At 43.8% G+C, this 144,179-nt stretch overlaps 2 long non-coding RNA genes across 2 annotated transcripts; one reads left to right on the forward strand and one right to left on the reverse strand.

Moving 5' to 3' along the window:
- Nucleotides 1-7,102: 7,102 nt before the first annotated feature.
- On the reverse strand, nucleotides 7,103-108,357 carry LOC128341913 (uncharacterized). Its single transcript, XR_008314663.1, has 4 exons — nucleotides 108,223-108,357; nucleotides 34,452-34,540; nucleotides 10,223-10,291; nucleotides 7,103-7,218 (listed from the first exon to the last, which is right to left on the reverse strand). It is a non-coding gene; the product is annotated as an uncharacterized LOC128341913 (long non-coding RNA).
- Nucleotides 108,358-114,469: 6,112 nt separating this feature from the next.
- LOC128341914 (uncharacterized) lies at nucleotides 114,470-126,254 on the forward strand. Its single transcript, XR_008314664.1, has 3 exons — nucleotides 114,470-114,585; nucleotides 118,487-118,518; nucleotides 125,305-126,254. It is a non-coding gene; the product is annotated as an uncharacterized LOC128341914 (long non-coding RNA).
- Nucleotides 126,255-144,179: the final 17,925 nt, after the last annotated feature.

A 144,179-nucleotide genomic window follows, 5' to 3' on the forward strand; every position in this document is an offset into this window, starting at 1 on the left:
AAATATTGGATCCTTTAGAGACAGAGGGGGAAGTGGGGAAAGAAATATGTGGGATTGGAATATGTTAAGTTGCATGTTGAAATGTTTTTGCTAATGCATATTTGCATAAATATACTTGTTTAATATTATTACATTCTTGTGAATTCAATTGTTGTTTGTGCCCTCAAGAACCCATGTGTTAAAAATACTGTGTGTGTCAGTGTGTGAGTCACTGTGTCTCTGTGTGTAGGAGGAGGATGCTTAACATACAGTGGGGGGATTGCACCGCGTGGGATCCAAAGGCCTTTAGGTCCAGGCTTCAAAATTAGTATTATTATTATTATACACAGTCAGACAGGTGTTATTGACTGGTTTGTTTGATCCAGACATCGAGTCCTTACCAAGGACCTGGGATGGCTGAATTGCATTGTCAATTGTTATAGATATCGTCGCAGAATATAGGCTGTTCCCAGTAAAGTTGCTTTTTGTAATTGGCTGATGGTGATTTCTGTGGCCCCTATGGTGTTGAGGTGCTCTTCAAGGTCTTTTGGAACTGCACCCAGGGCGCCAATGACCACTGGGATTCTTTTGGTCTTTTTCTGCCACAGCCTTTCAATTTCAATTTGTAGATCTTTGTATTTGGTGATTTTTTCCATTTCTTTTTCTTCTATTCTGCTATCCCCTGGTATTGCTATGTCGATTATGTTGACTTGTTTTTCTTTCTTCTCGACTACAGTTATATCTGGTGTATTGTGTGGCAGATGTTTGTCTGTTTGTAGTCGGAAGTCCCATAATATTTTTAAATCTTCATTTTCTACCACTTTTTCAATCGTATGGTCCCACTAATTCTTGGCTACAGGTAGGTTTTATTGTTTGCAGATGTTCCAGTGTATCATCCCTGCTATCTTGTCATGCCTTTGTTTGTAGTCAGTCTGTGCAATCTTTTTACAACAGCTGATTACGTGGTCCACTGTTTCATCTGCTTCTTTACAAAGGTGGCACTTGCTGTTTGTTGTGGATTTTTCTATTTTTGCTCTTATTGCATTTGTTCTTAGTGCCTGTTCTTGCGCAGCCAGTAATAAACCCTCTGTTTCTTTCTTCAAGTTGCCATTCTTAAGCCATTGCCAGGTCTTGGTGATGTCTGATTTTCCACTTATGTTGTGCAAATATTGACCATGCAGGGGCTTCTTTTTCCATTTTTCTGCTCGGTTCTTGACTTGTTCTTTCTTGTAGGCCTGCTTTCTTTCATTGGTGTTGAATAGTTTCTCGTTATTGCCCGTTTGAAGTGCATCTTCTTCACTGTCCTTGAGATATTCTTCAAGGCCTCTTTTCTCCTCCTCGACTGTTTGATGGACTTGCAGCATTCCTCTTCCACCTGAGCTGCGAGGGAGGTATAGCCTATCGACATCACTGCGGGGGTGCAGAGCATGATTGATGGTCATGATTTTCCTGGTCTTACGATCTAGCGTCTCTAGCTCTGCCTGGCTCCAGTCTATTATTCCTGCAGTGTATCTGATAACAGGTATAGCCCAGGTGTTTATGGCTTGTATGGTGTTCCCGCCATTGAGTTTGGACTTGAGGATTTTTCTAACTCTCCTGATGTATTCACTTCCAATTTTTCTTTTAACTTCAGTGTGTGCGATGGTATCAGCCTGGAGAATGTCCAAGAATTTGTAAGGTTCTTTCTCTTCCAGGTTCTTGATGTTGCTTCCATTGGGCAGTTCTATTCCTTCTGCTTTTGTTATTTTTCCTCTGTTCATTATTAATGCAGCACACTTGTCTAGTCCAAACTCCATTGCTATATCGCTACTGAATATACGGACAGTGTTTAGCAGTGATTCGATTTCTGACTGGGACTTTCCATACAACTTCAGATCGTCCATGTACAGCAGATGGTTGATTTGACTTGATGTTTTAGATGTTTGGTATCCGAGGCCTGTTTTGTTTAGTATTTGTGAAAGTGGGGTCATGGCGATTACAAACAACAGAGGGGATAGTGAGTCCCCTTGGAAAATGCCTCTTCTAATGCTAACCTTTCCAAGTGTCTCGCCATTGATTGTTAACTGTGTACTCCACATGCTCATTGCTTTTTTAAAATAAATATCTGAATGTTTTTGCTGACACCAGTTGTTTCTAAACATTTTAGTATCCATGTGTGAGGCAATGAATCAAAGGCTTTCTTGTAGTCAATCCATGCAACACTTAGATTTGTTTTTCTTCTCTTGGAATTTTCTAAAATCATTTTGTCAATAAGCAGCTGGTCTTTTGTGCCTCTGGTGTTCGGGCAATTTCCTTTCTGTTCAACTGGAAGCTGTTTGTTAGTTAATAAGTGTTGCATCACTTCATCTGCTATTATTCCAGTTAATAATTTGAACATGGTTGGCAGGCAGGTTATTGGTCTATAATTACTTGGAACTGCACCTTTTGCTGGGTCTTTCATGATGAGATGAGTTTTCCCAGTTGTTAGCCATTGTTCAATATCACCTCCTTGCAAAATGTGATTGAACTGTTTTGATAGTTGTTTATGAAGGTTTGTTAGGTGTTTAAGCCAGAAGCCATGCAGTTCATCGTCACCTGGCACAGTCCAATTTTTAATTTTCTTTGCACTTTCACTTATTAATTCTGGTGTTATTATTAGATCTTGCATTTGTTGGTTACATTTTTTGACCTCTTTCATCCAGCCTGCTTTTTTATTATAATCTCTTGGATTGTCCCATAATTTTCCCCAAAATTGCACTGTTTCTTCTTTATTTGGTGTTTCTAGGTTTCTTGCAGTTTCTCCTTCTATGCTTTGGTAGAAACGTCTCTGATTCGACTGGAATTGAAGATTCTGCCTGTGTTGTGTAGTTCTGGCTTCATATCTGCTAATCTTCTTTGACACTGCTGTTATTTGCTGCTTTATTATTTCCAGGACTTCTCTCATTTTCCTTGAATCTAGGTGGTGTTTTTGGATCAGATACTGTTTGGTGTTTTCATTCTTCAGCTTCTTGTCTTTCATATCTTTCAATTTACTAGCATCTGATCTAAGCCTGGAGATTTTATTTTCTAATCTGATCTTCCATTTAGGTGATATAATACTTTCTTTTTTTACAGGCCCATTGATCTTATATCCGAGCTCTTGTGTTGTTATTGTTGCTACACTGTACATTAGTTGGTTTGTTTCTTGCAAATTATTGGTTGATATTTCTGCAAGTGCAGCACTGACATCTTTTAATGCCTGAGCAAGTTGTTTTTTGGCAACTGTTTTTAGAGCTGGAAGTTGAACCCTGGTGGTTGTTTGGTTCATGTGCTCAGTTATTTTTTGCTTTAGTTCTTGTTGCTTTTCTATTAAATGGCATTCGGGTTTTTGAGGTGAAGGCAAAGGGGCAGTTGCCTGGTTTTGATTTTGAAACAGTTCAGCAACAGTGGTATCCTCTATTTCCCACACCTCTTCCACCTGCGCCTGAGCAACTTCTTCAGTTGGTGGTAATTCTTCTTCCATATCTTGAGCCTGTGTTGCTCTTTGCAGTTCTTCCAGCTCAACTCCTGTGAATACTTTATTTCTTATTATGTATCTTCTCTGGTCTGCTAGCCTTTGTTCTGTTATTTCTGTGTCTGGATGCTTCTCTTTCCAAATCTGGTACATTCTTTTAAAATAACCTCTTCTAGTTGGACTAGACTTGTAATAGCAGATCATTATTTCCTTGTTGGCATTTTTCGTATATTTTTTTCGGTTAAGCAATGTTTCTTCCAGTAACCTTGCAGTCTCCAGCCCTGGTTGCTCAACTGAAGATCCTGAGTCTTGTTGCCCTCTTGCCACCAGATGTCCAGGGACTATAGCACCTGGCGTGGTCCTTGTTGACCCGGGTGACGACTGATCCGGTATAGATTTATTAAAGTTACGTCTCACCATATTGTTGATGGGAGAGGCACTCTTTGTCTGGCTCCTCTGGTGAGACCTGTCCAGTATGGTTGGACCTCTGGCATAGCTCTCACCTTCTTCAGAGCACACAAGCCCCACAACCATGCCAAGGTAGTGCCTCACTGGGGGATGATGATGATGATGATGATGATGATGATGATGATGATGATGATTAACATTCATATCCCACTCTTCCTCCAAGGAGCCTAGAGTGGTGTACTACATACTTAGGTTCCTCCTCACAACAACCCTGTGAAGTAGGTTAGGCTGAGAGAGAAGTGACTGGCTCAGAGACACTAGTGTCATGGCTCAGACTTCTGAGTCAGAAGAGTCAGAGGAGGAATGGGAGGACTCTGTTGGGAGTGCAGGCTCAGAGGCACAGCAGCAGGATTTGGCTGGGAGAACAGACTCTGGACCTGGGCAGCATACAGAGGAATTGTGACAGCTGTCAGACCTGAGTGCTGAAGAGGCTGATCAAGAGGAAGCTGGTATTTCACCTGCATTAAGGAGGCATCTCAAGAGAAAGGCTCAGTGGGAGACACGCAGGCGCAAGATATCACAGGAGAGGAAGTAGAAGTGCTGAGTCAGGAAAGCCTGATTGGCTGCCAGTTATCTCGAGACCTATATTAAGCAGACTTTTATTCGCACAGATTGCTGTTAGCAACTTTCACTTACCGCAGACCGTGTTCATACTTTGCATTCTCTAACCTTTCATGTTCCAGCCTGCCCTTGTTCTGTTCATTCCTTGCTCTTTTGTTTTTCAGTTATTATCATAGAGGGGGGTAACTAGTTTAGTTCAATGGTCTTTATTTTGTTTACTACTATTTTTCTTTGTGAGTCTTAGGGGTGTGCATGGAACCATCTGGCCCAGTTCGGTTTGAGGCCAGACCAGCCTCGAATGGAACTGGGCCAGTTCAGTCCAGCCCCCATCGAACCCCACCCCCCCCGGTCCAGTCTGGTCCGCAAACTTTTTATTTTTAAAAAAAATTATAAAAAGGAAAAGTATGTACATGTAGCCCCTTCGGGAGGCTTGGTGTAGCCACGGGGGGGAGGGGGTCAGCATGGTTTCCCTCTCCCCCCGCTGGCCTTCTTCATCACTGCTGCGGCTGGGTAAGGGCCTCCGTAAAAGCTCTTCAACCTTTTGTGTTCCAGCTTGCCCTTGCTCTGTTCATTTCCTTGCTCTGCTGTCCCTTGTTCTGTTCATTCCTTGCTCTGTTGTTTTTTCAGTTATTACTTAGTTATCGTAGAGGGGGGTACCTAGTTTAGTTCATGGGTCTTTATTTTGTTTACTACTATTTTTCTCTGTGAGTCTTAGGGGTGTGCACGGAACTGGTCCAGTTTGGTCCAGCCCACATCAAACCCCCCCCCCCCCCGGTGCAGACCTGGAATGGTCCGTGAACTTTTTATTTAAAAAAAAAAAATTCTAAAAAGGAAAGGTATGTACCTGTAGCCCCTTCGGGGGGCTTGGTGTTGCTGTGGGGGTGTGTGTACACATGGGTTCCCTCTTCCCCCACTGGCCTTCTTCATCACTGCCGCAGTCAGGTAACCGTAGCCTTTTTGGCCCTTTCGGGCCTCTGTAAAAGCGTGTGGCTGCCATTTTGGCGGCCACCGCACATGAGCAAATGCCCTCTGTGAGGCCACAGTACATACTGCGAGGTACATTCTGTGAGGTACATACTTTTACTTTTTAGAATTTTTTTAAAAAAAAGTTTGCGGACCTGCCAGACTGGACCCGGTGGTCCGGTTCTGGTCCGACGGAACCAGGGTGTGTATGTTCGGTTCGATCATGAACCCACGAACCCCCAGACTGAACCGGCAGACCGCGGACCGCCAGACCGGTTCGGCACATCCCTAGTGAGTCTTTTTTCGCTTTCATTCGTGCAGCTTCGCTGCTACTCTTATTTCCAGACTTTCTGTTTAACTCACAGAAGTAGAGCTGAAGGGGTTGTAAATCCTGTCTGGTTAGCTGAGCCAACAGATTTACAACACTCAGCAAGTATCATGGCTGAATGGGGATTTGAACTCGGGTTTCCCTGGTCCTAGTCCAGCACTCTAACCACTACACCACGCTGGCTCTCAATTACCTACAGTAGGTGCACCACTGAGCATGACTGAAGCAACAGCCACCTTAAGCCTCAAGTGTGGAAATGCCATTAGACAAGGTGTGTGTGGGAGGGGGGGATTGTAATGGTAGTGGTGATGAATGGTGTGACTTGAAAGAAGGGGGCTTTAACTAGTTCATTTATCTGCAGTTGTATGTGGACTGATAGACATACATTCTTATAGACTTTGGTGTGACTATCTTCCTAGAAAATATACAAAGCATATAACTTGTTTTTCTAATTTTGTAGTCATTCACCATTCACTTTCTTTGACTTTCAAGTTCTAATGTATTTGTGTGTCTCTGTCAGTTAGATTACAATATTTGGCCTTTGGCCTTTCCAGATTAGACCAAAGATTTATCTAGTCCAATACTCAATTCTCAAAGAGTAGCCAGGCAGCTGCCTCTGGGAAATTCACAAACATGACATTATGGAGACTGACTTCCATTCTGTTTGTCCCCATGGCAGATGGTAATCATAGGCACAGGTCCCATTCTTATCTATCATCACTAAGACCCTTTGCTATAAATCATCCATTTGTAGAAGATTTTTTAGAGCCATCTATGTTAGTGGCCACCCATATGTTATGACAATGAATATAGAATACCTTAATATTCTCACTGTGCATCTATAATACATTTTACAGCTCTCAAATGATTAAGCAGGATTCATTTTATTTTTCTCAACTTTCCTTTAATTACTTTATTCAATTCTTGGTCATAATGGTGTGACACAGAGATTTAAAATTACATAATGTTCCTTTGCCTCACCACCGGTAGAACATAGCGATCTTAAATTAATTCTTGTCTATGAAGCTTTTAGAAAAGAATAGATGCTAAAACACACACACACACACACACACACACAAGAAAAAGGTTCATTTTAAAGCCAAACACATAGCTGGATTTTATTGGCAATGTCTTCAACTTGGTAAAGGCCAGAAGTCGTAAGACAACAAAAGTTTAAATCAAGACAAGAGACTTTTGGGAGTCCCTTGAATAGGGGAGGGAGTATAAGACTCACATGGGAAAAACCAAATGAGGAGGGCTGGCTTCCTTTTCTAGATATAGAAATAAAATTAAGAAATAATTATTTAGAGACTAAATAGTACAGAAAAAAGTACAGCCAAAAACCCCATTTTATTAAAGAATCAGTCAGCAAAACAGTGAAAATACAAATCGAGAAATGTGATAAAGAGGGCAGAGGATGTCTCCACAGTTGAACATCAAAAGGAATCTAGAAAGTAAGCAGAAAACCTAATTAGGAAGAATGGGTATGAACTGCCTGTTTCAAGGAGCTGGAGAAGAGCTAGATTCATGAAGGGTTTGCCAGTATTTAAAATACCATTCATTACTGACAGATTTACATGGCAAACACAGAGAATCTTGGGAAGACAAGGAATTAAAGTGAATGTAGTTTGCATAGCACCAGTGACACTTAAACAACTGTTAGTTAACTCCAGGTTGTATGATAGGAGATGTGATGTACAAGATCGTGAGATCTGTGAACAAGGGGAAGGAAATTGTGGGAAGAAAGGTGCAATATATAAAATTCAATGCTTAGGTTGTACTTCATTCTATATTGGAGAATCCGGTAGGCCACTGAAACATATCTTTATATCTAAGAACATCCAGCATATATGAGGCATTGTACACAGAGAACAAAATCTTGGTCAATGCATATGAGAAAAAAGCACAAAGGCAAAATCGTGCCAACTAAAGTACCTATTTGGGGGACTGAAAGGAATTTACAAAAAGGGGAAATAAAGAAAGCATTATTTATAGAGAAATTGAGACCAGATATTAATGCTTGGGAGGCACTGGCTGATGCTATTAGGTTCATTAGCCTTTGAGAAAAATCAGGCGATTCTCTTTCTCCCCCCCACCCCCCATCTCTCTGCCAGTCATGGAACAGAATGTTATCAGGTCTATGGAATTTAACAGCTGGGGAGCAGAGGAAGTTTTTATCTGTGTGTTTCTGTTTTTTAACTGATGATGGTGTGTTACACCGAAATATCTTTTATTTATTTTTTGTATACCTTCTTTAATTTATTTTTGTGCAATAAAGGTCTTTTGTAGAGAGCTGAGAGTTGATATGCTCAGTTCATCACCAGCATATCAACTTATACTTTTTGGAGATCTCAGAGACTACTGGTAATGAGTATTCAGTGGTGATTTGCATGTAACCTGTTTTGTTATCAGAGCCTCCAAAGTTACCGAAGAGGCAGATCCACTACAGCATTGGTTCCTGACCTGGATTCCTCCAGATGTTGCTGAACTACAACTCCCAGCATCCTCAGCCACAATAAATTGAAACCACTACACTATAGCTTGCATTTGTCATCTTCATCAGTGAAATAACCTAAATTTTAATTCTTGAAATTATTTTAAATATGATGTGTCCAAATCATGTGCTCTCCCTTGGTTGGTTGATAGCAAGATCCATCTTCAAGTAGCTGACAGTCTATGTCAAAGCACCAGCTAAAGGTAATCACTGGGAGTAGGCAGGGATCTAGTTGCTGTGGAAATTTAGTATACTCTGTGAAATTTAGTATGATCTTCATGCATCTGGTGAAGCGGGCTCCAGTCCATGAAAGGTTATATGTCACAGTAAATCTGTCAGTCTTTAAGGTGCCATAAAGCTCCATGGTAGTGTTTTCCTCCTCCTCCTTCCTGCTGTAACAGACTGTTGTGGGTATCCCTCTGGAAGTTGTGAGGAGACAGGGCAGCTACTTCAGGTAATTAACCAGGAGTTAAGTGCTGCAAGAGGTTTTTGTGGACAAGCTTTCCTTTTTGCAAGGTCTTCTTTTTGTTAAAATATTCGCCCAGACTGATTTTATTTGAACTTTTAATTGAATGCTTGGCTTTCAAAATGCTATGGTATTTATGAAAGTCTAGTTCACATTTGTTCTACTGTAGACGTACATTAGTCTAGTTCCCCTTTACTCTTGGAAAACAATTATTGTGAGCCAATTCATGATACATAATATATCAAACCATAGCATGAGCATGAAGAACAAGATGTTGGGCATGCTCAATGGGATATCTGACTGCCACTCCCCCACCCCCACTTTGAACAGAAGGCTCCCATGCCCTATTACAATCTGCATTTAGACATCTATGTTTGTTCAAAAGTGGTTTGTCATGTGGTATGGTGGGCTACTATCTAAGACTCACAAACTGGAAAGAACGAATCTTGAAGTCAGTGGCAGCATAAGGGGGAAAAACTGAGTGGGGGGCACAGGAGAAGTGAAGTGCATTTATGGGTGGGCAAGCTGTGCCCTAGGTGTTAGATTTCTGAAACAGAAATGAGGGGGGGTCAGGTGAGGGGCAAGCTACGTGTCTGAGGAGGTGCTTGCTTCCTCTCTGGGGTCACTCTTGCTTGCAGTTCTTTGGATCCTGGCCATGTTCTTTTGTGATGTTGTCCCACAAAAGAGACCCAGTGATTTGTAGGAGCCACCAGAAGGGCCACCTATTTATACTGATGATGAAACATGTTCTGTGCTAGTGGGGTGGCTCTTTGAGATGAAGTTTCTTCTGAAGTGATCTCATTAAATTCAGTAGAACTGCACCAGCAAAGTAGGAGCACATCACTTTTAATAGAAACTTTGCTGTAACTGGAGACTGAACTATATAATTTCTAATAGGTCATATATCTACTCTCTAGCCCTTCAGATCCAAGACCATCATCTCATGATACAGCTGAAAGCAAGCACAAATTAAAATGAAATCATTAGCTTACAGTGTTCTCCCCCCACCCTGACCGCCCAGTCTTAAGCTTTTACAGCTTTCTCTAGGGAGCTAAATAAAGTGGAGAGGCTGAGATCAATGTAAGGAAACAATAGAAGTAGATGGGAAAGTTAGTTGTATCACCATTAATTATGGAGCTCTATCCTGAATTATATCTTTGGAGTAAGAGCTAGCTGAGATCATACAAAAGACCCCTATTAGAAATTTCTACCTTGCCTTTTCACTAAAATCAGGCTTCAAGGTAGCTTACATCATAGTAGCAGCCGTAATGGTAATTAAAATAAGGAGGTCCATATTATTAGTCATCATAGTTTCAGAAGGGAAGTTTGGGCCTGGCACAAAACAGAAAACCATGTTGGCACCAGGTCAATATGCCTAAGGAGGGAGATCCACAGCTAGGTTGCCACCACAGAAGAGGCCCTCTCTTGGTCACCACTTCCCTGCCATCCTAAAGTAAGGGTGCCTGAAGCATTGGCAAGGTAACTACTCACAGGAGAGGACACAGCTGGAGCATCACCTGAGACTGGAGAAAGGTATTCTGTGTTCAGTTGCCACTTGGCCTTTAAAAAAGAAAGAAAGAAAAACTGTATTCAATAGCATGTCCAAGAGGAGCAGTGTGAGCAGATACCTTCAAGTACCTTGGTCCCAAAACATTTAGGTATTTAAAAGTTAACATCAGCACATTGAATTTTGCCCAGTGCAGCAAAAACAACAAAATCCCACAAAAAAACCACACACACACACCCAGTGTACTATGTTTTGAGGGTCTCATACAGGTCAAAACCCTCATAGCGGCATTCCAGAGCAGCTGAAGAATCCAAAGGATCTTCAAAGGACTGGGCATTTGCTGGCAAGGTCCTCATTATGGAGCTAATTGTTTTCAGTTCTCAGTTTCTGCTTACTTTTAAAATGAATTATGAGTAGAGTGCTTTTTAAAACCCCACAGTGTGGGTCTTGAAAAGTGCTGCATCAGTAGTGGCTGTACAATGGCATCTTGGAACAACCAGCAGCACTATGTAAACATGCCTGGGGCAGGTGTTCTGTGGAAAATGGAAATACTGACATTGAGACATGATGCCCTCAAAATCTGGGAAGTTCAGTGGATGTTAAGAGAGAGGACAGCAGACCTTTTCAGAGCAGATCTAGGGAGGAGAGCTGGTTTTGTGGTAGCAAGCATGACTTGTCCTCATAGCTAAGCAGGGTTTGCCCTGGTTGCATATGAATGGGAGACTAGATGTGTCAGCACTGCAAGATATTCTCCTCAGGGGATGAAGCCGCTCTGGGAAGAACAAAAGTTCCCAAGTTCCCTCCCTGGCATCTCCAAGACAGGGCTGAGAGAGATTCCTGCCTACAACCTTGGAGAAGCCACTGCCAGTCTGTGTAGACAATACTGAGCTAGATGGACCAATGGTCTGACTCAGTATATGGCAGATTCCTATGTTCCTATCCAGCAAGTGAGAAAACAGGGTGAATTCTACTCCATTAAGAACATAAGAACAGCCCTGCTGGATCAGACCCAAGGTCCATCCAGTCCAGCATCCTGATTCACATAGTGGTCCACCAGATGCCTCTGATGAACCCACAGGCAAGAAGTAAGGGCATGCCCTCTCTCTTGCTGATGCTCCTCTGCAACTAGTATTTGGAGGCATCTTGCCTTTGAGACTGGAGGTGGCCTATAGCAGTAGACCTGTCCATGAATTTGTCTAAGCCCCTTTTAAAGTCATCAAAGTTAGTGGCCATCATCACTTTCAGTGGCAGAAAATTCCATAGATTAATTATGCACTGTGTGAAAAAATACTTCCTTTTCTTGGTCCGAACATTCCCGGCCTTCAGTTTCATGGAATGACTCCTGGTTCTAGTGCTGTCAGAGAGTTAGAGAAAGAAATTTCTCTCTGTCCACTCTCTCTACTCTATGAATAATTTTATACACCTCTATGATGTCTCCATGTAGTCACCTCTTTTCCAAATTAAAAATCTGAATGATGTAGCCTTGCCCCTAGTATTTTCCCTTTTGAAAAGGGTTTTCAGAACAGTCTGTTATATCTGTAACAATATTGGCCAGGATCCAAAATGATGCATGGGAGTTTCTGTGGACCCAGTGGTGCTTCTAAAAAAGCTTCTCCTGAAAGTTAAGGGGAGGGGATCCTTCAGAATGGTCTGCAACTCAAGGTGAGAAATTGCAATTGGAAAGAGAATTGAAGAATAAATCATGCTTGAGTGTTTGGAGTACTTGACATACTTCGTCTCATTAATCTCTACAACCCTTTGCTCCCTGGCATGCACATTATTTAATGTGCAAGTCATTTTGTTTTATATGCGTAAGCAGTCAAATGTGTGATTCACCACCTGCAAGTTGAAATAAGGGCCCAGCATTCTGCTGAGCTGTGTCAACAAGTGAACAGTCCTTTTTATATTGCATTTACTGACTACTGTGATTAAAATCACTACTGTGATTAAAGTCAGTAAATCTGCTACTGCATTCAGTGGGATGTGGATGGCATCTTAGATGTTCTATAGGCTGACTAAGCATTCATATTTCCCCTAAGATGCATGCAAGATGGTAATTATATTGTTAATCAAAGCAAGGTAATTTAGGGAACATATTTAAAATTCATGCACTTAAAATATTTTGTTTGGAAAAGCAGACATAACAAGTGAACCCCCAGAGTGCCTTTTCTGAAATTTCCCTCTTTGATAGCACAGGATGTGTCTAAGCTATCTTTTTTCATCGCACCTAAAATGGTTGACAAATCGAACAAGATAGAAATACTAGTTTGTGCTTATTGTCCTTAAATCTCTCATAGTTGAGCAATTTTATGTGATTTGGGAAGATAAAATGCACAAGAAGGTAACATCCTAGGCATAAATTTGGCTTTATACATGAAGTTTAGTCTCTTTCCATTGCTTCAGTCCATTGGCCCCAGTGGGAGATTTTCCTCCTGGGTCCAGTAGGAACTGTGGTTGGCCTAATCTGGACTGGGATCACAATGGGATGAAATGTTAAAGCCCTCCCCTGCCATGTTGTGGCCACCTTGGCTACCAAACTGGGCCCAGAGTTATAAATCCAAAATTATGTGAAATCAAGGCCTGTGTCTGATTCTACTTTATTAAGAAACCAATTGATGCCTGAACTCTGAGTCAAATGATTGACTCCTGAGAAAGAAGCCAAATTGTTTGTGCTTTGTTTCTTTGGTGATTGCCTTGGGAAGGCAGGAGATAAACCTGCATTTCCTATGGAAGGATATTGACAATGTTAATGTAACCTACACTGTTTGTCTTAATCAGATGCATTGATTACTAGGTAAAGGTAAAGTGTGCCGTCAAGTCAATTTTGACTCCTGGTGCCCACAGAGACCTGTGTTTTTTCTTTGATAGACTACAGGAGGGGTTTACGATTGCCATCTCCCACGCAGTATGAGATGATGCCTTTCAACATCTTCCTATATCACTGCTGCCCAATATAGGTATTTCCCATAGTCTGAGAAACATACCAGAGGGGATTCAAACCGGCAAACTTCTGCTTGTTAGTCAAGCATTTCCCTGCTGTGCCACTTAAGATGACCTACTAGTCTCACACATATATCCTCTTGCTGTTACTTTGGAATTTTTTAGAATTACAAACTAGGTAGAGTTACACAAGAAGTGATTTAATTGCTGTCTCATACACATAGCTTAGGCTCTTCCTTCTTAACACCTTTGACTTTTAATGCACTTCTGGAGGCAGAGACACCAGAAGTCTGTGGACAAGAGAGAATGCCCATCTGCAAAGCTCAGAAGTGCAGATTATTTTGAGAGCAACGAGAGACAATTTCCTCAGACAAATAGACATAGTCATGAGCAATTAACACTTTGAGATTCAGGAAGGATGCCGATATCTTGAGAAAACTCTACATCGAGATCAAATGATCGAACAACTATAAAAACCCAGCTCTCCGAGTTTAGCTTCAGTAAGCTTTGCCTAACAAGCAGAGCTACTCATTCCTGAACTTGTAGCTAAACCGTGAGGCTGAACAAAAGTTCTTCCTGAAATAGACAAGAAATTACTGGTGATAAGAAATTATCACCGCAAGGCTAGATATCAGAGTAATTTCTGCCTAAAGGTAAAGTGTGCCGTCAAGTCAGTGTTAACTCCTGGCAACCACAGAGCCCTGTGGTTTTCTTTGGTAGAATACAGGAGGGGTTTACCAGTACTATCTCCCACACAGTATGAGATGATGCCCGCCTGAACTCCGCTCCCAAGCATTGGACCCAAGCTACGCACACTTGCTGTTCCACACAAGGACCTGGGAAATATGCTGTTTCTACAGTCTCGGTCTCTGCTCTCCTTCCCTTTCCTCCTCCCTCTACTAACTCCTAACTCCCAGACATCCCATTCCGGAATGCCTTCCCTACCTTACCCTTCTTCTTTCCATCTATCTCTGATTTGTGTTAGGTTTTAGATAGATTTAATACTGACCTTACATGCACCCACACACATATGATAGTTAGGAACACTGCTTTGTTATTACTAGAAGTCATGATTGATTGTTTTTGTTTCCTGCTCAGTTAGATTGGTGCCATTGCTCTGACAATCTTTTATACTCAATAAATCCCATTGAGTTATGTGAGAGTGTTTGGTCTTCTTTCTACCTTCGAGCCCACAACATACATGGCCACTGTATAAAGAACCGGTCACTTCAGGACACTGGCGAAACAAGCCTAATTTCCTAAGTTAGCTCTGGAGCACATCTAGTGTACAAATCAGGCTTGGTTCAAAACACCCACTTTGTTCCAGATTGGATTGGAGCCCCGTATGGATTGGAGCCCTGCATGGCTGCTATTTACATTAAACAAGAAATTCTTACCATATCTGCCTACTTTCCTTTCACTATAATCTGAACTGACAATTATCAACTTCCACCTCAAACATTCATAAGAACATAAGAACAGCCCTGCTGGATCAGGCCCAAGGCCCATCTAGTCCAGCATCCTGTTTCGCACAGTAGCCCACCAGATGATGCTTGAAGCCACAGGCAGGAGTTGAGGGTGTGCCCTCTCTCCTGCTGTTATTCCCCGCAACTGGTACTCAGAGGAATCCTGCCTTTGAGGCTGGAGGTGGCCTGTAGCCCTCCAACTAGTAGCCATTGATAGTCCTCTCCTCCATGAAATTCATGTGTCCACCCACTTGAATTGGGGTGATGACAAAACCATAAACTATGCTGTTGAGGTGTCACTTTGTGTCCCCACAACTGTACTAAATTTGTCCAAATCAGTTCCCACTTGTGTCCCAAATGTCCGCTGTCTGCATGTCCACCATCTTGAACTGGGGTGGATGACATAATCACAAACTATGCCATTGTGGTGTCCCTACATGCTCCTACTACTAAACCAAATTGAGTTCAAATTGATCCCACTTGTGCTGTTGAGGTGTCCCTATGACTCACTCATTCACTACAACTATACCAAATTTGGTTTAAAGGTTCATGCATCCACCATCTTGAACTGGGGTGGATGACATCATCACAAACTACGCTGTCAAGGTATCCCACTGTGTCACTAACTGCAACTGAACAAAATTTGGTTCAAATTGGTTAGGCGGTCCACTTGCGCCTCAAATGTTGATGTGCCATCTTGAATAAAGGTGGGTGACATCATCACCAACTATGCCGTTGAGGTGTCCTTATGTGTCCATACAAGAGTAACAAATTTGGTTCAAATCGGTCCAGGCATTGGAAAGTTGATAGAGGTACATACATGGACACACACACATAAGGACAGAGAGAGAGAGAGAGCTGGATGATTACTTTCCTTAAGGAAAGTAGGCTAAATGTACTCAAGCTCTATTACTCAATCAACATATTGCCTAGCTTGGCTGTATCATGAAATTACCCACATATGAGCTCTCTACTCATTGAGGCTATTCACATGACATGAGCCACTTGGGGTAACCCAGGTGCCTTTTTTAAAAATTTTTTATTGACTTTTACAATAGCTTACAATTAAATACGGACTTCCCACTTACCTAGCTGCACGGTTCACATCAACTATACATATAAATCATTGCTATAATAATTCAAAACATACATACTCCACATTACTACTCGATTTTACCCAACCCAACCTGCTGTTATTACTATATTTCAAACCCTGCTGAAAAGTCCAGATTAGAAAAATAGTTCTTTAAGTAAAGTAAAAATGGTTCCCAATAGTCTTTGAAAGATTCCAAAATTTCATCCCTTATAAGTGCTGTAAGCTTTGCCATCTCAGTATATTCCAAAATTTTTATCAACCAGTCTTCTTTTGAGGGCATTTTATTGTCTTTCCATTTCATTCATTCATTCACTCATTCATTCATTCGATTTCTATATTGCCCTTCCAAAAATGGCTCAGGGCGGTTTACACGGAGAAACAACAAACAAATAAGATGGAACCCTGTCCCCAAAGGGCTCACAATCTAAAAAGAAACATAAGATAGACACCAGCAACAGTCACTGGAGGTACTGTGCTGGGGGTGGATAGGGCCAGTTACTCTCCCCCTGCTAAATAAAGAGAATAACCATGTTAAAAGGTGCCTCTTTGCCAAGTTAGTATATTTCTGTGCATATAATATCCTAGCCACCATGGTTGCATACATAAAAAATGTTAAATCTCTTCTGGAAAACTCTCCTTGGGTTATTCCCAGCAGGAAGGATTCTGGCCTCATAGGAAATGTCATTTTCAAATTTTTCTTCAACTCATTATATATCATATCCCAAAAAGCCTTTGCCTTCCTGCATGACCACCACATATGGAAAAAAGTTCCTTCACATTGTCCGCATTTACAACATTTGTTAGAAACATTTTTATACATTAATACTAATTTTTTCGGTGTCAGATACCACCTAAACATCATCTTATAATAATTTTCTTTTAAAGTATAACATGCAGTAAACTTTAAATCAGTTTTCCATAATTTTTCCCAAGCAGCCATACATATATTATGGCCCACATCTTGAGCCCATTTTATCATAGTCGTTTTGACCACTTCATCTCTTGTCTCCTCCAAAAGCAACAACTTATACATCTTAAAGACTAATCTTTTTTCATTTTCATACAACTCCTTCTCAAATCTTGACATTTGATCCACAAATCCAACTTTAAGATCCTTTTTATAAATTTCATTTAGCTGATGATACTGAAACCAATTACTAACCAAATTTTGTACTTCATTTTTTTTTTAAATTTACAGCCCTTCTCTTGAAAACATAACAAATCCCTATAGGTACCCCATTCAGATTGCATATTTGTCTCTTTACGTGCCAAAGACTCAATCGGGGATACCCATAATGAAGTTTTACACTCCAACCATTTGTTATATTTTGCCCACAACCTTCTATCAAACCTTCTATCAAATCCTTCCAAATCAAGTATGCTGGGAACCCGGGTGCCTTGTTTCATCTGTAGCGCTGGGAGCCCTTGGCTCCCAGTTTCTCCAGAACACCTTTTAACCGGGCATTCAGCCGAGGTTAAATGACCCTGCAGTTTATTTAACTTTGGCAGGTGATTGTGTGCATGATCACCTCTGGGTTAAAAGGCTTCCCCCTGGCCTGCAGTCATTTCTGACAGCGAGCCAGTGGCGGGGGGGAGCAGTCATGCTGAGCGTGGTGGCTGCTCTAATGAGAGCAGCCCCCATACTTGTGCTGCGTGGCACTCTGGGATGCAGAAGGAACCACTCCCAGCTCCTGCCACCATGGTGCCACTGCTCATATGGGCATGTGGCATGGTAGAGGGAAGGGTGGCCGCAGCTTGTCTGCTGGGGAAGGCAAGTGAGCAATTATCTCCTCATAGCCATTAAACATGGGGTGGGGGGGGTGAAGCATGTTAGCTAGTCATGTGCATGCACCAATATACTTCCTACCCAACATCCTGGGTTCACTGCATTTAGTGTTTCTCCACAGAGGCAAGTGCTGAATGCCGGGAGTTTCTCTCTGTGAATTAGGACCCCGGTAGCCAAGGTTGTAAAGTATAAGGAAATGCTCCCAGAGAGATCCCAGCTTATCTCTGCAGCAAAGTGCTGAATGTGGGATTGTTAATGCTCCCTGGGGCATGGCCAGGGAACATATTAGCAGGGAAGTCTTTCTGTTGCCCCTCTCCCAGTGTTCAATGAACATGGAGAGGTAATAAGTGAAGAGGACCATGGAGAACTATGGAGGATTACTGAGTTGCTTGAAAGTGTCTCCACTTAGCAAATTGGCTTGTATGCCCTAGCTTGTTGGCACCCTTGATATGGCTTATCTCCAGTACAGGATATTGTGTTTTCTCTCTCTTACTAATTAGGAGATCAATGGGCAGAGCTCATAAAGGGATGAAAAGATGGAGCAGAGAGATGGGCCTGGAAGGAATATAGTAAATCAAAGCCTACCAGGGGCCTGGTGAAGGGTGTGTATGTCTTCCAAAGTACTATTTATTTGGATTTTTTTAAATAAAAAAACCCCTATAGCCCAGAACATGGCCCTCCAGCAGTGCAAGGAAATAATGAACATTTTTCTACTAAAAGAAGATTTAGAGTAGACTCCCCTTACATGCTTAGGAGGAAGGGTAGTGGTAGATGGGGGTGAAAAAGATCTACATGCCTGGCCCCATCCACATGGTCACCTCAGTCAGTCATGTGTATGCCCCTGCAGTATGGGATCACAGCACATGGATGTAGTTTCTGCATTATTGGAAATGGGAGGGAAGGGGAGGTATGTTGATGACCAGTGTGGAGATCATAATACACACTTTCTCTTTCCTTGTATTGCAGATGATAAAAGATTGAGGGCATGCTGGAAATGAAGCAGACTATATTTGTGGCTGCCTGCCTTTCTGATTGCTGGACTTTGTGTGAGATGGGTGGGAGGGGTGAGGGTGCATGTTATGGGTCAGAGATGTGTAGGGCCCCAGGATATAGATTGGCATAGAAAAGAGCACCATCTCCACTAATGTGATTCTGATTATCAGGTCACAGAGGTTTGTTTAAATGCTGGAAGATGTTATCCAGAAGATGATTTAAATCCCTATCAAATGTGTTTCCGGTCTCACGTGCTGTATAATGGAAGAACAACAGGCACTTTTCATTTGATTATTCCATGAACAATAGATAAAGGTTATGTTTCCCATTTACTATCATTATTACTGATGTGCAAAATGCATTTGATGTTCAGCAAAAGTATAGCTTCATGTCGGGGGGAAAGGGGTGGCCCAGAGCAGAGTAGGGTGGGTGGTAGTGCCCAGTGGGGGCAAGGAAGCTGCCAGAATTATTTCAAAGGAATTGGGCAGAGGGCTGATTTTTAAAGATTTGATGGATTTTTAAAGATTTAATAATTTTATGCGTCTTTAAAGTTCTTCCCCATAGAGAATGATGGAGATTTCAGCAGCCCCATAACTACACTTGGGGGGCACCAGGGTGGCCCAGAGCACATAGGGTGCCAACCACCCCTGTGAGTTGCTAACCCATGGGGTACTTGTTTCTGAGATGTTTTGAGTGTAGATTCTCTGATAGCATATGAGAGTGGATTCATTGTCTGTTGTAGAAAATCTCATATGCTACCAGAGAATCTACACTCAGAACACCTCAGAAACAAAAGAACCCAGCACCCCATGGGTTAGCAACCCATGTGGGTGGTTGGCACCCTATGTGCATTACCCCAGTGCCCCCCAGGTGGAGTTATGGGTCTGCAGAAACCTCCATTATTCCCTATGGGGAAAAACCTTAAAGAGGCGTAAACTTCAACCATTCCTAAGAAATCAGCCCTTTGCCCTATTCCTTTGGAATCTGGGTTGTAGCAGGCCCCCCTTGGGGTACTGCCACCCAACCCACTGTTTTGTCCCTCAGGCCCCCTTTCTGCCCTGAATCTGCCCCCAAAACATGCCAACTTCATAAATTCTTTAAAAATCAGTCCTTTTCCAAATTCGTTTGGAATCTGGGTGGCAGCAGGCACCCATTGGGGCACTACCACCTGACCCACTCTTCTGCCCCCAAAGCCCCCTTTCTGCCCCAAATCCACCCCAAATAACATCAACATCACACATCAACAACAGCAGAGCTTTGCAAAGAACCAGGCAGATTTCCAAAGGTCATGCATATCCACACACACCCCCTGCCCGAAATGCAATTGATCTACACACAACAACAATGAAATGCACACTGCCCCACTGGCCAATGACGATAAATTTTACTCTTAAATTTCCTTAAAAGGAATAAGGAGGCAATTGCTAGCAGATCAGCCCATGCTTTCGCTGGCCAATCTGCAGGCTGAAGGGCCAGAAATTCAAACAGATGTCAAAACTCAAAATGGAGACTGAAGGAGAAAGACTTTTCCCGACTGCAAAATGGAGTTCCGAAACAGCTGAAACAACAAAACGTTTTGTATCCGAAACAGAGATGTTTTGTTTCAGCTACAAAATTTTCTGTTTTGAGCATTGGGTGTTTTGTCTTGGCTACAAAACAGCCGAAATGGCCTGTTTTGTGCACAAAACATGTTGTATCCAAAACGAAACGCACATCCCTAGAATAAAGCCTCTCCTGCCACTCAGACTCCAAAGGTAACTCACTAACAGCTTTAAATATGATTATCTGTAAATAGTTTTTTCTTATAGGGAAGTGGTGAATAGAATGATAGCTATGCCAAAATACTAACAAACTTCCAGACAGGCTAGGAAGCTGCTTGTTAGTATAATAGTCGATCCACAATGGGGAAAATCTTGAGCCTCCAGAATGTCTTGGGAGGGAAGTGGGGCAAATGGTACATGCAAAGCTTACATCATTGTTCCATGGAGTTTTCTCAAAAGTTCCCATTCCATAATTCTCCACCATTAAAGTGTGTGAACCTGAGATACAACTTTGGTTTTTCTCCCAAGTTGGACACATTTCCCTAAATGTTAATCTTTTTCTTTCAGTTAGGGTGGGTGGGTTGCTACAGTGAATATGAAATAATATTTTTGATTGTCCAAAAATTGGGAGCTTACCTCTGTTATTACCAATATATGGGGAAATATTGTGCTTTAGAAAACATCATATCCTTTTTTATAGCAACATAAGCCAAAATGTAAACAAACACACACATAAAAACACCAAAATATAGGTTATGGTAAATCAAAGTGAACTTTTACCAGTTTAACAGCTGTCAGCATCAAATGACTTACAAAATGTCCAGATGAGGCTCTGTGGTGCTTGAAAAGGCTACAAGCAAATAAACTGAGAAGAAAGTTCCACTATCTATTATTATTATTTTGAAGTGGCTGAAAATTCAGCTGTGTATTCTGTTACAAAACCATTCTCCAAAAATCAAAGTACACATGCATCCCTGAAGAAAAACACTGCTGGAACTTCCACATAGTGGATTTTAATGGATTTTCTTGTGCTTCTTGGTATGTACGGTCTTCCATTTTCCCTTCATTGCAAGCTTTGCCAGATATCATGAGGAACTAGCTTCACTGATGGGTAGTTTACATTCCAATCTGGATTGGCTTGAGAGCCTGTGCCCCCTGAGGCAAGCATCTTCCAGGGCATTCCACCTCCCACCACCCTCAGTCATCACTGCTTCCTGACTCACCACTCCTTGCCTCTGCTTCCTGTCACCATTTCCCAGCCAGCTAGTGCAGTGCTAGGTGACTGGATGGGTTCTTATCAACCTCTCCCTCTCTCTCCAAGCGAGAGAGAAGCAATTGCTGAGACCCATTGCTTTCTTTCCCTGCTCCTCCGGGGCTATAGCTCAATGGTGAAACACCTGCTTTACTTGCAGAACGTTCCAGGATAGGAAAGACCTCCCGTATGAATCTGAAGCTCTGGAGAACTGCTACAGGTCAGTACAGACAATACTAATGGGCCTATGTCCCTCTGTCCCCAGGGAGAATTGGGCTCAGCCAGCAACTAGAAACTGATACTAGACCCACTTGCAGCACCATTTTGGGTGGTTCAATGCACCCCTCAAAAAAAGAGAAACACAGAGAAGCTGTAGCTGGCTGCATTCCAAAAGTGACAGGTCATTCTAATAATGCATTTCCCCATGGTGCCATGGTGCCCCATGGATTCAAAGAAATGCCACTCTGATTGCATCTGATTTGGGGCAGACCAAATTAGAAGAATAAGACAAAAGCAAAGGAATGTTAGCTTTCTTCCTCCCATATATGTTGATAAGAAGTCCCAAGGCCAAATAGAACTTCTCACCTCATTTCCTCCCCAATGCTATTGAAATCAGGTGAGTAATGCCAGAACATGAGGTGTGTCCCTCTCCCATCTCTTTTCAGGTGATTGCTTTCAGCAATCCTTTGTGAAACATTTTCTTTGTTTGAGGAGCACATGGGACAACACCCCAGGGGTAGAGCCACCTTTGGGCGAACAGGTTCAAAGAACTTTAAAGGTAGGGAGAGTCACTCTGGCCCTGCTGCCCAATGCAGCACGGGCTGATCTCCCTCCCAAATGGGGTTGTGCGGCCCCATCTGGGAGGGAGACCACGCACCTGCATCTCACATCGGATGCCGGGGGGTGGAGGGGGTGGCGGCTGCCGAACATGGGCCGCTGCCAGCCTCCCTCCACCACTGCAACACCTTGAACATCAACTAATCAATACTCAATATTCATGCTTTACATGGAGCAAGCATTTGCCTGACATCTACTGCCATAGAGCAAGCACCCCCAACGTCTACTACTTTTTTATGCAAAACTCTTCAATCATGCCTCAGGTTATGTTTTTGCCTATAAAATCTTCCCCAAAGAAAGCGTCCTCTTGCAATCTTGCACCCTTGCATTTGCACCGCATCATCAAACTCTGCACCCCACATTGCATGAGCACCTGTAACCCCATAGCTATACCCATGACCCCATAGCTCGCCACATGCTTGAGCCAATTAGAGAGAAGGAGCCCAGCTAGAGCAGGTAGTTATGAAAAGCAGCTGTCCTCTTTCCCTTTATTTCCCTCAAACTTCTGTCCCCTGCCCACAATTACCCCTCAGTAAAGCACCTCTTTGTTTTCAAGGCACATGCCTACTCTCCTCTGTCCTTTCCAATGCGTCCATGCAGCAACCAACTCCCCCAAAGTACTTGAAGGTTAATATAGCTGTGGGCTGTCCTGCAGCCATTTGAAGCTAATTTTACCCTCTTTAAGCAAAGCATAGTAATGAAGAGTGGTTACTACCACACTTCCATGCAGACCCATTAACAGAATTGCTGACTTGGTGGTCCTCCTTATTTTGGCAGCAGGCAAGTACTGGGGCAACATAGTTTTGAATGGCATTCCCTTTCCCTGTCTTCTCTCTGCAGTAAGCATGGACAAAGGCACTTTTAAGAACGGACCTCTGGTCTCACGTCCAGCCCCCATGCTCTTCCTTCATGTGTGTGGCCCCCACCGGCAGTGCTGCCAGTAATATTCTCCCCCCACCCCTGCAATGTTCTGGATGGTCAAAGGATCTGGTGCACTGGCCCTTTAAGCAAACGAAAAACTAGAGTGAAGTGCTTTGGGCTATTTTCATCTGCATGCTTCTGGCTGAGCTTGGCTCAGCTTGTCATCTATCTATCTATCTATCTATCTGTCTGTCTGTCTGTCTAATTTATATACTGCCTGATATATGTATCTCTAGGTAGTGTACATAGTCCAAAATACAGTACAAAAAGCACGCCAGTGCAGCAAGGGTGGTATGTGAGTGTGTGTGCGTGCATGTGCACATGCGCACGCATGTGGTGGGGGTGGTGGGGGAGAGAGAGAGAGGGAGAGAGAGAAAGAACCTCACCTACTTCCAATATAGGGCTCAGATGTGCAGTTTCTCTCTCTCTCTCTCTCCACTCACTTCCTCTTCCTCTTTCCCTCCTTCCCTCTTTCCCTCTTTCTTTCCTTCTTTGTCTCTTTCCTTGTCTCTCTGCCTCTTCCTTTGTTGCCAGAAAGCTATGTTTTGGAGTAGACTGCAAAGCACCCCCTCTCTCAGATGACTCAGCAGATCAAGGAATTCTGATCCTTCATGAAATTGTCACCCTGCCCAGTCAAGAGGACTTGGCTTAAAACAGGTTGTTAGCACACTGGCTATGCTGGTATCGTGCCCCTAGGTCCAGCTGCCAGACAGACTGAAACCAGATGTGCCTATGCCTCGCTAAAGAGGTATGGGGGGAAATGAAAGACCCATGAACAAAAATACAAAATGAAAATAATAAATGACCCAGCTCTCAACACAGGTGAGAATAATCAAACACATATGTATAGCATGTAACAAAATACAATGACAAAATACCAAATGAAATTACAAAATGCAATGAAAGAATGAGAAATGGGAATGTATTTGCAACATTCTACTGAATACATTGGCTCCTCTTATTGGATTTGAGGACTCATTACCTGCACTGCATGCACTCTTCTATGTCTCTTTTTGAAGACATCTCGGACTGTGTTTGGACACCTGGTTACACTGGTTTCTCATTCTTTCATTGCATTTTGTAATTTCATTTGGTATTTTGTCATTGTATTTTGTTACATGCTATACATACGGTATGTGTTTGATTATTCTTACCTGTGTTGAGAGCTGGTCATTTATTATTTTAATTTTGTTTTTTTGTTCACGGGTCTTTCATTTTTTCCCCTCCTCCATTCCGTGGACCCCAGTTTTTTCCTCTCGAAAGAGGTATGACTACAGCTATGCAGACCCATTGAAACAGAAGTGAAGTGAATGAATGAACAGCTTTATTGTGATCATCAAGAGCAGGGGTGTAGCAAGGTTGGAGTGGGCACAGTGATTCAAGTCATTTAATGGTACTAGAGAAAGACATGCTGTTCTGGTAGCTTCAGGTCTTAACACTCACATCAATTCTGGAGAATGAATACAACTGAAGGAAGCCCGGGTGGGTGCACAGCTGGGAGAGTCAGTCATGTGACTTGCCTGGGGGGGGGGCAGCCAAGGCAGTGGGTGCCCAGACAACTGTCTCCCCTTGCCCTATTATAGTTACGCCCCTGATCAAGAGCAAGATATGCAGCACATTTCCCAATTGTTCTGTGTTAATAAATTGATTGAAGAAGACAAAGAAAGGTGTTAGCAAATCATAGGAGCATATCTTTGCCCCTGATAGACACAGGAGGTTCAAGATAGGCTAACAAACACTAGCTTACCTCACAAGCTCATATCCACATTTACATACCTACTCTTGTCTTTGTTTGGTGAGACACTTGTAGAGTGATTGCCTCGCCAGCAATAGACACTTCTATTGTGCACAGGAAGTCCTTGCCCTTCAGGGCAGGAGATGTCTCCTCCTGAGTGAGTCAATACTCACCTCAGGACACATTTCTGAACACAAATAGCCTAGGCAAGCTAAAATGGCTAAGCTATGAAGAGATCTGGATGCTGGATGCTGCTGCTGTAACTTTATCTGGACTCTACCAAGTCCCACAAGCAAGCTGTGGTTTCTGCTGCCCACTTCACTCTTTCTTCCCACTTCTACCCCACACTTCACCCCAGAAAGAGACACATTTGCCCGACCAAAGCACATTGAAATGCACCTAGGAAGGATCGGTAATACCTAACTCCTCGCCTCCCTCTAAGCTCACCCTTCGCTTCTCTTTCTGCTTTCCATCCCCTGCTCTTAAGGCACTTTTGCATTGCAAGCCTCTAAGCAGGCTCTGATTTGGAACTCAAGCCAAAGTGCTAGAAGCCTTTACTAAGATTCTCATTTAGAACTTTAGCTAAATTGTTTATATTGCTTTGCCTAACCAAACTCTCTTTTGCCTTCTGTATTCCCATTTTTACCTTTAATAAAGCTTTGAAATGGTAACTATGCTTCCTCATCTTCCCAAATCCACCAAACTTGCTTAAATTAATACTGAAGCCAAACTACTCCCCAAGACAAGCAAATTTTCCCCACTTTAAGCCAATAGCATAGTTGAGGTGTCTAGCCAGCACCTCATAGTAGTTCTGGAAATATACCCTCCCTCCTTCAGTAGTGTAGTTGCAAATTCAGAAATGCAGGCACTCTCCATGATAGCTCCCATGGCCATGCCCACTCTGACAGCCAGGGAAGCCAAGAAGTACCAGCGCTCTGTTTCTGCATGTTCTCACTTCACTACACCTTCCCTCCCAGGTGCGAAGCCAGACCACCAGTGGCCCATGTTCAGCCACGGCGGCGGCCCCACTTACCCTCGTGTCTGACATCAGATGCATCAGCTAGCCACATCTGGTGTCATTTGGCATCAGACATGAGGGGGGCGTGGTCTGGCTCCCGAACGGAGCTGCGCAGCTCAGTTCAGGAGTTACAGTCTGAACGGGACTGCGTTCGCAGCATGGCCAGGAGCAGCTCTTCCCTGCCTCAAAGGCAGGGGAAAGCCACTTCTGGCTGCGCTGCTAATGTAGCATTGGCCGTCCAACTGCCAAATAGGGCCCCGCGGCACCGTTTGGGAGCTAGGTTGTGGCTGGTACTGCATTCACAGTGTGGCCAGGAGTGGCTCTTCCCTGCCTTAAAGGCAGGGAAGAGCTGCTCCTGGCCAGGCCGTGAATGCAGGAGCTATTTAACTCCTGCATGGGGGGGGGTGCGCAGCTCCCGCCTGGGAGCTAAACCAGCACCCCCATGTCTGACGTCAGATGCTGGGGGCATGTCAGGGCTGCGAAGCATGGCCCTTGATTAGTGGCGGGCCAGGTTCTTTGAACCCGTTCGCCCAATGGCAGCTCCACCCCTGCTCCCTCCCTTCTTCTCTCTCTCCTCCCCTCCCTGCATCCTCTTTCTTTAATTTTCCCTCCTGCTTGGCAGAGAAGTTGCCCTAGAATAATTTAGGTGCTCTGCAATTAACACAGTTGTGGAGGAGGAGAGGGGGAGATTTATTTACCTGCTGCTCCTCGCTGCAGCCATAATAATCATTACACTACCACTGCTGAGTAACTGCAATTGTAATGGGTCTTGTAGCTGCCAGGTAGCAGCTGTGTAGAAGCAATGGTGGTGGCAACAGCAAAAGGCTGAGCAGCCAGCTCATGTGCATGCCACAGACAGAGGCAGGGTGGGGAAGGGAGAGGTGAGACTGCCATATAATTCTGCATGTCACATTGCTGCAGTATTTGCCCATTACCACGGTAAGAAGAGGAGGGTCCCCCCTAGTTGGGTGGCCACCCAGGTAGGATGACCCACTGGAGGCTATTTTTCTGAGGACCTCACAAACCTGAAATGGGCCCTGATTGAGATTTCAGAGACTTCTTGATTATATGTTAACCATAGTATAAGTTCAGAATCAAGAAAGACCCATGAAATAGTGTGGTATCTTCAGATCTCTCAAACATTTGTAAGCGACTAAACATACCCTCGATTTCAGGAAGTGATCCTGTTAGATTCTGCAAAAACTGCACATTTCAGGCTGAAAACAAGCAAAGAACATAAGCAAATGCCAAAAGGATAATTCTTCCTGATTGACTGATTGACTTTTGAAATTTTAATTGGGGAAAAACTTCTCCCCTCTTGAAATATTCATCTAGCAATACAGCATGAAATTACATTTTTGTTGACCTCAGTGGTACCTCTGACCAATTATTCAATTCCATTCTTTTTTTTGGTGATAAGCTCTCTATTAAAATTCTGTCAGAAATTATTACACCAGCTCTTGTGCCTTCATGTTTATGTGCTCTGAATAATGAAAGGGCCTTCTATGAGGAGAAACAATTGCAAAAAGTAAAACTAATGGATATCATCAGATATATTAAAACCACTGGCAGGAGGGCTGGATTTGTATATTGCCCAGTTTAGCAAGGTTTTAGTAGTTAGTCTAATTCAGGGCTGTACAACTTCGGCTCTCCAATGGTTGAGATGGTCCAGTTGTGACATCATCCCCACCCCCAGTGGCAAATAGTCAGGTATGATGGGGGTTGTTGATAGTTGATGTTGTGCAGCCCTGGTCTAATTGCTCCCCTACTTGGATGGAGCTTCTGATTTTGACTTTGTAATACTCTAACTAGCCACCAAAACTCCTTGCCAAATGTCTTTTGTCACCGAAATAATGAGAGAAATATATACATGCTGATCCAGAAAGAGAGGTCTAGGCAGAGAAGGTCCACTGGATATACCTTTTGATACAGCTGGGGATCCAGGTCCTCTTTGGGTAACCACAGTTGTGGCATGGGACTACAACTGGATTGAGGCCATACAGTGTGAGATTAAAATGTTGTTCGGTCTTCTTTTCTTCATATCGAAGAATGGGTAGGAAAAGAAACATGATCAGACCATTGGTCTATCTAGGTCGGTGTTGTTGACCTTGACGGGCAGCAGTTTTCCAGGCTTTCAGGCAGGAGTCTTTCCCAGCCCTACCTGGAGATGCCAGAGATTGAATCTGAGAACTTGCTCTACCACTGAGCTATGGTTTTTCCATGAACAGTCCCTTCCTGTTCTTACTTTTATCCACAAATCTTGTCCCTGTCGCCTACTGCTTTCCTCAAAGTCCTGTTTGTTTTATACAATTTCACAAAGAATTGCATTTCTCTTATTGTATGAAGTGCTGGGATGTGGTGTGGTAATTACTTTTGCCTCCTCCCATTCCACAATTTGCGTCTCTTAGATGTTTCAAGGAAAAACAATTATCCGTGGTTGAGCAAACAACACTCCGAAACCCTGGCTGTTCTTCTGCAAACATATTACTCATTTCAACACAATCAGTTAATATTTGTAATAAATTTCTAGTATGTTTTATAGACTACATCCCAAGAGGTAATGGAATCATAATTTCCAGGGTGCTATCCATTTGTCTTTTTACAAATAGAAAATGGGTTGTGTTATTTCTAACTGGAATAATGGCACCTCTTTGAATATCCATTATACAGTGCAATGATGAAAGCAGGATGTAACTGCTCAAAATAAGCATTTTTTTTGCTCACTCACTCAAATATTCAAATAATTAGACATGTAGCTAATTTCTGTAAAGATTAGGAGAAAGCTGGAAGCTCATTTCTTTCTTTCTTATCCTTTTTGGACTTTGGTGGACTAATTTATATAATAGACTGATTTTAAAATTATTTTTCTTGTACTATAATACTGTACAGTTATTTTAGTCAAAAAAACAGATTTATTAGGTATTTTATGGTATTATTGGTTCATTCATTCATTTGATTTCTATACCACCCTTCCAAAATGGCTCAGGGTGGTTTAGGCAGAGAAATAACAAATAAATAAGATGGAACCCTTTCCCCAAAGGGCTCACAATCTAAAAAGAAACACAAGATAGACACCAGCAACAGTCACATGAGAGGGCTAGTTACTCTTCCCCTGCTAAATAAAGAGAATCACCATGTTAAAAGGTGCCTCTTTGTCAAGTTAGCTAATTGTTTAGACCTTTAATGTTGTTTTTGGACATTTATATTAGGACTGTGTGGATTATATACTGATAAGAACATAAGAACATAAGAACAGCCCTGCTGGATCAGGCCCAAGGCCCATCTAGTCCAGCATCCTGTTTCGCACAGTGGCCCACCAGATGCCAGTGCAAGCCACAGGCAGGAGTTGCCCGATCCCCTAAGGGGAATATCTCACCATATTCCACTTAGGGGAGCTTATCAGACCCAGCTTAGCAAAGGGGACAATTCATGCTTGCTACCACCTAATGGCGCAGTGGGGAAGTAACTTGCTTAGAGAGCAAGAGGTTGCTGGTTCGAATCCTTGTTGGTATGTTTCCCAGACTATGGGAGACACCTATATCGGGCAGCAGTAATACAGGAAGATGCTGAAAGGCATCATCTCATACTGTGCGGGAGATGGCAATAGTAAACTCCTCCTCTATTCTACCAAAGAAAGCCACATGGCTCTGTGGTCACAACACTAACTTGAGGGCAGAATGTTATTTTACACACTCTCTCTCTCTCTCTCTCTCTCTCTCTCTCTCTCTCTCTCTCTCTCTCTCTCACACACACACACACACACACACACACCACTTGCTATAGTTTCTATGAACAGGTAAAATCAACACACACACACACTCTCTGCCAACTCAGGAAAGGTGAGAACTTCCAGGGAGGTAGCCATGCCTTTTGCTGCAAAATAAACTCTTGGTCCAAATTGCTTAGACAGTTTACAAGTCATGAACAGTGTAGCACAGTGGCCCACCAGATGCCGCTGGAAGCCACAGGCAGGAGTTGAGGGCATGCCCTCTTTCCTGCTGTTACTCCCCTGCAACTGGTACTCAGAGGCATCCTTTGAGGCTGGAGGTGGTCTGTAGCCCTCCAACTAGTAGCTGATGATAGACCTCTCCTCCATGAAGTTATCCAAACCCCTCTTAAAGCCATATGGGTTGTTGGCTGTCACCACATCTCATGGCAGAGAATTCCACAAGTTGATTATGCATTGTGTGATAAAGTACTTCCATTTGTTGGTCCTCAATTTCCTGGTAATCAATTTCATGGGATGACACCTGGTTCTAGTGTTATGTGAGAGGGAGAAGAAGTTCTCTCTATCCACTTTCTCCACACCATGCCTGATTTTATAGACCTCTCTCATGTCTTCCCCGCAGTCATCTTTTTTCTAATGTAAAATGTGGTTTTGTAGTCTTGCCTCATAAGAAAGGTGCTCTAGGTCCCTGATCATTTTGGTTGCCCTCTTCTGCACCTTTTCCAGTTCTACAATGTCCTTTCTTAGATGTGGTGATCAGAATTTTATGCAGTACTCCAGGTGTGGCCGCACCGTAGTTTTGTATAAGGGCATGATAATATTAGCTGTTTTATTTTCAATCCCCTTCCTATGATTCCTAGCATAGAATGGGCCTTTTTCACAGCTGCCACACATTGAGTTGACACTTTCAACGAGCTGTCCACCATGACCCCAAGATCCCTTTCCTGGACAGTCATTGACAGCTCAGAGCCCATCAGCATATACTTGAAGTTGGGGTTCTTCATCCCAATGTGCATCACTTTACATTTGCCAACACTTAACCGCATTTGCCACTTGGTCGCCCACTCACCCAGTTTTTAGAGATCCTTTTGGAGTTCCTCACAATCTGTTTTGGATTTCACTACTCAAAAGAGTTTGGTATCATCTGCAAATTTGGCCACCTCACTGCTTACCCCTACTTCTAAATCATTTATGAATAAATTAAAAAGCATCGGTCCCCATACAGATCCCTGGGGGATCCTACTTCTTACTTCCCTCCGTTGTGAAAACTCTCCATTTATACCTACCTTCTGTTTCCTGTCTTTCAACCAATTAGCAATCCACACATGTACTTGTCCCCTTATCTCAAGTTTTCTCAGGAAACTCTTCATTGCAAAAGAACTGAGCCCATTTGGAAGGGCGGTATAAAAAACAAACAAACAAATATTCACATTTTTACTTTATTTTTGCTGTTAAGGATTTTATTCCTTTTTATTTATTTACTTACATCTCTAGGCAGAGTACAAAATTTAAAACAATATAAAAATCACAAATTAAAATCCACAACCCACAACAAAAACAATAGCATAAAACCGTTATTAAAAGAAATTATTAAAATTAATTCTAATTAAAAGCCTATGAGAGTAGGTGAGTCTTGAGGGTCTTTCTGAAAACATACAGAGCAGGAGTTGCTCTTATTTCAGCAGGGAGTATATTCCAAAGCCCTAGGGCAGTCACAGAGAAAGCCCAGTACTGGGTCGCCACCAAACGAGCTGGCGGCAACTGTAACCAGTCCTCTCCAGAAGATCATAACAGGCAGCAGGATTCATGACAAAGATGGCGCTCTCTTAAAAACTCTGGGCCCAAGTCATTAAAGGTTTTATCGGTAATGACCAACATTTTGTATCTTACCCAGAAACTTATTGGCAGCCAGTGCAGTTCTTTTAAAATTGGTGTTATGTGGTCCCTTCATGTCCTGGAGACCAATCTGACTGCTGCATTCTGTACCAATTGTAGTTTCCAGACTATGTACAAAGGCAGCCCCACATAGAGTGCATTACAGTAGTCAAGCCTGGAAGTTACCAGTATATGCACCACTAATTTAAGGTCATTTACCTCCAGAAATGGATGTAGCTGATGTATCAGCCTAAGCTGATAAAAAGCATTCCTGGCCACTGCCTCAACCTGAGAAACCAGGTATAGTTTTCGGTCCAGGGGCACTCCCATACCTGATCTTTCAGGGGGAGTGTAATCCCATCCAGAACAGGCTGATCTAAACCATCTCTTGGGTCCCAGCCTCCCACAGTCAGTACCTCTGTCTTATTTGGATTAAACTTCAGTTTGCTATCCCTCATCCAGCCCATTGCCATCTCAAGGCAGGCATTTAGGGAAGATATGCCATTTCCTGATGAGGTTGACATGGAGAAATACATTAGCATACCCTGCACCAAACCTCCTGATGATCTCTCCCAGAAGTTTCATGTAACATAGGAGACAGTATGGCACCTTGTGGAACTCCACACTAGTTCTTGCTTTGCAGAACAACAGTCTCCAAGCAACACCATCTGGAATCTATCACAGAGGTAGGAATGGAACTAGTGTAAAACAGTGCTACCCAATCCCACCTTCCTCGGGAGGTCCAGAAGGATATACCATGGTTGATGGTATTGAAAACCACAGAGAGATCCAAAAGGATCAGCAGAGTCACACGCCCTCTGTCAATAGCCAATTGGAGATCATCCATCAGCTTTGTGTGGGAATTATTTCTTTAGGGGGCAGCTCCATGTCAGTTTTAATTTATGCAAATATTTGGATTCAAGAAATGATTGGACTGAGACAAGGTTATAGCTTCCAAATTAAAAGAAGAATTTATTGGAGGAGGACATAAAAGAGAGAAATATGTGGTTAAGGCAATTTTACTATCAAAAATACATTTATCTGTAATGAGGCATTTTAGCTTAAAGTCCTGATTGTGTACATTCCCAGGCAGGCAAGAGAAAGAGGCTTTTAGAGAAGGAGGGGGTTGGAACTAAGAAAGAGGAACAGAAATTGATTTTGGGTCCAAGGAGGCGCAAAGACTCATATCACTTGGTCTGGAGGGGAACTCTGGAGGGGACCACCGATGGACCACCGATGGACTCCTCAGGGCTGGCCAAAGCAGTTACAGGAAGGTTGGAGACGTTAGTCGATAGAGCTGATTCTAGGAGGGGGCTTCTGCCTTGTACCCAGGTTCCTGGGTTAGCAAGGAAGAGTGGCCAGATCTGGCTGGGCTGGGCAAGAGAGCCGACCTGGAAAATGGCACGAAATGCTGAATGCAGCCTGGCATGGCCTGTGAACAGTGAATCAAAGCTGATGGAATAGGCAATGGAATCCTTAGTGAAAGGCAAAAGGGAGCATGAAGATTGTAAGGAGCACAGCATGGAGTCCCAAGTAGAGCATACAAGGGAGCACACATTGGGTCATGTAACTCAGGATACTTATACCCAAAAACATGTCCTGGGGGTGAATTCCAACTGACCGTTGTTGTTGTTGTTGTTGTTGTTGTTGGACTGGTAAGGATCCAACTGTTGTTGATCTTTCTTCCTGCGTGTACAGTGTGGGAATTGCTGAGGAATGCCAAGGCTTTTGTCATGAAAACAGAATGTATAGTCAAGAGAAGGGGGATCTGCATAAACAGAAAGGTCCAGTAATCTAATCAGTATTTTTGATGGGTGCATCTTTTAGGCTTGTATCGATTACTCAACCTTCTTTGTGGGGGGAAAAATTTACATACACAGGCTTATCTATTTCTTCCTGTTGAGCCAATTAGCACATTGGCTTATTGCTATCTTTTTGTGGAAGGAGGGGAAAGACAAGAGGGTTCACCCTGAGTGCAGGATGGCCTTGAGAGAGACTTAACTCACTTTTAGTTAACTCCTGGGATCTACTTAGGGGGTTCCCACATAGTGAAGGTGTGCGTCTGCTCCCAATTCCAATTTGCTCAGTTGTAGCCAAATCTAGGGGCAACTAGCATATTGCCACTAAGTGACTTGTCCCCATGTGTACCAACGGAAGGCTCACAATTGCTGTGAGGCTCCTGAGCATATACAGAGTGAGATCTCCAAGCCTGACGACTCAAAAACGAACAAGGGGGCTCCTGTGAGCCAACAGAAAAGCTATGCTAGTAACAGCATCATCCAAAACTGCCTGGATTATAACCCAAGACAGCAACAAAAAGGAGAGTTATCAGCTTAAACATGTCACATCTAGAATCTAATGGTGACAATTCTCTCTTTAAGAAAAAAACACACAAAGTACTTCTAATCTACTAGATTGCTACATCCCAAATGTGCAATTGCACAAGGAGCCATTGTTAATATTAAGCACATCTTTTTAGAATGACTGCTGTTTTACATTGGATGAAATAACGGGCAGGATCCAACTAAATTAGTCATAACTTACATAAGACCCATAAGTTTCAGTGAGATTCAATCATGAATAACTTAATCTGGATCCTGCCCATTGTTTTTAGAAACCAAAATGCTTGAAACAAAGAAGAATGCAAAGTCAGAGTTAACACAGTTAGTTATTGCTATGATGTATGTATTACACAATCATGAGTAGGAAAGATCTTCATTCTTTCTGCAAGCTTTTGCCTGGCTTTGGCCACCAAGGGGTTATCCTCTCTTAAGAACTGTATTTGCTTTTTGTGCATTGGTGTCAGGAAATGCCATTGAGTTAAGGACGCATAACTTTTAAAAATAAAGCATGCAGCACATTGCATTAAAAATCATCCACATGCAGCACAATCTTATGCACATTTACTCAGAAGTAAATCCCACTTTGATCAATGAGACTTACTTTCAGGTAATCCAGGTAACAGGATTGCACTCTGAAATCCATTAGTAAGGGGGAAATAAAAATGAATACAAGTGTAATCTTACCACGATTTTATAGTTGTGAAATTTGTTTGGCAGCATTTTCCTCTTTTATTTATGAAGATGAAGTATTTCTGGTAGCTCAAGGATCATTTCTGAAAGGAAGGAATGTGTGAGAAGAAGTACTGAGAAAAAATGTGTTTGATAGATTTCTTTAGTCCAAACATTTATAAACTTATTTGTGACAGACTGGCAAACATTTCAAGTCACTGTGTATTCGTTTACAGTTTGGGATGAGCCTGCAAGGAGAGAATAAAGGGAGCATCTGAGTAAGCCCAGTATCTATATTTGGAAATATTGTAGAACATATTGTATCCTGACACTCTGGGTTGGGGTGTGTGTGTGTGTGTGTGTGTGTGTGTGTGAGAGAGAGAGAGAGAGTAAGTATATGCTCAAGAAAAATAATCCAGCCACCCAGAAGATCTGATATAATGTGGAAGAACTTCAAAGTCGGCAGTGCCTTTCTGGAAGAATGGAATACTTCAAAACATGGCAAACAAAGAGCACTGCTGAGCAGAAAAGAAAGTGAATGGATGGTTTTTTTAAAAAATGTAAAAGTTCCATCTCATACATGAGATATTTCTAGGGTTTACCAAGCTGTCCACTTATATTTATGCTATGAGGGAAAAGACTTGTAGCTATTTTTTTTTTGTCAAGTGAACAATGCTAATCAATTGCAGGAACTCTAAAAAGAAACAAGATGTTAATAACATTTATATAGCAGATTTCAAATGTTCAAAGCACTTTACATATGCTGTCTAAGTAATCTTGAAAACAGCATATGGATTTGGAAGCCATACATTAGTTGTCCATGGGCTCATATCAAAATAAACATGCTGGGAAAGTATTTCATTGTTGTTCTATACCTTGCTTTCCTAAGCAGTCATCTCCTAGCCTTACATTCATCAATCATCCAAGCCCTATTCACCAACATAAACTCCTCCTCCTCATCCAAGCCCTATTCCCCAACCTAACTCCAAGAACTTCCTTTAAAAAAAAATGTTTGAGGTCGGTGGCCAAGATGGCATCGGGTGATCAGCTCCCTTGAAGAGCTCCTGGGATTTTAAGTATAAGCTGGAGATGACTGCATCAAGGTGGACTTGAGTATGAACTTTCTGTGATTCAACTACAACCAAATCGCTAAGTGAACAGAGGCAGGAGGACTGCCAACTAACTGATAATGGGGCACAAGAAAAGATGGAAAATTACCCTCCAGTGTGAGAAGGAGCGTTTTACAAACAATGCATCAAAGCTATGGAGAACTGATGACCTCTTAAACCTGAGAGACTCTGTGAGTACTCCTGATTCCTTGGCAGCAAAGAATTGTTATGCTTTATTAGATAAAGAATCCACTGTTGATTCAGCTGGAGGTGGGCAGGGTTATAAGGAGACAGAGCAGTTATACACAAGCAACAGCAGAAGAGTCAAATTCTCTGTTATAAACTGAATGCCTGGCTAAATAGGTATATAAGAACACACTTATCACAGAACAAACCATAATTCCATTTTTTGGAAAAACTGAGAATGTGTGGAAGAAGATAGCTTATCTCAGAGATGATTTTTCTAAGTGTATGCAGAGGCTGCCGGCCTCAGGGGTCCAGCAAGCCCCAGGTCTTAACTGTCAGTCTGATTTGGAAGCAGTTCCCTCTGAGCACTCACTTAAATCAGAGAAGCTAAATGATCTTAAGGCTCCGAGAAGCCATGGAGAGGGGATGAATGCTACATGAATACTTCAGACTAGATAGATTGCCCTTCATATTGCAATGAAAAACATACACATAAATAAATGGGGATCCAGGAGGAATGTCTTACTTTCCCTGTCCCAAATCCTGAGATGTGATCAAACCCAACTGGCTCTTGCTGGGGTTCACTGGATGCCAATACCCCCCTATATGATTCCTCTTATGCCAGTATGGTGTAGTGGTTAGAGTGCTGGACTAGGACTCAAATCCCCATTCAGCCATGATACTTGCTGGGTGACACTGGGCCAATCACTTCTCTCTCAGCCTAACCTACCTCACAGGGTTGTTGTGAGGAGAAACTTAAGTATGTCATACAGCACTTTGGGCTCCTTGGAAGAAGAGTGGGATATAAAATGTAAAAAATAAAAATAATTAAATAAAGTATGCTGCAAAGAATGAAATGTTACTTAAGCACATTGAATATTTTCTTGAGCTACGTATACCACGATACCTCAATAAAACTGCTATTAAAGAGAAACGCCATGTTTGAGGCCAAGTCTATAACCCACCAGGATTCATTCTGGGCCCATACTTTTCCAGACAGTGGCAGCTGAGAGAACGTTCAGCATAAAGAATGGATAAGAATGGGGAAAATGAAGAGGCAAAGATTGAGTAGTTACTCAATCAGTAATGCTGAGTGGAGTCTCAGCATTACAGTACTTAGTACTCAAGCATACCCATTTTGCAAGTGTTACATAGTATCTAGCAGGAGTCAAAGTACTATGTTGAGACAATGAGTCCACTTACCCTGCAAAAGGGAAAGGAGAACATTTCCACTTCACATAAATTATGCAAATAGATATGACTCTTCTCGCCTTCCTAATGTATTCCTTATGAGTAATACTTTGCCCAAATTATTAAGAAGAATGTAGAAAATTCTTGAGCTATTGACCTTGCTGTTCTGCCTTGTCAAGCTCAGCTGCTGGCTACACTGCTAAGTGTCTTTGAATAACTTGCAAGCTCTCATCCTGCTGGGGAACATATGTCTGACTGAGCTTCAAAATGATAGCTAAAAAGCACTACAGGAAGAGGAGGAAGTGTATAGCACAAGTGGCACCTGCTTCCAGCAAAGACAGCAGAACTTTTGCTATCAGCTGGAATCAATAGCACAAAAACAGAATAGAATAGCATTTATAAAAACACCTGTCAGCCAGGCACAGATAATAGAAAAGGACAAGTTACCCTTTTACTCTAACATCTTTTTTGTCTTTGGGATGAGCAAGTCTGTTTAACCACTTTTAGCCCTACCAGGAGGATAGCACAAGAGTATTTGTACTTCATGTGCCTGCTCAAAAGTTCTGGGCCAATTAACCAAGTTCAGTCCTCAATCCCACACCACTCGCAAGGACTGGTGGTGGCAGTACAAAAATCAATTTGGAAGTGGATTCAGATTTCCTTCAAATTCAAGTTGATTTATCATTATTCTTTTTATATCTCCTTCTTCCTCCAAGAGTGGCTTCCACATAGTTCCCAGTGAAAAGGCAATGTTCCTTTGTCTTCAACACTTGGAACTTTTATCATATGTCTCCACATATGCCTTCAGTTTCATTTTAGAATAAAACATTTGCTGCTGAACATGAGAGATGTGAGTTTTGGGCAGTACATAAATATGCTAAATAAATAAATAAAGTTAAATAAAACTGTTCAGAAAGGGGCGCAGGAAGAAAGCGAAAGTCCACCAAACCATTGGTGTATTGGAGGATACTTGGTCAAAATATTTGGAAGCAGGAGTGGTTGCCAAGAATGGGATAATATATTTTAAAAATGTTAAAGACAGCAATATGCACTGATAACGCTAGACACCAAAGCACAGCTACAGTTTTCTTTTGAATCACATGCCTACAGGAACAAAGACTCTAGTCTAAGTCTTTGGACAAAGTTCTAATTGTGGATGAGTGTTCATTTAAGCTACATGTATCCTGAATTGAATAGTAACTGGAAATTTCAACTGGTAGAGAATGCTGCTGCTCAGTTACTATCAGGTAGGGATGTGCGAATCGATTTGAATTTAAATAGATTCAACTGAAATCTGGCCAATTTGAATGATTCAAATTTGAATAGAATCACCCCTAAAAGGGGATAATTCAATTTGAAGCGAATTGGTCAGATTCAAATTTGAATCTATTCAAATTGATTCAACAACAGTTTAGGAACATTTTGGCACCTTTAAAAAACATTCTGGCACCCTGATTGGTCAAAAAGGACACCAAAATAGGTCAAAATTCAAATTGAATCACCCTGTTTGGGTCCAATTTGATTCAAAATTTCAAAATTTGATTCAAATTTGAATCAAATCAGCCAGTTTCAATTTGAATTTGAACTGAAATTCAATTTGTGCATATCCCTACTATTGGGGAGGTTTCTAAGAGAACACATCACACTGGTTTTGTTTACTTCCTTGGTTCCCAGTTTGTTTCTGGGTATAATACAAGGTGCTTGTTGTGCTAAAGTCCTAAGCAGCTTGAGCCTGGGATATATTAAGGACCCACTACTCCCATGTGAGTCTGTCCACACATTATGATAAGAACATAAGAACAGCCCTGCATCCTGTTTTACACAGTGGTCCACCAATGTAGAGCCCACAGGCAAGAGGTGAAGGCATACTCTTTGTCCTGCTGCTCCCCTGCAACTGGTATTGAGAGGCATTGTGCCTCTGAGGTGGAAATGGCCCACAGCCACCAGACTAGTAGCCATTGATAGACCTGTCCTCCATGAATTTGTCTAAACCCATTTTAAAGTCATCCAAGCTGGTGGCCATCACCACATTCCATGGCAAGGAATTCCATAGATTAATTATGTGCTATGTGGGGAAAGTATGTATGTATGTATGTATGTATGTATGTAACATATTTTTATGCTGCCCAAAACTTACGTCTCTGGGTGGTTTACAACAAGATAAAAACAAAAGTAAAACATTAATTTAAAACGCATTGGGCGGGGGCCAAATCATCTTTAATCGATTATGTTGCCGTTTTCTCCAGCATGTTGTCCAGGGTTTTGAACTTCCAGATTATCCCCAGACTAGGAAGTGATCATCACCCTGTGCTCTTGAAGCTTCGGTTGGGCACTGGTTTAAGAGGTGCTGCTGCTGGATTGGTGGAAGGAGACTCTGGGAATAGTAGTCATCAAAGACTGAGAAGATAGTCTGAGGAACTCCCTCAGAGTTGGAAACCCTGGTGGCAAAGTCCACGATGGGAAATGGTGTGGGTCCCTCATTTTTGGAGCTTTCAACCAAACAGCTCTTCCCTGCCCGCTCAATGACTTGTTATGCGAGTGGTGAACAGTCGACCTGGAAAATTCTCGGCTGGAATATTGCCGGGTGGAACGGGAAGAGAAATGACGTAGAGTTTATTACTTTTATCCAACAGTGGGATATTCTAGTGTTTCAGGAGACATGGACGAAAGATGAGATCAATATCAGTGGCTATATCATCTACTCACTGAAAGCCCACTCGGATACCAATAGGGGAAGGCTGAAGCCTGGCATATCATGTTGTATATCGCTAGCCTTAAATGTAGAATCTATCCGATTAGCTGACCTGCCCCCCTATGCTATGGCAATTTTGATCAAGGCTAGGAGTGGAGACTTGTTATTGATCAATGTTTATCTGCCTCCCAGTCAATCACTTAATTCCACTACTACAATTTGGGAACAGTTGGATATCTATATAACCGAAGCATTATTGAATTTTCCCCATGCTTCTGTAATTCTTATGGGGGATTTTAACTCCAGATGTGGTACCGATGATAAAACGTTGATGGCCTCACGTTTTTGGAAATGGGGAGATTGCATAGATGGTGCTTCTCTCATTAACCGTTATTCTAAAGACAAATGTATCAACTCATCAGGAGCTCAATTGCTCTATTTAACTAAGATACATGAGTTGACCATTCTAAACGGTACTATACCCTCAGATATTCCTGGGGAATATATGTTTCTTTCCTCCCGGGGAAATAATGTAGTGGACTATGTTATGGTTTCCAAATCGATCCTTCCCTATGTATCTTCCTTTGAAGTGGGTGAGCAAATTTTTTAGTGATCACTTACCCATTAACATCTATTTAGATCTTCCTCAAGAAAGGAGGGGTAATTTGTTCCCCTGTGCTTTTGAGGAAAGTTCTGTCAATCTTAGCTGCAAGATAAAATGGTCCAAGGAGGTAGAAAATGAGATCTCCAGGTTCTATGATTCTCCCGAAGGTAGAGATTTATTTGATTCCATTGTGCAAGCTCACCTGGGACCTCAAACAATTGTTGCATATGGAAAATTGGAAACTGCTTTTATGCAAAAATTCCTACATTGTAGTAAGCTACATTCTACACAGACCTATAGTAAAAGAGCAGCTAATAACTGGTTTGATCTGCGTTGCAGGGCTTTACGTAAACAACTGCTGAGTATCTATAGAGAATACAGATCGGGTACAGAACAAACAGTCCCATCAATCTACTATCAGATTAAAAAGGCATACCACAGTAGTCTTGCGAAAATGTCTGGAACAAGCTTATCATGGCCACTACTAATAAAGATAGCCACACTTTTTGGAGATTGGTTTCGACAACCAGCCGGGTTAATATCCCTTGTAAAATTCCGGCTAGATTGTGGGAATCTCACTTTTTTGCTGTCTATAATGATGCCCAGCCTAGCCAGATCTTTGTTCCCCCTCTGATTGGGGAGTTGCCCCGTTGGCCTCCTGTTATGCCCGCTGAAATAACGGATCTAATATGTCACCTTAAAAATGGAAAAGCTCCTGGTCCTGATCTTATTCTTCCTGAACTATTAAGATCTAATATAGAATGGTGGGCTTTAGTTCTAGCTAATTTATTTACATCGATCAATAGTTCAGGTGTTGTTCCAGAGCAATGGAAATCAGCAATAGTGGTTCCCATATTCAAAAACGGTTCCCATTCAGACCCATCCAATTATCGACCCATTAGTTTGCTGTCAGTGGTTGGCAAATTATATGCTCTGTACCTTTTGGATAAGCTTGAGGCATGGATCTCAGAAAATCAAATTCTCGGAATTGAACAAGCAGGTTTTAGAGCAGGCCGCTCTACTCTCGATCACTGTATGATCTTGCATCATCTAGCAAAGAAATACTCTAGCAGCCCCAAATGTAAATTTTTTGTTGCCTTTATTGACTTAAAATCCGCATTTGATTCTATCTCCAGACATTTATTATGGTCCAAACTTGAAAAAACAACAATAGATAAGAGATTGCTATTTTTGATGATGCAGCTTTATTCCAATTCCTCATTACGGGTTAGATATGCTATCAATGGGGCCCTAACTGATTCTATCCCATCTACTCGAGGGGTTAGACAGGGCTGCATCTTGGCCCCGACACTGTTCAATCTCTTTATCAATGATTTGGCTCCATTTCTGGAGAGTGTGGACTCCCATGCCCCAAAGCTGGCTAACAAACGAGTGCCCATTTTACTCTATGCCGATGACGCAGCCGTGCTATCCCAGTCCAGATTAGGTTTACAAAGACTGTTGTGTGCTTTTGCCGGCTACTGCAATGATGACAAACTAACAGTTAACTACAAAAAAAAAAAGGTCCTGGTTTTCTCTAAATCCAGGAAACTATATAAATGGGTAATAAATCAGAACCACATTGAGCAGGTTTACAACTATAAATATTTAGGCATATCATTTCAATATAATCTAAATGGGAAAACTCAAAGGCTGTCTTCAATTCACAAAGCCCGCAATACCCTCAGTGCCTTTTTGCGATTTTACTACTCTAAAGGGGGCCAGTTTGTTCCCATGGCACTCCAGGTATTTCGTGCTAAGATCGTGGCCCAACTACTTTTTGGAGTTTCACTATGGATCCAGGGTGTAACAGCTGAACTGGAGAGAGTACAGTCTATTTTTCTGAGAGCAATTTTTGCAGTGCCTAGATGTGTGCCTTATTCTGCTCTATGTTTGGAATCTGGGTCTTTCTCTATTGTCTGTAAAGCCTGGGAGCTTACTTTCGCTAGATGGAGTAAACTCTGTTCTGAGATTCAGGAATTTTCTTTTTTCCAACATCTATGGGTGGATTCTTATCCTAACCCCTGGCTAACATTTGTAAATAATAAAATTATTCAACTGGGCCTTTCTCCTTCAGAACTCCTCACTTGGGAATATAATAAGGTGAAGGAAATATTATTTCTCCGGTTGCACGATATTGAACGGCAGGAACTTAGGTCTTCAGCCAATAGGACTTGCTCCCCTTTACATTTTGGGATTTTGCCACCCTGGGGAGATAGAGGTGCTAGTTATTTGACAATGCTACATTTTTCCAAATTTCGGGCTGCATTTGCCCGGGCCTGGTTCAATATGTTGCCCTCTTCTCGTTTGGATCGGAGGTTTGCAAAAGATAATCCTGTTGCAGTTTTCTGCCCTTGTGGTGTTGGCCTTCTGGAAACTGTCACCTATGTGTTGTTGTACTGCTCGTTGTATCGGGACGCTAGAGAAGAGCTCATTTCCCCTTTGTTACTTAAATTTCCCGGAAGGTGTGATCTCTTTTATACTTATTACTGCCTCGCGGATTCGAGCCCTGGGACTACAGCAGTTGTGGCTAAATTTTTCTATATTGCCATTAGGTTGAGGTCCCTATTAAGTGCCTAACTGCGAGAGCTGTCTGTTGTTTTTAAATAATTGTTGTTTTTAAATAATTTATTATTATTGATTGTAATCTGTCATATTGTGTTTTAGCATTGCTTTATTGACGTATTGTGTATATTTGTTACTACCAGTTTTGCTGGCCAATGGCCATAATAAAACTGATGATGATGTCTGAGGAACTCTCTATACGAGTTGCCAATGTGCTTGAGATCAGCTGAGGCGTGTAGTTTATGGGAAGCAATTGTAACAGGATCTACTGGCACCCAGGGGCGTTCGATGTTAGATAATTTTTCTTTGATTTTAGCATTGTTGCACCCAGTTTTTGTCACCTCAGCATATCCAAACAAAAATCCAAATCATGCCAAGTCTTCTTCTCGTTCTTGGTTTGACTGGGATTGTTGTATTGCCGAAGATAATACACGTAGGGCCTTTTCAGTTTATAGAGCAGTACCTTCTTTGGAGAATAGACAAAAGGCGCTTTCGATGAAATCCACCTATACGAGGTTGCTTAGGGAGAAGAAGACACAAGCCGTTAACAAAAACTGGTGTAATTTAATTGAAGCTGCTAGATCTAACAATCAGTCCAAGTTTTGGAGGCTTGTCTCACCTGCTTTCTCAAAAACATCTATATTTCCAGCTTCTGTGATCCCTGCTCAGGCATGGGAAAAACATTTTCCAAAGCTTTATAGTAAGGCTGATCCTATGACATATAATGCTAAGCAGTTAAGTGGGGATACTCTTAGGTGGAACCCAGTCTCCTGTTCAGAGATTGAAAAACTTATTTAGAAATTTAGTAGTGGCAAAGCCCCTGGTACCGTGTTTCCCCGAAAATAAGACAGTGTCTTATATTAATTTTAGCCCCCCAAAATGCACTAGGGCAATTAGCGGTACATCAGAAATTACTGCTAGGTCTTACTTTCGGGGAAACAGGGTAGTGATAATATTTCTGTTGAGACTATCAGAGCGAATCTTGATTGGTGGGTCCCTGTTTTAGCTTTGTTATTTACCTATATAGATACCACTGCTAATATATCTAGTGATTGAGGCCTAGCTATAATAATTCCCCTTTATAAGAAAGGTAGGCGTGAGGACCCAGACAACCCAGACAGTTATCAGCAAAATTTATGCAAGCATCTTTTGACAAAACTTCTAGACTGGATTGATGCCAATAACATCTTAGCTATCGAGCAGGCAGGTTTCTGGGTGGGCCATTCTACTACGGAACATGTGTTTACCCTTCAATTTCTGGCAGAGGAGTACTCCAGGTGCCCAGGTTCAGCACTTTATTTAGCATTTATAGATCTTAAAGCTGCATTTGATTTGGTTTCTAGAGAGAGACTCTGGTCTAAACTGGAAGCTCTTGGTACAGATAAAAGATTACTCATGCTCATTGTTAGCCTGCATAAGCATACTTATTTGAAAGTTTGTTATGGCCCAACAGGACATTTAACATTGGAAATTCCAACTTTCAGAGAAGTACGCCAGGGCTGTATACTTGCTCCTATTTTATTTAACATCTATGTTAGTTCTGTGGTCACTTGTTTGTCCACCCTTTCTATTCATCTACCGAAGCTAGCCAATAGGCATATCTCCATTCTACTATATGCGGATGACATGGCTATTATGTCACAGACACCTGTAGGCCTTAAGCGTGCCCTAATAGCAGAGTGTTCTGCAATACCTTCAGGAGCTGGTGGTGGCAGACCCAGAGATGGTTCTGGTCCAGTTTTGGGCAATGCATCACCAAATCTGGCTGTACTTGGTAACTAGGCAACCACTGGCAATGGTTGCATGAACCAAAAACACTGTTCAGTTTGAATATGAATCAATTTGAACTGAACCATGTTGCTCCGAAATGGTTTGGTCAAACTGACTGGCTGGCTCAGTCTGTTTGATTGAATTAGTTCAGGCTGTTTGGGCAGCCATTACTTGTGAAGGGAAATCCAGTGAGGATGCTCTTCTCCTGGAGTAGATGATGGGGTGAGCTCCAGACCATGCTCACTACTGGGGAGGCATGGCCCCCTCAAATTGTTTCCATACATGCATGGATGCCACACGAATAGCCTCTGTGCATGTGTGGAGGCCAGAACTCTTTCTTTCTCTACACACACACACACACACACACACACACACACGGAGTATGTATATAAAATGTGCCATCCTCACTGGACCAAGAAAATGTGCATCAATAAGTATTTTACAAATTAAATACTACAAATGGGAAACAGAGTCTGTTGTGTCTCCGTTATCTTTGCTCTCATCTGTTCTTCCTCCCATTAAAAGGTGATTTTGCTCCCCCATTTATATTTTGTGTCTTTGTGCACATTCACAAATGCACTGGGTGAACTTTGTTAGTCTTTACAATAGAAAGGAAGAGAGGATAGACAAAAGAAACTACAAAATCAAGTTTCCACTGCCATTCAATTGGCTAGTTTGGTAATGCTCATCGACCTCAGTTACAAAGGAGGGTGAAATAAACCAACAATCAGGCTTTAGACTGAAGGATACTTAATATTTCTTTAAAGTATGAAATATTACCAACCCATTAAAAAATCTGATTAATTGTCAACGTCTGTTATGCATCATTAGCTAGGTAGCTGGAAGTTGCTTGCAATCTTTTAGTTTCTGATGCTGCATGCAGTTGTCATCCTTCCTCTTCTTCTTTCTCTGTGTCTCTACTTTCTTCTTTCATTCCCCCTTCTCTTTCTTTCTCTCTGTCTCTTAAGCTGCTCTTCCTACCACCGTATCCTGTCCGAGATATGGTTGTAGGCAAAGCTGGGGCTTTAGATGATGCAGGGGTCTGGTAGAAGTAAATGTTCTAGGTAGGATCTTGACCTAGTACCTCTCTGAGGGAGAACAAGAGTCAAGTAAGTGGTCAGAACCTTGGACAGCTCTGGACAGGAGAGGTTGTACTGGATACCATATCAAAGCAGGAACAATGTTACATCAGTAAATGTCAGGTTCTAATAACAGAATATGTAACCTGCTAGTGTGTGTGTGTGCACCAGATGAATAAATAAAATAGAATAGACTAAATAATTACATGAGAAAGAATCACTAAATCCATTAGAAAGATCCACACAAAATGTGTTCATGTGGTCAGATCATTTAAACATCACCTTAGCTGCTTGGGAACCATTCACAGAAAAGTGGGTCTTGCAAACAAGGGTAACCTCTGGAACATAGGAACATAAGAAGCTGCCATACACTGAATCAGACCATTGGTCTATCTAGCTCAGTATTGTCTTCACAGACTGGCAGCGGCTTCTCCAAGACTGCAGGCAGGAATCTCTCTCAGCCCTATCTTGGAGATGCCAGAGAGGGAACTTGGAACCTTTTGCTCTTCCCAGAGTGGCTCCATCCCCTAAAGGGAATATCTTACAGTGTTCACACATCAAGTCTCCCATTCATATGCAACCAGAGTGGACCTGCTTAGCTAAGGGCACAAGTCATGCTTGCTACCACAAGACCAGCTCTCATCTCTTAAGGAGATGAAGTATGCCAGAGTCAGTCCTTCTTATGATAAGACTCCATAAAAATGTGTAATCATTCTCAAACAAGAAAAAACCTTCATGCTTGAAAATGCATTACATAGATAATTGTGCAAATGAATATGGAAGATGACATGGAAATAAAATAGCCTATAAGATAAGAGTTTCTGGAATAATGAAAGCTAAAACAGCAGGTATCAACCGGATGCATAGAAAAATAGGAGAGGGACTTAGATTTTTTTCTCAGCACCAAATGTGTATTTATTGAATATACAGAACATTTCAAAAATGACACTGTGCAATCATGGTGGGGGGAGGACTCTTTTAAAAAAGCTTTTCCATTTTGATTCTGCTCAATGCTTTCAAAGTTATAGAGGAGTAGTCTGCCTTCCCCCCACCTTGTGAGTGCTTAAAGGAAAGTGAATTAAAATGTTCAGCCACTACTGGACATAAGAATTAAATATTTTCCAGTGTTTACAAAACAACCAAATGGCCATTAGATGCATTGATTGATGTCGATGTAATGGGAATCATCATCTTGGCTTGTTAGCTTAAAACACGTCCTGCCTTTGTGCTCGAAGGAGATATGCATGCAGCATCTGCTGAACACTAAGTGATCAAGGGGAAGGCTCATTATGCCATAAATGAATTCACTAAGCTCTGGGATGCACAAAGGGTCAGGACAGAGGAAGTGAGAATCCAGGGGTTTGCTGACGCACTATATTTTATCATCAAGTGAGGAGGTAATCTCAGATACTATTCAGATTTTCCCCCATCTTCCCTGCAGTTTATGAAAATGAATGGTGTTTAAGACATTGGTCAAGATACAACAAAGCTTCATGGCAAGATGCAAAAATGCACCAAATGGATGATTATGAAATTGTCCATTGAAAAAATGCATCAAATATGCAAAACAATTAACCAGCTCACTAAAGATGCTAGAATCTAAGGTCCAATATTCAGCCATGTGATGTAGGAGGAATCAGCAACCAAAGGTCAAACCTTTCCACCTAAAAGGTATTTTCTTGCCCTCCATCTGCCAACAATTTATTACAAGAGAGAAAGAGAAAAGAGGAAAACAGAATAATTACCAAACCTCCCTCAGTTCCCCACTCGAACCTCACTGAAGGGTTTCCTCCAAATACAAGGACCCAATTCTGATGATTAAATATCCTCAGTTTGTGGAAGCTCTCATAAGAAGGACCTTGCAGATTCCAGCCAAGGCCTATCTCATCCCAGATACCTAGGGAAAGCCCACGTCTAGGACATGAAGGCATGCCCCATCTTCAGGGGCGTAGCGAGGTTGGAGTGGGCCCAGAGACAAGATTTTAAAATGCCCCCCCCCCCGCACTGAAGCTCAGCTCATGAAGTAATCTTAAATGAGGCTGAATAGTGGTAACAAAAAGCATAGTAAATATATCTATCTATCTGTCTATATACCTATGTGCCACAATAGAACACCATCCTAAATTATTTTTTTAAAGGTTTTGTAAATTGTGGATGATGTAAGTCATTTAATGGTACTAGAGAAAGACCTGCTGTTCTGGTAGCTCCAGGTCTTAACACTCACATCAATTTCAGAGGATGAAGACAACTGAAGGAAGCCCAGGCGGGTGTGTGGCTGGGGGAGTCAGTCATGTGACTTGCCTCTGGGCCCTCCCCAAGGCAGTGGGCCCCCAGACAACTGTCTCTCCTTGCCCTATTATAGTTACGCCCCTGCCCATCTTCTGCGATTGCTCCTGCTGTTGTCCCCTTGTTCCCTATTGTTCAGAGGCATACTGCCTCTGAACTTGAGGTAGCATATAGATATCAAAATGAGTAGCTATTGATAGACTTGTCTTCCATGACCTTTTCTAATCCCCTTTTAAAGCCATCTAGGCTAGTAGTCTAGCCTACATCTTGTGGCAGTGAATTCCCATAAATTAAGTATGCACTGTGTGAAGAAGTCAGAAGAAGTCAGCGTTTGTTCTTTGAATCATGGTGCAGACATTATCAGTGGCCCTCCTGAGATGCAGCAGGCTCTGGAAGGTCTAATTGAGCACCAGTATTCACAGCACTGCTAAGTTATAGGCAGCCCAGAACTTGGCAGAGAATGGAGGTCCTTGGACAGCAGAAGCCAGATGATTTATGAATGGTGTTCATTTAATAGTAAAGCGGGAATGGCCGGTCCATTGTCTATGGATTATGGCAGCTTAGATATCACTGGGAGATAAGGGGATGAGACAGTTCAGAAGATGAGTCTGGTGGAGAATCCTCCACATTAGTGGGATTCCCCAGATGAGTCAGACCCCCCCCCCATGATCAGAGGAAACACCCTTGCAAGCATCCACAGAGGTATCCCTGAAGGACCAGTCCATTGCAGCAGAGCCTTGCCTGCCTCCCAACACCATCAGAGCCAGCACCTGTGAAATTGAACACTAGTCATGTAAGTCTGATAGGTCCGACCGGAATGTGGGTGGAGCCAAAGCCAGCAACCAGGCCTACTTAAGGCCTCAGTCAGCTCTAGGTCTTGTTCAAGCAATATCCTACTATGCTTGTGGTGGATGTCCTGCACACTGCCCTGCTGTGATCTGTCCAAGTTTTGAACCCTGCCCTGGATGTTGACCAGAATTCTGATCCCCTGCCTGTCTCCTTGCCTTGCCTGGTTTGAGCCTACACGTTCCCTCTGTTGGAACTGACCTTGTAATGTTGCAGATGCTGGCTTGGCCCAGGATACAGCAGCAGGAACATCAGCCTTATCAGCAACTTCTGGTATGCAGCAGGTAGGGAAGTGTGAATCAATTTGAATAGATTCAACTCAAATCTGGCCAATTTGAGCAATTCAAATTCTATTCGAATCACCCCTAAAAGGGATTTGCACAATCCAATTGAATCATTCCTATAAGGGATTTGTGCAAAAACACTGGTGTTCTAGAAACAAAAACACCATGCTATCCCCTTAAATGGTCTCCGCACATGCTTGGGGAGGCTATTTGAGGGGATAGTACATTGTTTTTTCATTAGAACACTGGTGTTTTTTGCTCAAAAGCACTGGTGTTCTAATGAAAAGAACACTGGGCTATGCCTTTAAATGGCTTCCTTGCACATGTGCAAAGGCCATTTAAGGGGATAGCCTGATGTGAGCAGCTAGTGGTTGATGGGGAGGGATGGTGGGTCAGGTTGCCACTATTGCTGCGTGCTCTGCATTTACCACTCCCAGGTGCAGTTCAAAGGTGCCTCCATGGATCTTGTTTTTAAAATTAGCAGCTGACAGGCCACAGGGTTATGGTGGGTCAGGTTGCCACCTCGCTGCAGGCTCTGCACAGAGCAAACGTAACTTCCTGGCATCCTGATGCCTCTTTCTTAAAAAAGAGAGAGAGGCAGGCTAAAGGAGGCTCTCCTGCTCCTCCTTTCCCCCTCTCCCATACAGGTCGAATTGATTAATATTCAATTTGAATCAAATAATGTCTGAATCGAATTGGCCTGTTTAGGGTAGATTTGATTCATGTTTAAATCGGAACACATTTTGATTCAAACTTGAATCAAATTGTGATTTTTGATTTGTGCACATCCCTAGTAGCAGGGTCAAGTTAATTTCATAGCTTATCCCCTTCTTCCAGACCTTTGCATGGAAGTGTCTCTCGCTTCAGTATCTTTTCACAAGGTGCAGGCAACAAGAGACTTCCTGTCACCTGCAACTTGTGAAAAAAATACTGAAGGGAGAATACATTGATATGTTTCCTCTTATCTTTAGGATATCTGAACAACTAAAGGAGAGAGTTGATAATAGAGATTAGTACTGCAGTGCTGCAGTCTACAAGGTTGGGGATCGGGTTGTAGTTCAGTGGTACAGAATCTGCCTGACTTGCCGAAGGTCTGAGGTTCAATCCCAGGCATTTCCAGGTAGGGTTGGGAAAGACTCCTGCCTGAAATCCCAGAGAGCCACTGTCAGTCAGGGCTGCACAACTTTGGCCCTCCAGCACTTATGGGACTACAACTTCCATCATCCCTGACTACTGTCCATTGTGGCTTGATATCTTTGGAGTTGCAGTCCAATAACAACTGGAGAGTTGAAGTTATGGAGCCCTAGTGTAGACAATACTGAGCTAGATGGAGCAAAGATGGACTCTGTATAAGGCAGCTGCCTCTGTTCCTATGACCCTCATACCTAATCTGCCTGACTTGCTGAGGGACCAGAATGCTGGTGGTGCAGGAGGTAAAGCACTGGAGTCTGGTTGCTGTGGGTTGGCACCTTACACACTTGCAAATAGTTAGGAGAAAGAAGTCAATGTGTACACAGGCCACAGTTAATAACTGATGCAATATGTCTGTATGTGTACCCCAAATCTAAATGTAGCAGGCTATTCAGGGATGGAATCAAAATGTTGGTCTGTAGCTGGTATTCCTTGAAAAGGGTCTAGAGAAATTAGTTGTATAATACATTTTGTTTGGCCTTTGTAATAATACCAGTGTGGGACTTGGTAACACAAATACCACCTGAGGGTGTTCCGCACATTGTGATTGAACACAATGAGGTATAATTGCATATACAATCACTGTGATGATAACCTCAGCTTTGTCTTCTGTTTCCTTTATCTTGCTGATAAAAACTGCTCTTGCCTTTTGAAAACTAGTTATGTGGAAAGTGCGTGTGTATGCGTATGCACACACGAATATAAGATCATAACTGTAGATCAGCTTGGCAAGGTGATGACTAGAATGTCAGGCCTGGATCTAACAAATTCATATCCAGATCCTTCTAGCTGTGAAGTTCACTGGGCAAGATATGATCTTGCGGTCTATCTTGTCTCACAAGATTGTTGTGAAGATAAAAATAATTCCACCTATAGTGCCCTGAGTTTCTTGGAGAGATGTCAGGCACAAATGTGACTAACATTAAATGCATGTAATTCTGGTATGGTCCTGGTCTAAAACTAATTTTAAGAGGACATTTGGAAGAAGACTGGTGGGCTGGGGTCCCCCACTCCTCCCCAAATGGACTGCAGTCCTTTGCCATGGTACCACTCCTTTCTCTTGACCTCTCTTGCCTTATTGTGTTTGGAATACTGAATGTATGTTCTACTGGCATTAAGGAGCTATACCACCTTCTTCCTTGTGTGTGTGTATATATATAAGCAAAATGCCACTCCAGCTTGCACTGCAAAGTTATTGGGCGGAGTGGGGTTTGCGCCTGGGCTGCTGGAGCGCTGGACGGATGCTTCCTCCCCTCCCCTTGCCTCATGCTTTTTGAGGCTTACAGCCAACCAGGAAGCTGGGCTCAGTCACATGCATGCTGACCTGGCTTCCTGTCTCTTCTCACAACACATCTGAAGTTCGGCTCCCATGCACCTTCCCATTTCTTCAGTGAGAGATTAGCTGGTCGCTTGTTGGTCTGAGAGGAATTTTTGTTCTCCAGCCTACTTTTGTGCTATACCCTGTCCTGCTAATTGGGCAAAGAGGCACCTTTTACTGTGGTGATTCTCTTTATTTAGCAGGGGGAGAGTAACTGGCCCTACCCACCCCCAGCATAGTACTTCCAGTGACTGTTGCTGGTGTCTATCTTATGTTTCTTTTTAGATTGTGAGCCCTTTGGGGACAGGGAGCCATCTTATTTGTTTGTTATCTCTCTTTGTAAACTGCCCTGAGCCATTTTTGGAAGGGCGGTATAGAAATCGAATTAATAATAATAATAATAATAATAATAATAATAATAATAATAATAATAATGGATAAAACAAACCAGTCAATAACACCTGTCTGACTGTGTAAACAAGAAAGAATAATAATAATAGGTGCTCCACACAGGGGACAATGGGCTGGTTTGAGTCCCATTATACCCTATGAGAAAAATAATTATAAATATTTCAAAAATTCATAAAAAATCATAGGACTGTCCGATTGCTTCAGGGTTTGGGTGGTAGTTGGCACCCATGGTGGTCCACGATAGGGAATAATGGGCTGGTTTGAATCCCATTATACCCTATGAGAAAATCTATCCCCCCCCAAAAAAATCATAAAAAATCATACGAGTGTCTGATTGCTTTGGGGGTTGGGTGGTAGGCACCCATGAGTGCCAATTACTACCGCGCCCACTTTGGGAGGTTCTAAGTGGTTCAAACCAGTTTGAATTGAACCCCCCAGTTTGGTTCAAATTCAAACTGGCAGCTCGAACCTAATGGCTGGTTTGGTTCAAATTTGAATCATCCAAACTGAACCCGTTCAAATTTGAACCGGTTCAAATTTGAATCAGTTTTCACATCACTAGCAGGGAGTTGGCTAGACAGTGGATGCTAGTGGCCTCCTCCTGGCCCAGTTGCTTCACCCAACAACATACCGGGGCTGACAGCTATCGCTAGGAGGCTGGATGCCCCTGTGAGGGGGGTGGAGTTGCCTGCACTCCAATTTATGTTTGCTTGTTGCATCTCCCCCAAATTGTGTAGTTAATATAGTATAGCCCTAGTTTTATCCATATATGTCTGTCCTGTCTTCTTTGGGTCTGGGGGCAAACAAACACCACCCACCAAATAAACTGTCTAAAGTAGCCCCAAGGAACTTACTCTAGGACTTTTTCTTCAGATGGAAGGGAGATATCCTGTAGGTTTTCAGTGTTCTAGTGGGCAATAGAAAAGTAATTTTTAGCTGTGTCAGCAGTGCAGTGGGAATAAAACAAAATACTAACTGTGCCCAATGCCACAGCTTCAGGTTTTGCTAATGGGTAATGTAATCAAGCAGAAAAAATCATTCTGCACAACACAGCTGAAATAGATCAGTAGTTCCAGCATGAGCTCTGATTAGACCAGGATGAGAATGGGATCTATCCCTATAAGATTCTTGTCTCCTGTGAAGGATGGGGGCATGTACAGTGGGATTCTACCATGCTCCTGCTGATGTGGTTTTGCTTGTATTCTTGTGTTATTCTCCTTGCCGGATTTTGTATTTGTGTTTTATGTTTTATGATGAACTGTGAGTCTCCTTGTGGGGATCCTAAATTGAAAGTAAGGATATAAATGTTTCAAACAAAGTTAGTGGTTTTAGCTACAAGTGTTTGAACAATGGTAGGAAGATCATATTAAGAAGCAAATAGAAATGACACTCTGTAAACAGAGAGAAGTACGTGGGATGGAATGTACTGTATTCTGTGAGAAAGCTAAATGAATGGGGAGGCAAGTGAAACATCAGGACCCAAACCATGGATGCACTGGGGAGTAAAAGCCTACTATGGAAAATGGAAGGATTTGTGTATTCTGCTCAATGCTTTATTATGGAAATTGCAAACCCATTTCTAGCACTCAACACAGTTTTGGCTTTATACTGACATCAAGCTGAATGACTGACTCAAGGGATATAACAGCTGGGAAAATGACATTGATGGGTCCTTGCTGTTAGAAGTTTTAATAAGGAGCAGCATGCTCTGAAACAAATATACTTTAAAAAATATATATAGCAAGATTCTAAAGTTTATTCCAAAAGCTGAACTAGCAAAGCACAGAGGTGGAACAGAGATGGTGTACATAATCTCTGCCTGCCCCACTGCCTAGGACAGAAATACACGATGAGGTCGTTCACATAACCTCACACCACCACTGGAGTGGTCCTTGGGGAAGGCAGGCGCTTGCCTGCCTTTTCCGGCAGATGAGTGGCGGTTTCTTTGTCCTTAGCCATGTCATGCGCCCACAAGAGGGAGGCATGGTGAAAGCAAAAGCTGGGAGCAGGAGGACTTCCCCCCCTCCCACATCCTAGAGTGCCCTGTGCCATGAGTGTGACAGCTACTATGTTCAGTGCAGCCGCTCTTCCCTCCCGGCTCGCTGCCAGAAATGGAAGTGGGTCAGGCAGTAGTATTTTTACCTGGGGGTGATTGTGCACATGATGGTTACTGAGGTAAAATGAACCACAGGTGAAATGCCTGGTAAAAACCAGGGCCACCTGCTTCTGGAGCAGCCTGGAGGGCTCCCGACACTCCGGATGACATGAGCTGCCTGGGATGGATGGCTCGTGTCATGAGAATCGCCTTTATATCTACAATATGACATCCCTGCTGAACACTGAACTTTTAATTCTTCCGGAAATGACATTACAAAGTTTCTCTGTGCAACTCCTTTGAATGCTGAGCTTTTCTTACACTTGGTAATCCACCCCCCTTAGCCTTTAACAAAATATAGCTCAATTTGGTTTATTCCTGCCTGCAACCTTGGAGAAGCTGCTGCCAGTCTGTGTAGACAATACTGAGCTAGATGGATCTATGGTCTGAGTCAGTATATGGCAGTTTCCTATGTTCCTATGTTGAGGTGTGTGGACCATCTCCAGATTGTCAAGGACCTCATCATGCAGCATGCTGAGAACTCACACGCCACCTGCTTGCTGCTGCATTAAATGGACCAGAGATCAGGGGGAGATTCAAGGAAGACAGGTTCAAACAATGTGGGCCTACGGACAGGTCTCTGACTGTACAGTGCAAGTCTACAAACGGGTCTCAGATTACACTATGAGGGAAGGGGTGGATGCCATGGAGCAGTCTGATGCAGCAGCTGAGAGGAGGTTTGACTGATACACACCTACCTAGAGCACATGACTGATGCTATATCTAGAATTGCCAACCAGCTACCATCCTTTCCCTCTCAACAATAGCCACTCTACCAATCTCAGCTGCTGTCCCTACCGGGCCATTCCCAAGCCACTCCGACCTCTCAAGGTGTGCAGGCAGAGTTCTTTGCTCCTGTGAAGGAGCACCCACAGACCCAGATGCCCCCTGCCCCACCGCATGGGACCTTCAGGGTTCTCCAGAGAGAGTGTTTGCCATTCACACTCTTGACAACCTTAAGACCTTCCTATGTGGGTCCACATGCAGGGCCATCAGGAGGCAGCTCCATGGGCATGTCTGGGTAGCAAGCCAGCACCCTTGCACATGCAGAGCACAGGGCCCTTGTGCCAGCTCCACAACAGCAGACATCCAAGGGTCCTGGGCAACTGGGAGCAGGGTGCTCTGTTGCAGCTCCACAGTGGCCACTGCACAAGGCCCCAAGGTAGACAAGGTTTTGCCACCACATGCCACCCCAAACCATGAGCTTGGTTGCAAAGGGGGTCTAGATGCGTGTACAGAAATACACTCTGCAAAGGCAAGTGGTAAGAGTGGGGAGACTGGAGGTGATGCCCATGCACAAGCCACTGCTACTGAAAAGTAGAGTGGACAGGAGACTGAGCAAACCCCCACCCCAGCTTCCTCCACCACCTGGGCTTGCCGCTCAACACAAGACTCTGTGCTTCTGCACATGTGGATGACACTTAACGGGCATTGCTGTACCCCACCTTGCTTTGTGCAATGATTATAAGGCATGTTATAGGAGCTTTAAACTCCCACACATTTGTAACCCACTTAACCACTACCTTTCCAACCCACACACAACTTTCAACTTTACGTGCACATCTGCTTGTTCCAAACCACCCCTGTTGGATGCTGTCCTCCTTGAAGTTTGCCAAGAGGCTGTTGTTAGTCTCTTCCTTCAAATAAAGCACTTTTCTTTGTTTAGAACCATCTAGCACACTTCTTTTACACCCCTTGCACCCATTGCCAGCCCTCCAAAGACAAGGGGGTTCCTATCCATGCTGGAAGTGGGGGCAGTGCTGACACATCCAGGAGCAGCACGTGCATGGCAGTGTAATTTCAGTGAAGATTGTACCAAAGGGAGTTGGGGGAGGGGAATAGACAGGCTTGCTCTCGCTTCCTACCCAGGTTGCACATGTTCCCCCTAGTATGGAGGGAATCCTGCTATGGATGGACTAGGAACTTGGGCTGTGTGGGAGAGAGGGAGTCCACACACATTCTGACATAGCTGGGTTGGAGTTATCCAGGAACCTAAGCAAGTGTGCAGGAAGAGGGCCATAAACTGGCCATGCCATGCACCTCATGGACATGAAGTGGAAGGGAGGGCCAGTGGCACAAACAGCTGGCTGAATCTATGCCCCCAGCAGGGCACAAAGAATGGAAGACGCCTCCTCCCTGAAACACTGCCCCCTTGTTCAGGTGGCTGTGCAAAATAGATGGACGGATACTCCCAGCCACTACCTTGGATGCCCCGCGCAGGTGGCATGCACAATTTAAGCTCCTACATGGGTGTGAACCATCACCCAACCTTCCTTCCATCAAGAGAGGGACAGTTTTGCCATGAGGGGCACAGCACCCAGCATCACAGCACACAGCACAATGGAGATGGTCCTGAACTCCATGGAAGAGGAAGCCAGATGCAAAGCCCAACAAAGGAGGCAGTTGCTGTGGGCACTGGAGCACTTGGGACCCATGGGGGTAGCAGCTGCCTGTGATGGGTCAGCATGGTTCTTTGTGGTCTCTTGGAGATTTGACACATTGATTGCGTGCTCCAGGGCTGCCATTGAAACACCCCAGAGACATGGGGCCTCCCTCTCCTCTGCTTCCCACGTACTACAGGAAAACTGGACAGCAGAAAGGAGGTGGGTGTTGCCAAGTACAACAACACCTTGAACAAATGGGATGATGAGTGTTTCTGGGGGAGCTTCAGGATGCCTTGGGGAACCTTTGACTTTCTGACAAGCATCCAGGAGTGACTGGTCTCCCCGCTTTCGCACACCCAAAGGGGCAGCATGAGAATCATGGTCAAGCAGACATTCGGGAGGCTGCAGGCCCAGTGGCATGCCCTCTACACTTTGCTGGATGTCGAGGAGGATCTTCTGCCAAAGGTAATTGTGACCTGCTGCATCCTGCAAAACCTATGTGAGTCCAGGGGAGATGTCCTGCTAGAGGAACATGTGAAACTACCCACACATCCAGAGGGTGAGAATGGTGGTGGAGGGGTGCCCAGTGGGGACGGGGATGCTGTGCTGGTGGACCCCGCAGACCCACTCCAGAGAATTGCTGGTGGCAGCAGGGAAGTGTGGGCAGTGAGAGAAGCCTTCTCAAGACACACCTGGAAGCATCTCTCATTGGCCCACTGCCAAAGCAGGCAAGGTGCATGGTGTTGGAAGGGTGCACTGCTCTTAAATCTGATGATGGTAGCACAAGATCATCATCCACAGCTGTGGCATCAGTGGGATTAGATACAGAAAACACCTGTCCCCACAGCACCAATTTAAAGGCTCCCAGCATATTGATGTTAAATAGAGTTTCAGAAGTCTGCAGTAACCTTGGGTGGGTCTTTGAAAATCCAAATGCAAAGACCCCCCTAAGACCTGCCCAGTAGCGGGGAAGGTGATGTGAGGTTTAGGTAGGGATGTGCGGACTGGTCCTGCAGTCCGATCCGGGGGTTTGGGGTCGAACCAAACCACCTCCTGGTTCCGTCGGACCAGAACCAGACCGCCGGGTCCGGTACGGCCGGTCCGTGAATTTTTTGTTTTGTTTTGTTTTAAATTAAATTATTTTTAAAGTACCTTTAGCCCCTTTGGGGGGCTTGCTTAGGCCACCGGGGGGGGGGTGTCTGCACGGGTTTCCTCTCCCCCTGCTGGCCTTCTTCATCACTGCCGCAGCCGGGTAAATGAACATTTTCGGCCCTTTTGGGCCTCCGTAAGAGCGTGCGACTTGGCGGCCACCGCACTAAGGAGGCCCAAAAGGGCCGAAAATGTTCATTTACCTGGCTGCAGTGGGCCACGGCGGTGATGAAGAAGGCTGGCGGGGGGAGAGTGAACCCATGCAGACCACACCCCCCCCCCGCGGCCTCAGCAAGCCCCCTGAAGGGGCTAAAAGTACTTTAAAAATAATTTAATTTTTTAAAACAAAAAACAAAAAATTTGCGGACCTGTCTGGGAAATGGACTGGACTGGGAGGGGGCGTTCAATGGGAGGCCGGACCAAACTGGCCCGGTTTGGTTCGAGGCCGGTCCATGCACACCCCTAGGTTTAGGTGGTTGGATGCAGCAGGGGAGGACATATTCCTACCCACCCCTCCACTTGCTGTGTACAGCATGGATGGTACTGGGGGCTGATGGTGCACAGAGGGCTTACTTTAAATGAACCAGGAGATGTGTCAATCCACTGATGATTTGGGTCAGAAACTGGAGGGTAAGGTTATTTGGCAACCATGGACAGGAGACAATGGCAAGTGGGCTTACCCAGGCCCCAAACCACAATGCTGCCCACATCCAGTTAAATGCCTTTACAACTGTCCCTGCAAACCCCCCCTATATGTGGATGTGCCCCTATGCAGTCCCGCATATCCAAGAATTAGCATGTAATTTAATGCTCTGCTGCAGAGTCATAGCAATACATTGCTGGGAGTACAGTGAGGAAGGGGTTAAACTGTCATTGGCCTGATGAAGCCAGCCAGCAAAGTTGGAATGGCCTGAGTGCCATCAACACCCCCCACCTTGGGAAATGTTGCCAATGGCAGCCACCTGGATGACATAATGAAGCCCTGCCCTCAGTCTGATGGAGCAAGAGGTACAAGGCTGCCTGGGATACAGCATCAGCAGCCTAGCAGGAGGGAGGGGACATCCTGCCCTGAAACTGGAGGCTGCTGAACTGCTGTTGGACACAATGCCTGCGATTCAATTCACGGTTTGAAAAATTAACCGCAGGTTCCGCAACATATGTGTGAATGTGGCAGGAGATAAATCTGCTGTTTTCCAAATGGCACCTTTCCCCAAGCTGAATTTTTTTGCACTCGCTGTACATTATTAGAGTTACCAAATGACATACATTGCAAATTCCCAGCTTTTTATTCTAAATATCTAGGTCAAACACTAATTTTACTGGACTAGGGAGACACCTATTCATGTTACACAGGTGGCTTATGCAGATGTTATCTAAAAATGTATATGTTTACAGCAGGGATTCTCAAACTTGGGTCCTCAGGTGTTATTGGACTTCAACTCCCATAATCCCCAGCCTCAGTGGCCTTTGCTTGAGGATTATGGGAGTTGAAGTCCAATAACACCTGAGGACCCAAGTTTGAGAATCACTGGTTTACAGTGTCTAGAGCGGGGTCGGAAGTCACACCCTGGCCCCACCACTCAGCCCCATCTCTGCAGCACTCATAGAAACTTCAGCATTTGTCTGAAGAAGTGAAGATTTTATCTGTGAATGTGGCCGTTTCCATCATTAGGAGGCTGAACGTTGTATACTTCCATAAAAGACCTGAGTACAGTGTCTTTTATATACCGTCTGAGTAGGGCTAGATTTGTATATGCAAGATATAGTTCAGGAGCAGTTTTTATGACACATGTCAACTAAGCAAACACTCAAATCTTTTTAAAAAAATAAAACAATGTATAAAATATAAATAAAATATATTTTGAAAATAAATAAGCCTATGGTGTAGCTGCACCTGGAGGAATAACACCACACCTTAAAAAGGATATTGTAGAGCTAGAAAAGATGCTAACCCCTGATAACTGAGCAAAGAGGCACTTTTTAAAAAGTGGTGATTCTCTTTATTTAGCAGGGGGAGAACAAATGGGCCTATCCAGCCCCAGCTCAGCATTCCTCCAATGGCTGTTGCTGGTGTCTACCTTTATGTTTCTTTTTAGATTGTGAGCCCTGTAGGGAGAGGGCGCTATCTTATTTATTTATATCTTTGTAAACTTTGAGAACTTTGGTTGAAGAACGGTATATAAATATTTGTAGAAGAAGAAGAAGAAGAAGAAGAAGAAGAAGAAGAAGAAGAAGAAGAAGAAGAAGAAGAAGAAGAAGAAGAAGAAGAAGAACGCCACAGAAATGATGTGGGGGCTGGAGTAACTCCCTTATGAGGAAAGACTACAAGATTTGCATCTTTATAGTTTAGCAAGTAGGTGGGTAAGAGGTGACATAATAGAGATATTAAAATGTATGCATGGTGTGGATCAAGTGGATAGAGAGAGGTTTTCTTCCGTTTCTCATAAAAATAAACCTGGGAAATAAACCTGGGAAATTTGGGACAGACAAAAAGAAGTATTTTCTTTATACATCGTGTACATAAGCTATGGAATTTGCTGCTGCTGGACGTGGTCATGGCCTCCAATCCAAAGGGATTAGACAAATTCATGAAGGATAGGGCTATCAGTGCGTACTAACCTTGATAGCTGTATATAAGGTATAGAGGTGGAATGACCCAGAATACTAGAGAACACCAAGAAGAGGGGAGAGATTCCCAGATGCACCTGGTTGGCCACTGTGTGATGCAGGATGTTGGACTAGATGAGCCTTTTACCTGATCCAGCAGGGCTTTTTTGAGTGTTAAATATGATTTTCCATGATTGTCCGAACAATGAAGCTCTTCTCATGATCCGTGAGAAGAGCTTCTGTTGGGTCTGTGGGTAGAGCCGGCTTAGCCCACTCTCCCCACAGACGGTCCTGCCCAGAGCCCTGGGCAGCCAGATCGGCTGGCCACACAATTGCCAGTTCTGTCACAGAGCCAGCAGGGGGGGCAGACCGGGGTGGGGTGGGGTGGGGTGGGTGGGCAGCTGGCCCCCACAAGTTCCTGTGCGAGCATGTGGGGCATCCTGGCGAGACCCCCGGGCCTGGGAGGTCTACTCATGTGTTGCTATGTGCCACGGCAACAGACAAGCAAAGAAATGAGGTTAATGGAGCGCTTGCTCTGTTAACCTCATTAACAGGGTGTGGTAGGGTATTGTAGCTGGGCTAGCTGCCTTGGGAGCACCGGGAGTACTTGCAAGCCCAGTGGTTCCCACAAGCACTGAAAAGCAGGCTAAGCTCCCTTAGCTCTCTTTCCAGTGATGGTGGGAATAGCCTCAATGAGTACTTGCGGCTCTTTGCCCCTTTGATGGTAGAGCACCATGAGCAGGTAATTGAGGCTGCAAGAACAGCTGCTGAAGAGTAAAAAAAACTCACTCTTTTTAAAAAACATACAATATAACAGAACTCCCAGCTTGATATCTTCTTTGCCACCCGCAATATATTTTAAGTGGTGTCACTTTTCACCAAATTGGTTTTGGACAATGAATATTCTGAACATGTCCGCATCTGGTGAGAGCTTGCATTTACCATGGCAAAACAAACCACTGTTCATAATTTTGACTAGTGAAGGTGCATTCATATAGAATGTTCATCCATGTATGCAGCTCTCAAAGGACTGCAAAGGCAAGCAAGGATGGACTATGCTGATATTATTATAATATGCTGTGGTCATTTGTGGCTAAGAAGCATATTTGTTCTCCTTTCTTGCTGCTGCTCCTTCTCCTTTTGAGTAATACTGTGGCAGTCATCACACATTGGCTGCATTTGCAAGTAACGTGAAACTGGAGGTTGCCAAAACCATGGTTAATTTTTCAAACCATGAATCGCATCTCAGACGTTCGTCCAACTACAGTCCAGCAATCTCCATTTTCAGGGCAGGGGAGCCCTTCTCTTTTCCTGGTCCAGCAAGGCTGCATCCCAACAAGCTCCAGAGCACTTATTATTATTTCTTGTTTACACAGTCAGACAGGTGTTATTGACTGGTTTGTTTTATCCAGACATCGAGTCCTTGCCAAGGACCTGGAATGGCTGAATTTTATTGTCAATTGTTATAGATATCGTCGCAGAATACAGGCTGTTTCCAGTAAAGCTGCTTTTTGTAATTGGCTGGTGGTGATTTCTGTGGCCCCTATGGTGTTGAGGTGCTCTTCAAGGTCTTTTGGAACTGCACCCAGGGCGCCAATGACCACTGGGATTATTTTGGTCTTCTTCTGCCACAGCCTTTCAATTTCAATTTGTAGATCTTTGTATTTTGTTATTTTTCTATTTCTTTTTTTTCTGTTCTACTATACCTGGTATTGCTATGTTGATTATTTTAACTTGTTTTTCTTTCTTCTCGACTACAGTGATATCTGGTGTATTGTGTGGCAGATGTTTGTCTGTTTGTAGTCGGAAGTCCCATAATATTTTTACATCTTCATTTTCTTCAACTTTTTCAATTTTATGGTCCCACCAATGTTTGGCTACAGGTAGCTTGTATTTCTTGCAGATGTTCCAGTGTATCATCCCTGCTACCTTGTCATGCCTTTGTTTGTAGTCAGTCTGTGCGATCTTCTTACAACAGCTGATCAGGTGGTCCACTGTTTCATCTGCTTCTTTACAAAGGCGGCACTTGCTGTTTGTTGTGGATTTTTTGACGTTTGCTCTTATTGGATTTGTTCTTAGTGCCTGTTCTTGTGCAGCCAGTATTAAACCCTCTGTTTCTTTCTTCAAGTTGCCATTCTTAAGCCATTGCCAGGTCTTGGTGATGTCTGATTTTCCACTTATATTGTGTAAATATTGACTATGCAGGGGCTTATTTCTCCATTTTTCTGCTCGGTTCTTTTAGGCCTGTTTTGTTTCATTGGTGTTGAATAGTTTCGCGTTCTTGACCATTTGAAGTGCATCTTCTTCACTGTCCCTTATATATTCTTCAAGGCCTCTTTTCTCCTCCTCGACTGTTTGATGGACTTGCAGCATTCCTCTTCCACCTGAGCTGCGAGGGAGGTAGAGCCTATCGACATCACTGCGGGGGTGCAGAGCATGATTGATGGTCATGATTTTCCTGGTCTTATGATCTAGCGTCTCTAGCTCTGCCTGGTTCCAGTCTATTATTCCTGAAGTGTATCTAATAAGAGGTATAGCCCAGGTGTTTATGGCTTGTATGATGTTCCCACCATTGAGTTTGGACTTGAGGATTTTTCTGACTCTCCTGATGTATTCACTTCCAATTTTTCTTTTAACTTCAGTGTGTGCGATGTTATCAGCCTGGAGAATGCCCAAGTTTTTGTAATGTTCTTTCTATTATTATCTCTTGTTTACACAGTCAGACAGGTGTTATTGACTGGTTTGTTTTATCCAGACATCGAGTCCTTCCCAAGGATCTGGGATGCCAGAATTTTATTGTCAATTGTTATAGATATTGTCGCAGAATATAGGCTGTTCCCAGTAAAGCTGCTTTTTGTAATTGGCTGATGGTGATTTCTGTGGCCCCTATGGTGTTGAGGTGCTCTTCAAGGTCTTTTGGAACTGCACCCAGGGCGCCAATTACCACTGGGATTATTTTGGTCTTTTTCTGCCACAGCCTTTCAATTTCAATTTGTAGATCTTTGTATTTGGTGATTTAAATTTTTTGTCCCCCCTCCCCTCTGTTAATGATTTAACTTTTGCACAGCTACTCCCTTCTCTCCAGGGAAGCCTTTCACGCACCCAAAGGAGATTTTGATGTTCCGTGTGTCCGAGTGGGCAGACTGGTGACTGGGGACAGATCTTTACTCTCAATCAAATTTCCTGGGTTTGGACTGGTGTTGCACCATATGCAGATCTGTCACCATGGCTTTGCACTCTCATGAGTGAGCAAAGCCTTCCACTCAGGAACAGCATCCATCATCATCACAGATGAGGAATTGCTCCTTTCACTAGCGGCAATGCTAATCCTGCTGCCCAACCCTTCTCATGAGTAAGCCTAGGGGACATAACATTCCCCCAAGGGGAAGGGGCTGTCCTCCCTTTCCTCAAAATTATTGTGCAAAAAATAGAGCACAGCCATTCAATAATTCCTGGTTGTGGCTGCCCTTTAAACCTGACCCGGGGTATTGCCACCTTGCAATATGTTGCAGTCCCAGTGCTCTAATGAGGTTGCCCTGCTTATGTTGCCAACTTGAGTGAATATGCTTGTGAACATACACCTTTATTGGTTCATACTTGGAGAGCAAAGCATGTAGTGCCTGTCTTGCCATCCCATCCCCTTTCTCTCCTGAATGCCAAGATGGGAGAGCAAGGGACAGAGTGGGAAGAAGGCATGCCCCTGTGTGACTTTCTTATTTGACAGGCTGAAAAGCTTGGGTTGGGACATGGTGGCATCCCTGTGGCCAGGCAACTGCTTTGTTGGATCAGAGTGCTTGAAGAGCTGGCCAGCGAGAGGTGCTGCAAGCCTGGAGTGAACATGAGTCTGAGCGGGTCTGTGCCTCTCTCTCTATGATTACTGTTCCAGAAACAGCACAAATTATGGTTATGGCAGCATCTGCATTCGGATGTAATGCTGCCACTGAAAACCCTCAGGTTGTGGCGGTGAAATTCACTACAAACCGAAGGTTCAAATGGGAGTTTGGTGAGGCAAACCTCAGGTTGCTTTTTCTGTGAAACCACAGTTGCACACTTTCAGACTTTCACGAATTCAAATCTCTGTCCCATTTAACTGTGGCTTTGCGTTATGTGCGAATATGGCCATTGCCAAGAACATGGATACTTGTCATCAGTTGGTGTGAAAACAAAGAATGTTGCATTTGATTAGTTAGTAAAGTATCAGATGGGGAAATTTGATGGGGAAACTAGTCTGCAGTTTGAACTGAAATTTAATCTTGTGCTATGGCCAGTTGTTTCAAATGTTAGAATGTTTTCTAGACCTAGTTCTTTTAGTGTGCAGGATACACTCAATACATTCAGATTAGTCAGAAGAAGGTCTAAGAAATATTAATTGGATTCTTTCATGATGCTTTGTTAAGAATGCTGTCACTTTGTCAATGGCTATTTTAATATGAGGGCATTTTAAATTACTCTTCCTGAGCTGCAAGGTTTGTAATAACAGACCCCCTTTTGTCATACTATTACAATGAACAATGATGAATTTGAAAATTTAGCACTCTTACAACCAGCAGGTACACAATTTTCAGATTGCCTGCATGCTTTTTTGAAAAATTGTATAGATTTTACTACCTGAAAAAACTTTGAGGCTATTTACACAAGCAGCCCAACCCAGGCTAGAGCAGCCCAGCTTGGGTTGGGCTGCTCACGTGGAGCAACAGGATTGCTTCCAATCCTGAAGTTGCTGCCCCTGCTAGCCCTAATTGAAACCCCAGTCCTTAACTGGGGCTAGAGGGCACAAGGACATCCTCAACCCCAAGTCCAGGGTCATGTGTGTGCTCAGGCTGCATGCAGCCTGAGTACACACAGAGAGGGGTGCCTAGAGTGCCCGACTCATGGGGGAATCCCCCGATGTGTGATGTTCATCGTGTGGTGCATTATGGGATACTTGGAGGCCAGGACTCACCCTTCCTTCCTTCGCCATATTTATATCCCACCCAAAACTTAAATACCTGGGCGGCCTCAAGCAATCCATGCTGCCAGGAGCACCATGGATCATGTGGGCATGCAATGGCCCAAGGAAGAGGAGTTTCTTGCTTGTCTAGGGGGCAGATGGGTTCAACCCTTCCTCCTCCCACCGCTCACCCTCACCACCACTGCCACGGTTGTATGAACAACCTTATTGTTTGGCCTCTTAAAATCAGCCTATTGGTGCATCTCCTAATCTGTCCAGTTTATATCTATAAGCAGTAACACCCTACAGATACTTAGAAGCAAAAGAAGGTAGCCAAAATGAATTAATTGAATGGCTTAATAAATATCTGAGAGGGCAGAATTGTGATACATCATTAAACAGATGGGCATCTTTTGGCATCTTTTGCCAAACTGGAATACTCTATCATTTATCTACCTTGTTCATAACAACAACTTTATTTGCTGGTCACTCCATAACAACTGTACTCTGTATGGCTCACAGAGTAAAAAGATTCAAAAAAATTTGAGTAAAACAGCCAGTTAAAAGCACACCAAAACAAAGGACTGCTATGTTCATGACTACTACCAGTTATATACCCCGTTTCAACAAAAGCAATTTTCATAGAAAAACAAATAAAATGGTTCCCTGTTCTAAAAGGGCTCACAATCTAAAAGGAAACAAGGTAGACACTAGGAAAAGCCACTGGAGTGATGCTGTGCTGATTCTATCACTATATAGGGCAAGGCCATAGAGGTCCATATTGAAATGAACAAATTTAGAACATTTACAAGCTTGCATGATATTCTAAAACATCTCTCTTATGCAGCACACTCCCCCCCTCAGCTAACACACATGGGAAGTTCCTATTTCACCCCTTCTTTTCTCCTTTTAGCCTCCCCCACACTCCATAGCAAGCTGTGAATAAAGGCATTAGCTTGGCCTCAGCCCAATTCCACACAAAGAAGCTGGACAACACATATAATTATAGTCTGACATCTGCTTTCATTCTATTCTATTCACAACAAAAAATTTTCAATGTGAAACAGGTGAGTAAGTGCTTACCCGCATCGCCTTCTTGTCTACAATCAATCTCAAGCAAGTTGTGAGATGTTGGCAGCAACATTTATGATAAATGTTATTTGTCATCCAGTTTCAGTTGTACTGTGAGCTCAGTAGTACCCAGCAGGGCACTATTTGCTCAGTGCTCAAAAGGCATATACTTTCCCTCCTCACTCCTCCAAGATAAAAATGAAATGCATGTAGGAGAGGAACCAATATGGCAACTGGCTAACAGCTCCACAATCAAGCTTCCGTCCATAGGTTGACCTCCCCCCCCATTGGGTCAGCCCCCACAGACAAATTATGCCATCAGAGGCAGAAAAAGGATGCATAACAGTCCCAGCAATGATACCAGGGTGCATAAATCAAACCGAGTGGGAAAGCAGATTAAAATTGACGTCTACCTCGCTCCCACAGAGACGGCTCAAACCATGAGGCTATTCCCATGACGAGGAGAAATTGGGCTAAGGTTGCCTAGCTTTTATCCCTAGGTTGCCTAGGTTTCTCCCGGTTGTGTGCTGCAACAGGAGCCGTGTGGCTCATGGCAGCAAGCCTCCAAAAATAACCATCCCCTTAAACAAGGTTAGCGGAGTGAGTGCTCCGCTAACCCTGTTTACCCAATCATGAGATGCTGCGGCATGGCTCCGCGGTGCGGAGACTCATGAGGAGACCCCCACCAGGAGGCTAAAATAAGCCTCCCAGCCTCAAGGGTCTCTCCAAGATGCCCCGCACACTTGCGTGGGGCATTCTGGGACTTCTGGGGGCCAGGTGGCCACCAATCCCCACTGTCCCTACTGGCCCCGCGATGGAGCCGGTGGTCATGTGGGTGGCTGATCCGGCTGCCTAGGAATGGCTCCCTAGTCATCTGTGGGGAGAGCGGGCTAAGCCTGTTCTCCCCACAGAGCCCAGTAACTGCTTGTGTGGAGAGCCTCCATGAGTAACGTGCCTACCAAGAATAGATATACAGCTCTAGATTTGGAGAGCCCTCCTTCCTCCCCAAAAGAGATTGCCTCACTGAAGCCTGCATTTAATCAGGCTCCCTCATTGCCTTCAAAAGTCCTGGCCCAGGTAATTCTCCAGAGCATCGGGGTCCAATCCCCACAGATGAGCCCACTGCATACACCACAACTACATCACTCAATATCTTAAAGACACATGTTTACTTTCAACAGAAACTCTCATCCTGATATTAGGACATATAAATGAAATTGCAGTCAAAGTTGAGGGACTCAGGCAAGCCCTTGATCTATTCACCGCACACAACACCTATGGGGTTAATAGCCCAGTGGAGCTTGGCTTCAGCAGTAATACCTGGGCAGCAACAGTATCCACAGGGAACCAATGGGTTAAAAGCCAAAAGACCAGCAGAAATCATCCCCAGAAACCCCCGGGCTGCCCCCCTCACTGCGCCTGATGTCACCTTATAACGCACAATGCCAACAGGGCAGATAGCTGTAAATCGCTATGTTAACTTCTTCCTAGTGCTGCAGCCATCACAAGTTTTGCTGGAATTCTCCAGGGGTGTCCATAACTGATCAAGCTGTAGGTCATTAACCACCTCTCTAGCCCAGCTGCTAAAATGCCACCCAAAAACTGTTGATTTAAAATAATTTCACTTTCTGCCAAGCCATCAAAATTATAGACAAACTACAAGGTGGCTACTAATTACCTTCGAAAAAGCAATGTTTCCATCCCAACTGGCATGAAGGGGTAAATTCCTTCACTTGATTTACGCTGTCAAAGTTATCAGAGTTTTTTCTGAATTCCTGGTATGGCCCCTCCTTCCTGGGAGGATGTTTAATGGCCGACATGACCTTGGAGATAAAGTTGTCAAAACAAAGCTTTTGCCTTACAATAAGCTTTCTAGACACTCCAAGACTCTACAGATTAACCCCTTGCTACCAGAAAGGCTAGAGCTAAAATCCATTCAGGATGAATTTGCTGATTTAGCCAGATGTCTCACTGAAATGCAGTAGCAAACAAGACCCCTCCTAAACCTCCAGATTGCAAGGGGCCAGAGTCTACAGAAAGCGACAGCGATATGGAGGTGCACTCTTTTATCCTCAGCCCAAAAGCACCCAACTGCCCAATCACAGAACCCTATTTCTCTCTCCACCCTAGCTCAGCATCATCCAGTTGCCCAATCACAGTACCTCTCCTCTATACAGACACAGACACAGACAAAGACACATGACCCCCTTTAAGCCAAAGTGTTGTGGCTAGATACAGGAGGAAGTTGCCAGTCCATGCAGAAGATTTTAACAGTGGCAGTGAAAGTGGAAGGGATAGGGGCAACATTGGAGAATCTCCCAAGCCTTCCCTCAAGAAAAGAGTGCTTTCTCCTGATCTTGTCCCAGAGAAGTTAATCCAGGAACGCTTGTCATCAGAACAACTCCGGAGGGTAAGGAGCTCATTGCTTCCCCCCATCTCGCAGGAGCCCTATGTACCTCCCACATCTCCTATATGTCCAATCCTCCCTACACTCGAGAAGGGTTCCTCAGCACCACTACCCCTTTCAAAAGATGTGGCTATTGCTACTCCAGGGGAGGGCTTGCATGTATCACCTGCACAACCCAGTGAGCCACAACTAACCCAGGCTGCCCTAGAGGAACTACCGCCTTTCCTGCTCCTTTTGACCCCTACCATGAGTCATGTCTTGAAGGAGGACGGAGCCTCTATGCAGTGCCCATCCCTCAGAAGCAAGTGCACATTGCCCCAAGGAGTATCATCCTGCAAGTGTCAGGACCTGAGTTGCCATTTGCCAGTGACCTATATTTCGATGACATCAACACACTGATCTCATCAGACAGTTTGCCTGTACCACGAGATTCGCTGGCCCATCCCATTGATCAGCGGCAATCTTTGGACCATAGAGAAGAGACTATATGCACAAAGGGAGACCAGGAGACCCTAGAGGCTCAGGACCTCATCAGTATACCTCCTCCAACCCCCTTGCAGGAATTCCTGAACCATGAGTCTCTGCCGGCGCTGCGGGAGTCTTCCATCTAATCTCCAGTCCACAGCTTGAATCAATGACACTTAGTAGACCAGCATAAGGTGACTCTTTTATCGTGGAATGTGGCAGAGTGGGCAGCATCTGCTGCAGACTCCTCCTTCACTGACTGCCTCTCATATTATGACATCATTTTGATCAAGGATTCATGGATGCTTGGAGAATTATCGCTCAATGGATTTCACTCTCATACTGTGAAAGCGGTACCTGGGGCAGGTTGCAGTAGATGCAAAGGCAGCATGAGTGTGGTTGTTTCTTCCACCTTTTGTGCATCTTCAATGCTCCTCCCCTCTGCACAATCAATATGCTATGGCAGTTTTGATCCAATTCCACTAGCCCAATTTCTTTATGGTGAACAATGGGGCTCTTCCACAGCTTCAACCACTGGAATGCATGCAATCCAAATTCCTGTGGCAGTCCTTCAAGTTCCAAGTTGTGTCTCTAACACCACTCTGTGATTGGAGACAGGCCTAATCAAAATGGAGGCCTGGATGTGGGTGGCCATTCTCAGCTATTGGCTCAGACTATCCTTTCGCCCTATTAGTCTTGCTCCCTTGACCTTATATGATGACTACTAATCTAAATAGAAATGGTCAACTGAGAGAAAAACAGCATCCTTTGGGCCTTTCCCCCTTAATTCTTGGTCATATGGACTATGATCAGGCCAAACCTTCTATCAAACAGCATATAACGAATATAAAGAGCAAAACTGATTTAAGCAGGGTCCTGAATTTTTGCATCAGTGAAAGTCTTACATATTTACCTTCCCTGGTATCATATTTACCATCATATTTACCTTCCCTTTCTCAATTGAAAGTCCCAAAACATAGGAAGGCATTCACCTTGGCACGTTGCCATGCCCTCCTTTCAGCTGTGCTAGAAGGCCATTTCAGAAAGTTCCCACTCACAGAGCGACAATGATCCTGTGGCTCCAGGCAGATTGAAATAACTGAGCATGTCCTACTTCACTGGTTATATTACAGAGATGTTCACTCTTCCTTTATCCACCCATTGCTATGCAAGTATCCAGGACACTCAGGCCATATCTATGTCTCTATGCTGCTTTCTGACTCTAAGCCCGCTATTACCAGAGCGTTGCCAGGTTCTGTGCAGCAGCCTTCAAAATCCGTCGGACACTGATAAGCAGTGGGTCCAAGCAGCCCTAGTCTGACCTCCTGCTGGCTCTTGCGTGCTATAATGTGTACATCCAATATAGCGCACCATCTGAAGGACTTATGCTTCTCCCACTTTTTTGCACTATAACTTTGTGCTCTTTATACATAGTTATATAGTCTCATGGTATTTATCACTTAGGCTTTTATGCAACTATGTCTTCTTGTGCCTTTTATCCCTTTTTATCTTTTTTATGCCTTTTACACCAGTTTGTCTTGTAAGCCTTTTAATGTTATTTTATGCCTTTTTATGTGTTTAAATGCTTTTTAATGTTTCCTTAGGCCACATATTGCTATGCATTATACTTTGTACTGTGTAATCACCCCCTTCATTTTATGCTGGTCTATGATCACCTTATGTGGCGCAGTGGGGAAATGCTTGACTAACAAGCAGAAGGTTTCCAGTTCGAATCCCCACTGGTATGTTTCCTAGACTATGGGAAACACCTATATCAGGCAGCAGCGATATAGGAAGATGCTGAAAGGCATCATCTCATACTGCGTGGGAGGAGGCAATGGTAAACCCCTCCTATACTCTACCAAATAAAACCACAGGGCTCTGTGGGCATCAGGAGCAAAAATCAACTTGACGGCACACTTTACAACCACAATAAAGATGATTGAAATGCATGTAGACTTTTGCCTGATGTGACCAATGGGTTTAATCTGGTGTTGGTTCCCTGATCTGCTGTGAACAGCAAATGCCGTGACAATGTGTGGGATCTTGTGTCTTTAATATATATGGTTGATTGAACATCATTTACAAATTCAGAATTTCACATGTATAAGTTCATATTAAAGCTTGCAAACATGTAGGGGAGGCATAAAACTGGAAAACCCGGTTTGGCTGAATCAAACCAGACTGACTTGAGCCAAACTGGGTCCTGTCTGGTTTGAGCATACTCGAACCAGGCCCGGTTTGGTCTGAACTGAGTCCAGATTGTGGTGGGGTGAGTTCAAAGCTGTACTGGTAAAGGGGAATCTGGAAAGGATTCCTCTTTGCCAATAAAGGGGAAGGGGGGACTGGGGGCTTAGCTGAAGAGAGTTGGGGAAGGAGGAGTCTTAAATTTTACCTTAAAGTTGCTGGTGGCAGTGGCAGTGGCTGAGGGGGTAGGTGGGGGTAGCAGCAGGGACTCCCTCCTATCCTGCTGGAGCAGGCAGGCTCAGTTTGGGACTGTTCTGGGCCTCTGCACAAGCATGAAGGTCAATAAAATGGCATTCATGCATAAACGGAGGCCATTTCATTGACCTCCACGCATATGCAGAGGCCTGGAACAGACCTGTAATGGGCCTGAACTGGGCCTGCCTGTTCCAGTGGGGATGGGGGGGGGAGAGTCCCCGCCACCTTCCCTGCCCGCCCCCGTGGTCACTGTAGCCACTGCCTCCACTGCCACAGCCACAGCCACCGCCACTGGCAACTTTAAGGTAGTTGCCCCAACTCTCTTTAGCTAAGCCCTCTGGTCCCCACCTTTACTGGTAAAGGGGAATCCTTACATGATTCCCCTTTACCGGTATGTTCTGAGCTGGTTTGAGCCAAACCAGGCCCAGTTCGGCTCAAATTAGGGCAGAACTAGGCCTGGTTCGGCTCAACCCAAACCCTGGGGAGTCAGTTCAATGCCAAGGCGGCTCTCACACCCTTATAACATGACATGTTAATCTCCAGGATTTTGCATCTGCAGTTGCTGCTTTTTAAATATCTCTCTCTCTCTCTCTCTCTCTCTCTCTCTCTCTCTCTCGTAGATGTCACCACAAACATTTCTTTTAAAATAAGAAACTATAATTGATTCTGAATGGGAAAAGAAACCCTATTTACAAGTGTATTCTCCAGCATCTGATATTTACAGGTATTTGTGTCCCATGTTTAGATTTATCACCTTAAAGTGCTGCTTTTGTCCACTTTTAAAATTTAGTGTTGTATGTATAAAACATTCAATGAATGTGAAAAGAGAAAAGCTTGACTTGGGGGAATAGCATACTTTTTGTAAACAAGACAAAGCACTGAATTATCATTTGCAATCTGCACTTTTTCAGTACAATGAATAAGTGATCTTTTACATCCACACATCTTGAGATGTGTTTGAAGCTGAAAATGTTATTCTCAATCCTTTTTCCTGGCCCACAGAAAATTGCACTAGCTTGATGAAATAGGAGCTATGATTGAATGGGCATAGGTTTGCATTAAATGTTAAGATTATGCTTTTAGGGCCAATTCACTTTAATGGTAGCAGCTTAGCATATGAAAACACTTATCCAGTGATAGCTTGTCTTCTATTGATGAGTAATGCAATCATTGGGCAGGAAAGCAGAATTCATAAGAACCTAAGAACAGCCCTGCTGGATCAGGCCCAAGGCCCATCTAGTCCAGCATCCTGTTTTGCACAGTGGCCCACCAGATGCTGCTGGAAGCCACAGGCAGGAGTTGAAGGCATGCCCTCCCTCCTGCTATCACTCCCCTGCAACTGGTACTCAGAGGCATCCTGCCTTTGAGGCTGAAGGTGGCCCACAGCCCTCCGACTAGTAGCTGTTGATAGATCTCTCCTCCATGAAGTTATCCAAACCCTTCTTAAAGCCATCCAGGTTGTTGGCCATCACCACATCTTGTGGCAGATAATTCCACAAGTTGATTATGCGTTGTGTGAAAAAGTACTTCTGTTTGTTGGTCTTAGATTTCCCAGCAATCAATTTCATGGAATGACCGGTCCTAGTGTTAAGGGAGAGGGAGAAGAATTTCTCTCTATCCACTTTCTCCACATCATGCATGATTTTATAGACCTCCCCGCAGTCACCTTTTTTCTAAACTAAAAAGCCCCAGGTGTTGTAGCCTTGCCTCATAAGAAAAGTGCTCTAGGCCCCTGATCATCTTGGTTGCCCTCTTCTGCACCAGTTCCAGTTCTACAATGTCCTTTTTAAAATGTGGTGACCAGAATTGTATGCAGTACTCCAATTGTGGTCGCACCATAGTTTTGTATAAGGGTATTATAATATTAGCAGTTTTATTTTCAATCCCTTTCCTAATGATCCCTAGCATGGAATTGGCCTTTTTCACAGCTGCCACACATTGAGTAGACACTTTCAACGAGCTGTCCACCACAACCCCAAGATCTCTCTCCTGGTCAGTCACCGACAGCTCAGAACCCATCAGCGTATACTTGATTTGGGGTTTTTTGTCCCAATGTGCATCACTTTACATTTGCCAACATTGAAGTGCATTTGCCACTTTGTCGCCCACTCCCCCAGTTTGGAGAGATCCCTTTGGAGCTCCTCACAATCCGTTTTGGATTTTACTACCAGAAAGAGTTTGGTATCATGTGCAAATCTGGCCACCTCGCTGCAAGGCAACCTTCATTTTTCTTCTCACAAAAGGCTAGTGCAGGTATGTACCAGTACAGCCTTTGCAGTTCCCATGGGATGCCATAAAAGGAAATCGGAGGAAATCTGTTCCCTTTGCTCATGCTAGTCCTATGGAAGTACCAATTGCACCAGAACTGCAGTTGCCCATAAATAATGCATTAGTCTTTAAAATATTATAGAGAAATAAATATGAATAAATAAATTTAGAAACTGGCTTCCGCTTAATTTTTTCCCTTTCTTCGCACACATTTCCAACTGATACATTCACTATTTTCCTTTCTACTTAACTGGACTAATATTTGAGAAGATAATTATAACTGGAGCTTTGGTTGGTTTACATTATGTGATCACATACAGAAATCAATTAAAAAAGAAATAACACTATAAAAAATAAGTTAATGGTCTGTGTCCAAAGAGCTGATGAACTTGAAGTGAACTCCTTGCATTTGTCCAAATACAAGTTTTGTTTGGGAAGCTGCCCTTGCTAGAAAAAGGACTGTAATGTCGTTTAGTGTCTTTGGCAAAGACAGGATAGAAAAGCAGAGAAAGAAAATGAAGACCTTCAAAATTTTAGGGAGGTTCTAGAAAAATGACAGATTTTTTCTCCAAATAATTGATTTCGTTAAATTGCCTGCAATCACTGTATGTGAGATTTTTTTTTACTAATTTAACTTCAGGTGAATGTTTTATAGCCACTTCCCTCAGAAACACAAAGTAATTGTAATGTAAAAATATTTAACTAAGAGTTTATTCAGAAACAACCCCATTTTCTTCTTCTCCTTTCCCTCCCTTTTCCTTTCTGACTCCACCCACCATACTATCTACAGGATCCCCCTTGGGACAAGCTTCTCAACAACAAAACATAAAAGATACTGGATAGAATACAACAGTGGATTAGGATGAAAGGAGCCTTGGGATGTGTAGTTTATAGCAGGACAATTTTTGGTTCTTCTTTCTTGCTCATCATGGTCTTCGTCCACAGTCCCCAAAACTTGAGAGGTACACTATTACACAGACCACAGCGATCAGCATTCCCATGGTGAGTTTTCCATCCTTGCCAATGACAGCCATTGATATGGACTTGGAAACCAGGCAGACATCCAGATTAAGTTAGTCCGTACCACAACTCAGAAATTGCTCTAAAGGACTACTTTATTTTGGTAGGACTTCTATCAAAAATGTAGTCAGGAGGTCTGCCCCTATCTTTGTAAGATTCAGAATGCATGGAGAGGTCTGGAAATGCATGCACTTGTGTGCAGGTAGGGGGTAGACCAAGATTTGTGTGAGTGGGATGTTTTTCCTTGCACATGGGAGGAGAGGAAAGATTTGTGCCAATTCTTCCATTCTTTTGCAGTTGCCATGGCAACTGAAAATATGTCTTTGATTGTCCTACCAGGGACATATTTTTGGTGGTTGCAGGAGAAATGGGGGATAAGTGAAAATTGCCCCTCCCCGTGTGCATGAGTGGAAGCTTTTCACTCAGACAAGTCTTAGTCTGGATGCTTCCCAGTTTCAGATATTGTCACGAAGATGCACAGGTTGAAGTGGAGTCAATTTTTTAAAAAACAAAACAATATAATGGCAATGATATACGCATACTTCTGTTCTTCAAACAGGGTTTTTTAAAAAGACCTCTTTAATGCGTAAAATAGAATAAAATAAACAACAGATCTTCCAAAATTAAGCAAATGAATTTCAATGTCCAACACTATCAATGCTTTATTTCAAGCAGCTGGAAACACTTAAGATTAAATGCTGAAGCTGAAGCTGAAGTAACCAATCCATGGACAGGAGAAAAGAGAGGAGGAGGAAATGAGTGGCTCTCTAACATTTACCCCTTATTCACTCTTTACTGGCCAATAAATTTCATTGCCTCTCTCATTTCTTCCTAAACATTAATGGATGGATATAATTGTTCAATATACATAGCCTCTTTAATCTTATGTTTTACAAAGTTTCCTTCAATGGCCAAAATAAACACCTTTGTTTGTGCAACTCTTCCTTCATGTTTTCCTTTCATATGTTTTGCTCAGGGTTTCAATCCATCTTAATTATATTGCATGTCTGCTAAATGTTCTTTATAGCTTCATACCATTTTAACAGGGGTCTCCCTGTTTCCCCAATATAAAATCCCTCATTTTCCATACATACAATCTTGTACACTTGTATTCTCTTAACCTGGCACCAGCCCCAATCCTTCTCACATATCACACAATCCTTTATTTCACACTTACTGTCATCAATTCTGGACTTAACCAAATGGTGTTTTAAAGTCATAGATACTGTACAAATCACATTAGCTTTCAAGCCATGTTTTCTCAGTCACATAAGGAACTTTATGTACAGGTAACCCTTCCTCAAATTTATTTATCCTAGATTCATTCATTGAGCCTCTTCTCACGATTACAGAGAAGGGCTAGAGAGTGGTCTGTGGGGAAGGTGGGTCAAACTTACCTTCCCTGCTGATGATTGAACCGGTATTCCTGGGCATGGTCCCCATGTGGCCAGACGATTCCCACATGCTGAGGCAGTGGGGAGAGCTGAGGGCTGGGATGTGTTGTCCTGGCCCCTGAACTACCCAGCAGCAATTTCGCTTAATCCCCCCCCCCGACGTTAGCAGAGTGAGCGCTCTGCTAACCCATTTCTCTGATTGTGTGTCACCATGGCACAACTCCGTGACATGGCGACTCATAAGCAGACAAGCATCCTGGCATTGGGGGCCTCCCCAGAATGGACTGGGACTTCAGGGGGCCAGGAGGCCCCTGATCTCCACTGCCACATCAAGCCCTGTGACAGAGCCGGTAAAAGTGTAAGCGGCCAGATTGGGTCCCCTCAGATGCGCTCCCTGCTCATCTGTGGGGATAGCGGGTCAAGCCCGCTCTCCCCTCAGAAACCTCTTAGGCTCTCTATACTGCTCATGTGGAGAGCCTTACTGTATTTAATCTTAAGTTTTTCCAAGTGCTGGAAACAGAGCATTGATATTGATGTTTGGACACTGAAATATATTTGTTCGGTTTTGGAAGATCTGTTGTTTATTCTATTCTATTTTATTCTGTTTTGCAAATTAAAGAGGTCTAAAAGAACAAGTTTTAAGAAATACAAGTGCACCAGAAAAAGTATTTCAGGTTAATACCAAGTTCTTCCAGTATTACCACATATGTCTCATCACTCCCTCTTTCATGGCTGATAGATGAGGGTGTTGCATTATTTTGATTGCTTCTCCTAGCACTTGAAGGCTGAAACATATAGTCGTATTCTAGCTGTAGGCATATAGTGGTGTTCTAGTATAGGCATCTTCACCCATGTTACTGATTGGTGACACAATTGTGGTAGCCTCTTAAACAGCTGGGGAAAGCACCTATGGTAGCATTTTCATGCTTCCAGTCTGGGAAAAGTGTTACCACAGCAGGAGCTGCCACCATTCATTCATTTGTCTGGGACAAGCAGCTGTGTGGCTGATTCCATCCCTTTTTTGTGTAATATATTTGGAACTTGAGCACAAGTGTTTTGGTTGAGTTTATCTGTTGCAAAACTGGAAAGCCTGAAGAAAGAAAGCAGAATACCTTATCTGGATATTTATCTCTTGTTTAATTTGCTCAATTGTAACTAACGAAGAGGTATTCCATTAATATAATTCAAAATATACTCTATTCTACTATCACACAGTAAAAAAGAATTGTATAAATAGGTGTGTGGTGTGTATGTGTCCCGCCTTTGAATGCAGTGATTTGACATCTTACAGGAAACTTAGAGTTCTGTTTATATGATACTAAAGAAGATTATACATGCTTTCTGTCCTAATAAAACACATTTTGGATAGAAAAATGCATTTGAGTTATGACTCTACAAAGTGGTTTGTAGATATGTGAACAAGAAAGTGGATTTGTTAATCCATCAACCCATGAACTAGCTGGTTACATTTCAGGGAAATCCACTACAAGTCAATAATATGGAAATAGATCAGTTAGTCAGACATTGTTCTGGAGTGTTAAGATACCTCTGCACTGAAGGGTCTTTTAGGCCCCGTTCAGACACAGCGTCAAACATTGGGTAGACAAAGCTATTGGTTAATCTATGAAGCTGGAAATCATACTGCAGATGATTGAGTAACTGCAGTTTTGCAGCCTCCAGCTTCTGGGCAGAGGAACTCCTCCCTCTTCCTCGTCTGCACAGGCTGCATCCCAGCAAGCTCCATCCTGCTTGTGTTGCCAGACTGTGGGCAAAGCATCAGCACATCAGCAGCTACTGGCTACAATGTTAGAGGGGGCATGCTCAGTCCTATCGTGCCTTTTTGGCATTGTTCACCCGCCCTTAGCAGGACAAAGACATTTTAACCCTTTTTTCACACTGCTTGTACCACTGTCTTCCACATTTGAGGATGAAGGGTCTTGTGGCCCCCTCTTCCCTCCCCTCAGAAGATAGGATTGGGCCCCTCTCTTGCCCCTGACTGGTTAATGATAGATCGCACAAGTGTTCCTTCTACTTTTGTTCATATGTGCACAGAACGAGTTCATTACCAGCAACAGCCATTTGTGACACACCCACACCAGCCCATTCTCCAGCAGATATGTCAGAATATGCATTGTGCCCCGCCTCACCATGTCTCTGGGAATTTTTATTATGTCCCTTCCCCTGGAACCCTGTTTTTATCCTGTGTATGATTGCTTATGTATGGATGGATGAGCTGAGACTGCTAGGAATAAGTTAAGATTACTTAGGATTTGCCCCTTTGGTTTTTGGTAATTTTGTGCAATTTTTTTGTACCAGCTGGTAGGGGAAGGGGCCCCAGCCACTTCCCCTGGGTACAAGCATGCTTGTTCTCAGCCGAACCGTCCATCTAGAGCAGGATTAAATCACATAAAATATTCTTATGTGATGAAGGTTGATTCTGTTCCATGGTGGACCACTCTCTCACAAGAGTGCCTGGCCATAGAGATATGCATGTGGGCTAGAGGGCTTTTAATGCCTGACCCAGTTGACAATTCCACCAAAGCACCAGGAAGGATGCACCAGCAACATCTCTCCAAGTCCCAGTGACTGATAAGAACTGAGAATATAAAGTCCCCTTAAAAGAGCCTGGTCTCCCCACGATATATCCATGCTTGGTTTTGCTCCTCACAATCGCCTGGCTAGCCAGGAACTGTTCTAATCCATGGGTGTCCTGTCCCATGGTATCCTGTGGTGGCTAGTTTGCATTTGCCATGGTGTGATGCCCAGATGGTCCTAATTAGCCTGGAACATAGGATTCATCCCCAGTCTCTTCCCCCAACTCAAAACCATGACATCCAAAGTGGCCCAGACTTCTTTGAAGTCTGGAAGAGTTGGGTGGAAGAGCGAAGGTATGGAGTATGAGTTCTAATGTTAACCAGGGGAAATAAACATTGAAATAAACATGCAACTGGGAAAATGGAACAATTTATCACTATGTGAATATGATGAAAAGGTATTAATCCATATTAAGAGATCACGTGTCTCTGTGTGTGTGTTTCTGTCTCTCTATGTGTATTGTTATGGCGAAGTTACATGTGGTCATAAGGAAATAATTTGCCTTCTGGCTTCTTTCCCCATTCAGAGATAAATGATTTGGCAGATATTAATGTAGCGATTAGTTAATCTCTAATCTGAACTCACTGCACAAAAGGGAGCTCTCTGTTGTTAAACATCTGGATCTTCCAAACCCTTATGTTGATCATCAACTGCTTTCCTGTTCTGCTTTCCTGTTATGTGGATCATCAGCTGCTTTCCTTGATCATCAACTGCTTTCCTGTACTTTCTTGGCATTGAAAAAAAAATATATTTCTTTTTAACAATGCAAAGAAAGTACAGGAAAGCAGACTGTGTACCTCCTAAATTCAAGAATATGCAAGTGTCTTTTTCGATCATGGAATGTATTCAAGTCTCTAAGGTAGGAATTGTTTCACTTTGCCCCCCAAGTCAGTGATGTAACAAAGTTGGAGGAAGCCTGTGTTCAACAAATGAACAGGAGCCCCTTCAATTTTTTGTGTGGTGCCATTAGGTGGTACAAAACTTTTTACAATTTATTCTTTGGTGATAGAAGCAGCCACCACCAGATAGCTTTTGGCTTGCCTTTGCTGCCACTGCCTTCTCCACCACTGCCTCCTTCTCTGCCCTTGGGCCCAGCTCCTGACTGCCCTTGGGCCCTGCCTCTGCTGCTGACTCTTGTGGCAGAAAAGGAGTGAAAGAGCCCTCCAGTGTGCCCAGCTTGTGTTGCAAATGCCAGTCAGATGCAGAAAAAGCAGGTGGCCTGAGCAGCCAGTGGACCAGAGGAGAAGAAGATGAGGTTGAGACAGGCAGGTGGACACCACCACTGCTGTGTAGCAGGAGCCGTCACTGGTCAGTGGGTTGGAGAGAGGGGAGGGAGACAAGAGGAGGCCCTAAGGGAATGAGTGGACCCGTCTTCCTAGGACATGTTGGAACACTTGTAGCTCTGCCCTGGCCAAAGTGACTATCCTTAAATCAAGGGGAGTGAGTGTGGGGGAGAAGAACCTTTCAAATGTTCTGGATTATCATTCCAGAATGGCAATCATACCTGTGACTGATTGACAGGATTTTGTCATTGCTTTTCTCAGCAGATTTTGGGTTCTGGGGAAAGATTTTGGGTTCTTCTTGGATACAAGGTTATTCAAACATCCAAGTAGGATTCCTGCTTCCCCACAAATTCTATTACTCTCCCTTATCACATACACATGCATTTGTACTCTGTATAAATATATTCCCAGTGTACTCACAACAACAAATTGGAATGCCCACTGAGAAGTTAGAAAAATCCATTTTGACAGTGAATATGATTAAAATATATTTAAAGGTGACAAAAGCCTTTTCTCTCACATGCTTGCTGTAGATCAAGACCTGATCCATAAGTGATCAGTGCAGCACAACCACCAGTTCCCCATGGTTGGAACCCATGCTGCAGGGGCAGAGCTGTAAGAGTACCAATGGGTTCAAAGAACCCATCATGCCCTGTATCCAGAAGCTTCTGAGCCTCCAGGAGGAGCTGCTGAGCTCCCCCAGGCCAGGGCACCCATTGCCAATGGCCACCTTCAGCCACCTCCTTCTGCCTCCTTTGGCAGCGCTCAGCCATCTGCGCACATCCTCCTTCCATCAACTAGGTGCCCAGCTGATGGAAGGAGGATGGATGCAGCCAGATGAGCGGCTGCTACTGCCAGCCACCTCCTTTGGCTGCTCTCCCAGCTGTGCCCATCCTCCTTCCATTGCTTGGGTGGAGCAAGTGGATAAAGGAGGTGGCTGGCAGTGGCTATAGGAGTGAGCACCAGTGGGAACTTGTGCCTGGGGGAGCGGTGAGTGCAGTGGCCCCCTCTCGGGGGAAGTGAGAGGGATGTGTGTGTGCCTGAGTGTGCGCAGTGCCACAGGGGCACCACTGTGAGTGGGAGGGCCACCAGTGTTCTGAACATGGGCCCACTGCCCTCTTTTGCTACACCCCTGCCATGCTGATAACATTGGGAAAATGGAACCATGTGGGATGGAGAGCTCTTATAAGAATTTCTCAAATCAAAAGTGATCTACTGTGGGATCTGGTCCCATCAGTACTACATGAGCCATGCAAAATGAGATTCCATTATTCAAATTTCCAAGTTCCTGGCTGTGTGCCTAGAGCGGTTTTGCGACTTGAAGCTGGGATGGTGAAATTGGAGGCCTGAGCTTGGGTAGCTATCTTTGACTACTTGTTAAAACTTATATTTTGCTCCTCCAAGGGTCTAGTATCTTTAGCACATGCCTTTCTGGTTGGATTAAGAATGTGGAGGATAGATTAACATACTATGGCTTCTCTCTGGCCACTATTCTATCCCTAAAGTATGATACTGCAAGGACAAGGCTGCAAGAGAGAATTTTTGACATGGAACACCAGATTGATCAAGGTGCCATTCCAGCAAATGTGTTTCTGGGCAGCCAGATTTTGAATTATTCACCCGCAGCATACCTTTTCCACTTATCTATCTCTAAATTTTGTCGGGCCCTGACTTTAGCCTGCTGCAATGCTTTGCACACAGCAGTGCTGGAAGGAAGGTTTCATTGTATCCCGCAGGAAGATCGAGTGTGCCCATGTGGTTCAGGAGAGATGGAAAGTATGGCCCATGTTATTTTACACTGCCATTTTTATAATGATGCTAGATTTGAGCTTATTTGCCCTGAACCTGCCTTATACCCAGATTTGGATGATAATTTATGTTTATCTCATCTTTTAGCTGTACAGAACATAGCCAGATTGTGGAAGGTTGCCAAATTTTGTTACATTGTGGGTAGGATATGTTTGGAGGCTATGAATACTCCTTAGTTGGATATGTTACCATTGTTAATTATAATCTTATTCCTTTATTTTATTTATATTTGTTATATTGACATTGTTATTTGTATTCTTTATGTTCTCTTTTCTGGTCAGTGACTGTAATAAAATTGAACTGAACTGAACATTATTCAAAAATTATTGGGATCAAATGTGGGATTAATGTGGGATCCAATCCTGGAATTGACAAACTGCAACAGATTACACCAGTAACATATGAATTGGCCCCAGTGCCAGTAAGTAGAATTGTTTCATTAAGCTGGGAAGATTCATACCATTTCTTACAACTGTTCCTGTTCTTTCATAGGAAGTCCCATCTCCAGTTCTGACAATAATGCACTTCAGTAACTGATTCCCTGCAGAATAGAATTTGTCTTCTGTATAGTGTCGGTCAACATTCAACTTCCTTCATTGTTTAATTAAAAAGCTGCAGCTATATTTCCAGAAACAGGAAAGTACATAGGCAAATGTTTGTGCTAGTGAAGTGTGATTACAAAAATCAAATAGTTGGTGTAGAAAAATCTGTGTCAGTGAATTGTTTTTGCTTTTTGAGCTCTCTTCAGAAACAGTAACTCACTACTGTATATACTTCTGAGATAGAACAGAGAATGGGCTAAATCACTGCAGGATGTGGCACATTATCTAGTGTAAATGGTAAGTTCACCAAACTTGTTATCTTTTCACCTTTCCACTTCCATGAAGTAATTTTTCTACTTAGGAGGGTTGCTGAAGAGAAAAATCACCTCAGCTCACAGTTAAGTGCTACTTCATTGATTGCTCAGATTTATGTATTTATATGCTTTTATAAATTGTTAAATTTATATAGCACCTTTCACAAGGCAACTCAAGGTGGTTTGCAATATAAATGTTAAAAACAACCACAAAATCTAGAAGAAAAAAATAAAAATAGATAACCAAGAATAATCATTACACAAAATTAGCTCCCCAAAGCAGCAGCACCAGCAAAACAAAACAGAACAAAAACAAACCCAGCACCCCTTAAAGGACAAAGGCCAGGATAAATAGCCAGGTCTTTACCAGCTTCTCCCTCAGCAAGGGAAGCAGATCATCAAGAAGGCCCTTCCTTGCATGCACAACAGTTGAGCCTCTCAGTGTCAGCACATGGAGCAGAGCCCCTTGTCAAATCTAGAATTCAGATCATACTTCCAAGTAAATATGCACAGGATTAAGCTGTAAACATGAAAACTCTTTCAAGTGCTTTATGTGATATGTTTCGTATGCGGGAAGATATTGCCGCAAACAAAATACAAGCAAAAATAGCATATTCTATAACTAGCAGACATTTGTATAAATAGTGGTTTTTGCCAACAAAAATATGCCACTAGACACACAATTCATTGGCATAGACTGCAGTTTAGAAACAGGAGTACCATTAACAAATTACAATGCATTCATAAACTGTACTTGGGAATCAGCTCCTGACTAAATCAAGCAATGTATCAATTCCAGATTGATAGCTATGTTTGTTGCAGGAAGAAAGCGGGGCGGGGGGAGGGGCGAAGCAAAGAGTCCTGTGGCACCTTAACAGATTTGTTTCAGTATCAGCTTTTGCAGATTAGCCCACTTTAGTCACGAAAGATGATAGCTGATGGGCTCCCCTAATTTGAGTCCTGACAACACTCGCCTCCATATTCTTCGTATCATACGAACTGTGCTATGGCAACATATAATATTTTTTATTAGATTAATGCAGTGTAACTTCACCATTTGGCGTATTTGAGTGTATTTTACCATTTAGTGTAATTTAGGGTGACTTTACCATTTTTAGTAATAGTCCAATTAATGGTAACCATTATAGTTTTAACCATTCTTAATGTTAATTCTAGCTTTTTACCACATACGAAATCATTTTCAGCTATATTACTACCACTGTTTAAATTCCCCTTCTATCTTTTCTGTGCATTTTATTATGGAAAAGTATGTTTAGCAGTGTTCATTTCTTAGTAGTGTAGCTTGTTTCTTTTTAAATTGTAATTATTTTAAATTCTAACCTTTTCACAATAGTTATCATCATATTTGCAATCGCCTCTATCAACATGTAACTTTTCTCTAGTATTGCCTTCATTTAATGTGTAATTGTATGCTGGTCTCTGACCGTAATAAAGCTTGACTTGACTTGACTTGACTTGACCAGTCACACACCCTTACTCCGCTGTAACTAAGCTCTGAAATAAGCACAATATTCCTTTGCCTATCTCTGTCAACCTCTCACAGAGTCACAGAATCATTGGATTGTAGAGTTGGAACGGACTTTGGAAGTTTTTTAATCCATTCCCCTATTCAGTGCAGGAATCTGCTACATCCTGTCCCCTTCCTCTGTTCTCTGCAAATATTAAAGCTGAAATAACATAACCCATATATCACATTACCCCAAATAATGCAATTAGCATAGCATCATAATAGATTCATACATACACTAAAAGCTCCAGTGAGGATAAATTGGCTGCATTCGCATGTAACACGAAAGTGGAGGTTGACAAACTCATGGTTAATATTTGAAACTGTGAGTTGCATTGCAGACATTCATCCAACCGCAGTTCGGCAGCCTCCGGTTTCAGGGCTGGGTGCCCCTTGGCCGCCAAGGCCATATCCCTGGCACCTGCATGGCTTGTGTCACCAGTCTGAAGGCAAGGTGTTAGCAAGTCATCCAGGGAGCCACCATTGGCCATGATCCCCAAGGGGGCGTGTCAAACATGGTTGGCTTGTTCTGGCTTTGCTGGCCAGCTTCCACAGGCTGATGACAGTTTAACCCCTTCCTCACTGTGCTCCCAGCAATATGCTTGCAATATATATGCATGGAACTGTGCACTAGTTCTTTGATAGGTGGGACTGCTGAGGGGCACATCCACATCTGGGGGGTTTGGCACTCATTGAGGCAAGGGAGCTTTATTCTTTAACCCCCTAGGCTTTTGACTGGATGTGGGCAGTGTTGGGGTGGGGGGCCCAGGGAAGCCCACTTGCCATTCTCTTCTCCATGGTTGCCAGATAACTAAGCCTTTCCTCCCTCCACAGCCTCCACTCTCAGCATCTAAGGATCCATGGATTGACACACCACCAGGTGTGATAAAAGGAAGCTCTCTGCATACCATGTACCCTCAGTACCGTCCATTCTATACACAGCAAGTGTTGGGGTGGGGTGGGGTATTTCAAGGCCTCCCCTGCTCCTTCTGACCACCAAAACCTGCTCCTTCTGAACACCAAAACCACAGATCACCCTCCCCACAACTCACCAAGTCTTAGTGGGGAGCTGTGCACTTGCATTTTGTAAGAAACACATCGGTGGTGTTGTACTTGGCAGCACCCATCTCCTTTTCTCTGTCCAGTCTTCCTGCAGGATGTGGGAAGCAGAGGAGAGGGCCATCACATGTCTCTGGGCTGTTTTGATGGCTGCCCTGGAGTGTGCAATCGGCCCATCAAATCTCCTGGAGACAGCAAAGAACCTTATGGCCTCCTCATGGGCAGCTACTGCCCCCACAGGCCCCAAACACCCCATTGGCCGCAGCAAGTGCCTCCTTTGCTGGGCTCTGTGTCTTGCTTCCTCCTCCATGGTGCTCAGGACCAGCTCCATCAGGCAGTGGACTGCAATGCTGGGTGCTGTGCCTGCTATGGCAAAACTATTCCTCTCTTGCCAGCAAGGAGGTTGGATTATGGTGCACACCAAGGTGGGGGCTTTAATTGTGCATGCCGCCTGCTTAGGGCATCTAAGGGGCTGGTAGTGGGTGGGAGTGCCTAGCCACCTAAATTGCACAGCTGTCAGAACAAGGGGGTGGTGATCCAGGGAGGGGTCATACAGGGTGCTGATTTCCTGCCTAGACATGCCCACTGGGCTGACTTCCAATAGCCCTGCATGTGGTCCCACAGGTGGAAGTCTTAAGGGTGTCTCAGGCATGGATGACAAATGACCACTGTGCAGAACCCTAAAGGTCCTTTGTGGTGGGCCTGGAAGCATACAGGCCTGTGACTGCTCCTGGAGGTGAGCAAAGAACTGCACCTATGCTAATTGAGAGGGCAGAGTGGCTTGGGAATGGCCTGGAGTTGCAGGCAGGTAGGGCCCTGGCATCAGCAACTGAGGTTGGTAGAGCAGCTGCTGAGGGGGAAAGCATGGCAGCTGGCTGGCAATTCCTGACATAGAGTCAGCCATGCATTTGAGGTAGTGATGTACCATTCAAACCTCCTTTCAGCTGCTGCACTAGACCACTCCATTACATCCACCACTTCCCTCACAGAATGATCTGAGACCTCTTCATAGACCTGCACTGTGCATTCAGATACTTGTTCACAGGCTGGCACTGTCCCAGCTGTGACCTCTTGCAAGACCCAGGTGGTGTGTGGGCAAACAGCTCCTCATAAATGTCTGTCACCTGGCCTTGGTCTTGGGGGCTGCCAATTCTAAGTCCTGTCCCCTACAGGATTTCACACTCCAGCAGAAAAGCCTGGCTGTCTTCCTTGGTGGAATGGGGACAGTGGGTGAAGGTCTGATATCTGGGTCTCGTCGTCGTCGTCGTCATCATCATCATCAGAATCATTGATATAGATTGCAAGGATCTCTGTGGCCCCTGGCATCCCTTGAGGTTTCCCCAGGCCTTGGAAAATCTGTCTGCTGTTGGGTGGCAGCTGGTGCATGCGAGGGTCCAGGAGAGTTGGAGCTTGCAGACATGTCAAGCACCCTGGAGACTGTAGTGGATGGAGGGCAGGCAGGGCAACTCAGTTGTTGCCACTAGACCACCAGGCCAGACAGAAGAGGATGCAATCCCAAAAGAAGGGGCAGCACACTTTGGTCCCAGGACCCAGGTGCAGCTAGGGACCTCTACTGTCAGAGGAGGAAAAGGAGGGATGGCTGGACAGAGCACCACTGAAGTAGCCCTGGGCCTCCTCCCTGGCACTGGGTGACCACTCCCCTGGAAAGATATCCATCTTTCGAGCAGGACTGATGCCATGTTGTAGTGGGCCATTGTCCTGGGCTCCACTCCAGAGAGCTTGTTGTGCAAGTTTAAATTTCTTTTTGAGGTGTTGCAGTCTTTCCTTGCACTGGTTGGCAATGCCTTGGTATCCACGGAGAGCCATCTGGTTGGGAGCCATCCATATGTGCCCTAGTTGCAGAAGTGGTTCTGTAGTTGGGCATGCACCCCCTTGCTTGTCCACAGTTCCATAAAGACCATGGTCTCCGCATACATCCAAAGGTTGGCATGGACCTTTTAGAGGCATCTCCAGCATGACTGCTCCCCATGGTGCTTGTAGTGTCAGTGCCAGTGCCAGCTGATGGTGTGGCAGCAGAAGATGGCTGGGTCTGCATGGTTTTTTGGAGCACTTAAGCTTCCATGCAAAGCAAGAGGTTGTGGGCCACCAAATTCATGGTCACGTGAGTGTCAATCTGGGCAGATATATGCAATTGGACATCTGCCATGTTCTCGCTCATGCAGCACTGGAAGTGTATGGGTGTGGGAAGGCAATTGCTTTGTGCACAGCAGGAGAGGCCCAGGTGGAGGGATGTGCCCTCATGCCTTCAAGACCTCATCGTAAGTATCTACTGTAGACAGGCACTTCATGAGAGCAAGTCCCTCATCCAAGCATCCCCACAGGTGCAGAAATTAATAAGCAAACTTATCCGCATTGTGAACCACATGCATGAGGTGTGGCAGCTGGGTGATGGGGGCCTCCTCCCCCATCATGGTCTTAACATGCATGCCCAGATACACTCAAATGTGGAAAGGATCCGGGAGCATCTTTAAAGTAAACTGTGCATCCCCACTGAGGCAGCCCATAGGAATTCAGCCATCTCACATTAGCCAGGAGGCAGTTTGAGAGCACAAAACTATTTTTGAAAAGCTGATGGGAGAGCGCAGCAATGCCAATCTGTGCCTCCAGCTTTTAACAGCAACAAAATCTTCTGTTTGGCATCAGGAGAAGAATGCCGTTGCTGTGGGTGCATTGGCACCCCATGTCTGCCACCTTTCATCTGCCTGGGACCCTGACAATGGGAACTGATGTTGGTCTATACATTTTGTGCAGGTACCTATGTTGAGGGTGCACCAACTATATGCACCAACTATGTGCAACAACAAAGGCCACCTATGTTGGGGGTGCATGGGATGGCAGTACAAGTATATATAAGACATACCTACATCCTATCTTTATTGGAGACACTGTGATTCCAAAGAGGTGGACCTCTTGGGATGCAATGTTGCTGTGCAGTGGTGTGCTTTAACAGCCCAACATGTGCAGTGGGGGGTAGGGCTACCTGCCCACTTGTCAATATCCCCATCTTTTTTGCCCATATTTTTGTGGGAGAGCCTCACAGGCCCCCTTTAATGTGGCAGAAAGCTGGCAAAACCCAAAAGGTTTTTGTCTCTTTAAAAAGAATATGTCACCATTAGTGACTGAATATGTCACTCAGAATATGTCACTGTTGCTAGGCAAAATGGGGAAGGGCAATGAGGATGGTGGGGGCATGGTGATTTAGCTGAAAGGTGGCCATCAAGAGCCGTGACGTGCATAGAACTACCACATGATGTGCATAGAACTACCACACAAAATCACAGTTTGGTGGTGTCCACATTTGAATGTAATGCTGCCGCTGCCAATCCTTAGGCTTGGGTGGCAAACCTTACTACAAACTGAAGGTTCAAACTGGAGTTTGGCAAGGCAAACCGCAGGTCACTTTTGCTTCAAAATCACCATTGCATGCATTCTGACCTAACAGAGTTCCAACCTCTGCCCCATTTAACTCTGGTTTCACGTTACGTCCAGATGTGGCCACTGTGTCAAGAGAAGGAAACAGTAAATGAAAGCAAGTTCCTCTCTTGTATCAGCTGTATTAAATTTGCTGTCCCTCCTCTACCTTTAGTGGAGACTATGTGAGTAGTCCAATCCTTTCTGCTGTTGAGAGAGAGAGAACAGACAACTCTGAGGGCATCTGCTGAATGGCACGTTGTCAAAGGGTACTAGGCAGTCTGGGACCATCTGAAGGCATTTATTGGGGGGAGGGTTTATCTTGCTGAAGTTTCCAATGTACATGAGAGAGGACATGAACATAACAAGAACCTTGCTGAATCAGGCCCTTGCTGAATCAGGCCTTTGTCTAGTCCAGCATTCTGTTGTCCACGGTGACCCACCATACGGGGCACCCACAACCAGGCAATAAAGGTATGCCCTCTCTCCAATTGTTGCAACTGGTATTCGGAGGCATTTTGCCTTTGAACCTGGAGGTAGCTTGTAGTCATCAAGACTAGCAGCCATTGATAGACCTGTCTTCCATGAATTTGTGTAAACTCCACTTAAAGCCACTCAAGCTTGGAACAGACTTGGGGAAAATACGACATTTTCACAGAAACATGATAACACAAATTACTCCTGGTAGTGGTGGTTAAGACTGGCAATCTTTGACAATCCTCAGAAGGTTTGTTAATAGCCATTTCTGAAGAACAAGTTGTAACTCAGCAATTTGCCCTTTTTTTAGGTACACAGCACAGAACTCCAAAGGTGGAGCAGCATCCGTTGCTCTTAAAACTACAGTTTAAAGTGTACACAAAGATTTGTTAATATTGTGAATGTGAATAGGAAACCATCACAAATTGTTGCCCAGAAAAACAGGGAAATGATCAATGTTAAGATAAACAATTGATGAATGTTAAGATAAACAACAATAGAGTGACTTGCATTTTTGTCCCTGAAAATTTATTATGCTTTCCGGTGAATATGGTTCCTGGTTGCCTATTTTCAGTTGTGAGACTGTGTGGAGTCACACCCCCACCGCCCATTGATTCGTGTTTTAATTTAACTTCCTCTGTGTACTATTTGGAATGACCATTGTGTTTTATATTCACAATTCATTTATTCTTCAAGTGCACTGCTTTCAAGCAACAGTGACACCATGCGGCCGCAGCAGTTAATACATGGCAGTGATTTAACTCCATAGACCTGAAGAAAAGTGATTGACTCTCGAACAGATTATTCATCATGTGTTGTATCTGTACTTTCATCTCACCTTATAAAATGGAACCCTAAAGTACCCCTTTGGACACATATTAATAAATATCTAACATGTTCACAGCTGAATTCATGCATCTGATTATGTCGACTCTGGCATATACAAATCCACATATTAATAAATGTCAGTCTGTTAATAGTGATGAGGCATTCATGCTTTTGGTGAAAGCAATTTTGCCAGGTTTTAGACTAAGTCTAGGCAAAATAATAATAATTTTTAAAAAATCTGTCCCTGACCTCCTGACTAAAAAAACACACACTTAAGGGGGACTGTGGGGACATGACTGAGGCCCACACACAAATCCTTCAGTCCCCCTAAGTGTGTGCCATTGCCCAAGTGGGCAAAACCTCCCCACTCTGCTTGCATTCTGGAAGCCCTCTGGAAGAGAGAAAATACAGCACTGAGGTCAGCCAGGAGTCAGTACAAGGTCACAAAGGGGTAAGCAAAGAATGTTATCAAATGAAGCCAATATCAGAAACCAGGAGTCAGAACAATCTAGGAACATCAGGAAAGACAGCTTTGCAACTATGTTGCTTCAGCAACAGCTCAGTACAGAATGAGCTCTTATATAGTCCTGCTCTCAGATACAGACTCAAGCCTCGCCCTACTTCCAGAGTCTGTGGGCTTTTAAGGGGGCTGTGCTCTATTTTGTAACTGCAGGCTCAGATGGCAAGGAGGGGAGTCTTCAACCACCAGAGGTGAGTTCAGGGTAGGGGTGTACACAGAACCACTCTAGGCAGTTTGGTTTGAGTCCAAATTTAACTGAGCTGCCCAGTCTGTGTACTGGTTCTGCCGAACTGGCCAGTGGTTCAGTTCATGTGAGGAACTGGATTGAACTGGTTTGACCCCAATCCTAATGCTTGTAAAGGGGAATCCAGTAAGAATTTTCCTTTACAAGCACCAGGGGAACCCTATGGGTTTAAAAAGGGTTGGTGGGAGCATGGGAGGTTACCTTAGCCACCCCTGTGACAGAGGGACAACTCCTTGGGGCCAGCAGTGGGCTGGTGGTGGCTCCCCAGGCCCCTGCTGGTGTTCCCCAGCATCATCTCTGGCCAAACCAGGCACCTGCCAGCACAAGATGATGAGGGCTGTGCTGGTGGGACCTAGGAGAACGGCCTGCCCCCCACCCCCAGGGAGCCATGCTGCCATGGTGACAGATAAGGTAACCACCTGCCTGCCCAACACCCACCTGCCCTTTTAAAACCCCATAGGATCCCCCCGGACCTTTTAAAGGGGAATCCTTACCAGCCTCTTTACAAGCACTAGAACTGGTTGAACTTGGCCGAACTGGTTTGATCTGAACCAGGCCCAGTTTGGTTGGAGCTTGGACTGTTCCCCCTTTTTGGAGGGCCAGTCTGGTTCAAGCTTGAACCAGTCAAACCAGGCTCGTACAGTTTGAACCCCGGTTCCAGCCCTAGTCCAGGGCCTGATAAAATGTTGCTCGTTAGCAAACTATAGGAGTGTATCTTTGCACCTGGAGACACGGGGGGGGGGGGGGCTCAAGAAAGGTAAACAAAAACTAGCCAACTTCACAAGCTCACATCCACATTTGCATGGATGCTCTTGCCTTTGTTTGGCAAGACACACCTAAATTGATTGGGTCCAGCCCACTGTAGACAACTTTGTCTTTCACCAATTCACTCACCCTACTGGATGGGGGAGAATTGCTTGATAAATAACAATCTTTGCCTCAGGGCACATTTTTGGATACAAATACCCCAGTCAGGCCACAATGGCTTCAGATCCCCGCTTAGGCTGCACTTGGACTACAGATTCCCACAAGTGCGCTGTGGTTGCTGCTGCCCCTCTCGCTCTTTCTCCTTCTCACTCTTTCTCCCCACTTTCCCCTATGCTCTGCTCCAGAAAGAGGTATGTTTGCCCAGCCAATGTGCACTGAATGCACCCAGGAAGGACTAGTAATACTAACTTCTCGCCTCCCTCTAAACTCTCCCTTTGCTTTTCTTTCTGCTATCCATTCCTTGTTCTCTAGGCACTTTGCATTGCAAGACTCTAAACAGGCTCTGATTATTTTCATTTATGTATGTATGTATGTATATATGTATGTATGTATGTAATTTCTATACCGCCCTTCCAAAAATGGCGCAGGGCAGTTTACACAGACAAATAATAAATAAATAAGATAAATAAGATAAATATTAAAATGGATTAAATAAAATGGATTAGTAATTTGGCCAGAATTAGAGAATTCTGGCCAAATTACTACAAGCCATTGCCAAGACTTTCATTTAGAACTTTAGCTAAGTTGTTGAATTGCCTTGCCTAACCAAACTTCCTTTTTTACCTTATGTAATCCTCATTTCTACCTGTAATAAAGCCTTTAAAATACATCCCCATCTCCTTCTCAGTTCTGGTAACAACTGGGCCCATCAGCCCAGGCTCCAGGGCCGTGTGTCTCCTTGGGCTTCATTTAGTGCAAGGAGACAGAACAATGGGCACCTAGAGCACCTGTCTCCTGGGGGAATCCCCCAATGCACTGTACTTGGAACGCGGTGCATTGTGAGATATCTGGAGGCTGGGACACCTCCAGGTGCTCTGGTGCAGCAGGGGATCATCTGGGCGTGTGGTTCGCACTCCTAGAAATGTAACATGGATCGTCTGCAGTGTGTGTGTGGGGAGAGGTATGTTTTGTGCAGTTTTCCCCCACCCATCCAATCACCTGCCTGCCCAGTTGTGTGAATGGCCCCCCTGTGTGTGTTTGGAATTTTCTCCCCCTTTTTCTTTATATAGCCTGTATCTTGTGTAACCGGTAACACCAACTATCAATGGTTTTCTTGCTCCCTCCTCTCCCAGTTCTTTCTCTCACTCTTCTCCAATGTTGGCTGTGCCCTATTGTTGACAGGATGAGAACCTCCTTTTGGAATCTTAGAGCATTCTGTGGCTGCAAAGTGTCTGTGCTCTCTGCCTTTTCAGGGGTGGTTATTGGTTCTGTGGGTAGGTCTTGGCTTCCCCCTAAGACTAACATGTTTTGCACATGTCTTGTGATTCCTTTCATCACTGGCAAATGCACCCACCCTGTCAGTTATATAGTAATAGATTGATACATATATGGTGGATTTTGTTCAAAACAAGAAAGAGAAATCCTCTACTTTTTACTGGGATCTTTGGATATATTTAAAGGGGAAAGAAAACACACACGAAGGTATGAAATGGGTGGGCAAATGTAGCCTCAAACAGCAGAAAAATGGTCAAGGGGAAATGTTTAAGTTGCTGTATCTCATTAACTTCTCAATGAATCTGTATAAAATTGGGCTAGCTTATGGTGCTGAACACATAGATATCCTATGCCAAATTATAGAGAGTTTGGTCAAATGGTCTAAATTTTATTAGCATTTGGAATGTTCAGTTATAAAGGTGGAATGTAGTTTGACAGGTTTGGCTTAAATACAACTATTGTGTATAATTATTATTATACAACAGTGCCTGTATAATCAAATCACTGAATCACTCAATCATGGTGAAGTGGCTCACTAACCCTATGAATTTTTATCTATCTATCTATCTATCTATCTATCTATCTATCTATCACATTTTTAGAACACCCAAAATGGGAGTTCTCTGGGCCATACTGATTTGGGGAAAAATTGCAACCAATTCAAGGCTTGGTAATTCTTCCTCCCTCCCCGCCCAACTCTGAGGAGGAAGTGGTGGTGGTGGGGAACAATGCTGGAATGTGGGTCTTTTTCAAAGAAGCCACATTAAGCTACTGTTCCTTCACCTTTGCTGAGAGCAAAGTACAATGGAAAGACCCTACCGTGCCCTGGCTTGAATTTGAGTTTGCTCTCTTCAATATCCCAGGACTTGATTGTGAACTCAAGCCTGTGGAGTTCCTTAAACATACTCAAACAAAATTAGTCATAACTAACTTAAATTCAATTAATTTCAATGGGTCGAAGTCAAAACTAAGTTAGTCTGGATGCTGCCCAGAGTAGTATTCCACTATAACAATGTCCTTCAGATTTTGTCCTACTCCCAAGGGAATTCTACACTCAATAATCTTATGAGGATCTCCATGCTTCAGAAGGATAGGGCAATGTATAGTACTTTACCAGTTTGAGCATCTGCTTACTACAAAATTCTTTAAAATAAAATTCTCCAGGGCAACAATGGAGCAGGTTGTTCCTTAAATGTGACTTGAATACTTTCATCATATTTGAATGTATTCAGGAAAGTAAAATGATCTCTTTTCCCCTGCCCCACCATCTGAAATATTGGGGGAAATTCAAAAATCTGAGAAAAACAAGCCTAAAAGCAGTAAGAAGGCTCTCAGTAGTGGTGATGACATAGGCAAGACTTCCAATTCTAGATAAAATTAAAAGGGAAGAGAACCTCAGTGTGAAAAGAAATGCACTCTTATGGTGTCTTTACTAAGATAAGTTAAATGAATTTTAGAAAAATAAAAGCACTTCACTGCAGATCAGTGGCAGCTGGAGTTCATAGCAGTGTCAGTATCTACTCTCAGTTCCTGCCTTTTCGGTAATGAATAGAAAGGCATTGCAGAGCTCTGTATAAGAATGAAAAGTCAGCCTTCATGCCTAATATAAAAAGAGAGAGAAATTTTGTGAAAATAAAATATTGTGTTAGGCACAATAAACCTGCTTCCTTCTGATTATTACAGGTGCTCTCTTCCTGATATATAAGCATTGTTACATGCATAAATATCAGGAAGATGTTTAATAGGGCTATGACCTATTTTCCATGGCTTTAACTGCAGCATTTTCTTGATAGTTCAGTGAAAGAATTAAATGATGCCATCCCAATGACTTTACATACACTCTTCCCATCTACTCAAACATATATTAACTTCTATACTTAGAATATAACATTCTGTTTGCAGCATGTGGGATTTGATAAATTTGGACAAGGAATCTTACCAGCCATCAATGGATGTTGTTGTTGTTGTTGTTATTATTAATTCGATTTATATACCGCCCTTCCAAAAATGGCTCAGGGCGGTTTACAAAGAGAAATAACAAACAAATAAGATGGCTCCCTGTCCCCAAATGCTCACATTCTAAAAAGAAACATAAGACACACACCAGCAACAGTCACTGGAAGTACTGTGCTGGGGGTGGATAGGGCCAGTTACTCTCCCCCTGCTAAATAAAGAGAATCACCACGGTAAAAGGTGCCTCTTTGACCAATTAGCAGGGGTGTGACCAGTTAGCAGGGGTTATCATGTTGTTGATCTGTCAAACTTTCCTCAAATTGTCCAGCCATGATGAAGTGAAAAACAAAGACAACAGACTGAGAGATTCTGAAGCAACACATTTACGCTGGAAGAAAATGGCAAGTCCAAGTCCAGCCCAAAACAGATCCAAGGGTGCCCGGGACTTGAAATTCAATAACAAAGTCAAGTAATCCTGCATTTTGGTGCTATCCTTTATCTATGAAGACAATAGAAATTCACAATGAGATGAGTTAAAACCCTCCCCCTCATTTTTGTCCATGCCTACCAACATTAGCCTCTTAGTTATGGCCTGCAGGCTACCAGTGGCCTGTAAACTGTTTCTAGGTGGTCACTGAGGATTAAACCACATTTTACATGGATATGTGTATACAGTGAGCCTCTTCTCACGAGCAGAAGGGGTCTTGTGGGCGGGCTGAGGGGAAAGCGGGTTAATCCTACCTTCCCCACAGATGATCATCTTCCATTCCCTGGGCCCAGACGAGCAGTGGTGGCTCCCAGCAGCTCTGAGGGTTGGGATGCCAGGACGCACCGATGTGTGGCACCCCCGAGCTCTGATAATGCACAGCATGAGCGTGCAGTGCATTGTGGGGATCCCTTCCTCTCTCCAAGTGTGCCAGCCCAAGTGTGTAAGCGGCTGTGGCTGACTCATGAACATATAAATGAGGTTAAGGGTGTTGGAAGTGAAGGACTTTGCGCTGTCTCTTGTCTCAATGACAGTGGAGGACAGACCAGTGAGTCAGAGGGCTAGAGGGTCAAGACATTGGCCATCTCTTCTCTACTGCTCTGATACTGTCTCTTTGGCATGTAGATTGCTACTCTTAGGGAGTAACTTCCTTCCTTCCTGCTTTGCACTTCTTCCTCCCTTTCTCTCTCTGTTCCTTCTACCTTGCAACATGCAAGCTCCTCTCCCCTGCACCATGTGTGCAGAGATGCAGAATCCATCTGCATCCAGCTAGATAGATAGATTAGAGATCCTAACTCCTCACTTTCCTATCTAGAATGGAGTTCTCCAATAAATATCATTTATATTGATTTGAAACTATGAACTGGCTCCAAGTTACTTGCACGCATGCCTAACTAAATTCCACTGTGTTGTGCCTCTGTGCACTCTGCTATAATGAAAAAGGGTTTTCTCCTACCAGAGTGAATTCCCAACAAAGGGAGTGCTCACTCCCTTAACTTCATTGAATAGGTTTGATCCTGGTGGTTCACATGAGCATGCAAAACCAGGCGAGGCTCCCTTAGCCCGGTTTCACATGCGTGTGTGAATAGCCTCAGTCTTTAAATCCTAAATGTTGCTTCAGTTTGGGCAAAGAAGTCTTGGGAGAAGGCTATTTGGAGCAACGTAGTGGTGGAGGAGAGGGGGAATTTAATCCTTTCCTCCACCTACTGTTTTCTAAGCCATGCTCCAAGCTACTTTCCCCTCCATGAGGTTCCAACATACATTTATCCCCATAAAACTCCTTTTGGAACCCTGAGGAAGAAAAAAAATGGCTTGTGCGGTAGGAGTTGCAGTGGAAAGGTGTAGATACTCCTGTGGACTCACTGTAGTATTTTCTGGAGTTGCTACAGTGACCATAGCTCTGGGAAACAGTACAGTTCCCAGACAGATTCATGCCTTCCTCAGGATTCCAGGGAAGAAGAAAAAAAATCTGTCTTCCTGGTTTAAGTTTAAAAATGAAGCCAAAGAAGATGCTCTTTCCATACCTTACTTGGAGAAAAATAGAAGTAGAACCAGGCCGGTCTCTTGCCCATGCTGTTAAGAAACCAACTGTGCTGGTAAATAAGAGTTGGGAAAGGTGAAAAAGTGGCCAGACATCTTCAGAAGCAAATTGGTCATATTGCTCCAGGGGTGCTTCAATTTGGACCAAACAGGCAGTGTGTCTTTTTGGATCCAAATGGAAGCTTAAGTGGTTGAATTGGGTCAAATCTCTTCCAAACTGAATTAGACACCAAAGCTTCACACAGCTCTATTAAACATCCCCAATCCTTTTCTCTTTCACATCTTCACAGAAAACCATTTGCCCAGCTTCTTTTCACTACATTAAGCAGCCATTAGGGTCTATATGCATATGTTGTGTATTAAATATTGTATGACCTGAAATAATAATGAAAACAATAAAGGAAAGTGATGGTGAGTAATAAATTCAAATTCAATTTCTTTTGCTCTCTGAACTGAATGTGTAAGGTGAAGCGAGAGGAAAGCACTGCTAAAAAATGAATAAGAATTTCTGGGTTAATGAACCTAGTTCAGTTGCTGAATACATGAAGTTTCATGTATCAGCTCCTCTGGCTGGTAGTATATCTACAGGGTTTTCTTGGGATATTTGCTAGTCAAGATGCTATTGTACAGGACCAATTCAAAGCCTATGCATTTAATACATCAGCATTAGGGTGTAAATGAACTGAGATTTTATTTAGAAGTCTTTCAAGTAATTTTTCACAGAGCTGCTGTAATGCAAGAAAACTTGATAGTCCACAGACAACAAACAAACCAGAATGGCTTTTTGCTTTGAACCTTTTTTAAAATGACATGTAAACGTTTTGACTATATAATAAAAATGTATGATTTACTGGCCTTATGCAAAACTCCCATTCATTTCAGTTAGATTGTGTGGTAAATGCTGAGTCAGGTATTGATCTAGCATATGTGGTCTTAGGTTTTGTGCATAATATCTTAGAGGGTTTATATGTCTTTGTTGACATTGTTCCTGTGTAAACAGCAAACCAAATGGACGCTTTGCATCCATTTTGGTAACAACTTGCTGAAATATTTTTTTAACTTGCCACATGATGGCACTGTTTACTCAAAAACAAAAGCAGTTAAAAGAAAAGATTCTGAACACACATTATTCTTTGAAGAGGTATGACCTTTCCTCTGAGCATTTGATGTTTCTGTTATCATAATAAGAATAGTTTTACTATGTTTATTTCACCGATAACTCTGATTCAGAAACATCCGTCTCCAGATTGTCTTGAGATTTAATATCCGCAACAGCCAATGGGGGCCTTTAGTGCCAGATGATTTACATACATATAACTGAAAATGCCAACCTTGCCTTGCTGAGTTTACAATTGCTAACCATAGTATCAACTCGTTTTGACAAGTGCTTTTCTCTCTCTTTAACTGCACATGCACCCCCTGTTGTATCTGAAACCCTTTGCTGGAACATGTGAACTATATTTAGCCTTTTTAAAATGACATGATGCAACAAAGAGGTGGAGGTTGTCAAATCAGGCTGTGCTCCTTTGTATTCTCAAAGTATTGCTACTATATAATCAGTACCTGGCTTCCACAGCATCAGAGGTTTACATACTCCGTTAAAATAAATAGAGATCAAATGTCATTTCCCCCGGTACTTGCAGGTTTCTCTTTAAAGATGGCTGCCAGGGTTTGCAGCCCCCTTGATCTCTAGGTGGCATTTCAGCCAATGTAAAGGAATTAAAGAGAAGTGACAGCCTTAAAAGGAATTTGTACCTATTCCTGGCAAAGAAACCTAAGAGAAAGCAAAAGTATTTTCTCGGCTTTACATAACATTCCTGCTTATATGGGGACAAGGTGCTCATTATTCATTCAGCTAAATTGTTTTGTAAGCCTCCAAAATATATTGCTATACAGAACATTCAATGTTCTCTCTGTGGGTTTAGCAATCTGTATAAACACCCCACTGTCCCATTTTACCACAAATAGAAATCTTTACAGTAAACAATTCATTCAGCTAGTGTACACAGGATAGCCCTACAGCAAATATTCATATCACAGACTGCACTAAAGGACTATATTAATAATCATTCAGTACTGCGGAACCATGACCTTCATGCAATGAGAGGTGAAAATGCTGAGCAAATCTGAGCCACATATTCTGAAAAAGCGCTGGCACATTTAAGCAGAATTTTTTTCCCCCAGTGGAAGGAGTAGATACTGGGTGTGGCTCTTACAACTGTGATTGTCGCCCCCCCCCCCTTGTCTGAGTTTCCTGTGTGTATCATGTACCTTCTCCCATTACCATTCACATGGGCTGGAGTTCCCCCACTCACCAGAACTGGAGAGAAGAGATGCTTGTAACAAAGTAGGACCTCTTACGGGGATGGACTTCAGAGAACTACAACACCAATCTTGTCTTTAGCACTGTGCTGCCGGTGGTGCATGCCCCTTTTGTGGGCCACTTCAGTTTTGTTTTGTTTTTTAAAGAAGAGACAACATTGTTCATCAAATGACTTTGGACCAAAATGGAGGAATGGATAATGTTTTTAGACAGACAGATTTAATTTTTAGGGGTCTACTAGAAAAGAACAAAAAAGGAAACTTAATAGGGTTCATGACGGATCGGATTGCAAAGATGTTGGAATTTGAAAAAGAAGAACCTATATATTTCGAATGTGTTAAAATATTTCTTTAAGATCTTCAAATTTATTGCATTAAAACAGGTGGTAAAACCTTGTAAAAACATTGCTAAAAATGTTTTTACCAAAAAAAGCATTAAAAATGTTTTTTTTTAAAAAGCATAATAATTATGTTTTTAACAACTTTTAAAATATTTTTACAAGGTTTTATCACCTGTTTTTACAAAATAAATTTGAAGGTCTTAAAGAAATACTTGGGAGTCCTTTTAAACATGCGCATTGCATGGCCAGCTTACCAATTTATATGTGTTAAAATAATTAATTCTAAATCAGCTAGTGAAGTATATGCACAATTAATACATTTAAGAATTGTTATTTCTACGTATTTAAATTAATAGCATAAATCAAGGAACTAGCAAATAATATTAAATATTGGTCTCTACTATTTTGTATGTCTTCATATGAATGGTTTATTAAGCTGTTCCTTGAGTTATGCAAAAACAAGTTTTGTGGTACCTTTCAGGGCTACCACATTTAATGTTGATGAGCTTACACTTCCTCTAATGCATGACATGCTATCGAGAGAAAGAGAGAGTACACACACACACACACACACACACACACACACACACGGTGTGAATGGTGGGGTCAAGAAGTCTTTTCTTCTTCTCTCTTTTTCTATACGTATCTGTTATGTAGATAAATAGAAAGACAGAACTGCTGATTGAGGATGACACTCACTTCATGCATCTGATGAATTGGACAGTAGTCCATGGAAACCTATGCTACAAAACATTTATTATGCTAAGATGGCACAAGACATTTTCTTGTTTTTGCTGCAACAGGCTAACCAGAGGGTGAGAAGAAGGGGCTGCCAGCAGCCTTCCCTTTGCCATGCTGCAGCAACCTACTCCACTCCCTTACTTCCAAAGGAGGTAATGGAGGAGAGGAGAGTGGGGGGAGATGCTCTACCCCACTATTCTCCTTTCTGCCACTCCATATCCAGAGGGAGAAAAAGAGGGAATAGAGACAGGGGAGCATCTGCAGAAGGAGCAGCAGTGGCTGATAGGTGGTACCTGCATGGATCACTCCCCCCACTCCCCAAGCAGGTCAGGACAGGGTGAGGAAAGGGGGGGGAGTGTGATCTGGCAGGAAAGGGAAAGTTGGGGGACAAGTGGAGTGGTATCTGCTGTGGCAGGATGGCCTCCCATGTCTTGAAGCAACCAGCCCATTGCACATCATGATAGGGCTGTTCCTAGAGGTACTCTCTTGCCCCAAAAGGTGCTTTCAGCCACTGTGTTCCAGTCTGTTCCCTAAACTGCTTCTTTCTTCACACCTGAGACCAGCCTTTCTTGTTAGTTAGGGGGTGTCACCCCCTACCACCAAGCCAAGATGGCTTTTTTATTCTAAGCATTCCAGAGAGATCTCTTCCAGAGATTCTTAGCATTCCAGAGAGATCTCAATTAGGAAACAACTACTAGCCACTGAAGAACTGAAACTAGGCATTCTGGGCAATTATTCAGTAATCTGCCTTACAAAAAAATGGCCAGCAAACAGCCATTTCACCATTTTTGTTACCAAGTAGTATCAGAATCAAGGCCAACAATTTGTCTACATTTTCAGTTCAGGAATCTATGCCCTGGAAATATTTTACACTGGAGGGTGCAATTTAAATCTTTAATACAAGAGTAACCATAATACTCTAATGCTGGACTGCTTGGTCCACCTCAGAATGGGCTGATGTCTCCAACTCCTGAAATCAAAAATTCTTGGTGGGAAGAGGAGGAGCCCAGATCAGATCTTGAGTGAACCCAGAACTCAATAAAGATAGCTGGGGGCAGAATTAAGTGGGCTCTGGCAGGTCCAGGGGAGAGCTCAGTGCAATATCTGTCTATTCACTTTAGATATACAATGAAAAAAATGATTGGCTGAAAGCAGGGGAAAACATGCTTATCCTTTGATCTGGGAGTTAGCCTGAAAACAAAAACAACACCCAGAAGAGATTTTTGTTATTGTTGTTTTAAGAAGGGTTCGAGTATCAAAAGTTTACTGGCTCAGAGATCCTGACTAAATTACTCAACAGAAATAACTGAAATCAATAGGACAAGTTAATCATGACCAGCTTGTTCTATTAATTGCAATGGGACTTGCGTCAAATAATTTTGGCAGGATGTCAGCCACTGGGATTTCTAATTTTTTTTGTTTGAAAATTATTTTCTGCAATTTCCCCCAGAATGTTTACAGGGGACCGATACAGATGAACACCAGCCTCAACACACTATTAGGGTGGGGATGTGTTGAGAACATGCCCACTGTGACTTCATTGTAGGACATCCTGTGGCACTGTAGGAGTGAGCATCCTTTAATTGTGTCAGAGGTGTGTCCATCCAAATCACCCCTCTACATGCTCTCCAAAGCAGAGGGTTTTGAGTGCATATGGAGGGGTGATTAAGGTGAAGCTCTTCTCGCATGATTAAAAGAGGATGTTCTTTTCTGATGTCAGGCCAGGCATGTTCTTGGTGTGTCCCTCCCTGAACATGTGCACCAGCGGATGCTCCTCCAAACCAGCCTAAGTATGTTCATGGGAAAGGACCTAAGAAATGCTGTGTCTAAAAATAGGTTAGCCATCATCATAGCCATCAGATATAAACTGAAAGATTGACTGACAGCTAGACACTGCATTTGGGGGGCAATATTCTTGGTCCATTATTGACCTGTTGCCTTTGTTCCTACACTACATTACACCAGTGTTCCCTCTAACAGGGATTCCCAGATGTTGTTGACTACAACTCCCATAATCCCCAAGCAAAAGCCATTGCAGCTGGGGATTCTGAGAGTTGTAGTCAACAACATTTGGGAATCCCTGTTAGAGGGAACACTGCACTACACTACCTTATTTATTTATTTTTTGGTCAGTGTGTTAGAGAGAAAGGAATATGGGAGTTAGAAGCAACTAATTGCTTCTACGTGAGTTTATCACAGCAATTCAAATGGTTCAAAGGCAGGAACTGCCCTGAGAAGTAGAACACAATGAGCAGGGTCTCACGATCAGTGAGATCCGGTTTTTGCAGCTAAGCAGGGAGAGCGAGCTAAGCCCAAGTGCTAAGCCCGCTCTCCCCGAAGATGATCATGGAGGGAGCCCTGGGTGGCCGGATTGGCCGCCCACACGATTGCTGGCTCCATGATGGAGCTGGCGGGGGCTGGGGGGAGCAGGGGCCGATTGGCCCCTGGAAGCTCCAGCATGCCCTGCACGAGCGTGCAAGGCATGCTGGCGAGACCCCCGGAGCCGGGAGGTGGTTTTTTGCCTCCCCTCTGGGGTTCTCCTTATGAGTAGGCACAGTTCGGAGCTGCGCCGCTGCTACTCACAATCTTCAGGAACATGTTTGTAGAGCGCTCGCTCCGCAAACCTGGTTTTAGGGCAGGGGTACTTGAGCGGGATACCTGCTCTAGAACCACCGGGCTTGCAGCCAAGCCCGGTGGTTCTCATGATTACAGAAAATTGGGCTAGCGGAGGCTAGCCTGATTTTCTGCAGTCGTGAGAATAGCCCCAATGGCTGACATCCAAACTAAGATACTCAATGCATAGTACTATTTAGTACATTCTAAAGGACTAAATTTCAGTATGAATTCCATTTCATCAGCCAGTAATTGCACAAAAGAGTAGCACTTTCTCAAAAGAGTTGAGTAATCCCTTGCACTGGGATTAAGTGGTCATTGCAGGGCTCCTCTAGAGATTTGGGGCATTTCAGAATGGTCTGCATCAACCTCGGAAACCTTATTGCCATCCCTGGCATCTATTCAAGAAATGGGGGCAAGGAACCCACTTGCAGGATCTGTTCAACTCATAACTTTTTAGAGGCTGGGCTCGCCTGTGAACTCAGTGGTTCTCATGATGGGGGAAAAACTGGGCTGGGCTCCCTTAGCCCTGTTTTCCCCCATCATGAGAATAGCCTCCATGTGTTTGGTTTTGACTAGATGTTGCAATAGTATTTGCAACAAGAAATGAATAAGAGCTTTAAATGAAAAGCAGTGCATTTAATTATAACAAATATTTAAAACAGGGGAGATCAGTTGTGGATTCTCAACACTTAGAATCAAATGAGAAACTTTGTTATAAGCTGATTGAATGCCTGAATTTGCAGTGACCATTAGTATTTAGAAGAATATAGTCTATGAGAGGTAACTAGAGCCTAATAAACACATAAGGACTGGCTGGGGGCAGGGTGGCACTATGCACTGATATTGGTTAATCTTAAATTCACACACTGGCCAAATTCAGATGTAACACAAAACTGAAGTTAAACGGGGTTGGAACTCCAAGTTTGTCTGAAGTTGAAACTCTAGTATGTCTCAATTTGTGAAACTGTAATTTTGAGCCGAAAGTGACCTGTGGTTTGCTTTGCTAAACTCCAATTTGCACCTTCAGTTCGTGCAAAGGTTCACCACCGAGACCTCTGGTTTGGCAGCCAAAGCATTATGTCCAATCCCCGATGCTGCCATAACCGCAGTTTTGTGCTGATTTTGAATCCGCAATGATAGAGACAGTGGCGAAGTATGTCTGCCTGGGATACCTGCCTGGGTATCACAGTATACCTGCCTGGGATCACAGCCACTCCATGGCTGTGGTGGTTCTTGCTGGCCCCCTCTCTGAGCACCAGCCCCACCCCATCTGTCACCTAGCCAGCGATGTAGTTGCTCAGCAACAGGGATGCCACCACTTCCCATCCCAAGCTTGTCAGCCTGTCAAGTGGCACAGTCACATGGGGGCATTTCCTCTTCCCACTCTGTCCCTTGCTCTCCCACCTGGCAAGCAGGAGGGGAAAAGGATGGGATGATAGGATGGGCACTAAGTGCTTTGTTCCCCGAGAATGAAGCAGCAATGATGTAGAAGCACAAACACTCCAGGTGGCAACACAAGCAGGGCACCCCATCACAGTGCCAGAAGGGGAACAAATGGCTGGGAGGGGTGTACCCAGGGTTGGGTTTAAAAGGCAGACCCAGCCAGGGATTATCAAGCAGCCAATATTCTATTTTCCTAGGCTTACTCATGAGCAGGGCCAGGCAGCATGATCAGGGTTGCTCCAGTGAAAGGAATAATTCCTCATATGTGATGAGGATGGATGCTGGCCCTGGGCAGACCGCAGTAGCGGAAGAGAGTTCCAGGCCATGGGGTCACCCCTCACAACTCATGAGAAGAACTGTCAGAGGAGAGGGGAGAGAACTGCCAAGAAAAATCTCTAATAATGTGTGACTACAGAACAATCCCTTCTCTCATTGACCACTCTATTACGAGAGTGCCAGACCATTGGGGCTCTATACTGAGCCAGGTTGCTGTATGGAGGAAAGCTGTGGGGATGGGTACCTAGTGATGGTGCTCCCTGTCTTGGCAACTGCCACCAAGTAGTTAAAGCTTGCCCCTTGCAAGTCTGTACACCCATGTGGGCACGTGTACCCTTATTTGTGCCTCCTAACAATGACCCCACTCTCCTGGGGCCACTGGAAACTGGGGCTCCACTCTCCCATGATTCCCTGCACCAGCAGATCTGCATATAGTGCAACAGTGGACTGTGTCTGAGAATTCTGAATGGGTTTAAAGATCCATCCATGTGCCCAGTGTCCCCCCCCCCCACATTCGTGCATGCAGTCAGGCTCTGACACATGGAGCATCAAAATATCCTTTGGGTGCATTCAAGGCCTTACGGGTGGTTGGTTGTGGTGCTGGGTTTTTTTGTTTTTGTTTTTTTAAACAGCACTTCTGTTTTACCATTTACCAACAAGCAGGGCCCCCAGTGTTGGGTTAGCTCAACTTGTGAGTGTACAGTCTGTCAGAGTGTATAGTTGTGAGCGTACAGTCTGATGGGAGACCTAAGGCTTACAGTCCCATAGTCCTCCCCAGTAGACTGGTGCTCTCATGAGAGGGATAGACCACCAGCAGCAAGCTGCCAGCAGAGCAGAAGTGTAGTTTTGTCTGCATGGACTGCTTTGATGGGGTGATTATCCTACAGCATCCTAGGTCACAGTGGGACAGACCTCTCAGGATCCTTTGCCCTCCCTCATATACGTATCCTCTCCAAGGAAGTCTTCAGGTTCCCTTCCCTTTCCTGAGTAACAGGGAAATAATGCCTCCCAATATCCCCCCAATATGCCCCACCCACTCCCAAATCATGCTTGTGCAGGATTATTTAGGTGCAGGACTCTTAGGAGGGCAGCAATGCTATCAATGTCTGAGGAAGCGCTAGCGTGGCATGGCATTTAAAAGGATTTAAATACCCTTTCCATGCTGAGGGTGGGCAGACAGTTCCGAAAATGCACGATTATGCTCGGCACAATTGGCCCCTTCAAGACTGTGGCCAATTGTGGTTGCTCCATTGACATGCTGATGCTTTGCCCACAGTCTGACCATGGAGCTTGCTGGGCTCGGCCTTGATGGCCAAGCAGCAGGAGGAGCTCCCCTCTCTTGGAACTGGAGGTTGGTGGACCGCATTTGGATGAACATCTGCACTCCGATTTACCATTTAGAATTGAAACTGTGGGTTCACCTATCTTTGGTTTAGTGTCATGTCTGAATACGACCTGTCCAGATTCACTTGAACATACAAGTTATTCATTGGAATGTTTTATCTTCTGTAATGGTGAATATATAAACATAGCATAACATGGGCATTATATATATATATATATATATATATATATATATATATATATATACTGAAGAAAAAGGATGCTCCGTTTTTGAAGGTTAGCAATATTTTATCTTGAGTCCCTATGAACCTTTGTTTCATTTCCTTTTAGATTATTGTCCTTCATTGATACGCTTCAAAATAGCAGACAACCTGAGCTATAATCCTCCCTTTATTTTTCAGCCTTGGCACAGCATGAAAAGTGTTTAACCCCAGGATTGTGTAAGAGCTTCATTTAGAATCCTGTCTCTTAGGCTTTGTGAATAAAAACACAAGCTGAGAAAGGAACTGCAAGAAACTGAAAGCAATAAGTAAAATGCTCACCTGTTTGACATCTAGACATACTGGAAGAGTTTGTCTAGTGCCTGTGCCTCTATTCCTTGATTTTTCTTTCTTGTCCTCCCAGCTGTGATAAGCTCTGTGTGTGTGTGTGTGTGTGTGTGTATATCTGATTTGAAGTTTCTTTTTCCCCCAAACTAACAAATAAACAGGCAACCCATTATACACTTCTATATATCCTCTGCTCATATACCAAAAAATTATCACAGTTTGGGACAAAAATTATATCACAGCTATTTAAACTTAAGGCAGCAATAGAGATCGAGAGACACGTTAAACTAGACATCCTTAAGGATGGACTAATATCCTGCCTTTAATCTGCCACTTCCATGGTTGCTCTCATGCTGGTCAGCTTCTGTGATAAAAGGCTTCCTTCCATCAACATGATTTCTCTGTTTTCAGTAACACAGCTTTTCAGACACACCTTCCAAGATGTTCTGCTCGTGTCAGGAGCCTTTACATGAGTCCTCAATGGTTGCATGGGAGCAACCATTGAGGAGGCAGAGCCATATCACTTAGGCTACATGTAAGGAAGGCCTTTGAGTGATAGAACTTTAAAGGCAAAAATCACTGAAACATTGGCTGAATTCTGGCATCCAGAGTCTGCAGAACACTTACATAACCACAGCATCCTATTCCTGGAAGGGAAGAAAAGCCTCCTTTCCCCAGACAGAAATGGCAGAGAGAGAGAGAGAGAGAGAGACCTTGGCTTTGCCTTAACAGCAAGCCATGCTGCATGTAGGCCTATTGGAGGATTTCCCCCACCCCTTTCCTTCTGCTTGATGGCCATGAAAGACAATCTGTGGTGAAACAGCATTGCTGTTTACACCCCAGCAGCAGGTTTCACCTCCCATAAGAGCTGATTACATTTTTCTCTGGAATCTGATCTCTCACAGCTGTAACTACACACAAATACAGAAGGCTTCCTTTTCTCCTGTGAAAAATTACAACTGGATCATATTAAAGAAAGCTTACCCCTTGTCCCGTTCCTCAGTTTTGGAAGAAAGGTATTGCTATAACCATTGCAACACTAGCGTGTGCACAGTAAAGTGAGTGAAATTGTTTTGTTTTGTTTGGCTGCATATACATGGATTAGGAAGAAATTTAAGTTAATGTATATAAGGTTGATGTTTTGCTGCATCTGAAGTATTTGTTTTGTGAAGCTGTGGCCCAAGGGGCTCAGAGCTTTTGATTTTTCACTCTCAGAGCTTTCATTCTGTAAAACCAACCCCACAGAAACCTACAAATCATTCTGCAGACTTGCCTGATCTGAAAAAGCAGGTTGGGGATTTGGATTTGGCATGAGAGCTTTATCAAGGGGGATGCCACCACTGTGTGCTCACATTATTTCTGAAATCCACATGTCTAAGCACCTCTTAGGATCACAGCCTACCCTCAAAGTCTCAATTTTCAATTCTAAACATAAGTAAGACAATGATCATTGTTTTACATTATACATTGAGCAGTGAGAAGGGCTTGGTGGGTGGGGAGGAAGGTTCAGTTACCTTACCTTTCCCGCAGACTTGACATGGAGGGAGCTGTGGCTCTCTCGTGATCCTGGATTGCGCACCCAGATGATCCTCTGTTGCCCCTGACACCAGAGAGGTTGGGGGCCATCTCAGCCCCTGGGGTTCCCGTAATGCAATGTGCAAGTGTGTGGTGCATTGTGGGTATCCCCCGGCACCAGCCAGGAGCCCCGCAGTCTCTCAGCCCCAGCTGCAAGCAGCCGGGGCTGGCAGACGATTAAAAAATATGGGACTAAGGGAGCGCTTGCTCCTTTTGCCCTGCTTAAGAGGCTTGCCTCTTTGACGGGTTTGCTGCCAGGTGCCATGTGGCTCCCAGAAGTTCTTACGATCCGCTAAGACTGGGCTTGGCTTTCTTAGCCCAGTTTTGGCTGATAGTAAGAATAGCCTTGCCAGTTTCATTAATCCCTTTAAAACTATCAATTCTCAAAGGCTTTGGCTGTTTCATTTGAACTGAATATTGCTGATTAACAGGACTTCAGATTTTAAGCTGCTATCTAGAGCCCTTATCAAGGAATCTTTGAACAGCTCCCAGGTTTCTTTCAGAGTTTCTCATGTTTGTTTAAAATTTTGTAGAATCTAGGCCAAAATTATGCACATAGTAGACTTTTAGTTTGTGTTTAGCAAACATGATCAGATGGATGGATCAAACAGAGTTCTTGTTGTTCAGTGTTTAGTTTCTGTCTTTCTGGTTCCTTCCCCGCATTCCCCACCCCCATATATAGTCAATAAGCACACAGTACTGTTGTCTTGATATTTCCAGATACCAGTGTTGCTTTAGATAATATCCATGTTCAGTTGTTCATCTGAAATAGAAATACAGCAAATACTGCCTGTATGAACTACAGATATCCATAAATTAGGTCACACTTCAGTGGGGAGGGGGTATTATTTGAGAACTAAAGACAAAGTTCTACCTATACATTTCTTAATTCTTGGCACATTTTTCAAATAAACCTTAGCAACAAATCCCCTGTGTGCTGATTTGATCTTAGCTGACAGTTTTGCCTTTCCAGAAATGTTATAGTCAGTCGAGTTTGAATGATATAGTTTCTGAAATAGTATTTCAGATAAATTGGGGAACCTATCAGCTGCTGCTGTGTTTTGGACAGAGTAAATAAAGATATGGGTAAATGTTGTATGTTTATTTTCACATGTATATCCCATTCTTCCTTTAAGGGGCCCAGAGTAGTGTACATGGTTATGTTTATCCTCACAACAATCTTGTGAAGTAGGTTAGGCTGAGATATAAATGGGTGGTTCAGAGTCACCCAGTGAGTTTCATGACTGAATGGGGATTTGAACTTGGACCTCCCTGGTCCTACTCCAACAGTCTAACCACCAAGTGGTTATTTTTTGAATATGTAGTGGAGGAATAATAATGGACATTTATACAGTGTGGGGTTTTGTATTAAATAAGATATTTGAGAGGATAGTCTGGCTGTAAGGCTGAATAAAAGAGAAGCTATGGGTGCTGCTCCTAAATGGATATAAGGGAATGGAATGAGAAAGACTGAAAGAATGAAAAACTTCTACATTCAGCAAGTATTGAGATGCTGGTCAATTCACTGAACAATCTGTTTCCTGTTATTTCCCTGTTTCACATCAGTTAACTAATATGGGGTTTTAGTAAAGGTAAAGGTAAAGTGTGCCGTCAAGTTGATTTCGATTCCTGGTGCCCACAGAACCCTGTAGTTTTCTTTGGTAGAATACAGGAGGGGTTTACCATTGCCTCCTCCCATGCAGTATGAGATGATGCCTTTCAGCATCTTCCTATATCGCTGCTGCCTGATATAGTACCAGTGGGCATTCGAACTGGCAACCTTCTGCTTGTTAGTCAAGCATTTACCTGCTGTGCTACTTAAGGTTATGGGTGTTTAGTAGTTAGCAATAAATACCTCTCTGCTAAATTAATACATTAAATACTTGACTATTATTAGACTCACAATTTGACCAAATAATCTTTGGCCAATGAAATGGCCACACTCTGCCTAAGAAATTGAATTATTATTATTATTATTATTATTATTATTATTATTATTATTATTAAATGCAATAAGAGCAAAAGTCAAAAAATCAACAACAAACAGCAAGTGCTGCCTTTGTAAAGAAGCAGATGAAACTGTGGACCACCTAATTAGCTGTTGTAAAAAGATTGCACAGACTGACTACAAACAAAGGCATGACAAGGTAGCAGGGATGATACACTGGAACATCTGCAAAAAATACAAGCTACCTGTAGGCAAACATTGGTGGGACCATAAAATTGAAAAAGTTGAAGAAAATGAAGATGTAAAAATATTATGGGACTTCTGATTACAAACAGACAAACATCTGCCACACAATACACCAGATATAACTGTAGTCAAGAAGAAAGAAAAACAAATCAAAATAATCGACATAGCAATACCAGGGGGATAGCAGAATAGAAGAAAAAGAAATAGAAAAAATCACCAAATACAAAGATCTACAAATTGAAATTGAAAGGCTGTGGCAGAAAAAGACCAAAATAATCCCAGTGGTAATTGGCACCCTAGGTGCAATTCCAAAACAACTTGAAGAGCACCTCAACACCATAGGGGCCACAGAAATCACCATCAGCCAATTACAAAAAGCAGCTTTACTGGGAACAGCCTATATTCTGCGACGATATCTATAATAACAGCAACAACATTGATAAAATTCAGCCATCCCAGGTCCTTGGGAAGGACTCAATGTCTGTATAAAACAAATCAGTCAATAACACCTGTCTGACTGTGTAAACAACAACAACAACAATATAATAATAAGCTAAATATCTGAGGCCCACTCTGCAGATTGCAAGGGAATGGTGGTGTGAGTGACCAGGGTGAGGAAAAACTAACAATATGGTAACAAAGGAAAGGAAGACAAGACAATGGTTTCACAAAGAAAATTAAGAAGCCTGAGTCTTTTTTAATGTTTCTTGAAGGATTTGGCCAAAACCTAGTCAAAGAAGGCAAATGGAGAAAGAGTCCTGTGCAAAGATCGCTTTAAGGAACTAGAAAGTACTAGAAAAAGGAAAAGTGGAAGTTATGGAGGGATGTTAAATAAACAAAATGAAAGGCTAACATAGGTTTTCAATTTTCATATATTTATACACTCAACCTTTACTCTGAGTTTAAAAATAGAATTTTCCAGAGATAACTTACAGAATAAAAACAATACAACTGATCATGCATTTACTCTTAGATTTAGCCTCAAAGAGAGGAAAAACTAAGATTTGACAGGAATTTCTTGTTTGGGAATCACTCCAGTGACAAAACCCAAGATGCTGATAGCCTTGACTGATGAGGCACAGTGGGCACCAGTGATTACCATGGCAACCCAGAAGCTGTTGTAGAGCAGCAGTGATATTAGATGGGAAGAAGAAAAGCATGACTTTGTGGCTTCCTGACAGGGAAACATGGGAGAACCGTTAACAGGATTTTTTGTGGCTCACATGGCTGGTGGGAGCAGGGAACACAAAGTGGAAGAGGAAGAGGAAGGAGAGGAGGAGGGAGGGGAGAGGAAGTAGAGCCCTCTCTCCTCTTGAACTGGAGCCTGGGACAGAGATTGGGAGGCTAGCACATTGTTCGGAACCTACTCTGAGTTCACTAAGCTCATATTTCTTCTTCCTGTGAAGAAATGAAATATGTCTTCATTTATTTTAAAGCTCTGCAAAATTTCTCCACTTCCTTGAAATCATGCTGCTTTTCAACTTTCCTTGACCTTTAAAAGGGAAGTTTGCATGTGTGTCACAGCAGTTTTCTCATCTCAGGACACTAACCCATCTCCTTTTCTTCTGTAAACTTCTCATTTAAAATCCAAGTTATTCTGGCATACTTCATTTAAACCTAATCTATTATAATATTCAAATAGCTTGGATTTGCTATTCATTTCTCAAAACAACAGAAGACAGCTGACAGAAGAATGTGTTTGTTTGCAGCTATCCTGTATGTTGTGTCACATAGCATTAGACTGTGTTGTGCATGATGTGATACATAAAACAATGTGGCATTATGGTGTAACCTGACATAACTTGTCAAGAACAAAAATACAGCCAGAAATACATGTAGGAGATAGTCTGCCAAAGATAGCAAATCTCTCTAAACAAAATGTAGTGTTGCAAATAAATCAGCACACAAAAAGAGAAAGCTTCACTGACCTTAAAAAAAAAAAAAGGAAGCTCAAACTTTGTAATCCTACGAACACACACATTTGAGTAAAAGTAAGCTGGGAGGGAAGATATCAAAAGCTGAGGCAACAGAGATCTACTCATACTTGCTATTTAGCCTCCAGGCTAAGCTGAGAGAGGAGGACACATTGAGGATATCCTCATGCCACCCTAAGCCAGGCTAGGAAAGCCCACCTGGGTTAGGCTGTATGTGAGAACCAACGGGATTGGGCCTGATCTCGGCAGGGCAGTGCTGTCTAGCCTTTCTTTGAAACGTGGCTCTTAGCCAGGGTTAAGAGCTCAAGCGAGCAAGCCCTTAACTCAGGCTCTGGGATTGTGTGTTCTCTGGGGCTAGAGTGCCCGTCTCCTGGGGAAATTCCCCAATACATTGTGCATGTCATGCTGTGCTCCAGGATATCCGGAGGCTGGGACGCATTGTCCTGTCCTCTGGAACTCAGCACTGCAGGGTGCAGCACGGATCATCTGGGAGTGTGGCCTGCACTCTCAGCAGGAATCCAGCGCTTGTCTGGGAGGAAGGTGGATACAGCCAACCTCCCCCCACCAGCCCGGTAGTGTGAATGACCTCATCCTTTATTCTATCCAGTGTTTGGCCATTTCCTTGGATTGTTTGGATAGTATGTCTCCTTATCTATGTAGCAAAGTAAGAGTCAAGAAGACAGGGCTGAATCAATGTTTGCTAGTGCTTTCCATGTGTCCCTTCCTACCTCAATGGGCCCTCCTCCTAGGTGGATGTGGGGGCAGCAGTAGGACAGTAGCAATGACAGCAGCAGTTTCCAGTGCTCCCCAGGACAGGTGTCAGCTGTGGACCACCCATAGTGCTTCAGCCCTGACAATCTCCCCTAGGGTACTATGTGCTGATGCCAGCCTTGTCAGAATGTAATACGCTGGGAGTCTAAATGAGGGGAAGGTTAAACATCCCCTACCTTGAAAAAATGTTTGAGGGGATCAAAATGACCCTCTAATTCCACCAAACCGACTTTGTCTCAGGGTCGTGCATGCACTGGGGAACATCCCAGAGAGTACCCAGGAACAGATCACTCCCCTAACAGTTGCCTCCCTTCTCCGTACAAGGTGACTCTGGAGGGAGGAGAAGTTTGGTCTCTGAGCCCAAGCCCACCCCCCGCAATAGCTGATGTAGGGGTGAAGGAAGTATGATCCATCTTCTCCTCTAAAATGACTGCAGGAGCAGGGTGTGTGTGTGTGTGTGTGTGTGTGTGTGTGTGTGTGTGTGTGTGTGTGTGTGTAAAAGAAATGTCTCTGAACCCAAATCTTATGGGATGAAGTGAAGGCTCAAAGTGGTCACTGACCTAAGGAATACATGATCTGAGAAATATGGGATTGAGAAAAGTCTGCGGGAAAGGCCTCTCTTTCTCCCCTCCATCCATCCCTTCCTTTTGAAAATTCATCCCCCTCCCAAGATACCTTTTTGGATGTCCCCTTTCCCCCCTTTACTATATTAGCAAAGTTGCCTATATGAGCAGGGGTGTCTATGCAGACACCTGTTCAGGTGTCTGCAAGTAGGAGATGATCTATTCATGATAATGATCCTCTACTCTTTCAGAAAAATATTGTGGAGCCAGGACCACCCCTGCAGACCAAAAAAGGTGGCATGGGCAATGAGCTAAACATGTCTTCCATTCTCATACTGCCAGGGAATCCCCGTCAGTAGAACCCTCAGCTAACTAGATCCCTCAGCTAATTAGAAGTTGAAAGGCTGTTTGCTCCTCTTCAGCCTGAGGCCTAAAGAGGGAGTGTGCTTCCTCCCCACCTCATTCTTTTTGGTGGCAAGGGGAACTGGCTGCTACCACCATCACCCCTGCAAATAATTTGCAGATAATTTAGCTAAATTTCCAGCATGAAGTACATGGTGATTCCTCATAATGGTTTGAGGCTTCAAGTGCACGTGTCATGCTGAAGTGAATGCCAGGCTAAGTGGGAACATTTCATTTGACCAGACTGATGTGGCTTCAGGCTTAGCTGGTATTGGGCTTAAGGGGAAAAAATTATGAAGAGCAAGGGACGTGTTCTCTGGCTGAGCTGCAAAAGTTCTCTAAAAAGAACGTCAGACTTGTTCACTCTTCCTTGCTCAGATGCAGAACATTTTGGAGGAGAATGGAAGGAAGTTTCTGAATACTGTCATTAAATCAGCTTAATTGTAAGTACACTGGCATGACAATAGCCCTTCAGTCAATCATTAACTATTTTGCATGCAAAACTGAACTGAAGCTGAGAGGTTTCAAATTGTAGTTAAAAATGATGGGTTTTTTTTGTTTTGTCACTAGTGGATCCTGCTTTTAAAAAAAATTCTTTGATTTCTTATTTCTACCACTCCTTATTTAGAAAAGAGCATATTTTGAATATTTCAGTTCAAAGGGCCCATAAGGTGCCATGACTTCATATTTCTTCTCTAACAAAACTCTCCTCAAGCTATACAAGCAGCTTACACAGCCACCCTATCATTTCCTTCAGTTAAACGTCGTCTGCCATAGAAACTAGCTTTCCCCACCATCCCCTTATGTATAATACAGGGTGTCTATAAGAGCAACATGTATTCCAGTGCCCTTTGGTGGCTTTGTTAAATACACACACTTGACAGGAGCTGGTTTTAGATTTTGGCTTTGCCCAGGCAGCTGTTGAGAACCCAGGGCCTTCAGAATGGCCGATTGCTGACCTGAGACCTCGAGGTTCTCCACATGAGCAGTGTGGAGAACCTAAGAGGGTTCTGCAGGGAGAACAGGCTTGACCTGCTCTCCCTGGAGATGATCTGCCAGCCTGCCCTGGGCAGCGAGATTGGCCGCCCACATGATTACCAGCTTCATCACAGAGCTGGTAGAGGTGGCAGGGATAGGGGGCCTCCTGGCTCCCAGAAGCCACAGCATGCCCCGCAGGAGTGCACAGGGCATGCTGGGGAGCCCCCCAATGTCTGGAGGCTTGTTGGAGGCTCCCAGTCAGAGGTCTCCTCATGAATCGCCACAGCATCGAGTTGTGCCACAGTGGCACATGATCTGGCAATGGGGTCAGCAGAGCCCTCACTCCACAAACCCCATTTAAAGGGAGGGGCATTTGGGGAGGTTTGCTGCCGGGAGCTTTGTGGCTCCCATTGCAGTACATGACCAGGAGAAACTGGGCTAGGCTCCCTAGCTTTTATGTGGCGATAACAGAGTGACACTCTGAGGGCCCACCCAGGTACAAGGGACACACAGAGAATGGTTTGCTGAAGCCTCCCTGAAACCTGATGTCAACCCTGAGAAACATGCAGTAACATCTGATGCTATCTTCCTTCTTCCTAACTTTGAGTCTTTATACCCCTCTAATATCGTTCAACTAGACAAATTTGACAGAGGCACAGAGATCACCAATCAATCAGAAATAAAGTCATGTCTCCAAGATCCTTTGGATATCTCACCAGTGCAAACTCTGTCTTCTCTGGATTCATTTTAATCCAGTAAAGAATGTATCAATTAAAAGCAATACCATTAATCAATTAATAACCATAATTCTATGGGTTTTTTGGGAAAGCAGTGTAATATCAATACAATACTGATGTAACTTCATATCTTGAGATGCTGCATCAAACACCTGTGCAAATAGGTAAATATTTGATTTGGTTTGAGCATATATTATTCAGTTTAATGCTTCAGATCACGCCCCCCAATTGGATTCAATGATTCAGATATGGATCTTCGATTTTTCTGAATCTTTATACATGAGATATATTAGAAAGCATCACTAAAATGCTTAAGCTCCTTAAGTCATCATGAAGCAACATTTCAAATAAATAGGTGCAGAGTGGTCCTAAAAATGGCTCTACTTTATTTTTATTTTTTAAGAGAAGAGACTTATAATTCATTTTTGTTATTAAACAGTCGGATGAGACTAGGTAGCCCCTTCTGAGGGCATTATTCAGAGAGACAGCAACTCACAGAAGGCACTTTGAACAACAGAGATCGCTATATTATTTCTACATCTCCCACTAAAGCACTGTGATTGGAGGGAACTGAGAGGTAGGGATGTGCAAACCGGTTCGGTTTGACCCCGGACCAAACACCCTCCGACTGTTTTTTTAAAAATAAAAAAAATGTTTTTTAACTTACCCCCTTGCAGGTGGTTGCAGGTGGCGAGGGAGTCACAGAGGTTTCCCCTCCCCGTGCTGGCCTTGCTTCATGCCTATACTGGCCATTTGGCCAGTTCTTTGGTCCATTCGGGCCTTCCCTCTCTGTGCAGAGGCCAATTGTGCCAGTGCAGTGACCTCCAAAATGGCCGGCGCACCGAAGAGGGAAGGCCCAAATGGGCCCAAGAACTGGCCGAATGGCATGAAGGGACTCATAGGCAGGAAGGGAGTCTGGCGGGGGGAGGAGGACCCTCCACTGACCCCCCCGCCGCCTCCAACAACTCCCCTGAAGGGGGTAATTATTATTATTATTATTATTATTTTAAAAAATTCATGACCCCCCCCGGACCAAACCGAACTGGTGGGGGTGGGGGTTAGGGATGTGCAAACCAGTTCAAGTTTGAACTGGTTTGGTTCAGCGGTTTGAACTCGGACCAAACCAGGCATTGGTTTTGCCCTGCCAGTCCAAGTTTGAACCAAACTGGCCCCTGTTTGAACTGAACTGGTTCGAACTGGTTCAAAGCTCCTAGGGTGCATTTCTGGTGTGTCCTCCATTTTATGACACTTTGTTTTGCTCAATTTGGCTCATCGGCCTTCCTCCATTTTGTGAAACTTGTTTTGCTCAATTTGCTGATTTTGCATTGGCTGAGCTATTGATTCTGTGATTGTACAGAGGTGTGTCTGGCTCTCTGGTAAGCTGTGCACTGTGCCAGTGTTTAAGAGCTGGCACCCTGTTTGCCTGGGAGGGGGGCGGGGAGGGATGCAAAGGTCGGGGCTCCAAAAGGAGGAAGTTTCAAACCTATTTAAACCCAAGCTTCTGGCCTGGAAAATTCTCTCTGGCTGCAGTTGCTGCTTGGCTCTGGCCTGTGTGCTGCTCTCTGTAGTTGCTGGTGTATGAGTCCTTGCAGACTAGCTATGCTTTTTTTTGTCCAACCCCTGTGTTCCCTTCTTTGCCTTCTCTCTCTGCCCTGTCCACTGCTTTAAACCTTTTCCCAGTCTCCTTTGTTTGGGCAGGGCTGCCTCGGGCCCGCCCCCCCCCACCTGCATTGCCCTGCATCCCTCCCTTGCTTCTCTCCTGTGCTTTTTGCTTTGATATTTATTTGTTTGTTTGTTTGTTTGTTTGTTTGTTTGTTTATCTATTAGATTTATATACCACCCTTCCAAAATGGCTCAGGGCAGTCCACAACTATTTGTGTTTTCTTTTAACCATTTGTGTTTATTTTCCCTGCATCCCATCCCAGTCCTCCTTGATTTCTTTTGCCAGGGCTACCTGGGACTGGGGCCTGGGCCTGCCCCTCCCTCCCCCCCCACCTGCATTGCCCTGCATCCCTCCCTTGCTCTTCTGTTTTGCTTTGATTTTTAACTGTTTGTGTTTATTTTTCCCTGCATGCCATCCCAGTCCTCCTCAGTATCTTTGGCCAGGGCACCTCAGGCCTGGCCCTGCACATCCCTCCTTCCACCAACCTGCATTGCCCTGCATCCCTCCTTCGCTCTCTCTCTTGCTCTGCTCTCTCACTCTTTCGTAGTGATGTGTTTATTCTCTCTCTCTCTCTCTCTCTCTCTCTCTCTCTCTCTCTCTCTCTCTCTCTCTCTCTCTCACCCCCAGTCCCTTTAAACTTTAAACTTTAAACTCCAGTATGTATATTTTTTGTTTGTTTTCTCTCCTGTGTTTGGTGCTCTCTCCCCCCCCCCCCCTTTGGTGGCTGCCTGGCTGCCACCAAACCCTTTCCTTCCCTCTCCCATTCCCACAAAGCTTTACCACCAGCCAGCCTTTTAATTTCTTTTCAAAGTTCTTATTTTAAGTTGTTTGGGCGGGTGAGTCACTGAAAAGCATCTCATTCTGCCCTCCCCCTTGCCCCCAACTGTGCCTGCCTGTGCCACCCTGTGCTGTGTGCCAGCCTCTGCTGACACTGGTCTCTTTTTTGTCCTTGCTTCCTTTGACCAGTGTGTGGGGCAGAAGATACTGGAAGAAGAGGGGTGAGTTCTGACTTTTTGTTATCCCCTTCCCTGCCTAGTAGGTTTTAAATAGAGCCTCCTTATTTTGCATTTGGATGTGGGGAGGGATATTTTGTGTTTTTCCTTGTAGGTTGTTTCTCTGTTTTTGCAGGTTGTTTCTTTTTTTACAGGTTCCTTCCCCTGTCCCCATCATTTAGGTTACTGTTGATTGCTTTGTTTTCATTGCTTACTGCTTTGTTCTGGGTGGAGTGGGTGGGTAGGTTTTTGTGTTAAAGGGGTTTTAGTTAAATAGGGTTAAAAAAAATTGAAACTTTTGCTTTAGGTTCCCCGTATTTTTAAAGGCTGGTAGGTTAATTTTCTTTTTTAAAAGTTGCCCCCCCCCCAGTATTATTTTTTTCAAAAAGGCCCCCCCTCCATCAGGATTTTTAAAAGAGGTTCCTGCTACCCCATCAGGTTCTTTTTAAAAAAATGGTTCCCGCCACCAACCCTTCAGATTTTTTTTTACAAAAGGTTTCCCACCCCACAATTGGCTTTCCTCCCAAAAAAGGTTTCCTTCCCCCCAATTGGTTGGTTTTTTCCCTTTTAAAAAATTATTGCCCCCCTTTTGGCCTTTCTTTAAATCTCTCCCCCCCCCCTTTTTTTAACATGTTTGAGAAATGTCTGAGTGCTGTGTTGCGAGCAGGGCTCACAGCAGGTTGCCAGACAGAGGTGGGAGAGGCCGGGATTGGGCTCAGACTGGGGGTTAGAGAAGAAACAATGATGAGACCGGGACCCCAGTCCTTCCCATCGGTGAATTCTTTGCCCCAAGTGAGGTGTTTGCATGCAGGCTTAACTACCCGCAGCCTGCTGTTGGCGCTGAACAAGGCCCTAGACCTGTGGCAGGTCCATTGCCAGGTGGTGCACCACCAGTGGTGCTGGAAGCTGGTGGTGTGGTGGTTTTTTTCCTGCCATAGCTCCTTCTGTGGCAGGGGTGGAGAAGGCAGCAGGCAGGGAGGATGTTACGGCTGGCAGTGTAGCAGCCAGATTTTCCCTCCCTCTTGTGGCCTCTCCCAAACTTCTTTCGCTGCTCAGTGCCCCCCCCCCGAGAACGCCCAGGTCGTGTTGAAGCCCAGTGCTGGGTCCTCCCACTCTGCCTCCAAGGAGGAAGGGTCTGCTGTGGCTGAGCTCGTGGAGAGGCCTAACCCCCCCCCCACTACCAGTGAAGCTGGGCCCTTCTTCTCCCACACAGGACAGAAGGGGGTGGGTGACAGCAGTGGGCAAGCAGGGGTGCATGCCCCCCCCCATAGGACAACAGTCCCCCAAGAAGCCAAAGAGGGTGCCCAGGGCATCAGAGTCCTCCCAGTGCAGTGATGTCTGGTGGCATTTTGAGGTCCCTCAAGATGCCCCAACCGCTGCTCACTGTGTCCACTGCAGGGCACAGTCAGTCGGGGCCAGGATCCCAAGCGCCTGGTGATAACGCCCATGTGGCAGCACATGCGGCATCATCACTCAGAGGACCTTGGGTGCTGCCTCTGGCTCCAGTATGTCTCACAATGCATTGCAGCTTCTTGGTGTGTTGGGTGACAGGGAGGAGTATGTCCTTGCTTGTCTCTGTGACCCAACCATCAAGGGCAATGTCGTGCACGCCAATGACTTGCCCAGGTAGAGGGACCTCCTGTTCTGGAGAGTTAGGGAGGAGGAGGTCACTAGGACCAAGAGAGACCAGGAGGGTGGTGCGGGTGCACCTCCCCCCAAGTGACCTGCACCCAGCAGTAGCAGCAGTGTGGGAGCCCAGGTGTCATCTACTCCTTCCCCTTCTTCTTCCCAGTCCAGCGGTGTGGCATCCCAGGCAGTGGCACCAACGTGGTAGGCACTTTCTCCCGCTAAATCATCCCAGTGTTTTCAGCAGCTGTGCCATGGCGCCTTGCCTGGTGTGTGGCAGGCTCGACCTACCAAGCCCACCAGTGCTGAGCAATGCGTTGCCCAGGACTTGGAGGAGCCTGTGGAGGAAGACCCAAAGATGGATCACACACAGTTCTGGGCAAGCTGCCGCCAAGTCTAGCTGCACCTGGCGGTGGTTGCTGTGCGCCTCCTCTCCTGCCCGCCAACCAGCATCCAGAGCACGCAGATGTTTTCACATGCTGGCGACATGGTAACACCTGCTCGGTCCCAGTTGGACCCTGGTGTGGTCGAGCAGTTGGTTTTCCTCAAGCTACCTGGAGGTTGAGCTGGGTGAGTGATTGGCCCATGGTTGAACCATGGTGTTGGTCATCTGCCAGGCAGTAGCCTCTGCTCATCCCTCCCCTCCCCCTTCCACCTTCTGCTGACATGAGTGACAGCCATGCCAACCAAGTCGCAGCGTGCCCATCACTAGTGCTGTGACTTGGCAACTGATACACCCTGTCCACTGGCGTAACCCAATGCTGAACACAAGCCCCTGGTTCCACCTGACCACAGCATTTGAGGGGCCATGGGCACACACACACAAACTATGCTAGGCACCGGCGGTGGTCTACATATGTAGTAAATATGTAAATTCCCAAAAACCTTGATTTTTAAAAATATAATTTATAAAAGCTTGATTTTCAAAAAAGATGATTAAAAAAAGCTTGATTTTTAAAAAGATAATCTCAAAACAGCTTGATTTGAATGTTGAAAAGATGAATTTATAAACATACTGATTGATTGTTCAAATGATGAGTCTTTGAAAAGCTTGATTCTCTATTTATATAAACATCTCAATTTTTAAATGTGTTCTGCAGCTAGAGGGGAGAGCAAGGCACTGGGACTTTGCCCAAAACTATGTCTGTAAATTCTTCAGTGTGTGTATTATGTGTACTTGTCTAGTTAGAAAGTTGTATGTGAATGTGTGTGTGAGAATGTGTGCATGCATTGAGGCTTTTTCTGTTGTGTGTGTGTGTATGCTGTCAGTAGGTTTTTTCCCCACCACTCCCTCCTCTCTTCCCTCTCCAGTTTGGTTCTGCTGACACGCACACACGCCAGACACTCATGCACTGGCCATAATGAGTATGTGGTCTCCCGCCACACCGTGTCGTGTGTGGCCTCCACTGACCCACCTCTGAGCCGGACTCTCCTATCCCTTTAATTTTTTCTGAGCCCCCCTCTCTTTCTTCTCGTTTGGTTCTTCTCTCTCTCTCTCTCTCTCTCTCTCTCTCTCTCTCTCTCTCTCTCTCACACACACACACACACACACACACACACACACACACACCAGACATGCATGCACTGTTCTGGCACCATGATGAGGTCTAGTTAGGTCTTGTTGGTTTGTGGCTGTTGTTGTGTAGCTAGTCTGTGTTGTTGTGGTGTTTGGTTTGGTCCGCTTGGCTTTGCAGTTCTTTCTGTGGTTGACTTGGGGGTGGCTTGGGGGAGTTGAGGCTGGCCCTGCTGTGCCCCAGACCCACTTTGGGGTGCCCTGGCACCCCCCCAAAGGGTTGGGGTGGGGCTGCCACAAATCCCCATTACTCCCTATGGGAAATAAAAAATATCTTCAAAAATTCACAAATAATCAGATATGTGTCTGATTGCCTTGGGGTTTGGTGGGTGGTAGACACCCTAGTTCTGTGCCCCTAGGTGCTCTACACAGGCTATAATGAGCTGGTTTGAATCCCCATTATAGCCTAAAGCAAACCTTCCAAAACCAGTTCGAACTGGGTTCAAATTTGAACCAAACTGAAGGGGGGCTCGAACAAAACCAAAAACACCATCCCCGTTCGAAGCCAATTCGAATTTGAACCAAACAGGCCAAGCCGAGTTTGTGCACATCCCTGGGGGGGGGGGGCAGTTCAATGGGGTGCTGGATTGAAGTGGCCTGGTATGGACTCGAATCGAACTGGACCAGCCAGTTCCATGCACACCCCTACTGAGATGTTGAGCAAAGTCTTTGGCCAACTTGAGATGTCAATTTCAAAAGACTTTCTCCCTCTCAGCATTTTCCATATATGAAAGTTCATCTCATTCCCACTTTTGTCAGTTCCAGCAAGTTACAGTGTTAGCCACTACTACAATGTGATTGACTGTTATTTCAAAGCCAAATTTGAAATTTCTGTATTGTTAATTTTACCTGGTCTTTTTACTCTAGTGTTCTTTATTCTCTGAAACAGTATTTTTAATGCTAGATCTTCCAAAAAATATCCACTGTGTTTTATGGTTTACCACCACAAAATCTCATCCCCCCGCAAAGGTACAAATCAGAAAAACTGGCCCAAAGTAAAACTTGGAAAAGGGACTATTATGCAGTGGAGCAGCAGCATCCCACATGTGGATCCCCCGCCCGGCATCTCACATGTGGCTACCCCACCTACTGCACTTATCTGGCCCCTGCACATGCATGACGGCCATTTGCACAACCAGCAACCACCCAAATGGCTGCCATGTATGTGCAGGGGCCGGATGAGTGCAGTAGGCAGGGAAGCTGTGCATGGGATGCTGGGCAAGGCACCGCTGCTCCCAGCAGTTTCCAGGTGCCACCAGTATACCCTACAGTAATGTTTTTTAAAAAGTACCTCTCACTGTCCTCCCAACTCCACCCTCACTGGCCGCCACTGCCATTACTAGAGTATTCACTTTTTGTTCTGCCCATAGAAATTATTTACTCACACAGCTGCAGCAAAGATAAATGACCCATTTAAAATTGTATTTTAAAGTTGTTATTAGGTTTGCTGGCTTATATAGAACGAGAAGGTTAACTTTGGAAGCTTTATACTTCCTGGGACAAATTCTATCGAGCTTGTTGATGCATAGCAACTTCACCAGTGTTAGTAGTCTTACTTTAGTATGCATGAGAGCATAATGAACAAGAAGGATGGGTAACTGCTGTGTTAACAGAAAATTAAGAATATGACATAGAACGATTGTGTGCCCAAAGAGCATTTCAAGTATTTGTTTGTTTTGTTTATTCGATTTTTTGATACAAAAATCTTACAATTGAGCATCTTGGACTTAGCCATAGTTCCAAGAATGTTCAATTCCCTCCAAAAATATGCACACATTTTTTTAAAAAAATGTGTCCAACCTTTCGTAGCACATCAAATATTTATTCCATATGCATGCATCTGTACACATGCGCGCGCACACACACATGTGCACGTGAACACACTTACACACTCTAATTTATTCATTATTCTGGAGAAAGATGGGAATTCATCATGGGCACTGCTAAATGAAAGAAATTCCCCAGAGCAACCAGTGCATTGTGTAATAATTAGTCTGACACAAAAATGTAGTGGCAGGGTAATTTGGCTATCAATCACTGTCATGGCTGGAGTATATGAGGCTTATGGCAGCTGCAAGAACAGCTGTAACCCAGGTCTATTGTTTTTGCATCCTATCCCACATATTTCTGGAACCTATTAGTGGCAGTTTTAGGGCTTGAAAACTGGATGGTGATAATAGAACACTGAATATTCCAAATGATGCTCACTCATTAAGCATCACTTTCTACAATAATGTCTAATTTCTGAGAGTTCACTTGGCAAAATTAAAAATGGAATGAGTGCTGCAGCTTACAAACAGCAACTGGAGTTTTCCTATTTAACACTCACAAAAGAGAGAAAAGTTTCCAACAGATGTATCAAATTGTTCCTTGTATCCTGTATGGTTTATTGCTTCCAAATACTTCCGTACAGCATTTTGTTTGTGTGGGTGAGAGGTGAGCAAAATGTGGCTTAGAACCCAGGATAAGATCTTAAACACAGTGGAGGATTTGCTGGTAAGTTTTGAAAAACAAAGGACTCTTGCTCACATATCATATTTTCTTCAAACCTCAAGCTAATAGCATTAGCTTTACTTGGGTGCATGCATGGATTCTCCTCCTGCTGAACCCAATTTGTTTATTTGTGCAACATCATTGTGTAACTCAGAGGCCATTTGACAGTGAAAGGAAAGAAGAAGGATCGCTCTGGGAAGATCTTTCACCTGGTGAAACTGTGTAGGAAAATGGATATGTGTTTAGAAAAACAGTTTGCAGGAGTGGGACATAGCAAATGTGTTCAACCTGAATTCCATAGCTGGAGAGAAAGAGAAAGCAAGAGAAAAATAAATAAAATAAATAAAAATAAATAAATAAAAGAAGACCAGTTCAGAGGATATGGTCTCTAAGAGTGGACTATTTAGTGTTTCCTACAATGAAGCCAACAAATAATTAGGGATGTGTGGAACCAGTTTTATTCTAACTCAAATCATTTCTAACCAAGCTGGTTTGACCAGTTTGAACTCAAACCAGTCTGCCGTCCCCCAGCCACCACCCAAAGGGGTGCTGGTCCAAGTTCTGACCCCAGTTCGAATGGAACTGACTCCAGTTTGAATGGAACCGGTTTGGAACCGTTTGCCAGCCCTGAGCCGGAGAACGTGCAAACATTAACATCCCAACGGTGAAGATATGAACAGTGTATGTGACAGCTGGAGACACTCAGACAGAGCAAGTGGCTACTTAACAGGCAAGATAGACACTGAATCATTGACAGCTAAGTGGAGGAGGAACCCAATTAGTCAAAGCACTATAAATCAGGCCAGCAGGGAGTGAACGGTGCTGATAGTAACAAGTCTCTTTGAGCCTTCTACAGCCAAGCCTGCAACTCCGAGAAAACCCCTGCTTCATGTGGCTTCTGGAGACCCATGTTTTCCCTGCTGTTACTCTGCTAAACTGGCCGAATCCTGACAGCTGCCCTAGCTGCAACGCCTCCCCCAGGAACACCTTGCATTTCTTTGGCTCTGGAACTGTGCTATCTGGTGAGCATACTGAGTTGCGAGAGAGACAGTCTGAACCTGATACTTTCAATAAAGTATTCTCTTGTGTTTTCCTTGCAGACTGGGGAGGATGCTGAGGAGCTGCCTGCGACCCTGCCCAAGACCTCCATGAAGACGTCTGACAGATGTACCAGAGAGGACACCAAGGAACCCCCCGTGGCCCTGACAGAGACCTTGATGTGGACTCCTAATGTCAAGAGTTCAAGTTGGACAGTTTTTGTTTGGATCAGTTAAAGCTGCCCCAAGCCGTAGTGGAGGGGTGGGATAAAATGTTTTTAAATAAATAAATGAACATGGAATTTTCTTAAGACAAAAGGGCAGCGGGGGAGTTATAAAACATGTGTGAGAACTGTGAGTTTAAATGTTTCTGTTAATATGTGTGTGTGTGTGTGTCTATCTATCTATCTATCTATCTATCTATCTATCTATCTATACACACACACACACACACACACACACACACACACACACACACACAGAGCTTTAATGCTTTTGCAAATTCCATTGCTGTTTGGGTCTTTCATAACCCACACTTACAATGAATATTAACTCCACACTTTCCTCTCCAGAGTTTTCCATCTTTTGCACCATTGAGTGAATCACAATTGTGACCCACATCAATATTTTTTGTTTGTGACCAACATCAACATCTTTTTGTGTGTGACAAACATCAATGTCTTTCATTTCGTACAAAGCAGTGCTTTATTTTCTACAGAGACATGTTCTTAGAAACCATAAAATTCTCACTTTGAGTGCACACTCAAACATGGGGGTCATTCACATGGCCGGGCGGGCGGAGGAGTAGGCAGGCAGGAGGAAGGCTGCATGAATCTTACCTTACTCCCCAGATAAACCAGAGGATGTTGCTGGGAGTGTGAACCATGCTCCCAGATGATCTGTTGCTGCATGGAGCATTGGAGGTCAGGACGTGTTGTCTTGGCCTCTGGGTGTCCCGCAGTGCACCGCGTGTCAAGCACAGTGCACTGGGAGATTCCCTGAGAAGATGGGCATTCTAGGCTCCCATGTAAATGTAAATGTAGCTCACCTAAACATAGCCCAAGGAGACACACGATTCCAGAGCCTGGGTCAACAGTGTGCTGGTGCTGTTAAAAAGCTGGGCTAGAAAGCTAGGCTAGGTGGCATGGTCCCACGCTATTGGGAGTGGGCCCAATCCCAGCACCTCATGTACAGCCTAACCCAGGCTGGCCTTCCCTAGCCTGGATTAGACTGCATGTGAAACTAGCTTCACAATGTTTAATGAGGGAATAACATAGGAGAAAACGAAAAGGAACCGAAAAGAAACGACTAATTCCAGTCCATAACAGTAAGACATTCTAAATTTAACTTTGTAATGGTCAGATTACTACAGTTAGTTAACCAGACAGCATGTATAGCTAATCACACTTCCAAATCTTAGTATTTGCTTTTGATGGTTGATTGTTTTGCAACATACTTTGTTCTTAGAAAATGAAAGGGTGATGTAAAAACAATCCTTGCAAGTGACAAATTTTTGTTCTGCATCATTTCTGTCGTGGGAAAAGCACATTATTATTTTGCAGTGTGCTTCTATTAAGGTTTTTTTTAAAAAAAACAAACCTAGAGATACTGCACATTGTAATTAAATGTGATCACAAAGTTCCACTTTATGTTAATACATTTTTTGCCTCCAGGATACAGTGCTATTAATGCTATATGTCATTAGTGATTTTATTAAAAATGAAAATTGAAATGAAAAGTAAGACTACTCTTATCTGCAAAGTTACTTATGACAATGATTTTTATATAATAATTTCTCTGCTGACTTCCACCAGTCTGAAGAACAGACTGGTGTTCTATTAAAACTGAAGAATAGGTTTAATAAGAAATCAATGGTAAGCATATATATTGTCATTAACGATAGATTGGTATCAGTGCTGTGAATGGCATAATTTATGTTGTTGCAGGACAGCCCTCCTTCCATTTCTGGATTCAGCCTCTCTATTGAGCCAGATGGTTTCAAAGAGGCTCTTCTCATGATCAGTGAGAAGAGCCTGGAGTGGGTTAGCGGGGAGAGTGGGCTTAGCCCGCTCTCCCCGCACACGAGCAGGCAGTCTGCTCCAGGCAGGTGAGCAGCTGCCCACGTGACTGCTGGCTCTGTTACGGAGCCAGCAGGGGCTGGGAGGATTGGGAGCTGTGCGGCTACTGGAAGCTCCAGCATGCCCTGTGCAAGTGCACAGGGCATGCTGGGAGTGCTTTTTAGCCTCCCAGTCGGGGGTCTACTCGTGGGTTGCTGTGTCATGGCAACACATGAGCACAACGATGAGGTTAGCAGAGCACTCACTCAGCTAACGTTGGCTAAGGGCAAGGGCAATTAAGCGGGGTACCCGTTTGTAAACCACCGAGCTCGCCTGTGAGCCCGGTGGTTTACACGACCAGTAAAAATCTGGCTAGGCTCTCCTAGTCCGATTTTTGCTGGTCGTGAGAATAGCCCTAAAGTCTGGTTCTTGGACCACAATATCACAGACATGCACCCTAAGACTTGGGAAAGACAGAGGACAGGTGAGGCAATCCTTGGGGGGGGGACCCCAGAATGGAAACCTTATAAATATTCTTGGCTTGAAGACATGTGCACATTAGATTTGGACATGCCATTATGGTGCCAGAGTCTGACCTTTACTGGCCTGAACCTCTGCCTGGCTGAGTGTCTACCCAACAATCAATACCTTTCCACTCTCTAAGGCTCTTGTGAGGCCAGAAGCTGCATCCTTCCATTCAAGTAAAATCAGTGAATCCCAAGCTGAATCAGTAAGTAATCACTGAGCTGAAACATTAGACTAGCGCAAACTAAACATGGTCTTATCTGCAGAATCCTCTGCATGAGACTGTCACTAAGCTTGTTCACACACTCATTTGAATCTAGGTTTAATGTGGGTTACCAACATTGAAGTGATTCTGTGAACTCATGCTTAGGTGGGGATCTCAAACAATGATAAATAAACTTTGTTTTCCAACCCATAACAAATTGTTCTCTGGGAGGCTTACAACACAACATTAAGGAACAGGCGCGTAACAATGATAGGGCAAGGGGAGACAGTTGTCTGGGGGCCCCACTGCCTGGAGGGGCCCCCCAGAGGCACCTCACGTGACTCCCCATTGCCCCCTGCCCAGCCCCAAGGCCCCTCAGCCACTTGCCCTGTTCGCTGTCTCTCCTGCTTGTTCTGCTGGCCGGCAATCCAGCAGCAGACAAGCTGCAAAGAGCTCCTTTTCTCCCGCCTCTCAGCTGATCGGCGGGTGGGCGGGGCTTCCACGGAGGTCTGGTGTAGGCCTCTGTGAAGCCTGAACTCCAGTAGGGCCCAAGCCAGCCAGGAAGGAGGAGGCAGCCAGAGAGGCCTCCACTGTTCTCTGCAGCAGAAGACCCCCTGCTGCCAGGTAGAGTGTGAACTCCTTTTTGTGGTTACCTTCCCCACCTCCCCACCCGGATATATAGGGATCTGCTTGCCATAGGGCTTTGATATGGGGGGAGAGACTGAGAAGTCTCTATTTATTTATTTTTAAACAGCTTGGAAAATTTGCTGGCTTAAAAAAAACTATCTAAAAAGTCCTATAAGTGGCTTGTTTCATGGCAGAAAATTACAAAAACTTCTGGAAGAAACAGTATTATATTTATTTTATTCATTCATTCATATATTTATAAATGCACTTATGTTCAAGTTGTTTTGCAACCCAGAAGGTCTGAGTGAGAATTGTGAAGCATGTGTGGTGCTTTTATTTTATTTTTCTTGTGTGTGAACTGCTCCCCAATAACTTGCAGGGACTTCAGGGTAAATCTGGCCAACATGTGAATGCAGCACCTCTATTCCAGAGGAGATGTGTGTTAAAGGGCTTTAAAAGCCTCCTGTGAAAAATCTCCTGGAATCAAACTTGACTGAATTTGTTCAGAATTCTGAGAAAACAAACATAGGCTCACCCTGCATGGTTGAAAGTCTCCTTGGCTAATCTGCAGTGAGGGGCCCATTTTAATCATTCATCTTTCTAGTGTGTTCTAGGCATTAAAAGTAAAACAAATGTATAGTACTCAATGTATATAACTATATATTGTGACGTGTGCGTGTGTGTATTCAGTGAAATGTATTTCCAGGCAGCATACTTATTTTGGAATATCAGACTTAAATCCTTGGGGGCCTGGGGTGTGCGGAGGCCCTGGACTTTGAGTGGGGGGGCCCCATTTTAAAATCTTGTCTCTGGGCCCACTCCAACCTTGCTACGCCCCTGTTAAGGAAGCTATTATTTGACCACTCCTAAAAAAACCCAGTCTGGACCCAAAGAATGTAAACAACTATAGGCCTGTGGCCAATATTCACTTCCTGTGCAAGGTGCTTGAGTGTGTAGTGTCTGATCAGCTTCAAAGACTCTTGAAGGAAACAGACTATTTAGATCCATTTCAATCAGGCTTCAGGCCTGGGTTTGGAACAGAAACTACTTTGGTTGCCCTATGGGATGACCTATGGGGAGGGGGGGGGAGTGCAACCCTGTTAATTCTCTTGGATCTCTCACCAGCTTCGAAATCACTCTCATTTCCTATCAGAGAATCTACTCTCAGCAGAACAACTCAGAAACAACAAAAGCCAGTGACCCATGGACTTGTCATTTTGGGAGTGGTTGGCACCCTATGTGCACTACACCCTGCTCTGAGTCATTATTCCCTATTAGGGGAAAGACATTATTCCCTATTAGGGGAAAGACACGCGAAATGCAGAAATTCTTTAAAAATCACCCCTTTCACCAATTTCTTTGAAATCTGGGTGGTAGCAGCCACCCATTGGGGCACTACCACCTGAGCCACTCTTATGACGCCCAAACCCCTTTTCTGCCCCAAATCTGCCCCAAAGACATGCCAACTTCTAAAATCTTTTAAAAACTACCCCTTTGCCCAATTCCTTTGAAATCTGGGTGGTAGCTTCCTTGCATCCATTGGGCACTACCAACCACCAAAACCTGCTCTGGGCCACCCTGGTGCTCCCCCCCCCCAAGGAGTTATAACTAAGGCTGCTGAAATCCCCATTGTTACCTATGGTAAAAAGTTTAAAGATGTGTTAACTTCAAAATTCATTTAAAACCAGCCCTTTGTCCAATTTCTTTGAAATTTGGGTGGTAGCTTCCACCCATTGGGTACTACCATTAACCCCATGATTTTGCCCCCGAGCCCCCTTTTTGCCTCAAATGGATTTGGATTCAAATTAAGAAAATTCAGGTACAAATCTAATCTGGGGTGATTCGGGTGGTGGGTTAAATTCGGACCCAAAACAAATTGGGGGTGATTATTTGGGTACAAATTGAAACAAAACAATCAGTTTGTGCACATTCCTAAATCTGGACTCACTCTTCTAGGCAAATATATGCATGCTTCCCTGACTAGTAGAGTTAGCTGTGGTAGGGAAAAGCGTTTTCCCTAGCAACCAAGTAATTTCCCCATAGCTTCAAAATATAGCCTCCCTGGAACATTCATGTCAAGTCACAGATTTGCAAACTAGGGTGTACACATACATAGGACATGGGTTTGAGCAAACATGATAACAATATGTGCCCCTATCCAATCAGAGACTGGAATGGAAGTACCCTTCCACACATGTATCAACAGCTGGATGAGAAATCACACACATAAAAGGGTGCTACACATTCCATTCTATTCTCAACCCAAAAACCAGGGATGCACATAAATAGCTCCTTTTTATAAGTTTGAATCCAGCCAATCAGCTGAATGGGAGTGAATTCCAGCCTCCCACATCATTTTCCTTATGAAATTACTGATGGATGATATGTCAGGCTTTAAAAGTGGTCTATGTATGAACAGCTAAACCTTGGGCTCCTGTTCTCATGCTCTGAAGGATTGAAGCATAAAGTATTATGTGGTAAATGATAAAATGTAAGTACATTATTATAAATTATATGTCCCTATACAAATTCCTCCCTTTGTTGATTAAGATCTGGATATTGGTGCTCCTGCTCAGCAAACCCACTGCTTGAAAATCCACCCTCCCTCCTGAAAAGATCATGTCAATCATGCAATTGTACATATAGGCCTCTTTAGCTTGGCATATCCTCATCTTAATTTCTATTATAGATCATCAGTTTTTGAAACCAGTTAAAAATGTACTTAGATCAAGGACACTTCTTCCTCATACCATGACTTAGTGCAAACAGTGTTTATTTTAGGCTCATACAGAGTTAATCTACAACGTTGTGCTGTATCATATTTGTTATCTCACATTATATGAAATGTTAACATGATGCTGCATGAGATTTCATGAAATTACATATCAAACCATATCAAGCTGTATTCCTTCTCAGTGACATAAAGTGCCTTTAAACAAAGTATACTGAATTCATTATGAAGAATGAGATCATCCAGTTTTTACAAATATAATCATAAAACATTAAGCATATTTCAGTATAGTCTGTCATCCATAATGTGATGAAGATTTGCAAGGGGACTTGCGGGGGAGAGAGGATTCGACTGTTGTTAATAAGGTTCAAAAATACAGATTCTGCAATACATAAATACATCTAATACTATTTTTATTAGGATAAAGATCCCCCCGCCCCGCTTTCAGCTGAGTTATTTTTAACTCTTTCATTTCTCTCCTCTATTTCCTTATTTTTAGTTATCCACATGTTATGTCGAACAGATCACAGCGGTTCACTTCCTGTCTGTATCCTGCATTTCAGGAAGCCTGTACCCAGGTCCAGTTTTTTAATGAATGCAAGTAGCATCATTCATGCAAAGACATGTATGTGTGTATAGATATCTTAACGCAGGTACAACATAGTGTTGTATTCAGCGCTGGAGTGGATTCATTTAAGTTTGTGTGTGTGGAAAGTGGGATTCCAATCCACATTACTGACTGAGTATGAGAACCAAGAGGCAGTGGCTGCTTTCCCTTAAGTAGCCACTGTCCCTTCATTCTCATGCTCAATAATGTGGATTTGAATCTTAACAGAAAATACAAGAAAACCCAGGAAGCATCCACCAAAATGTCAGCAATGAGAGATCAACTGCTCAAGATGCTTATAATTATATTTTATTTTAGCATCCAATTAGAATATTAAGCCAAGTATGTTAAATGTACATATGTTAAATGGGTAGTTTGGTCCTGCATGTTTGTTAATATAAGTATATTAAAAAGTAGCCCTGGTAGATGAGGAGGTGCTTCACACGATTGGTGTGAAGCGCCAGAGGGGGTTCTGTGAGGAGAGCGGACTTAGCCCACTCTCCCCGCAGACGATCAAATGGCAGCCCTGAGCAGCTGGATCAGCTGCCCACACGACTTCCGGCTCTGTCATGGAGCCGGTGGGAGCTGCAGCGATCGGGACCCTAACCATACCCCCAGATGACCAATCACATGTTTCTGGGAGTGCAGCTCATGCTCCCAGACAATCCATGCTGCGTGGCACAGCACAGAGCGCCAGAGGCTGGGGACAATGCATCCCCACTTCCAGATATGCCACAATGCACTGCATGACATGTCTGATGAATTGGGAGATTCCCCCAGGAGACTGGTACTTGAGGCGCATGTCTCTGTGTACTGTGGCTGAACATAGCCCCAGTGAATCCATGATCCCATGTTAAGGGCTCACTCGAGCCCTGAATCCCGGCTAAGAGCCAGGTTTAAAAGTGGGTCTAGGCACTGGCAGCACTGCCCCACTCGGATCTGGCCCAGTCCTGGCAGTTCTCATGTGCAGCCTAATCCAGGCTGGGCTTCCCTAGCCAGTGTTAAGGTCCGCATAAGAATAGCCTCGAACATTCTTTGATACACTTGTGCTCCATCTATTTACCTAATCTACTTTAAGCCACTTATGTTTGTGGCCATCAGCACATCTTGCAACAGCAAATTCTATATATTAATTATGTGCTGTGTGAAGAGGTACTTCCTGTTCTCTGTCCTAAATATTCCATCAATTTAATTGGATGACCCTGGTGCTAATATTTTGAGAGAAAGGAACTTCTCTCTACCCAGTTTTTTCACACCAAACATAATTTGTTAAGCCTGAATCATGTTGCCAGTTACTCACCTTTTTAGTAAACTTAAGTGAACCAACCATCCAGTAGGCTTATGAGATCACCCGGCATTTCGTGTGTCCGTGAGTCCATGTGTGTGTGTGTGTCTGTGTGTGTGTGTGTGTCCCTGTATCAACTTCGCAATGCCTGGACCAATATGAACCAAATCGGATACAGTTGTAGGGACACATAGTGACACCTCAATGGCATAGTTTGTGATGATGTCATCCACCTCAATTCAAGATGGTGGATGCATAAACATTTGAGGCACAAGTGGGCTAACTTGTGAACCGCCTAACCGATTAGAATCAAATTTGCTACAGCTGCAGGGACACATAGGGATGCAACAATGGCAGAGTTGGGGAAGGTTATTGGGAGGAGCCCCATCACAGCAGGAAGCTTCATGGGGCTACATGAGGCAGGCTTCATGAGGCAGGTAAGGACCTGCTTTCCTCCTTTTTAAAGATCCCGCTCACCCATGGTGGTGCCAAACCAGTTCAGACCTTGTTCCAAACCAGTTCAGACCAATTGGGCGTTGAACCTGTGCACAAACCTTGGTTGGTGCACATCCCTGCTGCATGGTTTAGTATCATCTGGAAACTGCTTCCCCATAAATCCAGACCATTTAGGAACAAACTGAAAAGTAGGGATGTGTGAAACGTTTCGGGTACAGAACTATCTGTACCCAAATCAAGCCATTTTGGGCAATTTGTGCACAAAACAAATTGCCTGATTGCAAGCTCCAAAAGATTTGTGCACAAAACAAATCGCCCAGATTTCGGATCAGAAAGTTTTGTTGTTTCAGACCTCCATTTTGTGGCGATCTCTGAGCATAGTCTCCATTTTGTGTTTGATGTTGATTTGAATTTCCCGCCAATCCGGGCTTCAGATTGGTAAGTGAAAGCATGGGCTGATCTGCTGACAATTGTCTCCTTGTTCCCAATTGGCTCTTTTGGCTCTGCAAGTGCTAAATGACTCTGCATTAGCCAGGGGAAGTTTGAAGAAGGGACAAGGGTGGGGGAAGTTCAAGGAGGGGTTTTCAAAGGGATTTAAGGAGACAGCAGCCACCATTCTGCTTTTCTGCCTCATGGGAGAAGAGAGAGAGAGAGAGCGCTTTGCTTTTTCCTTAGCCAAGTTGCTTTGCCTTGCTGCCTATTGTTCTGCCTTGCCAGCCTGCCTTGCTTGCCCAGTGCCACCCAGTCTGCCTGTGTCAGCCTGGGGTGGATTCTCTACTGCATTCATTGCTTTTTTGTAGAGAAAAAGAGAATTCTAGAGAAGAAAAGAGAATTCCATCTGATTCTTTTTTTCACCCGTTCTTGCTGCTGAGAATATCACTGCCTGCCTGTGCCAGCCACCAGCCGCAGAGTGCCTGCGTTCACTGGCCACCTGGCCAGCCAGCCACTCCCCCCCCCGATTTTCCAGGCTTTTGCACCAGCCCCCCCCCTCTGAAGACTGAAGAAGAAAGAGTAGAGAGAGACCAGACCACAGAAGTGGAATACTGGACACAAGGGATGTGCAAATCGATTTGGGTACAAATCAATTTGTACCTGAATCTAGCTGATTTGGATGATTTGGAGATAAAACAAATCACCCCGTGGTCCATTGGCTAGATTTGGGTACAAATCGAATTGCACCTGATTTGATTCAAATCAATTTGAGATCTGGATCCCTCCTATTAACTACCCCACATTCCCAGCTTTCATTTTTAAAAAAAGCTAAGCTCTAGCCCTTGTAGAAGTGGAGTTATGGAGCAAAATGTGTGGTCACTATTTTTCAGGTATTTCAAGTATTTTTCAACTATTTTTCAAGATTCTTTGGTGTATAATAACTTTCCCTCAATGAATCCCTATGAGAATTCATCACACATCTTCATTTCTTCTATTCATTTCGACTGTCTTTTTGACAGTGCCAACTGTCAACTGCCATGTGCCAACTACACCCCACTCCCACCCGCAAGACAGTGGGGTACTACTCAGTTTGTGTTCTAGGATTTTTTTCAAGTGTTTAGGCTCTTTGGTGTCTAATAACCTTTCCTCATAATTAATCCCTATGAGGATTCATTACACACCAAAGAGTCTAAACACCTCAAAAATTGCGAAAATATAAACTGAGTACCCAGTGGCTTGTGGGTTGGGGGGTAGTTGGAACATGGGATGCCACTAATTTCCCACCCCCACCTGCAAAGCACTGGGGTCAAAATGAACAGAAGAAATGAAGGTGTGTAATGAAGACACCAAAGAATCCAGACACTTCAAAAATACCTAAAAAATAAACTGAGTACCCCTGTGTGTGGTGTGTGTGTAGTTGACACATGGCAGTTGACAGTTGGCACTGTCCCATGATAGTCAAAATGAACAGAAGAAATGAAGGCGTTTAATGAATCCTCATAGGGATTCATTATAAGGAAACGTTATTAGACACAAAAGAATCTAAACATTTCAATATTCCTAAAAAATAAACCTAAAAATTAAAATGAGCACCACACTGCCTTGCAGGTGTGTGTGTGTGTGTGTGTGTGCACGCGCGCGCGCGCGGGGTGTGTGTGTGGAGTTGGCACATGGCAGTTAACAGTTGTCACTGTCCAGTGACAGTCAAAATGAACCAAAGAAATGAAGGTGTGGAATGAATTCTCATGGGGATTCATTATGAGGAAAAGTTATACACCAAAGAATACAAACACTTGAAAAATAATGACTGTACATTTTGCTCCCTAACTCCACTTCTACAAGGGCTAGAGCTTAGCTTTTAAAACAAACAAACAAACAAACAAACACCCTGAAATCTGGGGATACATGTTAGGGTTATGATATGGCAACTTTGAATCCTCATTGTTTCCTATGGCAGAAATGTTCAAAATCAGTAAAAACTAAACAAATTCATTAAAATTCAAATGGAAACAAAAAAAATCAATTCGTGCACATCCATACTAAAAAGCACCAGTTCCAATATGGAACCCACCATAAACTCAAAGGATATTTTTCAGTGTAGGGCTTCATAGCTCTAGAGAGGGCCTTCACAGTAATGCATTTCTTTAAAATATTTCTATTCCATCTATAGGATAATCTATGGAATTAATCTATGGAATTAATTAATTAATCTACAGAATTCTCTGCCATGGGATGTGGTGATGGCCACTTGCTTGGATGGCTTTAAAAGGGGCTTGGACAGATCCGTGGAGGACAGGACTATCAATGGCTACTATTCTGGTGGCTATGGACTCTGCTAGGCTCAGAGGTAAAATATAGGGGTGTGTAGAACCAGTTCTATTTGAATATAACTGGCCCGGTTTGACTGGTTTGGACTAAAACCAAACCAGATTACAAAAAAGGGGATATAGGAACCTTTAAAAGTATCTTTAAAGGCTACAGAGACTTTTGCAGTGCCCCTGGATGGATAGAAAAGGTGCAGGCTAGTGCTTCTTAGTTTGTTACATTACAGATAAAACTCAAAAGACCAGTTGTAAGGATTTGCAAAGCACATCAGAGTAATAAAAGATGTCTAACGCAAGCTAACAAACTGTTCCCTAGATGAAGCATTTTCCCAAAGCCCAAGCCCTGGCTTCGCTCCTAAACTCACCAAATTCATGGTAGAGACTTCAGGCCCCTGCATTCCTAACTTCCCAGGATTGCAGTCCTCTTGGTTGCCGCCATTGCCTGGGCAGCCAACCTGTTGCTCACCCTGCCTGGCTCCAACTGAGGACAAAGAACCCCTTGTCTTCCTGCTGCAAGGCCCTCAAGGGCCCGCCGACATGTGCTGAGTGGCTGTTCCCTAGCCTGACAGTCAGGACAGGGTTCACTTCTGGTTAACTCTTGAGGGGAAAGGAAAAGCTGTTACTGGCTGATAGTTACAAGGCCACATTCACATCTAACATGAAACTGGAGGTTACTGGACCTGTGGTTAATTTTTCAAACCATGGATCACATTGCAGACATCCATCCAACCTCAGTCTGGCAACCTCCATTTTCAGGGCAGGGGAGCCCCTCCCTCTTCCTGGTCCACCGAGGCCACATCCCAGCAAGCTCCATCACAAGACTCTGGGCAAGGCATCAGCATGTCACAAGAGTGGCAGCCATTGGCCACAATCTTGAAGGGGGCATGCTGAGCACAATCATGCCTTTTCTGAATGGTCTGCCCACCCTCAGCAGGGAAAGGGCATGTAAATCCCTTTAAATGCCATACCATGCAAGCCCTTCTTCTGACAGTGATTGCACTGCTGCCCTCATTAGAGCCCCCAAACAAAACTCGCTTGCACAAGTGCAATTTCTGGTGGAGGGTCTTGGGGGGACAATATTTTCCTAGTGGGGAAGGGAACATGATGAATTCCTAGGAGGGCATATGTATATAAGGGAGGGCAAAGGATCCTAGGTTCTAGGTTTCTGTGACCAAGGATGCTCTTGCAAGGGCTCACCTCAGCAAAGCAGTCCATGGAGACCAAACCACACTCATGAAAGGGCCAGTCTATTAGGGAGGACTGTAGGCTTGCCAAAACCTTTGGTCTTCCATTGGATTGCATGCTCATGAGTTGAGCTAACCCTAAAAACAGGGCCCCACTTGTGTGGGGCTCCTACACTCTCTTTGCTTAATGATATCACATTTGCACAGCTACCTGTCCTCCTCTCCAGTGAAGCCTTGCACACACCCAAAGGAGATTTTGACACTCCATGTATCCAGGCATAGCTGGGTGTGCATACTGGGGAAACCATGGACTGGGGATGGATCTTTACTCTCATTCAAAAATTTGTGGGTTTGGACAGGCGTTGTGACATATGCAGTTCTGCCACTGTGGGGAATTGTGGAAGAAAGGATCCCCAATTTTCAGCGACCAGAAGAGAATGAGCTCACCATTCTGGGCAAAAACAAAGATGGACATCTTCAAATGGGGGACACTTTGCCAACTTCTTTGCAGCAGTCACCAAGACAGGGAGAGGTGTTGGTGGGGTAGCCATCCCTGCAACCTGACTGGACAGCATCTGCTATCCAGCCCCCATGGCCTGAAACGCTCGTGAGACAGCAGTCTGTGGCGAAAGGGGATTGTCATAAAAAATTATTAGAAGTTCTTCCCAATACCCCTGTCCCCACAGATGGTTCTTCTCATGCATTGTGAAGGGATATCCCCATAGCCTTATAACTCATGAGTGAGAGGTCTGCTCAGGAACAGCATCCATCCTCATCACAGATGAGGAATTGCTCCTTTCACTGGAGCAATACTGATCCTGCTGCCTGGCCCTTCTCATGAATAAGCCAAGGGACCACACACATTTCCATAAGGGCAAGGGGCTGGGGCCCCCTCCTCCGACATCATTGTACAAAAAATAGACATTAGCTGGTAGGGGCTTCCTGGCTGGGGCTGCTTTTTAAACCCGACCCCAGGTATCGCCACCATGCCATATGAGGTTGTCCCAGTGCTCTGAGGGGGTTGCCATGCTTGAGTGAATGAATGTACTTGTGAACATAATCTTTGTCACTTTATGCTGGTCTCCGACCGAAATAAAGATATTATTTTATTTATTTATTATTTCTTGTTCACACAGTCAGACAGGTGTTATTGACTGGTTTGTTTTATCCAGACATCGAGTCCTTCCCAAGGACCTGGGATGCCAGAATTTTATTGTCAATGGTTATAGATATCGTCGCAGAATATAGGCTGTTCCCAGTAAAGCTGCTTTTTGTAATTGGCTGATGGTGATTTCTGTGGCCCCTATGGTGTTGAGGTGCTCTTCAAGGTCTTTTGGAACTGCACCCAGGGCGCCAATTACCACTGGGATTATTTTGGTCTTTTTCTGCCACAGCCTTTCAATTTCAATTTGTAGATCTTTGTATTTGGTGATTTTTTTCTATTTCTTTTTCTTCTATTCTGCTATCCCCTGGTATTACTATGTTGATTATTTTAACTTGTTTTTCTTTCTTCTTGACTACAGTTATATCTGGTGTGGTGTTGTGTGGCAGATGTCTGTCTGTTTGTAGTCGGAAGTCCCATAATATTTTTACATCTTCATTTTCTTCAACTTTTTCAATTTTATGGTCCCACCAATGTTTGGCTACAGGTAGCTTGTATTTTTTGCAGATGTTCCAGTGTCTCATCCCTGCTACCTTGTCATGCCTTTGTTTGTAGTCAGTCTGTGCGATCTTTTTACAACAGCTGATTAGGTGGTCCACTGTTTCATCTGCTTCTTTACAAAGGCAGCACTTGCTGTTTGTGGTGGATTTTTCGACTATTGCTCTTATTGCATTTGTTCTTAGTGTCTGTTCTTGTGCAGCCAGTATTAAACCCTCTGTTTCTTTCTTCAAGTAACCATTCTTAAGCCATTGCCAGGTCTTGGTGATGTCTGATTTTCCACTTATATTCTGCAAATATTGACCATTCAGTGGCTTATTTTTACATTTTTCTGCTCGGTTCTTGACTTGTTCTTTCTTGTAGGCCTGCTTTCTTACATTGGTGTTGAATAGTTTCTTGTTCTTGACCATCTGAAGTGCATCTTCTTCACTGTCCTTGATATATTCTTCAAGGCCTCTTTTCTCCTCCTCTACTGTTTGATGGACTTGCAGCATTCCTCTTCCACCTGAGCTGCGAGGGAGGTAGATCCTACCTACATCACTGCAGGGGTGCAGAGCATGATTGATGGTCATGATTTTCCTGGTCTTACGATTCAGCGTCTCTAGCTCTGCCTGGCTCCAGTCTATTATTCCTGCTGTGTATCTGATAACAGGTATAGCCCAGGTGTTTATGGCTTGTATGGTGTTCCCGCCATTGAGTTTGGACTTGAGGATTTTTCTAACTCTCCTGATGTATTCACTTCCAATTTTTCTTTTAACTTCAGTGTGTGCAATGGAGAACAGCCTGGAGAATGCGCAAGTATTTGTAATGTTCTTTCTCTTCCAGGTTCTTGATCTTGCTTCCATTGGGCAGTTCTATTCCTTCTGTTTTTGTTATTTTCCCTCTGTTCATTATTAATGCAGCACACTTGTCTAGTCCTAACTCCATTGCTATATCGCTACTGAATATACGGACAGTGTTTAGCAGTGATTCGATTTCTGACTGGGACTTTCCATACAACCTCAGATCGTCCATGTACAGCAGATGGTTGATTTTACTGGATGTTTTAGATGTTTGGTATCCGAGGCCTGTTTTGTTTAGTATTTGTGAAAGTGGGGTCATGGCGATTACAAACAATAGAGGGGATAGTGAGTCCCCTTGGAAAATGCCTCTTCTAATGCTAACCTGTCCAAGTGTCTTGCCATTGATTGTTAACTGTGTACTCCACATGCTCATTGCTTTTTAAATAAATATCTGAATGTTTTTGCTGACACCAGTTGTTCCTAAACATTTTAGTATCCATGTGTGAGGCAATGAATCGCAGGCTTTCTTGTAGTCAATCCATGCAACACTTAGATTTGTTTTTCTTCTCTTGCAGTTTTCTAAAATCATTTTGTCAATCAGTAGCTGGTCTTTTGTGCCTCTGGTGTTCGGGCAATTTCCTTTCTGTTCGACTGGAAGCTGTTTGTTAGTTAATAAGTGTTGCATCACTTCATCTGCTGTTATTCCAGTTAATAATTTGAACATGGTTGGCAGGCACGTTATCAGTCTATAATTACTTGGAACTGCACATTTTCTTGGGTCCTTCATTATGAGATGAGTTTTCCCAGTTGTTAGTCATTGTTCAATATCACCGCCTTGCATAATGTGATTGAACTGTTTTGATAGTTGTTTATGAAGGCTTGTTAGGTGTTTAAGCCAAAAGCCATGCAGTTCATCATCGCCTGGAGCAGTCCCATTTTTAATTTTCTTTGCTCTTTCACTTATTAATTCTGGTGTTATTATTAGATCTTGCATTTGTTGGTTAGATTTTTTGACCTCTTTCATCCAGCCTGCTTTTTTACTATAATTTATTGAATTGTCCCATAATTTCCCCCAGAATTGCACTATTTCTTCTTTATTTGGTGTTTCTAGGTTTCTTGCAGTTTCTCCTTCTATGCTTTGGTAGAAACATCTCTGATTTGACTGGAATTGGAGATTCTGCCAGTGTTGTGTAATTCTGGCTTCATATCTGCTAATCTTCTTTGACACTGCTGTTATTTGCTGCTTGATTATTTCCAGGACTTCTCTAATTTTCCTTGAATCTAGGTGTTATTTTTGGATCAGATACTGTTTGGTGTTTTCATTCTTCAGCTTCTTGTCTTTCATATCTTTCAATTTACTAGCATCTGATCTAAGCCTGGAGATTTTATTTTCTAATCTAATGTTCCATTTAGGTGATGTACTGCTTTCTTTTTTTACAGGTCCACTGATTTTATATCCGAGCTCTTGTGTTGTTATTGTTGCTGCACTGTACAGTAGTTGGTTTGTTTCTTGCCAATTATTGGTTGTTATTTCTGCAAGTGCAGCATTGACATCTTTTAATGCCTGAGCAAGTTGTTTTTTGGCAACTGTTTTTAGAGCTGGAAGTCGAACCCTGGTGGTTGTTTGGTAGGGTTGTGTGTTTTGTTTTGTTTTCTGTTTTGTTTTTGGCCCAAATCTGAAACACCCCCATTTTGTTCTTTGTTCGAAATCGGCCAATAAGAAACACCCCAATTTTGTACTTTGTTCGAAATTGCAAAATCCGAATCCAAAATGTTTTGGATTTTGAAAAATGGCCCTGGGATAAAACTAGTGGGTGGGGGTGGTAGTGCCCAATGGGTGGAAACTACCACCCAAATTTCAGAGGAATTGGGCAAAGGGCTGATTTTTGGTGAATTTTTGAAGTATAGGATTTTTCCCATAGGGAAGAATGGAGGTTTCAGCAAAAGTTTAGCTTCATGTTGGGGGGGAAAGGGGTGTCCCAGAGCAGAGTAGGGTGGGTGGTAGTGCCCAGTGGGGACAAGGAAGCTCCCAGAATTATTTCAAAGGAATTGGGCAGAGGGCTGATTTTTAAAGATTTAATGGAATTTGCGCATCTGTAAAGTTCTTCCCTATAGGGATTGATGGACCTCCATAATTCCTGCCCCATAACTGCACTTGGGGGGCACCAGGGTGGCCCAGAGCAAGTGGTGGTGTAGAGCACATAAAGTGCCAACCACCCCCATGGGTTGCTAACCCACGGGGTACTGGGTTCTGTTGTTTCTGAGCTGTTTGAGTGTAGATTCAGATTCTCTGGTAGCATATGAGAGTGGATTCATGGTTTGTCATTGAAAATGTCATATGCTGCCAGAGAATCTATACTCAGAACACCTCAGAAACAGCAGAACCCAGCACCCCATGGGTTAGCAACCCATGGGTGTGGTTGGCACCATGTGTGCACTACACCACCACTCACTCCCGGATACCCAAGTGCCCCCCAGGTGGAGTTATGGGTCTTCAGAAACCTCCTTTATTCCCTGGGGGGTAGGGGAACCTTAAAGAAGTGTAAACTTCAACAATTCCTAAGAAATCAGCCCTTTGCCCTATTCCTTTGGAATAGGGCAAGTGGCAGGCACCCCTTGGGGCACTGCCACCCAACCCACTGTTTTGCCCCTCAGGCCCCCTTTCTTCCCCAAATCTGCGCCAAATCTGCCCCAAAGACATGTCAACTTCAGAAATGCTTTAAAAATCAGCCCTTTTCCCAATTCCTTTGGAATCTGGGTGGCAGCAGGCACCCATTGGGGCACTACTACCTGAACCACTCTTCTGCCCCCAAAGCCCCCTTTCTGCCCCCAATCCACCCCAAATAACATCAACAGAACACATCAACAACAGCACAGCTTTGGGGGAAAATCCGGCAGATTTCCAAAGGTCATGCACATCCACATCCCTCCCACCCAAAATGCAATTGATCTACACACAACAGTGTGAAACAACAACAACGAAATGCACACTGCCCCACTGGGCAATGAGGGTAAATGCACACTGCCCCACTAGCCAATTAGGGTAAATTTTACCCTTAAATTTGCTTAAAAGGAATAAGGAGGCAATTGCCAGCAGATCAGCCTATGCTTTCACTGGCCAGTCTTTGGGCTGGAAGGGCTGGAAATTCAAACAGATGTCAAAACTCAAAATGGAGACTGAAGGAGAAAGACTTTTTGCGATTGCAAAATGGAGTTCCTAAACAGCCGAAACAACAAAACATTTTGTATCCAAAACAGGGACGTTTTGTTTTGGCTACAAAATTTTCTGTTTTGAGCTTTGGGTGTTTTGTTTTGGCTACAAAACAGCCGAAATGGCCTGTTTTGTGCACAAAATGTTTTGTATCCGAAACTAAACGCACATCCCTATTGTTTGGTTCATGTGCTGAGTTATTTTTTGCTTTAGTTCTTGTTGCTTTTCTGTTAAACGGCATTCGGGTTTTTGAGGTGAATGCAAAGGGGCGGTTGCCTGGTTTTGATTTTGAAACAGTTCAGCAACAGTGGCATCCTCCATTTCCAACACCTCCTCCACCTGCGCCTGATCAACTTCTTCAGTTGGTGGTAATTCTTCTTCCATATCTTGAGCCTGTGTTGCTCTTTGCAGTTCTTCCAGCTCAACTCCTGTGAATACTTTATTTCTTATTATGAATCTTCTCTGGTCTGCTAGCGAGGCAACTGCTTTGTTGGATGGCAGACAGGGGAGTCGGGCGAGTGTTTGGAGAGGTGGCCAGTGAGAAGCTCAGCACCAGAAAGTGAATGAAACCACAGTTATGGAACTGTGTCTGTTCAGATGTAATGCTGCCATTGAAAAACCTCAAGTTATGGTGTGAAAACTCACTACAAACCAAAGGTTCAAACTGGAGTTTGGTGAGGCAAACTGCAGGTTGCTTTTGCTGTTTTTCTGCAGTTGCATGCATTTAGACATAATGGAGTTCTAACTTCTGCCCTATTTACCACTGGTTTCCTGTTACATGAGAATGTGAACAGAGTGTGCTTTGCAGAGTAGAACGTTCACAAATGGAAGCTATTGTTTTGGTGGCCGCTG

Source organism: Hemicordylus capensis, chromosome 2 (genome assembly GCF_027244095.1).
Source record: "Hemicordylus capensis ecotype Gifberg chromosome 2, rHemCap1.1.pri, whole genome shotgun sequence".
Lineage (NCBI taxonomy): Eukaryota > Metazoa > Chordata > Lepidosauria > Squamata > Cordylidae > Hemicordylus > Hemicordylus capensis.